This window comes from Urocitellus parryii, chromosome 6 (assembly GCF_045843805.1).
Source record: "Urocitellus parryii isolate mUroPar1 chromosome 6, mUroPar1.hap1, whole genome shotgun sequence".
NCBI lineage: Eukaryota > Metazoa > Chordata > Mammalia > Rodentia > Sciuridae > Urocitellus > Urocitellus parryii.
Window position 1 is genome coordinate 184,268,309 of NC_135536.1, and position 142,325 is coordinate 184,410,633.

Sequence of the window (142,325 nt, forward strand, 5' to 3'; positions counted from 1 at the left end):
CAGTACCCCCATTTTAAATTTTATTTTGAGACAGGGTCTCACTAAGTTGCCAAGGCTGGTCTTGAACTTGTGATACTCCTGCCTCAGCAACTAGAGTATTCAAGAAAATTGAATATACAATCATGCATCCTCTAATGACTCTTCAGTCAATATTGGACTGCACAGAAGACGGTTGGTCCCATAAGATTAAATCAGCTTATGACATCATGGCCTTCTAGTTTGTATAAATGCCCTCTATGACGTTTGCATGACAAAAATCCCCTAATGTCTCATTATTCAACATATACCCCCATTGTTAAGAAAGACTTGACTATTTATGTATGTTCTATGTATGTACTGAATATATATTTATGTTCTGTATACATATGCATTTTCTCAAACCTCCAAATGAGGCAATTAAAAATTAACTGCAGGGAAAGCAGAAGTGTGTGCTCGGATGGGCAAGATCTAAATGTTCGTGCTCCAGGGTAGGAAGGAAAGCCTTTGAAAATGTGTTAAACTGTATTAAATTGAAAGATGGAAGAATACAAGGATAAGCATATTATTTAGACACATGGAGGTTAATATCAAAAGAAACATCTAAAAAAGGTGAGGGATGACTGCTGGACACAGTGGCTCAGACCTGTAACTCCAGCAACTCAAGAGGCTGAGACAGGAGGATCATAAGTTCAAAGCCAGCCTGGGTAACTTAGCAAGTAAGACCCTCTGTCAAAAATAGAAAGGACTGGGGATGAAGCTCAGTGGTAGAGCACCTCTGGGTTCAGACCCCAGTGTCTCTCTCTCTCTCTCTCTCTCTCTCTCTCTCTCCTCATTCTCTCTTTCAAAAGTGTGCTTGTGTGTGCGCATACACGTACACACACATTCAAGGAATGAATAAAGGACTGATTTTTTTTTTCATTATCTACCTAGTAGGCCTATTTGATTTTTAACTTTATTCATTTTTCACTTTCTAAAGTCTTTTCTTTTTTAAAAGGAAAACTCGGGGCACAGTGCAGGGATGGAACGTTGCTAGAGTTCGCGGGTCTGGCTGCTGGGGGCTGGAACCGCCAAACCGGGAATCTGGGAGGTGGGCAATTGTGCAATTAATGCAGGTATTTAAAACTCCTGAACCTGTGGACGCCATGCACAGGAAGCACTTTCAGGAGATTCCGGGCCAGAGTAGCAACGTTACCACCAGCTGCATGTGAGGATGGGATTCCAGCAATTCATCTGAGCTGCTGTCAGGCATGGGGGTCTCCACCCTAGAGAAGGAGGAGGTAGACAGTGAGAACATCCCCCAGGAACTACTCTCTAGCCCCACACAGAAACGGCTGAAAAGCAGAGGGAGTGACAAAGACTTTTGTGATCATCCGCAGGACTAAACTCAATCGAGGAACTTCCCCGGTGTTTCATGGGACTCCCTCCCAGATGAGTTGCTCCTGGGAAACTTCTCTTGTCTCTGCCTCCCCCATCTGCTAAAAGTCTCTGGTGTTTGTAAGAGGTGGTACTGCCTTGCGTTTGACGAATCTCTCTGGCAAACCTTGGACCGCACAGGTAAAAATCAGCACTCAGATGTGATTGTTCGTCTGTTGTCTCGAGGCGTGGTGGCCTTCCGCTGCCCCTGATCATTTGTTGGCCAACCCTTGGTTGAACATTGCAGCCCTTTTCGTGTTCTTCATTTGGATCTGTCGAACTCAGTTATAAACATATCTACCTTCCATGGCATTCTGTCTCAGTGCTCCAAGTTGCAGAATCTAAGCCTGGAAGGCCCTACAGCTTTCTGATCCCATTGTCAATAATCTTGTGCAGAAAAAAACTCAAATTTAGTATGACTCTACCTTTGTGGGTGTTCTGGATTTTCTGAGTCTGCCCTGAAGACTCTGCTAAGCAGCTGTTCCAGACTGGATGAGCTGAACCTCTCCTGGTGCTATGAGTTCACTGAAAAGCAAGTGCAGGTGGCTGTCGCACATGTGTCAGAGACCATCACCCAGCTGAATCGTAGTGGCTACCGAAAGAATCTTCAGAAATCAGATGTCTCTACCTTAGTTAGAAGATATCCCAACCTTGTCCATCTGGACTTAAATGACAGTGTCAAGCTAAAGCATGACTGCTTTCCAGAATTTCTCCAGCTCAGCTTCCTCCAACACCTGTCACTCAGCTGGTGCTATGATATAATTCCTGAAACTCTACTTGAACTTAGAGAAATTCCCACATTAAAAACACTATTTTTGGAATCGTGCCAGATGGTATCCTTCAACTGTTAGGGGAAGCCCTTCCTCATCTGCAAATTAATTGCTCCTATTTCACCACCATTCCCAGGCCAACTGTCGGGAACAAAAAGAAACCAGGAGATATGGGGCATCAGGTGCCAAGTGACACTGTAAAAGCACAGCTGTTTATGAAGTTATTTCTTGCAGGATGGTGTCTCCTCTTTCTTTGGAATAGGGAAAGTAGGCAGGAAGCCCAATTACTGGAGCACTGGGCTAGTTTTTATTATTTGTTTTCCCTTAACCTTTATCCTGCAAGTAAATTAGGAAACCATTTTCAAGGGGAAAAAAATGAAGTATTGCCCTTTTTAAAATAACTATAAAAGCTTCTGGCAATGCTATGCCCTTAAGAGCCTAAGTTGTAGGCCATCAGAAATTTTAGGAGTTTGAGCCTATGATTTCAATTTACTTTTTTACATAGCAAAATTTGTGCCATCTTCTCCAAGTGCCCTTTGGATTAAGTCTTATGTAGAATCAAGCTTAAAAAATGACTTAAAGCCTTTGTGATAACTTTTATCTATTTAATTTTTCAATATTGTTTAATACGACATAGTTTGGAAGAACATAAGCTATGTGTAGGGTAGGCTGAACAGAAAGAGTCATAAGATACTAGCATTTAAGGTATCTGGGAATTTAAAAAAAAAACATTTCATTTTTATCTTAAGATTTGAAATTAGCTTAACAGAAACATAGCCCCACATCTTAAACCCTCAAACAAACTAAACATACGGCCAGAGGTATAGAGTTGGTATGGGATGTGAAGGCTCAAGAAGTAATTTTCTATGCCAGGTTAATCAGAATTATCCTTTAATATCACTAAGGTACTGTGTTCCTGAAATATAATTGTGGTTTCTAATTTTATAATCAAATTACGTTAACATGAGTTGTTTAGCTTTTAAATGAGTTGCTTTGTTTTAGGAAGGTGATATTAACCTAATCAGTCTCTATTCTTGAAAAATTGGAAGAGTTCTGAACTGATACTGCCTGCTGTTTTCCTTTAATGCTAAGTTTATTTGTATATTACTCTGGAATCAAGTATTTTAAATTGCCTTTTTAAAAAATGGTCTTTTGCTATAATTGTTTGAAACTACCCACTTTATAGTGTTACTGATCCTAAGAATTGCTTGTTCCTATAAATCAGGAGTACACACTAGAAGCATGTGTATTTTCCATGCAGTTTCAGGACAGTCTGCACTGGCACCTATGTAAAAGTTAGTACTCAGGTGTTGAACCTTTTGGTAATATGAGTGGGTTTGTTTTTTTTTTAAAAACCTCTCATCAAGGCAAAAAGAGCAAGTTCTGCTTTTTAAAAATCACAAAAACACTAGTTTTAAGTCAGTGACCTCCCCATATGTGCAAAATGTTACAAAAAGCCAAAATCCATCATTTTTTCTCTTAACTGGTTTTACTTAAATCAAAGATTTTAAATGTTAAAAACAGTAGCATGAAGTTCCCTTATCTGCTCAGACCTAAGGAAGAAAATTTTAAAGTAGTGTTACACAAGGAGATGATTATGTGTCTATTTCTTATTAGTTTTAAAGTGCTAAATACTACTTGAAATTATTGTTTACAGATTAGTGACAAGGGCTGGTGTAGGATCCGGTTGGGCTTACTTCCGGGTGCCCTCAAACATACAGTGCCTGTACTTCCAAACGCAAGTCCAGCCATAGGCTATTTTGCCAACGTGTCGGAGTAATCTGTATTTTTGTATGTGATTTCTACTTTTATAAATTTGTTTTAAAATAAAACACATTTTTATAAAAAAATAAAAGAAATAAAAAATAAAAAGAAAACTCGGGCCATGTCTCATCTCTCTGGGAGTCTGTTGACTCAAGGGTCCTGCTTCCAGCTCATGTGAGTAGCACATTTTTCTGTTCTGACCCCAAGCCTGCTATTTACTCTGCCTATGGACAAATTCACAGGTGGGGACAGTGGTGGGGTCACAGGACAGAAAAGTGAGCTGAGAATGTCAAGGTGGAGGGAATCTTCATGGAGGTGGGTTCCCGCTGGTTCAGTCCTTTGGCATCCTTCTTCTCATCCCAGAGAATGTCTTTAACCTTCAATATTCAAACAACAGAGTCTGTCCAAGACCCAGACATCCATCAGAAAAGGAACAAAACACAAGGGTAGTGAATTAATCCCACTCTATCCAGTGCAATGTGGCTGTTAAAAAATAAAGTGAATCACTCTGTGTTAACATGGAAAGATGTATGTGAGAAAAAGAGTTGCTGAAACTATGTGTCATAAAGCCCTATTTTCTGGGGGAAAAAATATTCCAATGTGTAGATCAGGTCATAGACCAAAGTCTGCAAGGATTGGTACTTACCTCTGGAAATGAGACTGAAGGTGGGTTTGGGGAAGGGAAGGTTTCACTTGTTATTTGACATTCTTCTGTCTATTGGAATTCTTTGATACAATTTGTGCAATCACACCATTGTGTGGGTTTGTTAAAACCAACTCTGGAAGTTCAGGGAGGAGGAGCTTGGTGGAGTGCCAGTGCAGAGGCAATGAAAGATGTGGGACCCTGGCTGTTGTCCTCATTTGCTCTGTGCACTTGGGCCAGTCACCGCCCCTCTCCAGGCCAGGGCCAGACACGTGCTTATGTTGTGTGTGTTGGTGGAGGTGGAGAATTCAGCCCTGCAGGACATTAGAGCGGTCCATTTTAAAAATAACAGACTTGACCATGAAAATTTACTGAAAAGTCATTGGTGGAAGCAGAGTGAAAGTCAAACTCTGAGTTGCTTAGAGCAGAAGTTACTGGGCAAGGCTTTTCCCACCTGTCCAGGGGGCCAGCCATGCCCCTGCCCTGAGTTAGAACACTTTACCCGAACAACTCTTGGTCATCACAAGAAAGCCTTCCTCCCATGTGAGCTGGGACCAGCTGGGCACTGGTTTCTAAGCCTCAGTCTCCAAAGAGCAGAGCAGGGCATCAATCTCGACTCAGCTGTGATTCTCCTCCCAGGATAATAACAGGGCAGGGCCAGGGCCGGTGAACTCTGGATGTCAGGCATTGACTCAACACAAGAGAATGCCAGCTCAGGAGGGAAGGAGCTTCCTGTCTCTGCAGGTGTCCATGGGAGGGCCATCTAGACACTTGTACCACTCACAGCCCAGTTGTGCTAGGGCAGGGGAACAGGTTGTAGACACCTGTACCACTCACAGCCCAGTTGTGCTAGGGCAGGGGAACAGGTTGCCGAGAGAACAAAGAAAGTACTCGGAGCCAGTGTGCAAGACTTAAGAGCTATTATTTTCACAGGGAAGGCCCCATGGTGACAGGCTGGACAGATTACACCTCCATCCGTCACTGGGCTTCACCAACTAGCAATGCCAGCCCCCACAACACCTTGTCCAGTGGCAGCTGGCTGGACCAGTGGTACTTGTCCTCTCCACAGTGCCCTCAACCCCACACCAGTTACTGCTGGGAGAGGAGTTTCATAAGCTAGTCTATAGAAGCAGTGACATCATTAGCTTAGCTTGCTTTGTCCCATTGTATGACCAGCATCCCAAAGAACCTGCCACCAGGCAAGAAAGCAGCTCTCCACGGATCACACTGACTTGCCCTCATTCCCAGTGTACGTGAGAAAAAGTCAGTGTCCTTCAAGATGTTTATGGACATCCCCATCCAGGCGTAACTTGTTTGGGTTCATGGGACAGAGAGGGACACTTTGAGGACATGGTGTTTCACTTCCCTCCATTTCTCCAAGGTGACCCCCATCAGGGAAGCAGCGTGAGAGAGCGTTGTGAGAGTCTTTCGGTCGTCAGTCCTCTGGACTCTGGAGAAGAGTGGTTCAGCCACTGGCACAGGACGGCTCCGTGGAAATCGGCCTTGAAGCAGGAGCTTGGGAGGACATTGCAGAGAATGGACACGTGACAGTGTTGAAGGGGCTTCGGAGACCTTCCTTCAGGAAGTGCCTACACCATCCCCAGTCCACGTGAGGCTCTGAGAGCTAAGTCACTTGCCCAAGGTGACACACCTTAAGTTTGTGCAGTAGCTTTTAAAAGGTCAGAGGGTCCCTAGGGCGGGATTGTCCAGTAGCCAGTGGGCGCAGCCAGCATGATAATTCTGTCCAGTGGTTAATTAATAACCAAAAGGCCCCAGAGCCAGCTCCCAACTGGCAAGGCTGGGAAGTTGAACTCCAGCCCGTTGGAGAGTCAGGCGAGTGGGTGACAGGTCGCTCCTGCCAGGGAAGGGTGCTCACTCGCCAAATTGGAGCTGGGTTTCAGGAGGACCATGCCAAGAGAGAGGGCAGAGCTCCCCAGAAGCAGCACCGGGACCCAGAGTCTTCAGGTGAGAGGCAGCCCCTGAGCAGACGCCTGCCTGCCGGCTGGTTATCTGCCAAGGGGACTAACTAGCTACCAACCAGTTTCCTTCCTAACTACCTGTTTCCTTTCCTTCCTTCCTTAGGCCCTCCCCTCTTTTTTTCCTTTCTAACTTCTCTCCTCCCTCCCTTCCTTCCCTCCTTTCTTTTCCCCTCGTTTTCTTTCCTCCTCCTTTCTTCCCGTCTAAGCTAGCCGCCTAATTTCAGCTGCCTGCTCTCTTCTTCCCTCGCGAACCTTTTACATCCTCACTTCTTCCCCACTTTCATTCCTCCCTTTTCTTTTTGAAAAGTCCAGACCACCATTGGGAGTGGGGACTGGCCTGATTCAAATTCTAGTTACATGATTTATTGACTTTGTGTCTTGATCCAATCACTTCCCTCCTCCATGCCTCAGTTTCCTCCTTCAAGCAGGGACAATGACAGCTTCTTTTTTTTAAATTTTTTTTAATTGGTTGTTCACAACATTACAAAGCTCTTGACATATCATATTTCATAAATGACAGCTTCTAACCCACGGGGTTGTGGGGACAACATAAGAGCCAGCTGACCTTGAGCTGGACAGGGAGGCAAATGAATAAATGATAGTGGGGGGGGGTGGGGGGCAGGTGCAGAAAAACAGAAGGAAGGAAGTGCTGGTGAGGCTCTGGTAAGGCCATCAGGCCCTCGACAGGGTTACCCAACAGACCAGGTGGAGGGGAATGTTCCAAGGAAAGAGAACTCTGTGATGCCCCTGCCCCACCCCATTCTGCAGGCCCACAGTGTGACAGGGCAGAGGAAGGCAGGTCTCAGCTGTGGCAAGTCGTGGGGGGCGGGGGGCAACAGGCCTAAGGGTCACAGGGCCCTTCATAGCGGCTGCCACAGGACAGAGTCAGGAGATCTCAATGCCTGACCTCCATCCAAATAATCAGACAGTGGTCAGCCAAATAATCAGACAGTGGTCAGCCAGGAAGCAAGCTTAGGCAAGGAGAGATGCCCAGGAGTGGGAGTCATGGTCAAGGCGATGGGAGAGGGTGGTGGTGGGCAATGGGTGCGCCCGGGTTCCCGCAGGGACTTCATATTTAAATGTTAACTGAACAGTAACATCTGGGGAACTTTACATAATCCGTCAAAAGTAAAAATAAAAGCAACCTAAGAATCTACAGTCATAGCCTCCCACCTTCGTGTGTGTGTGAAGTTAGACACACAAATATCCATGGACGTACTTGTGTATGTAGGGACCAGTTTGAAACTTGCTTTTTTGCTTGAGATTGCATCAGTTACAGGTTCCCATTTTGATTTATTTAGGCTTATATGGAGTTTTTTTTTTTTTAAGAGAGAGTGAGAGAGAGAGAGAGAGAGAGAGAGAGAATTTTCTTAATATTTATTTTCCAGTTTTCTACGGACACAACATCTTTGTTGGTATGTGGTGCTGAGGATCGAACCCGGGCCGCACGCATGCCAGGCGAGCGTGCTACCGCTTGAGCCACATCCCCAGCCCTTATATGGAGTTTTTGATTGTGGAATTTTCCACTTTATGTATATACCATGATTTATCAAGCCATTCCTGATTTCCTTAGTAGAATATGTCCTGAGCATCTATTAGTTCCAGGCCTGTTCTAAATGACGAGGATTCAGTAGTGAACAAGAAAAGTATTTGCCCTTGTGAAACTCATGTTCTAGTTGGACACAGAAAATAAAACCATTTAAATAGTGGCTTGATAAGGTGCCAGTGCGATGAGTGTGCTACAAAGCAAAATACAAACAGAAAAAAAATGTAGGGAAGAGGTGTCCCTGCTATTGTTAGTGACCAACCACCCTCGTGTGCCCAGGACTGTACCAGTTTTAACACTGACAGCCCTGAGTCCCAGAAAAAACCATGACCACCTGGCATCTATAAACAGCACAGGCCTCTCTGGGTGGTGATCCTAAAGCAGAGACCTCTGTGATGTCCCGACATGCAGATGTCTTGGGGAAGAACTTTCTAGGCAGAGGGAAAAGTAAGTGCAAGGGGCCAGAGACCAGAGGGCACTTTGTGTGTTTGAGGGACAGAGAGAGGGAGCCAGAGCAGCCGGGTTGGATGAATGAGGCAGGTGGATGCCCTGAGGACCATCAGGGGATGGGGGGGGGGGGCAGGAAGCAATGAAGACAAGCTGGAGATGTGGAATCTCTTAAGAACTTGGCAGAGACTCAGAACTTTAATTCTAAGTTCAATGGGAAGACACTGGAGTTTTTAGCAATGAAGACACGAGATCTGATTTTCTTTTTTCGGTGATATTGGGGATCAAACCCAGGGGTGCTGTACCACTAAGCTATACCCCCAGACCTTTTAACTTTTTATTTTGTGACCATGAATCTCACTAAGTCACTGAGGCTGGCCTCCGATTTATGATCCTCCTGCCTCAGCCACCACACCAGGCTTGGTAGCCACTATTCTACTCTCTATTCTCCAACTCTTATGACAACTTTTTAAAATTTCACAAATGAGTGAGATCATGCACTATTTGTCTCCCAGTGCCTGCCTTATTTCACTTAACATAATGTCTGCCAAGTTCATTGGTGTTGCCAGAAATGACAGGATTTCAATCTTTTTATGGCTGAATAGTATTCTATTATACATAATCCATTCATCCTCTGATGGACCCGAAGGCCAATTCCCTATGTTGGCTAATCATGAATAGTGCCACCATTCACATGAAGCGCAGGTGTCTCCTCCCCTGCAGGTCTTATTTTCTGGACATATTTTGATGGGATTCCATGAGAGAGTGGGATTGGGATGAGGGTGCTAAGTTTCCCGGATGACTTCCGAGTTGCTAACTTCAACTTTTAAATAGGCAGTAGAACCCTATGGGAGGAACAGGCTGGGGCAGAGTAGAAGGAAAGGAAGTCCTGGCTTGTTTGGGCCATTTTAAGACTGAGTTTCCTCTAAATATCTAACTAATGAAGTGTCAAGGAAGCAATTGGTTCAGAGTTCAGGGGAGAATTAGAGCTAGAAAGAGAAATTTGGGAGCCTCTGAATATAATCAGTGAAGCCATTAAACGGGTTTTGATCAACTAAGAAATGAGTGCAGATAAAGATCCAAGGGCTAAGACAGGGCTGAAGGATAAAGAAAGGAATTCAGTGTCAGAGATGGAGAAGGATCAGGCAGGGAGCTAGAAGGAGCCCCAGGACCTCTGAGGTCAACCCCTCTCAACGGCAGAGAAGTCGAGGAAGAGGAGGATCCAGGATTCCTCGATGGCTTTGGCACATGGAGGCCTCTGTCCACCAATTTACTGGACTGTTGGGACGGAAGCCTGTTTGGAGTGGGTTCAAGACAGAAAAGAAAAGGGAGCAGAGACACTGAGTCCAGACAGCTCCTTTGACGAGTTTAACTGAGAGAACAGAGAGATGGGCAGTCCTGGACGGGGTGGAAGGTCACGAGCAGGAGCCTGAAGTGCCCTGCGAGAACATTTAGGCTGCTGCTGTCACAGTTATTTTGTTCTGATAACTAGTGCTGCTGAATGAAGGGCCATCAGGGTCCTATTATTGGAAAGAAATGCCCTTGTTCTGGCTAAGTGTTTTGTCAACGCGGCCTCCTGCAGGTCTGTGTGTTGGGTCCACGATTCTATTTTGTGGGAGATGAAAGACTTTGATACTATTCACTGGTGTTTCCTGGGTCAACACCTGCATTTCACAGCTCGCAGAGAGCTCTGGAGGCCACTGCGCTCAGTTCCCTTCCTGACCAACAACCCCTCTGCCCAGCTCTGTGGGTCCCTCTCTTGGAGTAGGTTATAGCCACACAGAAAGCTCCGGAAGGACAGGGGCTATGTTGGGCTCATCAGCTCCTCCATTCCCTAGATCATCAGCTCACCCTTCAGGAGCCCCAGGGAGCAGATATTGTCCTGTAAGAACCCAATGATCACCCCTGACAGCAAGGCCTGCGTGTGCCAGGGTGCCCCCGGGACACTTTCTTACACATCAGGAGAGCTATGGGCCAAGCAGCCCTGGCCTGGGGGGGGTGACTCAAGGGCCACGTGCTCAGCAGCAAAAGCAGGAGATCAGCTCTGCCTCTCTGAAACAGCTGCAAGTTCCTGGGTGGCAGAGCACTGTCAGCTGCCAGGGCCCAGGTCTCTATCCCCTCATGGTCTACACAGCGCCTGGTTAGGCTGCTGGACCATATGTTCTTACAGACAGGCCCCCCGTACATGTGTGCACACGTGTATATACACACAGAAATGTACTGCTATACACAAGTATGGACGTCCACAGATGTTACCTGGTGATGTGGTCACACACACACACATAGGGATACAAACTTATACTCATCTGCAGACAAACAAGGAGACACCCACACAGAGACTCCTGTCCACCCCCCCACACAAGCACACTAACATGTATACAAATACACACGGACACACACAACACGGTCATGTGGAAGCATACCACACACACAGAAACACAAAGGATACACTGACAAACTGACAAACAGACACACTGACAAAAATGTACAACTGCAGTCACATCAACACACACATTCTTACGCGCGCACACACACGCGTACCTGAAAGACAGGGCCACATTGACACACAGAGACACACGGGTGCACATCAATGCCCAATACGATTCCTCATGCACATGACACACAGTCCCATATATTCCAATAAGCCCCACGTCCAGGCTCTTCTGGGGCTGTTGCCCACCCCCTGCTTTGCCCCCCAGAGGAGATGGTGTCCCTGAGGGAATAGAAGTCTCCTGTCTTGTCTTAAGCTCTGCTGGATCCCGTGTGACATCAGCCAGCCCCTTCACTGCTGCTGGGAGTTCTGAGCTCCCTGCTGGGCCCGGTCGGCACCAGGCACTGACACATCGGCCCTTGTTGGGAGAACAGTGTGGGCTCTCTTGTCCACTGCGGTCCTCGGCTCCAGCCGCTGCTTCTCCCGGAGGCCTCTCCTCAGCTGCACAGGTATGTGGGGCCAGGGAGGCCATGGGCTGGCAAAGGAGCCACCAGGGGGAGCAGGGAAGGTGTGGCCCCGTCCTGGGCTGTCCTGGGGAACTCGGCCCTGGGTGTGGGCTGAAGTCGCTGTACTCCCTGTTCTGCAGCTCCCTCTCTCGGGGCATGACAGGATGGGCTTCTCAGAGCAGCCTGGCAGGAAGAGTCCCTCCCTATGGTCACTCTCCAGGGTCTCTCTTATACAGATGGGTGGTTTCTACTCAGAGAGACCAGGCTGCGGCCCAGGCCCCTCAGCAGGCCAAAGCTATGGTCTTGGAATGCACAATTTCCAACAACCCCCAGGAACAACTGGGCTCTCAGGAGAGAGCTTGGCTCTAAGCCTTGACCGTCCAGGTAGGAGGTGCAGGGGCTGTGGGGTCCGAGCACCCTGAGCTGGGTCTGAATGTGCTGGCTTCTTCCGTGCTGCAGTGTAAGGGTGGGGAGGACACTGCTGGTCACTCCATCCATGGCCTGATCTCAAATCAACTGACTGGCCAGTCTTGCACCTCTCCATGGATTCAGTCCAAGGTCCCCAGGGCAACTGCTGTTCCTGGGCACTGGGCAGAAGTCCTTGTGGCAAGGCGGTAATAGTCAGTATAGAGCCCAGTCTGGAACTATCCACAGAATCCAGGTGGGGGAAAGATTTAAACGTGGGGCCTACTTGCAGCCCTGGCCCTCCTGGATTTCCGGAGCTGCCATGACTAGCAGGGGTCTTGCTGCTCTAGCTGTCCCTGACCTTTGAAAAGACCCAGCCTGGAAGGGGCCACTCTGTCCACCCCTACCCCTTCTGAGGTGTTGGTGAGAAAGGCTGGGCCTGGGGATGTCACTTCTTGCCGTCTCCAGGTAGGGGCTGCTGGAGTCCGGGAAAGGAGCCACTCAGGCTGTGGCAGGGGTTCAGGGTTGGGAGGAGGGAGAAGGCAGCTAGGCCTGATGCTTGGGATGGGGCCTCTCTCACACCTGTCCCTCCCTGTGCCCCAGAGCCCACCCGATCACAGCCTCAGAATGGCCTCTAGCCCTGACGGGATGCCTAGCCCACAGGTGAGTATTCCTGGCCTCCCGCCCAGCACTGGGAAGCTCACTTCCTCCCCAGGCTCAGGGAATCTGTAGAGACACCAGCCAGCCCTATGGGCTGTCCTAGACCAGGACTGGGAGGTGACAGGGTCATCGTGAGCTCATGGGGGTGGGCCATTTGCAGAGTGAACTGAGGAGAGATTGGGGCAAGGGCTTCAAAAAGTGTATGAGGTGGAGGAATTACGGCGTTGATAGAGAAGACGGGGGTTCAAGTCCCCGCCTGTTGCCTGTAAGACCTTGACCACAGCTCTTTGGCCTCCTTTTCTCACCCTGACATTAGCACACAATAGCCAGCACCTGCCCAAGGTTCTTGTGAAAAGCAGGTGGAATGGTGGCTATCTGGCTGGGGTGGACAGGGAGGTACATAGGTGAGTAGAATGGTAGAAGGGAACTGAAGAAAGGATGGAGGGAGAGATGGAGGGAGGGAGGCTGGTAGCGATGTTGGAGAAGGGGCCAGAGCCAGGGCTGGGGAAAGGGAGGAGGTTGGCCAATCTTAACCACCTCTTCCTTTAAATGTCTTCAGCCCTCCAGAGCCAATGGGAACATCAACCTGGGACCTTCGGCCAACCCAAAGTGAGTTCTGCTCTCTCAGGTGGCTTTCCTGCCTGGCTCCCCTCAGAGCTGGCTCCTCATGTCTTGGGAATGCAATCCAAACTCTCTGGTCTGGTGTTGAAGACCCTCTGCCATCAGGGCCCAGGGCCTCCCTCAGCATTGTCTTCTGCTAGTTCTCCAGCCTTTGCCCATATTGAACCTTCCATCTGGAAAGCCCCCAGGACTTGCCCTGTTAGCAGCTCCCCAACTTCATGCCCTTCCTGGGCTGGGGGCCAGATGCCTGCCTTCTCTGCAGGGTGCCTGCTTTCTCTCCCTGCCTGTTGTTAACTAGACCATGAGCTCCGTGGGGTGAAGGGTGAGTCTTGCAAGCCTCTCTTGGCAGGGAGGACAGGATGTTCTCAGGGGCAAGGAGGCGTGGCTCCAAAGTTAAAAAGAAGCCTGGGTTTGCCCTTAGGAACTAGATTTCCTGAGCTTGCAAATGCCGATCGTGTTCTTCCCTTGTCCCCAGTGCCAGGCCCACAGACTTCGACTTCCTCAAAGTCATTGGCAAGGGGAACTATGGGAAGGTGAGTGGGGAGATGGGGGTGGGAGGTCTCCTGCACCCCTGCCTGCCACTTGCATGAGCAGAGAGAGAGCTTGCATACTGCAGAATGCAAGTAGGGTGAGGGCTGGAGGCGTCACCCTGGGGACGTCCAGAGTCACCCAGAGGGCTTGTATTCCTGCTTCTGCTCAGGTCCTACTAGCCAAGCGCAAGTCCGACGGGATGTTCTACGCAGTGAAGGTGCTGCAGAAAAAATCCATCTTAAAGAATAAAGAGGTACCGGAGCTCGGGCAGGCTTTTCTTCTCCTGCCTCTTGACCTCCCGAGTAGCTTCCAAAGATGGCTTCCACCTCCGAGGGGTCCAAGAACATTTGTGCTGAGGTGGTTACAATAGGGGGTCCAGCTGGTGTCCAGGATTATGGCCATTCTCCAGAAAGGCAGGTGAGGCTATGCATCTATAGGGCTTTTAGGAGAACCAGCCCAAGCCTCTGACTTCCCATGGAAACACAGGGCTCCATGACAGATACCTTTTCTGCCCTCTCTGGGCTCACACTTTGCTTTTTTTAATATTTATTTATTTATTTATTTTAGTTTTTGGCGGACACAACATCTTTGTTTGTATGTGGTGCTGAGGATCGAACCCGTACCACACGCATGCCAGGCGAGCGCGCTACCGCTTGAGCCACATCCCCAGCCCCATGGGCTCACACTTTATGTGGGGCCACACCTTATATTCTCCAAAGGCCCTTCAAGTCATGGCCAGCCTGGATTTCTAGATACCTCAGCCGACTTGAGTCCCTTTAACACCCAACCCCATTAGGAGAACAGAGAGAGAGGATTGAGTATCCAGTTAGGAGACTCAGGGAGAAGAGTGATTAATGCACACAAGGATGTCGTGGGGGTTCAAGGGGAGGTCTTCTGGAAAAAGAAGTATTGAGTTGGCCTTGTCAGTAGCATTCTGGTAGTCTAAAAAAAGGATGGCTGTCCAGGGAGGGAAAATAGCAAGAGCAAAGATGTGACTATGGATAGCAAGTGGCTTTTTTTTTCCTTAAGGATTTTTCCCTGAAACTCATTTATGAAGGTCTCACATATAGTTTGCTTTCCACCCCGGGAGCAACATTTTTTTGTTTGTTTTTGGTGATGAGGATCGAACCCAGAGGTGCTCACCATTGAGCCACAATCCCAGCCCTTTTAATTTTTTATTTTGAGACAGGGTCTTGCTAAGTTGCTTAGGGCCTCACTAAGTTGCTGAGACTGGCCTTGACCTTGTGATCCTCCTGCCTCAGCCTCCCTGTTGGCTGGAGTGGGTCAGGAATTGCTGATTCAGGGGTTGAAGTTACTATACCAATAGGTGTAATAGGTGGGAATGAAGCCTGAATACTAGGCAAGGAGGCTGGGCTTGGCTTGAAGGGCACTAGGAGCCTTTGAGGGTGTTTGAGCAAGGGCTTAAGAAAGTCCTAGGCAGGACAACCCCAATAGCAAGGCCATGCTGGCTGTGCCAGTGAGGTAAGAGAGGCCTGGCGAGCTGTGACATGGACCCGTCTGACCCCACAGCAGAGCCACATCATGGCGGAACGCAATGTGCTGCTGAAGAATGTGCGGCACCCCTTCCTCGTGGGCCTGCGCTATTCTTTCCAGACGCCTGAGAAGCTCTACTTTGTACTCGACTATGTCAATGGAGGAGAGGTGAGGGGCCAGCTGTTGGCTGGAAGGCATCCACCCACACGCCCACTGTGTGCCAAGAATGGTCTCACCTCATCCTTACAACAGACCCATTTTGTAGCTGAAGAAACTGAGGCCCAGGGAGGCCGATCACTTGCTCAAGGCCACCCAGCCCGCGCCAGGATATGAACGTAGATCTGACTCCCAGCCATGCTGCTTTCTTGTCTTTCTCTCACAAAGCTGCCCTTAGACTCCCTTCCGTCGACCTGGGAAAGGTCAATGCTAAGAGGTGCTCTGTGGTCAAGGTTTCCAACTCTCCCTTTGATACCACAGGCCACAGGATAGGAGGTAGCTTGTCACCATCATAAATGGAGGGAGCCAACTGGTGACCCAGGAGCATGGCCGGGCATAAGCTGGGCTCCCTCTTGGACTTTACTCTGTTTCACTGGGCAAGTTGGCAAGATTTCGTGGGACTTGCCTCCATGACCCCAGATTGAACCTGTGACTGAATGACTTTGGGTCGATCCTCATCACCAAGCCAAGAGGGGAGTTTTTATCCTGCATCCCTAAGTAAAGGCCTTTGCATACCAATAAAATAGATCTAGCTTTGGTCGACGGGGAGGTGTAACCTGGCCTCAGTGTGACCGCTATAATCATTGTATTGCTTGGGTTGGAGGAAAGGCACATCTTTAAACCACCCAGTTTCAAATTCCAGCTCTGCCAATTATGAGCTACATGACCTTGAGCAAGTCCCCTAACTGTTCTGACTCCTCCCGTTTTCCTCTTACGTGAAACTGGCATCACATGGGTACCTTGGCTGTTGTCATGAGGATTAAATGAGATAAGATGTGAAGGGCCCAACTTGGAGCCTGTGCTTAATCAATGCTGGGAAATCTCTCCTTCCATGGTCACTTTGGACATGGTGACTACCCTGTGGGAAGGAACTGGCCTGCAGCTCAGGTGGGGTGACTGTGCCCTAGAAGTGGAACCAGGATCCCCCTCACACACCTCCTTCTCCTCAGCTCTTCTTCCACCTGCAGCGGGAGCGTAGGTTCCTGGAGCCCCGGGCCAGATTCTATACTGCTGAGGTGGCCAGCGCCATCGGCTACCTGCACTCCCTCAACATCATTTACAGGTGAGGACGGTCTGTGGCTCAGAGCCAGGCCCAGGCCCTTCCTGTCCCAACAGCCAGGGGGTATATGGACCTCTAAACTCCAATGAGATCCCAGAGGACAAGGGCTGGGTGTCCTCCTCCCTGGAGCCAAGTGCCCAGCCTCCCTGGGCTTTCCCTCTACACCCTGGGAGCCTGTGTGAATAGTCCTCCTGCCAGGACCCAGGGTCCCCAACTCTGTCATTATATAGCCAAGACTCCTCCAGGCTATTTTCTCTTATTTTCTGCAGGGACCTAAAACCGGAGAACATTCTCTTGGATTGCGAGGTTGGTGTGTGTGTGTGTGTGCGCGTGCACATGTGAGCACTCTGTGTGTCTCTGTGTGTGTATTGCACATGCATGCACACGGGGAGAGGGTGCACCTCTGTACGCATGTGCATGGGTGCCCACACATATGTACACGTGTATATATATACACTATGTGTGCATGTGTGTGTGTACACATGTGTACACAAGGTCTGTGAGACAGGAGGGCTGGTGGATTTTATGGTCCTTCCTTGTCTTGGATCAGGAGGGCAGTCTGCCAGAAGGTTCATGGGGAGATACAGGTTTAAGGGGTGAAGAAGACAGGACTGGGCAGAGGAAAAGCTCACCTGCATGGTGGCTGCAAGCAAGGCCTCAGCTGATTTCAGAGGGATGGGGACCCAGGCTGGGATGGATCGTAAGGATTGTCGAAGCCCAGAGGCTGGACTTTAGTGCCCTGCCTCAACCTATCACTGGATATGAATGTCTCTGGGGGGAAGAGGCAGGTCCCAGCTGTGGGGGTGGCAGCTTCAGCCGGGGAGATCTGGGCAGTCGCAGTACCCACCCACTCCACCCTCCCACCCAGCTGTCACAGGTCCCTCTCACGGGGCTGCTGTCCAGCCAGGACACCCTGGAGCTTTCATTGTCGTGGGTCTGGGGCTGAGTCCACGATGAACTAGGAAGACAGTAGAATGCCATGTCCCCCCCTGTGCCCATGGTACTCTCCAAGCCCTGGGTCAGAGTGGAGCCTCCAGCCTGTGTCTGGGCCTCAGACCCACAGCCACGGCCTGCTCGGTGGCATCTGGGCTTTGGGGTTAGGCCCGGACCTCCCTCAGCTTAGACCACCCTCCCATCCCTCATCCTCAGGGACACGTGGTGCTGACAGACTTCGGCCTTTGTAAGGAAGGTGTGGAGCCCGAGGACACCACATCCACATTCTGTGGCACCCCCGAGGTAAGTGTGCATGTCCTAGGAGAGGGCAGGCCATGAATGGCCAAGGCCACAGCTCCTGAGTAGAGCCATCAAGTTACAGCTGAGGGGCTCCTGCCATCCCCCCAGGCTCCCCTCCCCCCCAGCCAGATGTGTGCAGAGCCTTGGTTTCCTCCTCTGTGTCGTGAGAGATGCTGGAATAGGCCCCAGCCAGCTCTGGTGCCGCTCTGTGGCAGTGCTCTCCAAAGGAAATAAAATTCAAACCACGTACACAATTTAAAACTTCCCTGCAGCTACACTTAAAAAGTCAAATGACAAGGCTGAGGGTGAAGCTCAGTGGTATAGTCCTTGACCAACATGTGTGAGGCCCTGGGATCAATTCCAGCACTGCAAAAATAAAACAAAATAAAAAGAAACAGGTGAGCCCCAAGCACAATAGTGTGTGTCTGTGATCCCTGCTACTTGGGAGGCTGAGGCTGGGTGGTCACAAGTTCAAGCCCAGCCTGGGCAACATAGTGCGGCCCCATCTCAAAAACAAAAATAAGCCTGGCATGGTGGTACATACCTGTAATCCCAGTGACTCAGAAGGCTGAGGCAGAAGGATTTCAAGTTTGAGGCCAGCCTCAGCAACTTAGCGAAGTCCTAAGCAAAATTAATGAGATCCTGTCTCAAAATTAAAAATAAATAAATAAAAAGTAGTGGGGAAGTAGCTCAGTGGTAAAGTGACCCTGGGTTAAATCCCTAGTACAAACAAAACAAAGCCCCACCAACAAAAAATCCCCAGGAACATTGAAATTAATTTTAACTATATTTTATTTAACCTACTATATCCCAAATATCCTCATTTCAACATACAATAAATATAAAAATTATTGAACAGTTCATGTTTCTAAGGCTTTGAGATCAAGCATTTGTTTTACATTGTCACACATCTGATTTGGATTAGCCACATTTCAACTGTCCAGTAGCCACACATGGCTAGCGGCTGCTGTACTGAACGGCCCTGCTTCATGGGGCAAAGTCCACGTGCCACAGGTGGCCTGGCCTAAGAGTTAAGATCAAGGCTCACAAGAGTCAGACGCAGATCCACCTCCATCTCCGGCCAATGAGAGCCTGGAGGGTTAAAAGTTGTGGGTTGCAGCAGTAATTTCACCCACCTCTCCACACACAGGAGGCCCAGGTCTCCCTGCAGCTGTGGGGTTGAGAACTTTCCTTGAACTTCCACCAGTCTTGGACCTTGGACTTTGGACCTTGGACCTGGGACTTTGGACCTTGGACTTGAAGGAGACCCCAGTGGCTTGGACAGGCATCAGGACTGAGGCTGCAAAGCTGGGCAGCTCCTCCTGACCTGAAGTGGGCCAAGACTTGAGCTGCTCTGGTCTACCCCATTTGCTTGGAAACCTGGGCCTCAAATCTCAGGTGAACCTCCTTGGTCTGGCACAGATGCCCTCTCTGAGCAGGAGCTATTGTTTATGTTTGTGCATGGAAAGTGTTCCCTGAATAACGCTTGCCCTCCAAAGCTTGATAGCTAAGCCATCCAGTCCCTGGACATGGCCGGGAGCTGGCAGCTGGTCACTGCTGGGGGATGTGGAACCCTGATTCCTGTAGGAGACATATGGCCCCAACACATCCCTTCTTCCACAACTCCGCCACCATTGTGGTTTCAGAGAGTACAGACAAGAGTAACCACTGTTGCTCCCATTGTTCAAGGGCCTGTAGGTAGCCTTAAACCTGCCACCAGGAGGGATTCTGCATCCCCCCCCTTTTTTTTCAATATATTTTTAATTGTATATGGTCACAATACCTTTTTTTTTCCCCATTTTTTATGTGGTGCTGGGGATTGAACCCAGTGCCTCATGCATGCTAGGCAAGTGCTCTACCACTGAGCCACAACCCCAGCCCTCTGCATCCCCTTTTATGGATGAGGAAAACAAAGTTCTGAGAGGTTAAATGACCCATCTGAGACCACACCAAGGAGGTCTCAGGTCTGTGTGACTCTCTGCCCTTCTGCTGACCCACACAGTCTCTCAGGGTAGCTTGGCATGATGCTGAGATCACTCTCATCATTAGCATAGATCCCAGGTTAAGAGGTCACCAAGCTCTGGGGTTTAGTAGAAGGTACAGCCTGGATTCTCTCTTTATGCCAGGCACAGATGCATGGCAAGCACTCCGAAGTGCCACCTCTTTCCTGACCTCTTCTCTGCCACTCAGGTTTCCAGTCCAAGTGTGTGCAACATGGCTTAGACTTTGTCCATTATTCTCCCCACCCCTTGAGTACTCCCTGGGACACCAATAGCTCATTAAATACCTCTGTGCAAATTAGAAGGCACCTGCTCTGGGCCGGCTAAGTAGAAAAGGCACCCCTGAAGCAAAAATAAAGTTGCCAGATAAACTTCTGAACTAGTGTTATGGCTTGGTGAGTAGACCATGGCCAGGATTGCAGCCCCTGTCCACATCTTTGGCTGGTAAAACTGCCATGCGGTGCACAGCTATGCAGCTGTGCAGGGCAGTCTTGCTTGATCTCTCTGTCCCCAGCACATGGCACAGGTCCCTGCACTACCCAGGCCTTTGGTGAATGGATGCCACATGAACATGGGCACACCCCGTGAATATCACAGCAAGCTCCACCTTCTGCTCACCTTCTCCTTTAAGTGCTTTGCTTACAGATGGAGACACTGAGGCTGGGCATCTTTTCTTATCTACATTTTTTTGGTGCATTTTAGTTGTCTGTAATGATGAGATTTGTTGTTAATTAGCATAGGCACACAGTATAACAATATAATTTGGCCAACATCGAACCCAGCACTTCCCCTTCCTTCCTTTCTCCCACTTCCCGGTCCCTTCCCCCTATTCTACTGATATCCCTTTGCTCTTCATGGGATCACCTGCCACCTTTCTTTTCCTTTTTCCTCTTTAGTTTCCACATATGAGAGAAAATATGCAACCCTGACCTTCTGAGTAGGAATTATTTCATTTAACATGATGGTCTCAAGCTCTATCCATTTTATTGCAAATGACATAATTTCATTTTATTTATGACTGAATAAGACTCTATTGCATATATACATATCACATTTTCTTTATTCATTCCTCTGTTGATGGGCACCCAAGCTGGTTCCACAGTTTGGCTATTGTGAATTGTGCTGCTATAAGCATGGGTATGCATGGATCTCTACAGCATACAGTATTTATTTATTTATTTATTTATTTATTTATTTATTTATTTACTTTTGGTACTGGGGATTGAACCCAGGGGTGCTTTACTACTGAATTACATCCCAGTCCTTTTTATTTTAAGTTGCTTAGGGCCTCATTAAGTTGCTGAGGCTGGCCTGGAACTTGCAATCCTCCTGCCTCAGCCTCCAGAGTGCTGGGATTACAGATAGGTATGTGCCACTGTGTCTGGCAGTATGCTGACTTTAATTCTTTTTTTTTTTTTTCTTTGTGGTGCTGGGGATTGAACCCAGGGCCTTGTGCATGCAATGAAGGCACTCTACCAACTGAGCTATATCCCCAGCCCTGACTTTAATACTAAAGGCTAAATATGGAGGAGTGGTGTAGCTGGCTCATATGGTGGTTCCATGCCTAGTCTTCTGAGGTGTTTCCACACTGATTCCCATAGTGGTTGGACTACTTTACAATCCTACCAACAGTGTAAAAGGGTTCCTTTTTCCCCACATCATGAACATCTTTTAAATAAGTGTGTTTCCCCAACAGTACTTGGCTCCTGAAGTGCTTCGTAAGGAGCCTTACGATCGGGCGGTGGACTGGTGGTGCTTAGGAGCAGTCCTCTACGAGATGCTGCATGGCCTGGTGAGTGGGGAGCCCCTGTATACAGAGGACATGTGTCTCTGGGGAGAGCTGAGGGGGAGTCTCTCCTTCATGGGCTTGCTCAAGCTGTGTTCAGGGAACTAAATGAACCATCTCTCACCCCAGATGAAAAACGGTGATGCCAAAGTGAATATAAAGATTCAATCTATTTTTTTCAATAATGTTAGTTCAGCACTTTACAGTTTATTACACACCAACTTACCTTGGCCACGTCGATACAGTCTGGGAGCCTGGTACTATAGAGCACAGAGTTGTTCTTATTTTACTAAGTGTGAAACTGAGGCCAAAGAGGTCACAGTCCTTCTGGAAAGACTGTGAACCCAGCTTAACTGCCTGGGTAGGTCTCCACCTGTGTGGAGCGGGGGGTTCACCAGCACAGCATGGTCAAGCAGGAAGCTGTGGGGGTCAGGAGAAAGACCAGCTGGGAGAGGAACAGGAGGAAGAGCGGCAAGGAAGAGAAGTGGACCCCGAGTAGGGTTTGGGGCCTCACTGTCTTCCTAGCTATGTGGTTTATTGCTCTGAACTTTGTCTTCTCATCCGAAAAACCAGAGCCTCAGAGGATGGTTGTGAGCTGGCAGGAAGTGATGAAGGTCCAGGTGTAAGCTTGGTGCATAGCTGGATTAGCAGAGCTGGGATGGGAGATGCCCCTGGGAGGTCCATGAACCTCTCACAGGTGGGAAGAGCTTTGTGACCTTCTCAGCAGCCCTGACTGTCGCCTGTGATGGGTGCCTAGAGGTCCTGTCTTTCCACATCTGCCATGTGGGCCATTGCACAGGACGCCATGGGTCCTCCTGGCAACCTGGTTGCTCTGGTTCCCTGAGACCCATTTCCACGTTCACATGGGTGATCTCCAGCTTCTCCCTCTCTTACCAGCCACCCTTCTACAGCCAAGACGTGTCCCAGATGTATGAGAACATTCTGCACCAGCCACTACAGATTCCTGGAGGCCGGACAGTGGCTGCCTGCGACCTCCTGCAAGGCCTTCTCCACAAAGACCAGAGGCAGAGGCTGGGCTCCAAGGCAGACTTTGTAGGTGACCTGCCAGCTACAGCATAGGCCTCTTTGGGGGCTCTCAACTCCCTGAAGAGGCAGCTCAGTGGTACATCACCACGCTTCCTGCTCCCCTCTAAAATCAGCCTGCTAACACCTCCATTGGAAATTCACTACAGCTACCAGCTGTCTACTTTCTTTAATCCAGTTCCTTTAGTAAACCAATGTTTACTGAGCACCTACTACGTGCCAGACATTGAGCTAGGTGCTAAAAATTTAACAGTCTAGGTCTCTGCCCTTATTAAGTGGGGGGGGGTGTAAAGGAGGCTGACAACAAAACAAAAATAAAAGCAAAGATTATATGTAATTATCACAAATGTAAGGAAGGAAATGATATGCACAGGTGGACAATAATGGGAGGAAAAGGCTTCCAAGTGTTCACACCAAAGCTCGATGTGCCAGAGCCAGTGAAGTGTAACTTCTGGGGCATTTGCCTACCTTTCCTTGCCCCGCTTAAAGAACTGGAAGCTTCTTTGCCCAGAAATTCCCAAGGGGAAGTTTGCATCTTCAAATTTCTGTGTAATTTTTAAGATAAATTATTCATTCACACAGATTAAAACTCAAAATCTACAAAATGGTATCCAGAAAAAGTCCTTCTGTCTACCTAGTACCTACCTCAGTTTAGAGGAAGCACAAATTACTAATTTCTTGGGTATTCTTCTGGAGATTTTGAGTCTGGCTTTTTAACTAGCTCAGAGGGCAGTCCTGATACAGGGGACTGGAGAATCATTCTTTGAGAAACAGCGTTAGAATACGGATCCTGCTGGGAGGAAAGTTGGTGCCAATGTGTTTTCTGTTTGATCTTTTTCTTTTTGCTGCTGGGGATTGAACCCGGGGTACTTTACTAGTGAGCTCCTCCCCTAGTCCTTATTACATTTTATTTTGAGACAGGGACTTGCTACATTGCTGAGGGTCTCACTAACTTGCTGAGGCTGGCCTGGAACTTGTGATCTTCCTGCCTCAACCTCCCCAGTCTCTGGGGATTACAGGCGTGTGCCACCACATTGGCCCAGTGTTGATTTTGATAAGGAAAGAGGTGGTGAAGCATGCCTAGGGCTGAGTCCTCACTTCTGGGTCTCTGGGAATTTGTGGCTTTTCTTGGGGCTTTATTTCTCAAACCTTCCTCTGGATTGCATTCTGGGAAGTCTCAAGATGTACTGATGCATCAGGGGTGGATCCCCAACTCCCTGCTCACTTTCTCACCCCCCCCCACCTCCCGGAACCAGTTCTCATTCCTTGACATTCCATTCAGACCCTAGAATGGTGTAAGTATTTAGAGAGGTATCCAGTTGCGGATGTACTTTAATGGGGGGTTTTGGATGATGGGGGGGCGGGGCGAGGCCACAGCCAGGCTGCAGAACACCCAGGAAACCAGCCAGAACTTCAAGGACTGTGCAGTTAAAAGCCAGTTGCTATAGAGTTGGGAGGGTGTGGGGGTGGGGGAGGGGAGAGCTATTTCTGATCAGAACCTTCGTTTTGCAGCTGGAGATAAAGAACCATGTATTCTTCAGTCCCATAAACTGGGATGACTTGTACCACAAGAGGCTGACTCCGCCCTTCAACCCAAATGTGGTAAGAGGTCACAGTATTCTAGATTTTGGATTCCCAGCACTGGTCAGTTTGGAGAGTATCTGCCCCCCAACTCCCTCCCTCCTTCCCTCTCTCTTTCATTTGGTACCAGGGATTGATCCCAGAGGTAATTTACCACATCCCTAGTCTTTTTATTTTTATATTTTAAGGCAGGGTCTTGCTAAGTTGCTTAGGGCCTCACCAAATTGCAGAGGCTGGTCTGAAACTTGTGATCCTCCTGCCTCAGCCTCCCTAGCCACTGCAATTACCCAACTCTCTTTATGCCAACGGAGACATTGAGTGTCCAAAAGGTTCAATGATTTATCCGAGTCACATGCTAAAATTAGAGGCAGAACCCTTTCAGGCACTTCCAAGTCCGGTCTGCAAGCTCAGCTCTGAGGCAGAAGCCACACTGCTGCATCTTCAGGACCAATAACCCTCATGGCAGGGCCCTTTCCAGTTTGTAAGCTGTCTGTGTCACACTGCATACCCAGGCAGAGCCACACCCTATGGAGATGTCTTTAGACATTTCCCTGATAATAAAAACGGCCTATATTTCTTGTGGAAAGTATGGAGAGCAGAGAAATTCAAAATAGCAGGGAGGAAATGCTTTGTATCTCACCACTCAGGGACTTCCAGCCTTTGTGTGTGTGTGTGTGTGTGTGTGTGTGTTTTTCCCACATAGTTAAATCACACATTTTTTGTGTGTGTGTGTGTATATGTATTGGTCTGTCTCTCTCTCTACTCACAGTTGCCCCTGTGGGATGCTCAAGTTCCTTATTTAAATAGCATAGTATTTACATATGACCTATGCATGGCCTCTTATGTACTTTAATTCATCTCTAGATTACTTATAATTTCTCTTACAATGTAATTTCTATGAAAATATTTGTTATGCTATATTATTTAGGAAATAAGTCTGTACATATTCAGTACCAATAGTTTTTCCCCCAAAATATTTTTAATCTTCAGTTGTTTAAATCCATGGCTAAGGATTCCCATGAATGTAGAGGCCTGACTATATACAAGTGTGTGTATATCTTTTCCCTTTTTATTGCTTATAGGCTATGCTATTATTTTTTTCCACATAATATAAAACTTTATATAAACATCATTTTTAATGGCTGCATAATATTTCCATCCTATGTTAATAACCAGACTTACTTGGGGCTGAAGTTGTGGCTCAGTGGTAGAGCACTTGCTTAGCATGTGTGAGGCACTGAGTTCAATCCTCAGCACCACATAAAAGTAAATAAAGATACTGTTTATTCATTTACAACTAAATAAATATTTTTTAAAAATCCAAGGGGTGGCGGGGTGAGGGAGGAACTTACTCAGCTGTGCTCCACATGGTGAACTTTAGGCCATTACCATTCATTTTAGTCAGCTTTTCACTGCTGTGACTAAAAGACCCAACCAGAACAACTTTAGAGGAGGAAAAGTTTATTTGGGGAATTGTGGTTTCAGAGGTCTCAATCCACAGACAGCAGGCTCCATTCCTTGGGGCTCAAGGTGAGGCAGAGCATCATATGGCAGAAGAGTGTAGTGGAGGGAAGCAGCTCACATGATGATCTGAAAGCAGGGAGACACCACTTGCCAGATCCAAGTGCATCCCCCAAGCCTCGCCCCCAATGCCCCACCTCCTCCAGCCACACCCTACCAGCCTTCAGTTACTATTCAATTGATCCCATCATGTGATGAAGTCACTGACTGGGTTAAGGTTCTGGTAACCCAATCATTTATTCTTGGAACCTTCTTGTATTGTCTCACATGAGAGCTTTTGAGGGACACTGTACATCCAAACTATAACATCATTTTTTTCTTTCATAATGTGCTGATGAACATCTTCTAAGTATGTATCTTTGCCCAGAATTCTGGTTATTTTCTGAAGGTGGGTTTCAGAAGGGTAACTGCGCAGTCAAAGACCACCACCGTTTCCAGGCCCTTGGTTTGCACTTGCCTATTCACCACGCACAAGGGAGAACTATCTTCTTCCTCCTGTTCTGTCTTCTGGTGGGTTTTCATCTTCCTCACCCTCTGCAGCATGCTGTTCTTAACTCTTTTTCACTTTGCAAATCTGATAAAAAATGGCATCTCTTAGTGTTTTAAACATGTTTCTTTGATCCACAGTGGAGGTGTCGAGCGTTTAAATGTAATTTATGGTGGTCCCATGACTGAAAGGAGCTGTGTTTGAGGTGGATGAGGGAGGTTCTATACATCACCTATGCAGCACAGGGTCCCACTTTCTCTACCAGGCTGCATACTGAATACAGCCAATGTTAGTTCATTATTTACATTTTCTCTTTGGTACCTGTTCATGAATGTGTCTTCGAGCACCAGATTCTTAACAATGGTTGTCATATAGGATACATTCAGTTCAGCACTTGAAAAGTTTTTTTTTTTTTTCTTTTCCCCTTTGGATTTTTCTAACTTTGTGGTGCTGGGGTTTAATCCAGGGCCTCACACAAGCTAGCCATGCTCTCTACCAGAGTCCTTTGCTAACCTCCAGCACTCTTTCCTTGGGATTTTAACAGTAAGGATGATATCACACATATACCTTAGAGAACGACACACAGAATTCTAGAAAGGAATGCAAAATGATGTAGCAATACAGGGACATCAGAGTGAGACGTACTGGAAATGGATTCCTGGTTCTGCTACCTACCACTCGTGAGACCTTGAAGAATTTTCTTTAGCATCAAATTCTTCATTTGTGAAAAACGGAAAATATCTGCTTGTCTTGGGCTTCAAGGCTAACAAGGGCCAGAGCTAGGATCCACATTCTGGTCTTGGAGCTCTGAACCCTATGGCTTTTCTTTCTTTCTTTTTTTTTTTTTTTTTTTTGTACTGGGGATTGAGCCCAAGGGCACTCTACCACTGAGCTACATTCCCAATCCTTTTAAAAAAAATTTTCTTTTAGTTGTAGATGAGCACAATACCTTTATTTATTTTTATGTGGTGCTGAGGATTGAACTCAGTGCCTCACATGTGCAAGGCAAGCGCTTTACCACTGAGTCACAACCCCAGTACCTCCCAACCCTTTTTGAGACAGGGTCTTGCTAATTTGCCCAGGCTGCCCTTGAACTTGTGATTCCCTGCCTCAGCCTCCCAAGTAGCTGGGATTATAGGTATGTGCCACTGCACATGGCCTGTGACCTTTTTGAGAAGTTGGAAGTTATGGCATGTTTGTTTGCAGAGCCCAAGACTTATACGTGAAAGTAGATCTGCAGACCCCTCCACTTGCTCACCTGTTTACTTCATAACATCAGAGGGTGTTATCTTCTCTGACTGGGTCACCTCTGCAGAAAGACTGTATTTGTTAGTTCTAACTGCATAACAAGTCACTCCCAAAGTAGGTGTCTTCAAATAATAATCTTTTCTTATGGGGTGCTGGAGACTGAATCCAGGGCCTCACACATACCAAGAAAGTGCTCTACCACTGAGCTATACCCCCAGTCCTAAACAACAATATTTTTTCTTGTTCATATTCCATGGGTTGGCTAGTGTTTTTTAAATCTAGGCCAGGCCAGTTGTTCTCTGTAGAGCTCTCTCATATCTGTGGTCAGCAGTCAATTGATCTAGAACTGCCTCGTGTGTCTGGGAGTTGGCAGGCTGCCAGAGCACCTGGGTTCTCCTTCCTGCAGCCTCTCACCTTGATTCCCAAGGTACATTTTTTCAAGCCTCCACTCGAATCATTTGTCAGTGTTCCATTGGCATGAGCAAGTCACGTGGCTAACCCATATTTAACAGATAGAGAACCTCCACCTCTGGATGGTAAATGGAGAATTTGTGATCATTTTTACAATTACTCAAATGGCTCTTCCTGCAAAATAGTTAGAGCAGCCCCAGTCCCTCTCTACCATATTACCCTCTTTTATCTCCTCCATCTGGGACCCTGAACGTTCTACTTATATAAATGCTTTGTTCAATCCTCCTACCCTCCACATACTGCAAGCTCCTATAAGCAGAGGCTCACTCTATTTTGTTCTCCCATATTTCCAGTATCATAAACAATGCCTGGCAAGCATTCAGTGAATATAGGTTGACTGACAGACTTGTCTGAGGATTGGTGTAGAGCAGGCAAGGTGCCTGGGGGTAAGAGAAATCAGCCACGTGGAATAAGATGATTAATGGAGATGCATGGGAAAGTGACAGTTAAGTGTGGATCGCCAAGAGGTACTGAGGGGAGGCTTGGCATCCCTCTCCTGGGCTTTTGGTTCCTTTGGCAGCTCTGATCCCAGTGCCCTCTCCTCATCATTGGCTTCTGTTGACAGGCAGGACCTGCTGACTTGAAACACTTTGACCCAGAGTTCACCCAAGAAGCAGTCTCCAAGTCTATTGGCTGCACCCCTGATACTATGGCTAGCAGCTCAGGGGCCTCAAGTGCATTCCTGGGATTTTCCTATGCCCCTGAGGATGATGACTTCTTGGACTGCTAGGAGAAGCACTTGTGAAGCCTCTGAGGCCAGCTGGTAATAGGAGGAATTACTTTCAGCTGCTAGTAAGACTCAAAGTAATGTAATAAGTTTGATGGATTGAACAAGAAGTAGGGTCATTTTTTTCCCCATCAGAGAGGACATTGTTAGGTGACCTGGGCTGGTAGGACAGGTCATTAGATACTCAGAGGCTTTCCGTATTTCTATTGGGTCTCTTGACAAATGGCTTCTGATAGTAGAGTTGATATGTTATCACAAGATGGTTACTGGTTCTCTCGTCTCCACTTTTGTGTCCTGGACAGGCAAAAGGAGGAAAAGATGAGAGGGAACATCAAAGTGCTTTCCCAGCTGATGCAGTGTACATGCTTATAATCCCAGTGACACAGGAGGCTGAGGCAGGCAGATTGCAATTTGAGCCAGCCTCAGCAATTTAGCAAGACCATCAGCAATGTAGCCAGAACTTGTCTCAAAATAAAAGATTAAAAAAAAAAAAAAAAGGACTGGGGAACTGGGGATGTGGGTTTGATCCCCAGTACCCTGCCCCCAAAAAGTGTTTTCCCAGAAGCTCCATCCAATGACTTGTGCTGATATCTCATTAACCATCCTTTACTGCTGTAATGGAGCCTGGGTACACGAAGACCCTTAATAGCAAAGAGCTCTAATGCTAAGGGAGATGTGGAGAATATTGGGTGGGCAACTGGCATTCTTTACCAGAAGGCCTCTTAGTGCATAAAAAGAGCTGTAACAAGCCTAGAAGGTACTACCCAATCTCTCTTATTCTGTGTTGATAGTTTCTTTCTTTGTTGTGGGTAGTGTACTGGATGTGTACTCTTTGCTATTATTGAGTTTGGCTGCCTGGCATCTAAGCCCCTTGTAATAGACAGGGAATTCCTTATGAGCCTCGATGAGTCTCCCTATCTCCACTCAAGATGCCATATATTGACTTTCCCCTGAGCTAGGGCCAGGAATGTGACCCAGCAATACACCCATGCCATGCTTTGAACCAAAAAGGGATCAGAAGCTCTCTTTCAGGTGGCAGCTGTGGTAATGGTACCCACAAAACTAGGTTCCTGGTGTAGAGGTGGCAACAGTACAAATTGTACTAGTAATGAGTCCTCAGCAGCAGCAACTGGAGCAGTTTCCTCATCAGCCCAGTGCTGCAGCATCTGTCATTCCCGGAAGCCTCAAGTCCCATTCTCAAGCTGTGCCAAGGACTTAAAGAGCATCTAACTCACCGTTACGTACAACGATAATGCACTAATAAAAAATATGGAAAGTAAAGGGCTGGGGATACAGCTCAGTGATAGAGCACTTCTGGGTTCATTCCTCAGTACCACCAATATAAATAATAACATAAAAATTGGGGGGCAGGTCTAGGGGATTGAGCCCAGGGGTGCTCTACCATTAAGCTACATCCTCAGCCCTTTTTAAAATTTTGAGATAGGGTCTTGCTAAGTTGCAAACTTGCAACCCTTCTGCCTCAGACTAAGCTTCTGAGCCTTTTAACACTCTTTTTTTTTTTTTTTTTTTTGGCTTAACTGGGCAAAGTCAGCTTCAGAATGGCTGTCTGCGCTGAGCGAGTTTCTGTTAGACTCTTCATTGCCCATTAGTAATTTTCTTCCAAATAACCATAAGAAGGAATTATTACGATTTTATTTTTTGCCAATTGAGAAACAGAGTTGGAGAAGTAACTTCTTGCTTGAAGGCTAGGCCACTAATAAAGGCTAGATCTGGGATTTAGAGCCACATAACCTGGCTCCAGGGCTCTCACCTTTAACTTCTGTGTGAGTTTGCCCTTCACTCAGACTGTTAGGTCCAAGCAGAATGACCATCAAAATCTGTAATGAGAGCCAAAGTAAGAATTGGCTAGAATAAGCCAGGTGGTGAGAAAAAGAGGTCTTGTGGAAGAGACAGTGAACTGGACTCCCACTCATGGTCTTAGTTTGGTTGTCAAGTTCATGCCCTGCCCCACTTCACATGGGCAGCCCAGGCCTTGGTGACCAGAGCTTCCTGGTCACTTATACAGCTCTGTATGTTCAGAATTAGTCCTTTCTAAAGGCAATTCATATTGGACAGAATGTGAACATGTACAACCTCAGGAATTCAAGACTGCTCTTTTTTTTTTAATTTAATTTTTTTAAAGAGAGAGTGTGAGGGGAGAGAGAGAATTTTTTAATATTTATTTTTTAGTTTTTGGCGGACACAACATCTTTGTTTGTATATGGTGCTGAGGATCGAACCTGGGCCGCACGCATGCCAGGCGAGCGCGCTACCGCTTGAGCCACATCTCCAGCCCTCAAGACTGCTCTTATGGGATGAATTATACTGCCTTATTTTGGTAGAAAAGTGTTTTGTTTTGTTTTTTCTTCACAAACCTGTAGTATATACTTCATGTGGCTTTATTAAGTTTTTTGGTTTGGAGACAAGGGGAGAAAGTTTCTTAGGATCAATGTGCTGGCAATTTTATTGCCTTTGCCTCTGAACTCAGTCCCACTCTCTTCCTTCCATTTTGTTTCCCTCAATCTCCTACCCCAGGAATTATGGGGGTGGCCGGGAGAGTATGGAAAGAACACTAAGGACACTGACCTAAAGCTGGGTCAGGAAGAACTGATGTTAAGTTTTGACATGTGCTGAGAATATTGAAATAAACTGATTTCCATCTTAATAGTGCTTGCTAACTGCCAAATTTGGAATGTGAGGACAAAATCCCAACTCATCAAAGCAAAAATCAAGAGTGTAACTATCAGACATGATAGTACTGTTAAAAGTACACAATCAGCTATGAATTGTGAAGAGAGTGGTTCTATCCAAGATTGTAAAGTCACAAAAATTTTCACCAGGACAGAAAATAAAAATGAAGAAAAACTATGCTACTGAATTGATCATGCTACACCTATGTTTACGGAGCACATTCTAAGTTTTATATGTTTTACAATTCTCACTATAAGCCAGCATTTAGAAATTATTAACCTCATTTTATAGGTAGGAAACATTCACTCAGAGATTAAGCAAGTTCTTGCACCCATCTGGTGCAAGTCACAGCCAGGAACAGAACTTGGCGGCAGGTGACTGAAAAAACCTTGTTATTTCAAAAACCTATGACAGTGAGAGAAGTGCTTTTGGACAGGTGCTCTTGGTCTTCAAGCAAATACTGACTGCACAAAAGGCAGAAGGATCAGAAGGATCCAACTACATGACTTCCATTTTTCTCCCTAACTGCAGACTGTATTCATCCAACTGTGCACCAGGAGCAGCATCTGTAAGAGAATTTGTCCAGGAGATACAGCTCAGTGGTAGGGCATTTTTGCACGTGGATGCCCTGGGTTCCATTCCTTGCACAGGGGGAAAACAAAGCAAAACAAACAAAAACCTCTCATTCACCCTCTTCCTCTTTAAATCTGCTGTCTTGGTAGTTGTGAAAAACCAACTCAAGTTGTGTGTATTTTAATACCCTAAACTCCCAATACTCTGTATATATTGAAGACAAACATAAATGTAAACAAAAACTGTTAGATGTCTCTGCACTCATCTGTTTCAGCCTGGTGGCTGCCACAGCCCTGTAGACAAGAGCACAGCTCTATTAGGGCAGACACAGAGAGCTCCTCAGGAGAGAAGGGTGGATGGTTTGCAGTTGTGGCGTCCCTTCCCATTTTCATGGCGATGTCAGGGCAACCTATACGTGGTGATGGCTCTTTTGCACAAGCAATTCCTTCTGTCCACAACTCTTTTCCCCATTGACTTAATGATTGCCCCTCTTCTTTCAGATCTCTGCTGAGGAAGGGCTCCTTTCTAACCAGCTCGGGCCCCTCACAGCTCCCTAAGACAGTTTATATTTTTACATTTTGCTAGGACCTTGCCAAGGTCTAACCCCCCGCCTGCGGACGCCTAGAGGGCAGCAGGTCACCGCTATATCCCCGACGCTCAGGCCGGGCTGGTACTGTGGTGTTCAATGATGTGCAGATAATAAAGGGGAACATCTGGGGGTACTACTCTCACCGTTACTCCTGCCCACCCTCTTAGAGGAACTCGTCCCTGTCCTCTCAGTATCCTCGCATCAGGCATTACACAGCCAGGGAGGGGCTTCCAGCAGCAGGCGACCAGAACTCCAGACACACCCTCCCACCTTCCGGCCCCGACGTTCTGCGCCTGCGCCCTGGGGACCCAGGCTGGGGCGCTCCTACCCGCCTTCCTCCGCCGCCTCCACTATTTTGCGCCCTCGGAGTGGGGCGAGCTCTAGGTCCTTGGGACGTGCCATTCTTATTAGTTTTTAATAGCAATTGTTATTAAGGAACAGAATGAAATGGACTTCTTTTTGCCGAAAAGTTAATCCTCGTTGGGTTTGTATTTACCTCTCCTCCCATGTATAATCCCACATTAGTCCCGCCCGCGCCTGAGGCCCGCGGCAAATGCGCAGCTGCCGTTCTGTCGTCATCACGTCGCTGCGCTCCACGCAGAGTTCCACGTCCGGGACACGCCTTCTCGCGCGCGGGCGCGCCTTCACAGTTGCTAGGCGGCCTTGGATACCTGTCCGCGGGATGTTGGGCGACGTCAGGTGAAGATGGTGGTCACTGGGCCTCAGGTAGGAAGGACTCCGACTGGAAGGGGTCGGCCGGGGTGATGGGGCGGCTTAGGGGCTAACGGCGGCCTAGCCAGACTGCCCACAGGCTCCTGGGCCAGCCTTCAGGAAAATCGGAGGTCGGCCGGGGTAAAGGAACCGAGCGCGCGTAAATAGGCCGGGCCCTGGACCTCGGACTGGGCTCGAATCTCCACCGCCTCAGACTGCTTGGGTTTTTAATCGTCCTGTTGAGTGTGAAAGCGTTGGATGAGCAGACGTATGGTGTAGGTCTCTTTTCATTGCTGCCACCCTTGGTCTCTTCATCACTCTTCTGGGAAAGTCCTGATTGGACTAGTAAGATTATTGAAAAGAAGGTGAGAGAATAGTTGGGCAGATATTGTTTTAATGTTATTATTGTTGTGTTAAGGAAGCTCATTTCCCATCCTTAAGGAAGCTCATTTCCGAGTAATTTTAATAGGTCAGCCCCTCAGGTCTGCTGCCCTCTCCAGGGATGCAACCACAATAAGCCGTTAACTGAAATTGTAGCTTTCATTGCACTCTCCCTTTAAAAACCATAAAATGACAAAAGAAGTTTAATCCCTTTTCCTAGGTTTTTGTTCTTTGCCAGAAAATAACCAGTGGCAAAAGCAGAAATATGTGTCATTAGGTTAGTACATAAAGGTAACTTGAACACAAGCACTGCAGTATCAAGACTATCAGTCTGATACCTGAAGCAGCTTCTAATTGACCCAACAGGTGGGTACTGTGTAAAGCATGGGTACACTGGACTAAGGGATGATTCCCATCCAGGGCAGAACAGAGAGAGAGATATGATATTTCATCATGCCACTCTCAGTGGCTCACAATTTAAAACTTACAAATTGGAATTTTTCACTTCATGTTTTCAGATCACAGTTGACCTCTGGTAGCCAAAACCTGAGAAAGAAAAACCATGAAGGCTAAGGGAATGCTGTATTTTATCAGCAAAGTTGACAAAAACTGGAAATAGAAAGGATTGTCTGAAAACAAAAATGTATTAGTGTTAATGGAAGTACAAATGATTACAGTTTTTTGGAGGGCAATTTGTATGTTGACTTAGCCATTCAAAAAATAGGAATTTATTCTACAAATGTACAGAGTTATAAAAACATCTTGTTCAAAAATTATGTTTTTAGGGCTGGGGGTTTAGCTCAATGGTAGAGTACTTGCCTAGCAGGCACAAGGCCCTGAGTGATTCCAAACAATAAAAAATAAACAATGGGTATCTTTAGTATTTTACTAGCAAAATTTTTGGAAAAAATGACAGATGCCAATCAACATATAATTCATAAAAATATTGTGATACATCCAAAAAATGGGATTTGTATAGCTATTTAGCAGAATGTGGTACATCTATATGTATTGACATGGAAGGATGTCAAATATACAAAGTTAATTGGAAAAACTGTGTTGGACAATAGTGTGTATGATCAGATCATATTTAGTAAAATAAAATTGTTAAAAAATATATGTATATATGGAGAGAGAGAGGGAGAGATATTTAGAAGGCTATATTCCACCCTAGTAGCAGTTAGCAGTGACAAAACAATTTGGAAATGTGGTCTCAGGCCCACAAGAGCAGGGTCATGGTGGGCAAAGTGATGGAAGTAGGCTTGTTGGAGGGCCAGGGTAAGAACATGGAAGCAAAAGCCAGGAAATAAGCTGGGTTTGGTTTGGCCTTTGGTTTCTGTAGCTGTAATTCTATATTTCACTCTCAACTTTTGAGAATTGTAAGAGTGTCCTAGATAGGTTGAAGTTGTAAACCTTTCTTTGATAAATTAGAAATGAAAGGCTAGGGATGTAGCTTACTGTTGGAGCACTTGTCTAGCATGTGTGAGGCCCTGGGTTCAATCCCCAACACTGCCAAAAAAAAAAAAAAAGAGAGAGGAAAAAGGCTAAGAGAGAGCTGAAAGGCAATTATTTATTTCTTTTGGGGTCTTTCTTTGTAATATTGTTTATTGTTTTTCTGATGTCTTTTTCCCATAAGGTAACCATGGATAAGGAGGTTCGGAGCACCATTCTTTTCAATGCATACAAAAAGGAGGTGTTTACCACCAACAATGGCTATAAATCCATGCAGAAAAGACTTCGGTGTAATTGGAAGATTCAGAAGTGAGTTGAATCTTGTGTGCATTATTTTTGCTTCTAAGTGATATTAGTCTACTGGTGAAACTGAAAAGTCTTGATTTTCTTATGAAAGATAGATTGTTAGGTGTAAAGAACTCAATTTAAAGATTGTTCAAAAGATTGGGCATGGTGGGGCATGCCTATAATCCCAGTGGTTAAGGAGGCTGAGGCACGAGGATCACAAGTTTGATCCTCTAACCAACTTAGGAGACCCTGCCTTAAAAAAAATAAATAAAAAATAAAAAGAACTGGGCATGTAGCTCAGTGGTAAAGTACCTCTGGGTTCAATCCCTAGTATCCCTCCCCTCAAAATATATATGTATATTTTGAATATATACATATATATTCAAAAGTAAATGAATTATTATTAAAACATCTTTCAAAAAATTGCCAATTACCATATTATTAAGTTGTCCTAAAAATCGAAAACAAAACATTTTCTTATTATATACATATAATAAGATGTTGAAGGTTAGGGATGTGGCTCAGTGGTGGTAGAATGCTTGCCTGGCATGTGTGAGGTCCTGGGTTTGATCCCTGGCACTGGGGGGGAAAAAAAGTTTGGTTTAGGATGTAGCTCAGTGATAAAGGGCTTATGAGTGAGGCCTGTGTTCAATCCCCAGCACTGCCAAAAAAAAAAAAAAAAAAAAAGAGGGCTGGGGATGTGGCTCAAGCGGTAGCGCGCTCGCCTGGCATGCGTGCGGCCCGGGTTCGATCCTCAGCACCACATACCAACAAAGATGTTGTGTCCGCCGAGAACTAAAAAATAAATATTAAAAAAAAAATTCTCTCTCTCTCTCTCTCTCTTTAAAAAAAAAAAGAGAGAGAGAGAGAGATGTTGAAGCCTTTCTCCATATTTTAACTTGAATTGATACTTCAGTTTAGGGAAAGGAAAAATGGGAATTAAATGAGAACATCTCTGTCTTTATGTGTGTGTATTTGTGAATGTATTTTTTAATTCTAATTTGTTATACATGACAACAGAATGCATTATAATTCATATTACACATATAGAACTCAATTTTTCATATATTTGGTTGTACACAGAGTCATGCCATTCATGTTTTCATACATGTACTTAGGGAAATGATGTCCATCTCATTCTACCGTCTTTCCTACCCCCATTCCCCCTCCCTTTTCCTCCCTTCTCTTTGCCCTATCTAGAGTTCGTTTGTCTATTCCTCCCGTGCTTCCCCACAACCCCATTATTAATCAGCCTCCTTATATCAGAGAAAACATTTGGCATTTGGTTTTTTGGGATTGGCTTACTTCACTTAGCATAATATTCTCCAACTCTATCCATTTACCTGCAAATGCCGTGATGTTATTCTCTTTTAATGCTGAATAATATTTCATTGTGCATATATACCACATTTTCTTTATCCATTCATTTATTGAAGGGCATCTGGGTTGGTTGCACAGTTTAGCTGTTGTGAATTGTTCTGCTATAAACATGTGTATGTATTCTTCATGAGTATGAATGTATTAAACGGTCATATAAACTAATAGATGGAAGAGATAAGAGATGAGTGAATTAGTAGTTGGAAGACTTTTTTTTTAATGTGTGTGTGTATGTACGTGTGTGTACATGTGTATGTGTGTGTGCAGTCCTGTGAATTGACGCTATCACTGAGCTGCATCCTCACCTCTTTTAAATTTTTTATTGTGAGACATGACCTTGTTAAGTTGGCAAGGCTGGTCTGGGACTTATAAACTTGCAATCCTTCTGCCTTTGCCTTGGTATTTGCTGGGATTACAGTGCTACCACCCCTGGCTGGAGGACTTCTTCATGTCTTAGCATTGTTTAATTTGAACACATTTGCTTATTGGAAGTATTTCAGAGGCTGCATGACTCTGGCAGGCTGAGGAGGGGATTCTCACTTTGGGAGGGAGGCTGCTCGATGTACCTCTAAGCTCCTGCATCTCTTGACTTCTGTGGCCTTGGTTCCATACAGCCAAGATGCTAAAGTAGTTCATAAGTTGGTTTAAATTATGGACCTAACATTTACTTTTAAAATCATGTTTCCAGTTTAAAAGATGAAATCACATCTGAGAAGCTAATTGGAGTGAAACTATGGATTACAGCTGGGCCAAGGGAAAAATTTACTGCAGCTGAGGTAAGAAGTATCCATAAAGAAGAAATGTCGTGGTGTTAGGAAGAATGGGCTCTGAAACCCTGGACTTACATCCTGCTTCTCCACTTACTGTGTTGCCTGAAGGTGGTCACTTCATCTTTGACTTCATCATGAAATTGTGGTGATAACTGAGATAATCCATGTAAAGTGCCAAACACATAGAGAGGGCTAATCAAATATTAGTCATACTTCTTTGCCATATTTTTGTTTGAAAATAGTAAAACTTCATTTAAAGTTAAACTTTCTCAATTCTGTTGTATGGACTAGATAAAAAATGATAAATATAAAACCCATGCTAAAAATTGTGTTGATGAGGATATGAAAAAATTGGAACTCTTTTATACTGTTGGTAGCAATATAAAATGGTGAAACTATTAATGAAAAACAGTATGGCAGTTCCAAAATGAGATTTTTGAATGTTCAAAATTGAGAAAATTGAGTTCCACAGTCTCATTTCTGGATATGCATCCAAAAAAAATTGAAAGCAAAAGCTCAAAGAGTAATTTGTGCACTCATGTTCATAGCAGCACTTTTCACCATAGCTGAAAGATGGAAATAGCCCAAGTGTCTGTTTATAGATGAATAGATAAGCAAAATGTGGTATATACCTGCTGGAAATATTATTCAACCTTTGAAAGGAGTTGGAGCATAGCTTTGTGGTATTATGTATGTGCAAGGGCCTGGCTTTTATTCCTAGTACCAAATAAAGGGGTGGGGAGAAATTCTGACAAATGCTACAACATGATGAACTTTAAGGCCATTATGGCAAGTGAACTAAGGTAGTCATAAAAGGACAAATACTGGCCAGGTGCTGTGGCACTTGCCTATAACCCCTAAGACTAAGGAGGCTGAGGCAGGAGGATCACAAGTTTGAGGCCAGCCTCAGCAATTTGGTAAGGCCCTCACAACTTACTGAGATCCTATCTCAAAAGAAAAAATTTAAAAAAGAACTGGGGATGTAGCTCAGTAGTAAAGCACCCTTGGGTTCAATGGCCAGTGCAAAAAAAAAAGACAGGGGCTGGGGTTGTATCTCAGTGGTAGAGTACTCGTCTAGCATGCATGAGGCACTGGGTTCGATCCTCAGCACCACCTAAGTGTAAAATAAAGATATTGTGTCCACCTAAAATTAAAAAATTAATATTAAAAAAAGCCAAATATATCATGTGATTTCACTTACATGAGTAGTTGAATTCATAGAGCCAGAAATTAGTGGTGGTTGCAGGCCTGGAAGAAATGAAGAATTGTTAATAGGTATAGAGTTTTAGTTTTTTTTTTGTGGTGCTGGGGATTGAACCCAGGGCCTTGTGTATACAAGGCAAACACTCTACCAACTAAGCTATATTCCTAGCTCTAAAGTTTTAGTTTTGAGAGTTGAAAAGAGTCTGGAGATTGGTAACATGACAATGGTAGTGTGTTTAACATTTAAAAATGGTTAAGATGTTAAATTTAGATGTATTTTACCACAATTAATAAAAACTTAAAAACCCAGAACACATAAAGTACCTTTCTAACAGAGACTTGTAGGAAGTGCCCTGATGCTTGTGGAGGGTGTGGGGAGTAGGGAAGTTGAGGCAAGGCAGGGCTTCTCCTGTGGAGGCTGGCTGGGGTCTCCTGCTGTTACTCTATGTGGGGCCAGTGGGAGGAGATTTGCAAGGGTACATTTCTAGAATACCTATTTTCTCAAGTTTTTATAAGAATACTGTTTTTTTTAGAGGGCTTTCAATTTTTCTCCATTTAGAATGACGTTGTATAACCAGAAGAACAAGAAATTATACTCCATTTATGTAGATGTGTCAAAGTGCATTCTACTGTAATGTACATCTAATTAGAACAACAAAAATAGTCAAGGCAAGGAAAAGAAAAAAATAAATAAATAAAAATAGGTTAATGTCTTAAAAAAAAAGTTTCTAAGAACTAAGTCTGCCTCTCAAAGATTCATCTCTTTTGGAAGCATGAAGACATAACTGATCAGGCTAATTGAGAGAAGGAATAGGAATTATTGTTGAGATTGGAGGCAACCAGCTGCCTCTACCCACTGAGACCTTGAGGGAAATATATCACAGAGGGCAAAAGCCTGCAAAGAAGGAATACTTTATAACTTGTTGGGCCACCTCCCTTCTGTAGCTAAGGAAACCAGAGGTCCTTGCCTCAAAGGAGGCAGTCTTAGGAAAGCATGCTGTCCAGAAGGAGGATCAGAGCCTGGTGAGTGGGCCTTTTTCCAAGTGGGGACAGACACCAAGCCATGCCTTACTTCAGGCTTCCAAAAGACATGAATCCTCGAGAGGCAGATTTAGTTCTTTGGAACTTTTTTTAAAGATGTTAACTTAATTTTATTTATTTATTTTTTCTTTGCTTTGCCTTGACTTTTTTGTTGTTGTTCTGATTAGTCATACAGTACAGTAGAATGCATTTTTCACTCATTTACATAAATGGGGTATGATTTCTTATTCTTCTGGTTGTACAATATCATTCTAATTGGAGAAAAATTGAAAGCATTCCCTTTAAAAACTGGAACAAGTCAGGCATGCCCTCTTTCACACTTATATTCAACATCGTCCTTGAAACTCTAGCCAGAATAATTAGACAGGGGAAAGAAATTAAAGGGATATGAATAGGAAAAGAAGAACTCAAACTATCACTGTTTGCTGATGACATGATTCTATGTTTAGAAGATCCAAAAAATCCCATTAGAAAACTTCTAGAACTAATAAATGAATACAGCAAAGTAATAGGATATAAAATCAATACCCATAAATCAAATGCATTCCTATGTATCAGGATGAATCTACTGAAAGAGAAATTAGAAAAACTACCCCATTCACAATAACCTCAAAAAAAAGAAAAAAACTTGGGAATCAATCTAACAAAAGAGGTGAAAGACCTCTACAATGAAAATTACAGAATAGTAAAGAAAGAAATTAAAGAAGACCTTAGAAGATGGAAAGACCTTCCATACTCCTGGATAGGCAGAATTAATATTGTCAAAATGGCCTTACTACCAAAAGCTCTATACAGTTTTAATGCAATTCCTATTAAAATCCCACTGGCATTCTTCATAGAAATAGATAAAGCAATCATGGAATTCACTTGGAAAAATAAGAGACCCAGAATAGCTAAAGCAATCATTAACAAGAAGAGTAAAGCAGGAGGCATCACTATACCAGACCTTAAACTATACTACAGAGCTATAGTAACAAACATGGCATGATATTGGTACCAAAACAGAAATGTAGACCAATGGAACAGAATAGAAGACACAGAGACAAATCCACGAAAATACCGTTCTTTGGAACTTTAGCCTAATAAAATGTCCTCTTGCCAGACCATTGCTGGCACCATACCTTTTGTTTGGAGCTAGTGTGAGGAGGGATGGAAAGGAAGAGAAGAGAAGAGCCTTTGACTTCTGAGAACCAACATCCCCTGTTTTTATTCTTCTAGAGGGCTGATCCCTGTGGTGGCAGGGATCTTCCTCAAGAGAAAGGATCAGTTCTTTACTGATCATTGCTGGCCTCCTAGAACTAATAATGGGTAATTGGGTGGCACTTCCTTGATATTGTCCTTCAGAAGCTTTTGTATCAGGACAGACATCTATGTCTGGTCAGGCTAGAAACCAGGCTGAAGAGTCTTCCCCATTTCCCACCTCAACTACCCTAACTCACTTGGTGATAGTATTTGGCCACCACCAGGTGACCACATGACAGCTGAGTATTTTCCAACGTGTTAGAACAACATCCATAGTGCTGGGGATATAGCTCAGTTGGTAGAGTGCCTGCCTCACACGCACAGGGTTGTTTTGTTCAATCCCCACACCACAAAAAAAAAAAAAGAAAAAGAAAAAGAACAGGATTCACCATTGTATCCTGATTATAAATACTATCCTAAATTGAAATGCATAGATAATATAACCCACTACTATTTAAAACAAGTCAATACAGTAGCCTAACTATAATAAAAAGAAATTAAAGGAAGATGATTTATGAAAGAATATATGTGTTTTGTATTGTAAATGTTTCAGCATATATACACTAGAAGAATGCTTATTTCAGTTTGTGAATGTTTGGGCATGTGTCCACTAGAACACTTATTTATATTTGACATTTTAAATAATGGCTAAACAAATACATAGAATCACCATGAATAGGACAGGTACAAAACTGAGCTGATGCAGGTGTGTTGTATTGGTAATTCAGATCATGAGCCACATTGCCACTTGTGATGTAATTTGCCAAAATATTGTCTAATTCTTGGTAAATTGCTGAGAAAAATAAAGTAAACTTCTTTCCTTAATTTACATGATAGTTGTATACCTGAGAATTTGGTTTGTAAAAATATTTTTTGTTTATATATAAATTGGAGTTAGATTCTAGGATCAGTTTATGTTTTGTTGTTGTTTTTTTTCCTTAAACCCATGTGACATTCAAATGTTGTGGGTTAGTTCTTCACTATGAGGAGGACTGGTCTGAGCACTGTTAGGACAATTCAAAGTACCTGCTAAATGGTTTTAATGCCTCTGCTGAGAGCCATAGGCCTGGATCATACAATGTCAATTATATAAAATATACCATATTTGCTTCCACATTGCATGATGGAACTCATTATTTACATACCAAGTCTTTCATTTATCTTTCTCAAAATGCCAGTCAGCAAGTAGGACACAAAAGATACCAATACCAACTGTTTTCCCACTGCATTTAGATACCATAGACAAATTCTAGAACCACACAGTCATAGGTTCCAAGTCCCAGTATGGTTCCCCAAGCAAAAACTATGTTCTGAGCATATAGAAAACAAAACATGTATATAGATATACGCATATTAGAGTGCATATTTATATATTTTTTTCTTTTGTGATATTGGGAATTGAACCCAGGGTGCTCTACCACTGTGTTACATTTGTACCCCTTTTTGTTTTTGAGACAGGAGCATGGCTTTGAGCTTCCATTCCTCCTGCCTCAGCCTCTGAAATAGCTGGGATAACAGGTGAGCACCACAGTGCCCAGGTTCTTTCCTGGTGGACTATTTAGTGAAGAAAATTAAAAGCTATTGGTCTCTGCCAGGTATGGTGGTACATGCCCGTAATCCCAGAACTCAGGAGGCTGAAACAGTAGGATTGCAAGTTTGAGGCCCTCAGTAACTTAATAAGACCCTTTCTCAAAAAATAAAGCTGGGCACTTTGGGGAGCCCAGCTTTATTTTTGTAACCCCAGCAACTTGGGAGGCCCAGATAGGAGGATTGCAAGTTTGAGGCCAGCCTCAGCAACTTAGCAAGACTCTGTCTCAAACTATTGGATTAGATACCCTCCCCTTGCAAGGTTTCCTCAGGATGGGTCAGCAAGATCGACTTCAGATTTTTTTGCCTCTTCAGCTTTTTGAGAGTGAGAGAGCTTCCCAGGAGATAAGCCAACAACTTGAATTTCTCACTGTGGTTTGGTCAGTTGATGACCTTGAACAAAATTCCTCCCTGATGAGGTGTGAAATGGCTTCAGCCTGATATTCTTGGCAGGCAGTGAAGGGAAGGTATGATCTAGATTTATGGTTCTCAGCTGGGATAATTTTCCTTCTTTCCTTCTAATGGGACATTTGGCAGTGTCTAGGGACATTTTTAGTTGTTGGGAGAGTAGGTGTAACTTGTATCTAGTAGTTGGAGACTAGGGATGCACTAAATGGAGATCTGTGAATTTCTTTTAATTAATAGTTTTACACTTTTGCTTTGTTGTCCTAATGGTCAATTTTGAAAATGACAATTCAATTTGAGTATTTTGAAGCATTATGTTCAAAGATAAGCCTGGAACTCTTTTATAAGGAGTATATTATCCCTATATTATTATCCTGTGTGCATTTATATTTACATGTTTTTTTAATTTGTTTTTAGTATTTATTTTTTGTTGTAGTTGAATACAATACTTTTATTTTATTTATTTATTTTTATGCGGTGCTGAGGATCGAACCCAGGGCCTTGCACATGCTAGGCAATTTTGTTCTACCACTGAGCCACAACCCCAGCTCCTATATTTACATGTTTTATAAAAGGTTTGAAGTGTTTATTTTTTAGTAAAGTTTTACTTGTAGTAAAAATGTTTTGGTCAGAAGTCTTTTGAGTATGTGTACTCAAAGATTGATTTTTTTTCTTTGTGTAGTTTGAGGTCCTGAAGAAGTACCTTGACAATGGTGGAGATATCCTTGTGATGCTAGGAGAAGGTGGAGAAACCAGATTTGACACCAACATTAATTTTCTACTAGAAGAATATGGAATCATGGTTAATAATGGTGATTATTATTAATTTAATCCTTAATAGAGGCAGTGATTTTCTATTTATTGTTTGTAGTGGGGTCCTCTAGGCCCACTGGTCCAGTGGAAAAAGGTCTGGGCTGAAGTCATATGTTCAGCATTCTGGGCTCACCAGCAGTCAGCTTTCTAGGCCTACGTAGGCTTCTTCCATTGATAAAATTCAAGGGATTGCAACAGAGTTCTAGGTTCTTTCAGGTCAAAATTTGTATGAGTCTATAACATCAAACTTATTTCTGATCTTAAATGCATCTTTTTCTCTCTTTCCTACAAGATGCTGTGGTTAGAAATGTATATTACAAGTATTTCCATCCTAAGGAAGCTCTAGTTTCCAATGGAGTGTTGAACAGGTAAGCATGTTGAGAAGCCAAGACAGATGACTCTTATCTCTTCTCACCTATTTTCATTGCCCCATCTCTCTTTCTTGGCTTTTTGTTTTATTCTAATTTATTCTAATTTATTTTATTTTATTACTACTACTTATTCATTGAATTATATTCCTCCATCTTTTGCAACCTTAGCTCACGTTCTCTTTTTGTGAGTTAGGATACTTTCAGTTACAATTAACAGAAAAACCCTGTCCAAATGGGATTAAACAGAAAGATTGTTAACTCATGTAGTAGAAAAAGCCCAGAAATAAGGCAGGTTTGGTTAAGGATCGACTGAAAGATTCATGTCAACAGGGCTCTAATTTCATTTCTTTTCAATTCTTTCGGCTTTACAGTTCATTATGCTCAAAGATAAGCTGGAAATCTTTTATAGGGAGTATATTATCCCTATATTATTATCTTGTGTGCATTTATATTTACATGTTTTTTTAAAAAATTGTTTTTAGTATTTATTTTTTGTTGTAGTTGAACACAATACCTTTATTTTATTTATTTATTTTTATGTGGTGCTGAGGATCGAACCCAGGGCCTTGCCTATCCCTATCCCTAACCCTAACCCTAACCCTGACCTAGAAGTTCTATATGTGTGGGCTGATTTTTTTTTTTTTTTTTTTTTTTAAACAGGTTCTGCATGCTGTCTAGGGCAAGAAAGCATTATTTGGTCTGAGCATTATCACCAAGAGTAGTCATGAGGTTGAATCTGTTTGATCTGGCCTGGGTCATTTTTTTTCTCAGCTGTCTAAAACAGATTAGGAGCTTTTAGAAAGCAGGAAATGAATGCATGAGGGGCAACATCCAATGTCCCTGTGAGCTTTTGCTCACATTCAAAATTATTCATTCCACACCTGAACATATGATATGCTAGGTACTCACTCTATTGACCCTGAGGATAGTCTAGAATGTGGGTCTAGGGAGATGCACTCTTTCCTCAGGACTCAAGAAAAAGAACTGATCCTAATATTTTAATCTTAACTTTTGCAAGCTTCCTGAAAAAGGTGTGGTTGTGTAGGTATACTTTAATTTTTAAACAATTGTGTCCCGGAGAGGTTTCAAGATGGTGGAATAGAGAAGGTTGCTTTCTTGGCTGCTTTGTGGCGTGAAGCCAAGAAAGCAGAGAAGCAATGGACTAAGACTTGGCAAATGAGTGGAACATAGGGGGATCCCTGGGGTGCAGTCTTCCAGGGTAGACTGGCAATTGCTAGGCCCTGGAGTTGCTCTGATTTAAAAAATCCAAAACAATTGGCATTCCTCGAAGATCCTGGAGCATACGTAAGCCTAAACTCTGCCTCCAGATTACCTCTTTCACTTCAACAGTCTACCTGGAGGGTGAAGCATCATGCTCCAGATTACCCAACCTAATGCTGCTGAAAAGAGAAGCTGAGAATCTTTTGAACTCCAAGGAAACAATTCTTTCACTTTCCGTCAGGATTTTTTTTGTTTTTTTTTTCCTCTCTGTTTAATTGTTACCTTAATGGTTCATGAACATTTATACATATTCATGTTTTTTTCTCATTCCTAGCCTTTTTTTTTTGTAATTTTTTTTTGTTATAGTTGGGCACAATACCTTTATTTTATTTATTTATTTTTATGTGGGGCTGAAGATTGAATCCAGTGCCTCGAACGTGCTCTGTGAGCACTCTACCGCTAAGCCATAATCCCAGCCCCCTAGCATTTTTGAAGCATATTTTTCATGTTTTTTTTTTTTGAGGTTAGGATTAGTATGTTTCAGTTTTGTTTTGTACTCTTTTATTTTTAATTTTTAAAATATTTATATTTTTTTCTCTCATCTGTTTCACTCAATTCTTTCTTCTGCTAACAGTCAATCCCTATTGTTGTCTTTTCGTTCTTCCTTTAATGTTTTTTCTTCTATCTTCTTTCTTCCTCCCTCATAATCATCACATTCTATATTCTATATCACTTATTTTTTTCTCCCTGTCTACTATTTGAAACTGTAAAAACCCTTTTACAAACTTACTGTCTTTATTTTAGGCAATAACTACCATATAATTTCTATTTAATGTGACAATTAACATTGTAGACGTCATAGCAGGAATTGTTTGGTTTAATGCTGTATATTGTTTGCATTGGTTGTTGTTTTGTCTCCCTCTCACTGATAAGGTACTAGAAACCTTCAGGGACACTAAATCCACAGGGTAGAGACTTACTGCGTCAGATCCCCACCGTTAGATGGTTTGATACACAAACAATATGAAAAAGCAAGGAAAAAATTGCCCAAACAAACCAAGGTATTCCAATAACAGAATTCCATCGACACCACAATGGAAGAAATGTCGGAGAAGGAGTTTAGGATATACATAGTTAAACTTCTCTGCAAGGTAAAGGGTGCTGTAAGAGGAGTGAAATCAGAGAAAATACAGGTTGTGAAAGATCATTTCAATAAAGAGATAGATTCTGAAAAGAAATCAAACAAATCCTCAAAATGAAGGAATCAGTAAAACAAATTAAAAATTCAATGGAAAGTATCCCCAACAGATTAGATCACTTTGAAGACAAAGATTTTCAGGCAATGAAGACAAAATATGTAATCTTGAAAATAAAGTTGACTGGGCTGGGGTTGTGGCTCAGTGGTAGAATTGATGAAGGCTTGGAGATACAAACCAAAGAAATGCACAGTCTTTTCAATGAAATGCAATATCAGAAAATTTCCCAAACTTAAAGAGTGAAATGGAAAATCAAATACTAGAAGCCCGTAGGACCTCAAATATACAAAAGACCCACACCAACACATTATTATGAAAATACCTGACATATAGAATAAGGATAGAATTTTAAAGGCTGCTAGAGAAAAACGTCAGATCACATTTAGAGGGAAACCAATCTGGATCTCAGCTGATTTCTCAACTCGGAACCCCAAAACTAGGTGGTCTTGGATAATACACACTAAGCTCTGAAAGAAAATGCATACCAGCCAAGAATACTATACCCAGGAAAATTAAGCTTCAACATTGACAGTGAAATAAAAATCTTACATGATAAGCAAAAGTTAAAAGAATTCACAGCTGAAAAGCCTGAACTACAAAACATACTCAAAATATTTCTTGCAGAAATGAAAAAAAAAGTGAGGAACTACACTAAAAGAATAGTCAAAGGAGAAACAATTCAAATTAAAAACTGGAAATAAAATGACAGGGAATAAAAATAATTTTTTAATAATAATATCAATATAAATGGCCTAAACTCATCAATCAAAAGACAGACTGGCAGATCGCCTTAAAAAAATTAGTCCCAACAATATGCTATCTCCAGAAGTGTGTGCGTTTCCAAATATTTGGAAGTATTTCAGATATCTTCCTGGTGTTGATTTTTAATTCTGTAGTAGTTAAAGAATATGCTCTGAATAACTTGAATTATTTCATGTTTTCATTTTCGTTCAAATTATTTTCTAATTTCCCTTGTGATTTCTTCTTTAATCCACTGTTACTTATTAATGTGTTAATTAATTTCTGTGTGGTTTTGGATACCTTGAATTTTATTCTGTTTTTTCTGATTTCTTATTTATTTCATTATGGTCAGAGACTGAGCTTTGTATCATTTTAACCAAGTCTTGTTGCTTTTTCATGCAATATCTGAATTTTTAGGACATTTTAAAATTACTTTTCCCTTACTTTGAGTTGTACAGATTTTTTTATTCTGAATGCTGTATTTTACTATTCATAAATCCATATTTTATCTGTAAAAAAATTTTATTGGCTCAAAAAAATGTATCACAAAGTGTACAAAATCCTCGCATCTGGTTCACATTTCCTATTAATGAATGCAATATGAGATTCTCCACTTTTTTTATTTACTAGGTTTTCATTTTTTTTCTTCAAGGGAAATTAGCCGAGCTGCAGGAAAAACCGTACCTGGAATTATTGATGATGAGAGCAGTGGAAACAATGCCCAGTGAGTGTGTTTCTCAAGCCATTTGAGGAGGAAGGATTTATCATTTCAAAGGATTTTCCTTTTGAAAGTGAAAAGAGTTTCCCAATTACAAAAGTAATTCTCACCAATTGATAAATAAAAACAGTGTAAACAGTTCAAAAGGAAGAAAGTAGCCAGGCAGTGAGTGCGGTACCCCTGTAATCTCTGCATCTCAGGAGGCTGAGGCAGGAGGATTGCAAATTCAAGGTTAGCCTCAGCAACTTACTGAAGCCCTAAGAGTTTAGTGAGACCGTGTCTCAAAAAAGAGAGCTTGGGATGTGGCTCAGTGATTAAGTGCCCCTGGGTTCAAAACCCAGTACAGAAAAAAAAAAAAGAAAGGCAGAAAGTAAAAGTTCTGCATTTTAAATCCATGCCCTTCCCCTGAAGATAATCTCTCTTTTTTTTTTTTTTTTTTTGATTGGGGGGGGGTACTAGGGATTAAACCCAGGGGTACTTTACCACTAAGCTAAATCCTCAGCCCCTTTTAAAATTGTTTGATAAGGTCTCACTTAAGTGGCTTAGGGCCTCACTAAGTTGCTAGCTTTTTAAAGATATTTTATTGGTTGTTGGTGGCCCTTTATTAATTATTTTTGTGGTGCTGAGAATCAAACCCAGTGACTAACACAGGCTAGGCAAGCGCTCTACCACTGAGCCACAACCCCAGCCCCTTTAGTTTTTATTTTGAAACAGGGTCTCAGTAAGTTGCTGAGGCTATTCTCAAACATGTAATCCTCCTGCCTCAACCTCCCAAGTTGCTGTAATTATAGGTCTCTACCACTGTGCCTGGCTAATATTTTGCCTTAATAATACTACCTAACATTTATTTGAGCACTTACTGTGTAATAGATATATATTACTTTATTTAATATTCACAACAACCACAGAAAGTTAGAGATGAAATACAAAGAGGTAATTTCCCAAATTTACCTGAGTGTTAGAACTTTGGTTAAACCTAGGCATTTGCTCCAGAACCTATCCTTTTTTTTTTTTTTTTTTTTGTCTGAGACAGATTTATTTAGGAAAGCAAATGCACTTTTAGGAGAGAATGTAGGCTATCTCAAAAGAGAGACATCTTTGTGAATAAAGTAAGAAATACGCATCCAGGAGAGGGTGCCAACCAACTTGACAGTGAGAAGCTTTTGGGATAAAGCAAGGAACACACATTCAAGGGAGAATGCAGCAGTTGACCTCTGCTCCATATGGTTATAAACAAGTTTTTATATGTTACAAATAAAAAGCACATGTGAATATCTTGGTATAGTTTTTGTGCACTTTTGCTAGTATTTTAATAAGGTAGCATTGGAATTTCTGAGTCAAAAGTCATCTTATTGACACATTGTCAACTGTGATACATTGCCCAGTTGCCTTCAGGCAGTTGGCAGCACTTACAGTTCCTATGAACACGTCCACTTTTCCCTCTTGCCAGCATGGAGTATTCTAGTAAAAATGGTATCCCTTTTTTCTTTTTTAGTTTGCATTTCTTTGATTATTAGCACATGGGAGTAGGTTTTTCCTATCCTAAGATTATGAAATATTCACATATTTTTTTGTACTCTTGTAGTCTTGTTTTTGAATACATTTTTAATCCATCTGGATATATTTTAGGATATGATATAAAAATGGATATGTTTCTCTAAGTAGCTGAAATTATGCCATCCATCTCCAATAATTTGAAATATTATTTACTATATATATAATTCACACCTCGCATATATATTTGGAGTTTGATTCTAATCCATATTATTTGTTTTTAATTCACTAGTTCTACATTACTTTTTTCATTTATTTTAATTAGGTATATATGACAGCAGAATGCATTTCGATTCATTGTACACAAAAGGAGCACAACTTTACATTTCTGTGGTTGTACACTTGATGTAGCATTGCACCATATGTGCAGTCGTATATGTACCTAGGGTAATGATGTTCATCTCATTCCACCATCTTTTCTACCCCCATACCCTCTCCCCTTCCCTCTTTCTCCTTTGCTCCATCAAAGTTCCTCTATTTTTCCCATGTTCCCCCCTGCATTATGGATCAACATCCACTTAGAATATTTGACCTTTGGATTTTGGGGATTGACTTACTTCACTTAGCCTGATATTCTCCAGCTCCATCCATTTACCTGCAAATGCCATAATTTTATTGTTTAATGCTGAGTGATATTCCATTGTGTATATATATACCACAGTTTTGTTATCCATTCATCTATTGAAGGGCATCTAGGTTGCTTCCACAGTTTAGCTATTGTGAATTGAGCTGCTATAAACATTGATGTGGCTGAATTACTATAGTATGCTGATTTTAAGTCCATTGGGTCTAGACAGAGGAGTGGGAGATAGCTGAATCAAATGGCGGTTCCATTCCAAGTTTTCTCAGGAATCTCCATACTGCTTTCCAGATTGGTTGCACCAATTTGCAGTCCCACCAGCAATGAATGAGTGTGCCTTTTTTCCCACATCCTTGCCGACATTTATGGTTGTTTGTATTCTTGATAACTGTCATTCTGACTCTCCACATTTACTTTAATTCCTAGATTTTTGTAACTTTTTATGTAAAGTTCATCTTTTATGGGGTAATATTCCTGAAAGTTAATACGTAACTGAGAAAAATATTTGCAGTACACAGAGTTCTTATAAATGATGAGAAAAAAATTTTTTAATGGTCAAAAATCGGTAACAAAATACATAGAAAACATACAGTCAGCTTATCTCCTTTGAGTGAGTTTGGGGGAAATGGTGGGGATGGTGGTAGAATTCACACTGACATTCATGTGACTATATTTCTTCCACTTAAATGTTGTTCCATGGTCATCTGGTGATTTCCTTCTGCTCCTGGCCTAGAACTCAGGGCTGTAGTTCCTACTTAGTGGGATGCGGCTGTGCTAGGGGCAGATGGAGGAGAATGGAGAATGTGGGCAGGTATTGGCTTCTCTCCCATGGCGTGACCATGGAAGTCATAAGCGTAGACAAGACTTTACTGAAGGGTTGGGGAAAACTAACCCTGGCAGGAAATAATTTTAAAGTTAAGGTAGGAAGAGGTTTCTCATGGTCCAAAAGAATAGGAAAATTAAAATCTTGATTCCTCATGGATGCTTTCTCCATGATTTTCCCTACCCAGCAGTCTCTAATTTATGCTCTGAATTTAAGATCACTGTTTGTCTCCATTCTGAGATCACTTCCTTCAAACAGCTACGTTTGCAGAGCTCCAACTTTCAGTAAAACCCTAACCCCTCCTATATGGGTTAGCCTCACCTCAGGATCTGTACCCCATAGTTTCTAGAAGTACTTTGCCCTTGGTCACGTGGGGATTGAATCCAAGGTACTTTACCACTGAGCTGCTTTCCTAGTCTTTTATATTTTTTATTTTGAGACCAGTCTCACTAAGTTGCTGAGGCTCACCTTGAATTTATGATCCTCCTACCTCAGCCTCCAGAGTTGCTGGGATTATAGATGTGTGCATCTGCATCAAGCTAGATGCTCTTAAGTCTGTGTTAGTGGAGAGTAGAAGGGACTCCAAGGCAAGTCTTTGTAGCAGTGTCCAGTGTGAAGTATATATATACCCCCCAATTCATGTAAGCATTCACCTGGTGACATGCCCTCCCATGATAGACATTCTTAGAGATTGTAGTAGCCAAATCTGAGGAAGAATAGAATATGTATTTTTAAGACATTATGCAGAACAGGCTCATGTGAAACTCTAGGTCATTCTTAGATAAGGCCCCTGGTTGCTTCCTGCTCCATTGGGGCTACTTTACTTTTTCCGGTTATAATCATTTGTACTTTTCTGTTAGTTCACATTCATATTTGCTAAGATACCGCATTAAACTTGTAACTATAGTTGTCCCAGTTTTTGAGTTAACTAACCCAAGCTTAGGAAAAAAATTGTATTTGATGGTGAATCAGTTTTGCTCAAGAAACACTTAAGTTTATTTTCAGATTTTAAAAATATATTTAATAAGCATTTGCATGTGTTCCTCTAATTTCTTACAGAGCTCTCACCTTTGTCTATCCTTTTGGTGCCACCTTGAGTGTCATGAAACCAGCAGTGGCTGTTCTGTCCACAGGCTCTGTCTGCTTCCCACTTAACAGACCCATTCTGGCTTTTTATCACTCAAAGGTACAACTTTTGTTAAATATGTGTGTGTATGTTATTTTTATTATTGAGATACTAAAAACTTCTTGTCATTTTGTATATGAGTTTCACATATTTTCTCACTGATCTTTATGTCAATCCAATGAAGTAGTTTTTAGGTATCCACATTTTATTCATGGGAAGCAGTGGGTCATCATATAATCAATGGTGTCAAATCCTAAACCTACCCCTTATTCTAAGTCTAAAGCTTTTCCACAATAGTGTGAGGGTATCTGTTTATAACTCTCAACCAACTTTGTCCTATTATTCTGTGTCCTCACCCTCAGAGTACTGAGAATCCATTCAGGAAAAGGGGGAGTTAACTACACAAAATTGGCTAGAATTAGCTGCTTTTGTTTTGGTTTATCCCAGGAGAACATATCAGAAGACTAGTTGTCCAGTTCTCATTTGGAGACCCCATGGAGTGTGGCAACAGTGGTCCAGAGGTCTCTATGTTATGCTGTCATTTTCCCACTGCCTTTTAATTCACATTTTGTTGAATTTACCTTCATCTGTCCATAAGACATGAAATTCATCAGCTGACCTTTCTGTTTTTTCAAGGGACTTAAATATCCCTTGGTCTACACATTCCTAGTTTTTCTTTGTGAGATCTAGTTTTATCTTTCCTCTTCTTATTTAAAGCTCTCATTTTTCTTAGGAAGTAAATAAATGTCTATGCTGTGAAAGATTTAAATGAAATTCATGTGGCTATTATGGTAGTTTTCTCTTCCAAATAGCTGAAATATTATTTTATTTTATTATTTTTTTATTTTTTTAAATTTTTAATATTTATTTTTTAGTTCTCGGTGGACACAACATCTTTGTTGGTATGGTGCTGAGGATCGAACCCGGGCCGCACGCATGCCAGGCGAGCGCGCTACCGCTTGAGCCACATCCCCAGCCCCTGAAATATTATTTTAAAACTAAAGTGTTATTTTTGAGATGTGGAAATAGTTTATATAAACTGTCAGTTTATAAATACAAATGAAAATGAGATAGTATTTTAAGAGGCCTCTGGTTTAATACTGCAAACTATGATTATTTGATTTCTTTTTTTGTTGTTGTTTTGTTTTTTCTTGTTTTGACAATTTGGGGGATTGAATCCAGGGCTTCTTGCATACTAGGCAAGTGATCCACCACTGAGATACATACCCAGCCTTTTTTAAACAATTTTTAAAAATTTTAAACAAGGTCTAGTTAAGTTTCCAAGGTTGTCCTTGTGATCCTCCTGCCTCAGCCTCCTGAGTAACTAGGATTATTGGTGTGTGCCACCACTCCTGTCTCCTTTACCTTAATGTTTCATTTGGATTTATTTCTAATTATTTGTGACATAATTAGATATAGTTATGGATATAACATTGCAGGTAGATTTTTTTTTTTGTGTATTTCAGTTTGTTTTGTTGCATATGTTGACAGTTGTTGCAGCAGTGTGTGACAGTTTGAGCAGCAATGTGTGAAAGAACTCATTTCACTAAACCTGACCAACACTTTATAGTCTTTTTTATATTTATTAATCTGATAGGTAAAAGTACTTTGACTAATACTGAAGTTTTTTCTTATGAACCAGTCGATATTTCTTTTTGTGAACTTTTCATATTGATAGTTTAGTTTTCTGTTTGAATATTAAACTCTATTTTTTTTTTGTACTTATAAATGTCTTTGAAATTCTGATAGAATATGTTTGGGTTTGCCTTTTCTCCCCCTTTAAAATTGTTATTGGTCTGAGAGAATAGTTCAGTGGTAGAATGCTTACATAGCATGTGTAAGGCTTTGGATTCTATCCCCAGCATTAAAAAAAATTATGATCTTCATTTATATGATAACATTGGGAAAAGGCTGGCAAACCAATTTATATTACTTTTTGTTAAAATTAAGTGGGAAAATATAGATATGTCTAAAATGAGAGGCCAAGTAAGTTGTAGTTGTCATCACAGTGGATACTGATAGACTGTTAAAATCCTAATGTGAATTGGCACTTTTTAGTATGTAAGATAGTTGCTGACATGATTCTGGTGGTAAATGTTGAGGGACTAGGATACATGCAGTGTTTTGGGATCTGAGTATCTGACAGTGCTTTGTCATTAGTAGAACCAAGGCGGGAAGCTGGCAGTGCTTGGCTCATGTCACATGTTCAGTGACCAGTATTTGGATAAAGAAGAAAACAGCAAAATCATGGTGAGCTTTTCCCTGTCATCAAATTGATGTATCAATATTGGTAAGCACCTTTACTGATTTAAAACCATCTCTTCAGAATCCATTATATGGTGGTACTAAGAATACAGAGTTTCAGGCATAGTCCCTTGCTTAGAAAAAGTTTATAGCACATGAAGAAAAAGAATGACATACAGATTAATCCAGAAATATATTTCTAAGCATGCCAAGTAGGGATGAGAGCCGACCCTGAGAGGAGCAAGCTTAATAAGGACCTTAAGTGTAAAGCCCCAGAACTTGAACTTTATGCCAGAAGCTATGGGGACCCCTTTAGGGTTTGCAGCAGCCTTGGGCATAGTCAGATCCCTCTGTCATTTGTGTGGAATGAGAAAGGGGCAGCCAGAGCCAGTTAAGAGGCTGGTGAAGTCAACCAGGTAAAAAGAATAAAGACTGAATCAAGGAGTGAAGGGAGAATGGAGAGGAGGGGCGGAGAGTGTGCATGGAAGCTAGGAACTTTATGTACAGCACTGACTGATGAGGGCAATGAAGTAAAGACATTGCAGTTATTCTGTCAGAATAGTGTAAAGGACAGTAGAGTGGGAAGCAGATACCTTCACAGAGCTGTACATTGTGGGATTCCAGTGGCTTACTTGTCACAGGAAGTTATACGAATTAGTGAAATTGACTCCTTCCATTTTAGAAGGGTTGTATTGAGAGTCTGTTTTTTTTTTTTTTGAGAGAGAGAGAGAGAATATTTTTATTTTTAATATTTATTTTTTAGTTTTTGGCGGACACAACATCTTTGTTTGTATGTGGTGCTGAGGATCGAACCCGGGCCGCACACATGCCAGGCGAGCGCGCTACCGCTTAAGCCACATCCCCAGCCCCTTGAGAGTCTTATTAAAGTCTTATTTATGTAGAATCCTCATGAATTTCTAGTGCCTCTAGATGTAGTCTTGGAGAGCTAGATGTTCTTTTTTATTTCCCTGTAGTACTGGGGATTAAACCCGGGTGCTCTCTCACTGAGCAACATCCCCAGCCCTTTATTGTTAATTTAATTTGCCTAGGCTAACCTTGAACTTGTGCTCGTTCTGCCTCAGCTTCCTGGTGGCTAGGATTACACACATGTTGGCATAGTACCTTGCTCTTAGATATTCTGCTTTTTAGTAGCTATACTTTTTTTTTTTTTTTGGTACTGGGTATTGAACTCAGGGGCACTTGATCACTGAGCCACGTCCCCAGTCCTATTTTGTATTTTATTTAGAGACAGGGTGAGTTGCTTAGCACCTCGCTTTTGGTAAGGCTGGCTTTGAATTCACCATCCTCCCAAGCTGCTGAGATTACAGGCGTGTGCCACTGTGTCTGGCTAGTAGCCATACTTTTTAAGATCAGACTGCCATCATATTAAAAGGTTTTTTCAGGATTGTGAACAAGTTTTAATAAATTTTGGCTTACGGTTAAGTATTAGAGTGTCCTAAGGTAAATGATGAATTTCTGACAATAAAGGTTGCATTAAGAGAAGAAAACCTTTAAGTTTTCATATGATATCACCAATAGAAGTCTGGTTACTTTTCTGAATCATTGGTTTAGTCTTTTTCCTTTATTATTTTTTTCTTGATTGACTTAACTCTCTGACCTTTAGCTTTTCCAAATAACCAGGTATCTAATTCTGTGTTTATTTTTTAAATCCAGGATGTTGTTTTCCAGTGGCTCACAACAGGAGACATTCACCTAAATCAGATTGATGCTGAGGACCCAGAGGTAGGAGGTTGTGAATCATTAGAAACTTAAAAATGAGCCGGGCATAATGGTACATGACTATAATCCCAGTGCCTTGGGAGGCTGAGATGGAAGATTGCAAGTTCAAAGCCAGCCTCAACAACTTGGGCCCTGAGCAACTTAGCAAGACCCTGTCCCAAAATTTAAAAAAACAGGCTGGAGATGTGGCTCAGTAGTTAAGTGCCCCTAGGTTTAATCCCTGATGCCAAAAAAAAAAAAAAAAAAGAAGAAGAAGAAGAAATTTATAAATAAAAAAATGGATCCGCTTTTCACTACCACTTCTAATAGTTCCAAAGGAACATATGTCTGTCTTGTATATAAGAGGGAAAAAAGTGATTTTGAGGGGTACAGGAAGACCTCCTGCCTCAGCCTCTGGAGTCACTGGGATAACAGCTATGTGCCATGACTCCCAGCTAAATTATATAATTAATCATAGAATTAATTAGGGTGGTAGCCCATATATACATATAAGAACTAAAATTTAAAATATACTTTCTGGCTCAATCTTATAAACAAATAAGTAAGTAAATAAATAAAGGTCTATCTATAATTAAAATATATATGTATATATTAAAAACAAAACAGAATTTCTCTAAAGTATAATTGGGAAAAAATTTTAAAAAATAAAAACTTCTACACATCTCCCATTTTCTTTGCAATCTAGATGCATATGTAATAACTGTGAAAAAAAAAATTTAAAAATATAAACTTCCACACATCTTCCACTTTCTTTGCAACCTAGATGCATATATAATTCATATATTAAATACAGCTATGGGATTGGGAGTGGAGCTCAGTGGTTGAGCATTTGCCTAGCATGTTTGAGGCCCTGGGCTTAATCCCCAACACAGAAAAAATAAAATGAGTTATCTACCTCTGCTTCCCAACTATCATGAGCTGAGTAGCTTTCCTCTGCCATACCCTTCTACCATGATGTCTACCTCCCCATGGACCCATAGCAGTAGAGTCAGCTGACCAAAACAATTTTTTTTACTTCTAAATTGTTCATGTCAGATATTAAAAATAAATAAATGAGTTATCTGTCAAAAAGGATTTCTCTTAAAAATACAAAAAAAATACATTTTTTTCATGAAAAAAGTCATATTATTAGAATTTAAGTTTTAAACTGTAATTTTGTTGTCTTTTAAAATAATTCTAGGGGCTGGGGATGTGGCTCAAGCGATAGCGCGCTCGCCTGGCATGCGTGCGGCCCGGGTTCGATCCTCAGCACCACATACAAACAACGATGTTCTGTCCGCCAAGAACTAAAAAATAAATATTAAAAAATAAATAAATAAATAAATAAAAAATAAAATAAAATAATTCTAAAGGCAGTATGGTAATTGAGACAAGGTAATATGATCATTGGAATGGAAACCAGTAACCTGCATTCCAGGTCTGGCTCCACCACTGGTCTTGGGACTGTAGCAGGTTCTTTTTGACATCTTTTAATTCTGGAATCTCATCTGTAAAGCAGGAACTCTGATACTTGTGCTGTGTATCTCACAGGATGATTTTGAGGCCTGTTTTAATGGATGGGAATTTATTTACTAAACTAAATTCACTTAAAACCATGCTATGTAAGCTATCTATCTATCTATCTATCAACCTATTTATTTATTTATTTATTTTTGTGGGACTGGGGATCAAACCCAGGACCTCACACATGCTAGATGCAATGCTCTACCACTGAGCTACACTCCCAGCTCAGCTTTTAAAAATTTTCACATTTACTATATTCCCAGCCCCTGTATGTCATACACTTACACACATAGATCATTGTATTATCTCACAATAATCCTGGGAGATGGATGGTCACATTCCCATTTTATGGATGAGGAAACTGAAATTTTACAAGTTTGCAATGTGCTCTTTTTTTTTTTTTTTTTTAAGAGAGAGTGAGAGAGGAGAGAGAGAGAGAGAGAGAGAGAGAATTTTTTTTAATATTTATTTATTTTTTTAGTTCTCGGCAGACACAACATCTTTGTTGGTATGTGGTGCTGGGGATCAAACCCTGGCCGCACGCATGTCAGGCGAGCGCGCTACCGCTGAGCCACATCCCCAGCCCCTGCAATGTGCTCTAACAGTAGGCAAATGCAGAGGTAGGACACAAACCCAGGTCTTCCTGGTTCAAAGCCTGTTCCTTGTTTAATTGATTTTCTGTTTCTTAAACTCTGAAATGAAAAGAAGATGATTTTTCAGCTATGGGTAACAGTTGTGGCAAGAAGGTATTCTATCAGAGATGGCCGTACACTAACTGCTTCTTCCCTCAGCCATGGCTTTTTAGAAGCTGTTTGCCTTAGGAAACACGAGAGCCCCTGAGGTATTCCCTTATTTGGGTACATGAAGCATATGGATATTTTACTTGAATTTCTCTTGAAAAATTATATATGTCCCCAAAGTTAAATGACTGGGGTACAGCATGGAATTCACTTTTCAGCTCTCACAGTACCTAGGCCAGAGTGGGCAGTATCTTTGATAGCTGTCAATCCTGGTGAGATAGTTGGGTCAACGGAGCTGTGCTAAGAGAGGCTGCATCTGTTCCTTTTCTGTGTGACACCTTGCTCCTGCTAAGTTTCTGTCATTCCTAGTTTTTAGCCAAGAAAACTAAAGTTGGGAAATCCTTTAAGGTCTGCAATTAGGTCAATTCCAGGTCAGGCTGGTTTTGGAGCCTTTCCTTTCCTGCTGCCCTGTTCTTCACTGTCCATCACACCTGACCCAAGACTAATTCAGAAAGGAGGCATTCATATAAAACCAAGGGGGGCTGGGGATGTGGCTCAAGTGGTAGCGCGCTGGCCTGGCATGCGTGTGGCCCGGGTTCGATCCTCAGCACCACATACCAACAAAGATGTTGTGTCCGCCGAGAACTAAAAAAAATAATAAATATTAAAAATTCTCTCTCTCTCTCTCTCTCTCTCTCTCTCTTTCTCTCTCTCTCTCTCTGCTCTCTCACTCTCTCTTTAAAAAAAAAAAAAAAAAGCATATGAAACCAAGGGAAGATTGTAGTGTTAAGGGCTTTCTCTCAAATCATGCCTGTATCTTCCAGATGTGAGACCTGGTGACAATTGTGCTTTGTATTGTATGACTTTAGAAAGGTAAATGCTACATCCAGTAACATTGTAAAGTGAGAAATTGTGAAAATCTGAACTTCCTATGATTTTAGATCAAACCTTATTATATTACAATGGATTTTAAACTCAGATATTATCTCATTGTCAAGTAGTATTTGGTGAAACAGAAGATCAATAAGAAGCTGGAGGAGTTGACCTAACAAGTTTTAACCTCAGAATCTGCCAGGAAGTCAGGAAAGCCAGTGGTCCCAGAAGTACTCTTACATTTCTTTCTTTCTGTACACCTAAGGCCTTAATGATTTTCTGAATTAGGGTTTTGTGGAAAGGCCCTATGCAGAGAATTAAGAGAATCAGCTTCAGGATCTTTGGGTTGACTGGCCCAGGCCTGGACTCTGTTGCATTTTAGTGTGTCTTGGCATATTGGTACCCTTGTTATTGCACTTGTCTTCCTGTTGCCAGGAAGGATATTTATTTGTTTATGCTCTTCTCTCATTTATTGTTTAAAAAAAGAGATTGAAGATTGGAGAGTTTTGACCCTTGGGCTACAGAAAAGAATGAACCAATTTATTATTTATGTAATGCTCAGGCCTATCTCTTGCAGTGGTGGAGCTAGAGAATACAGGAAACTGTACACTGCAGATAACTTCAGAGGACCCATTTTTAAACTATTACCAAGTTGGCCTTGTTAGCTAATTACATTTCAAAAGGCAATAAAAAGCAAAATTCTTGTTGACAACATTCATTTAGTTAAATTTGAATTTATTTTTTGAATAGGTAATACATTCACATAGTTCAGAATTCAAAAGCATACACAACAAATAGTCTTCCTTCTATCTTTCAGCCTGGCCGCTCTGTTCCCCTTCCAATGACCACAATAGTAGTAGTGTCCTACATGTTCTTCCAGAGATATGTTATAAAAGCAAGTATGTGAGTGTGTGTGTACTTTCTTTCCTCTTCTTTTATGCAAATAGTACCACATTTGCTGTGTATGCATACTATCCTGGCACCTTACCTTTTGATATTATCAATATGACCTGAGAACTTTTCCATGTTCTTTAAAGAGCTTTCTTCTCTTTTTCTGTTCATTTTTAAGAGTATATTTCACATTGTTTGAAAATACTATACTATATTGAACAACCTCCTATTGATATTTAGGTTCCCTGATCCTTTACTATTATCAGCACTGAGCATATGTTATCATTGAGGACTCTCAGCAATGTTGGAGGATGTCTTAGGCTAAAAGAGAAGGGCTAGGATCTAGTGTACAAAGGGAAGGGATGTCTGTGCTGGCATCACTGGCATTTCTGTACTTGACAGGACAGAAAACAGTATGGCCCAGATGCTGGTGTAGGGTGCATATTGTAGTGAGAGTTGATGTATTTTCTTTTATAATTGCTTCTATTTTCTCACTAAAATAGAAAATAAAGTCACTCACTAAAATTTAATAGATCAAAACTATTTTGGATGGATAATTTGACAAAGGGAAGTATTGCCTTGGGTGTGGGAATGGAAGTGGACTAGGGAGATAGAATTGAGTGCCTGGTAGTCAAGATGAGACATCGTGAAATTAAAAGAAGACTGACATCATGATTGTGTGTTTCTGCAGCTGTGTTCAGCTGTGTTAGTATCTGCTTGAGTATTTGGAGAGTTGGACTTCACCAGCCTTGGGCTTTAGCCAAGAGAGTTTTGTTCCTCTTTCCATTTAAAATGGCTTAAGATTTCGTTGTCTATGATCATGAATAGTGAAATCTCTTGGCAAGAAAGTTTAAGTACTGCAGATTTGAGACCTCAGACAGTGGAGACTCAACAAAATGAACTCTTGTTCCTGCTTTGCTGAAAGGAACCCTCTTATGGCTTTCAGATCTCCGACTACATGATGCTACCTGACACAGCCACCCTGTCAGAGCGTCTGCGAGTGTGTCTCCAGGAGGGTGATGAGAACCCACGTGACTTTACCACCCTCTTCGATCTGTCCATTTACCAGCTGGATACCACCTCCCTCCCCAAGGTTATCAAGTCAGTACCTGGGGCTCTTTGAGCTACACTTTAGTTCATTTATGTTTGTTTGAAAACATGAGCTTGGGGACAGGAATTAGGGTCACAGCAAAGGTGGTAGACAAAACGTTCTCAGATCTATGACGAGGCCAACAGAGAAACTGGGGTTGGGGATGCAGAGCAACTGCCAGCACTTATTAGCCACTGTGTATTCCAAGCTATGTACCAAGCACTTAGAATGACTGACCTTTTCCATTTTGCCCAGGACTTTTCTAGGTTTAACACAGAGAACTTTAAGACCCAGGAACCCCCTCAGTAAACTGAGATACTTACACTGTTAATGCCATTGAAAACTTTTCCACGGTCCTGAGAGTTATTAGCCATGTTTCCATATGAGGAACTGAGGTTTAAAGAAGGAAGAGACAGTATTCCCTCCCTAAGAAGGAAGGGACAGTATTTTCCGAAGGTGAGCAGGGATTTAAATTCTGTCCTAAATGACTTTCAGGCCAGTGCTTTCTCCTGTTTTATTGCCTGATTTATTGTTTTCCATCCCTGATGGTCAGAGAATAACATTTTTGAGCATATTTTGCCTGGCTCAGGATCTATATCTAAATAAACCAAAGGTGGAGTGTACAAGTACAGATACTTGTCTTCATACGCCTGTCCTTATGTTCAAGTTAACAAATACTGAGTGCCTACTGTACTAGAAACTATCCCTGAAATTTCCTGTTTATGGAAGAGACAGACAAGTTCTGATTAAGCTTATTATGTAAACCCTAAATGTGAAGTTTAAACTAGAGATGGGCATAATGAATATAGGGAATTTGATTCTGATTGAGGATCTTATGAAAAAATTGCATTTTTAGCTACATGTTGATTCTTCAACAAACATTTCTTCAAGGCCTTGTATCTACTCAGCACTGTGTGTATTCGTAGAAGGATTTCAGGAGATAAGCTGGGGACATTGAGAGAGAGGTTTTCAGTGATGTCCTTGTATGAGCAATGTCCAGATAGGCATTAAGACATTTATATATGTGTATATGTAGATTAAAGAATATGGTAGAAGATGGTACAAACTTCAAGTGGACTACTGGGGATTGGAGTACTGGGGCAGTTGCATTTTTAATAGGATGGTCGGAGTGATTTTTTTTTTTTTTTTGTACTGGGGACTGAAGCCGGAGGCACTTCACTACTGAGCCACATCCTTTTTATTTTTTATTTTGAGACAGGATCTGGCTGAGTTGCTTAGGGCCTCACTAAGTTGCTGAGGCTGGCTTTGAGCTCACGGTCATCCTGCTTCAGCCTCCTATGTCACTAGGATTACAGGGATGTACCACCATGCCCAGCTCAGAATGGCATCATCTTGAGGTGGTGATGCTTGAGCAAAAATTTGAAGGACGTGAGCAAGTGAGCCATGTGGGTATCTGAGGGAAGAACACTGGGCAGAGTGTTCTCAGAGTGACCAGTATAAAGAGAACAAGATGGGGCTGGGGATGTGGCTCAAGCAGTAGCGCGCTCACCTGGCATGCAAGTGGCCCGGGTTCGATCCTCAGCACCACATATAAACAAAGATGTTGTGTTCGCCAGAAACTAAAAAATAAATATTAAAATTCTTAAAAAAAAAAAAAAGAGAACAAGATGGGAAAGTGCTTGATTATTCAAGGAAGAGCCAAAAGACTGTTGGGGCTGGAGCAGGAACAGGAATGATAGGAGACTTGGTGGGGCCTTATAGACTTTTTTTTTTTGGTACTGAGGATTGAACCCAGGGTGCTTTACCACTGAACCACATCCCCAGCCCTTTTAATTTCTTTATTTGAGACAGGGCCTTACTAAGTTACTTAGGGCGTCACTAAATTGCTGAGGCTGACCTTGAACTTGTGATTCTCCTGCCTAAGCCCCAATACCTGGGATTACAGGTGTGTACTACTATGCCCAGCTCCTTATAGGCCTTTGTGAGGACCTAAGGTCAGCCTTGACTGAGAGAAAAGTTTTGAGGAGAGGTATGACATGATGACTAATTTCTTTAAAGTGAGGGATCAAGGACTGGGGGGTGTGACTCAGTGGTACAGCATATCTAGAATGTGCAAGGCCTAGGGTTCCATCCCCAGCACTACAAAAAGAGAAAGGGAAAAAAGTACATCTGTTCTGTCATAAAATGAGGGGAGCAAGGGTGGAAGCAGAGAATAAAGGGAGATGATTCCAGTAATCCAAGCACAAGATGATACTCCAGCTGGTGGTAGTTGTGGAGGTGGTGAGGAGTGGTCAGATTCTAGATATATTTTGAAGGTATAGGCAGCAAGAGATACTAAATAGTGGAATGTGGAGGGTGAGAAGAAAAGGGGTCAAGGATGACTTCAAGGTTTGGTCTTAGCAATTAAAAGGATAAAGTTGCAATAACAGTTGGGGAAGACTGAGTAGATTGGACAGGAAGAACTGAAGTTCAGTTTGAGACATATTGAGTTAAGATGTCTGTGAAATGTCCAGATGATGTTGAGTGGCAGTTGTACATGTTATCTTATGATCAGCAGAGAAATTTGGACTAGAGATTTAAATTTGGGGATTTGGGGGTACATCTGTATTTCATCAAAAGAACACACTTGATTCAGGCATGGTGGTGCATTCCTGTAATTCCAGCCTCTCACCCCACCAAAAAAAAAGATGCCGAGGCTGGCTTTGGAATCAAAATCCTCCTGTCTCAGCCTCCTAAGCCAGTGGGATTACAGGTGTGGGCTGCTTTTGGATAACTGGCTTTGGACAACTCTTAAATGTATTGTCTTTTTTTTTTTTTTTTTTTTTTTGTACTGGAGATTAAGTCCTTTGAACCATATGAATTTGGAAGCTACTTAAAATCTTTATATCTGTTTCCTCTTCCTTAAGAGATTATGCCCATATTCCAGGGTTGCTTTGGTGATGAAATGAAGTGAGTTTAAGTATCTAGCACAGGGTCAGGCACAATATGTGGCAGGTAGTTGGTACTCAATAAATTATTTCTCTTCCCTCTATGGGGATCTGCTGCTCATTGCTAGGAAGGGTTCTCCCCAAGCACAAGGGGAGAACTTTCTGACATCACTGCTTTCTGACATCACTCATACATACAGCCTTGTCCACTCATCGGTGTTTACTTTTGTGGCTTAATTTTGAAAGCTCACAAATATGTATAAAATTTAAATTGGATGAGTATATTTTGATTAGCCTCTTCTGCGGGGGAGGTTAGCTAGCTTTCAAAATTAGGTAAAATCCAAAAAAGACAGACTAATTGTTAGAATAGAAGCAAAGGGAAAGCCACAGTAGCCCAACACCACAGGGTACGATTAGCACTTGACATTGTAAACTTTTCCCACCGCTCTGTGTACCATAGCCCCTCTGGTCCCTGTGCTATGTGACAAGGCCTAGCCCCCTCCTACCTTTTTCCTTCCTCTTGCCTCTGCCAAGGACACTCTTGAAGATAATTGTATGACTTCCTCCCTCTCTCACTTAGGGCTCCTCTGACAAGTCACTTGCAGCCTCTGTCTCTGGATTTGCTTTTTTTTTTTTCTTAATACTTATAGATAACTGGCATATTACTGTTTTTTTGGGTTATTGTTGTTTTGTTTACTATCTCTCCTCCCCAAGAATGTAAGTTCCACAAAGGCCTCCTTGCTCTCTTCTTTTCACTGCTGTTGTACTTGTGTGTGTAAATTGCCTGGGACCAGTAGATATTCAGTTAGAGTCTGTGGAGTAAAGGAGCACAAGGAAGGGCAGAGCATGCAAATCTGTTGATTAGCCAGAAGCAAACTAGATTTTATTTTTTAAAAATAGTCCTGAATCACCCACCATCTTTGAGGAGAACAGCACAGTGTGGTGAGTTAGATGTGCCTTGCTACAGTGTCTCACCTTGATCCTAGCTTTTGTTTTATTAACACAGGGCTCATGAGCAGCTAAATGTAAAACATGAACCACTTCAACTCATTCAACCTCAGTTTGAGACGCCGCTGCCAGCCCTTCAGCCTGCGGTGAGTAGGTGTACTCATGGGCCACCCCTGCAGAGCCCCACTTTTTACTTTGATTGTGGACCCCTCTGTGTGCTGTTTGTGGCATGCCTCACTGAGTCAGAGTGATCTGCCTCTGAAATGCATAGGTAGGCAACCTGTTAGTATTCTGTAGGGATGAACATGGTAAGCTTCCTGAGGGATCAAGAAAGTGGACATTTTTGACTATCTTATAGAGTTGTAGGGCATACTGTGAGACTGCCTAGTAAGAAGGAAAAAAACACTTGTGCTGTCTTTCTAGACATTGGATACTCAGATTGATAGCAGTTCTAAAAGTCCAGGGAAGCTGCATATGGTGGTGCACACAGATAATACCAGCAACCTTGGGAGGCTGAGACAGGAGGATTGTAAGTTCAAGGCCAGCCTTAGCAACTTAGTGAGGCCTGGGCAATTTAGCAAGATCCTACCTGAAAATAAAAACACGTATTGGGGATGTGGCTCAGTGGTTAAGCACCCCTGGATACAATCCTTGGTAGAATAGAATAGAATAGGATAGAATAGAATAGAAACAAGAAAGGATCAGGAATGGAATAGGAATGGCATGGCATGGCATAGCCTGGAGATAGTCAAGTATAGACAGGCTATTCTTCAGCTTTTTAGTCCAGTATTAACTCAACCTGCTTAGTTTGTCCTGTACATTCTGGAATGTTATGAGCCAGTTGGCTTCAGTTTGCTAGCTTGAAATTGGCCGTGATAGAGTATTTATATCATAGAAAATAGCAAGTGCCACAAATCAGATATTTTGTTTTGAGAATTCATAGTTAGAAGTATACCAGCAGATCACTGGTTCATAACTATGAATTCTGACCTAGTTCAGCATTTGCTATACTAATCTGTTCCCCAAATAATCTCTGTTCCTAAAGATCTCATGATCAAATGAGAAATGAGTTGAAAAATCAAATGTTTAGCCCAAACTTAATCCCTAACCTTTGCATCGACGTGCCAAGTTAGTTGGCATCCATATTTCAGCTTGATCAGTTTAGTGGTGGTGTTAGAGCTGATTCTGTTTGGTTGCTTTCAGAATTCTCAAGTCTGGCTTGGCATGGGTCTGTTGGATGAGGGCAGGAGGAGGGGAATTTAACCATGGGAATTTGGGTGGTTCATCCCCAGGGAAGGGCTGAGTTGGCCTCTAATTTCCGGTGCATCTCATTATTATTAGTTATGGCTTTTGATAACTCTTTCAGGACAGACTGTTTCCTTTTAGGTTTTCCCTCCTAGCTTCCGGGAGTTACCACCTCCTCCTCTGGAACTGTTTGACTTAGATGAGACGTTCTCATCTGAGAAAGCACGGCTTGCTCAGATCACCAATAAATGTAAGTTTGGCCAATTTTTCAATTTTGTATTTTTTTTAATATTTATTTTTCAATTTTCAGTGGACACAACATCTTTTATGTGGTGCTGAGGATTGAACCCAGCACCACGCATATGCCAGGCGAGTGCGTTACCGCTTGAGCCACATCCCCAGCCCTCAATTTTGTATTCTTTATGACTTTTACTTAACTGTGAACTTTTGAGATTTGCTGAGGGAGACCAAAATATGTACAGATGTATGAAGTTAAAATTTTTTCATCTCAGTTAAAATTTTTTCATCTCATACAAATGATACTAGTTGTTTTTCTTGAGGCCAGTTAGCTCAGTGATTTAGAACACAGTGCTAAGAAGGAAGCCAAAAAGTCGTGACTCTCATCCTTGTAGGCCTTTAGTTCTGACCTGTTGATAACCATAGGCTGAATCCTGAGCTGGCTACTATCTAGTAAATCTAGGCCATTGATCATATGAAAAGTCATGAATAAAAATGAGTCATGACCAAAAGAATATGCCGTAAAGAGCCTTCAAACTGGGAGTCAGATGAAATGAGGCTCTAGGCCACGCAACTCCATGATGAGTGGTGGACCTGCCTATTGATTGCTGACATGCCCAACCTTCGGCACAGCAAATAGGCCTGTACATATATGTCCAGGAGCATAATCCACAGTGCAGCACTTTCCTCTCTCCTGGGAGTATAATTTAAGGAGATGAATGAAGGATTACAGATGACTTCTACATGATTTATTTTAAAAATGTATTAAAATTGGGAATAGCCTTACTGTCTACTTGCAGGGGAATGGTAGTAAATTGTGTCCCATTCAATCAGTTGGACAATAAGTAGTCATTATGAAAGAAGTTTATAGGCCAGGGAGTGATGGCAGAATTTTAAGAGGCAATCCTAATGAAGCAAGGTATAAACTGCACACACAGTAGATCCCAACTGTGTGAAATCTGTATGTATCTGAAGACCAGAAAGTTATGTGAAAAAATGGAAATAGTTCACTGAAAAATAGAGCACCTTTACTACATCTTTATTCTGTGAGAGGCATTGTGGTAGATGTTGGCAGTGAACACTTAGCAAGAAAGGGCTGGGGTGCAGCTCAGTGTTAGAGAGCTTACCTAAAATGCACAAGGTGCTGGATTTCATCTCCTGCAACACCAAAAAAATAAAAAATAAAATAAAAAGACATAATGGTTAGTGTAGAAGGAATAGTATCTTTGAAGAATCAGATGCTTTTAACCAACATCCCAGCATTTCTTTTTTGCAATTTTTTCTATGAAAATTCTTATAAAAATGTAGAATAAAAATGATACTGCTATGTAGATATTAATTGTACCATGCAAAAAAATTGGAAGCAGTCTAATGGTTCATCCTTCAATAAATAAGAGTATGAAATCAAGTGGAATATTATGTCTTTTAAAAGTAAGATGTAGGGGGCTGGGATTCTGGCTCAGAGGGAGAGCATTTGCCTCACATTCGTGAGGCACTGGGTTTGATCCTCAGCTCCACATAAAAATAAAAAAATAAAGATACTGTGTCTACCTATAACTATATATATATATATATATATATATATATATTTTTTTTTTTTTAAAGTAAGATGTAGAACATAAGCTCTGACATGGAATTTCTGTGGCATATTATTAAATGATGGCAGCAAGAAGAAGGGCTGGGCTGTAGCTTGGTGGCAGAGCACTTGCCTAGTATGCACAAGGCCCTGGGTTTAATCCCCAGAACCACAAAAACCACACAAACTATGGTGATAACTTATAGAACTATTATAGTTTGATTCCACTTTTGTGAAAACTTGTATTTACACACAGAGGCATATATAGCAATAATTCGGTAGTCTTACCTTGGTGGGGCAAGAGTCTAGGATGGTCCTGATAGCTATACATTTTAATTTATTTTATTTTTTTTATGGTGCTAAGGATCAAACCTGGGGCCTTGTACTATTCAAGTGCTGTCCACTGTGCTATATTCCCAACCTATTTATGTTTTCAAAACTTACATTTCTATCATAACTTTAAAAAATGTGAATCAGGGCTGGGGTTGTGGCTCAGTAGTAGAGAGCTTGCCTAGTATGCATTAGGCACTGGGTTTGATTCTCAGCACCACATAATAAATAAGTAAATAAAGGTCCATCAAAATCTAATAAAAAATATTTTTTTTAAAATGTGAATCAGAGGGGGAAGAATTAGTGTAATGAATGACGGGCAGTAATTACTGGAGCTGGGAATAGCTTCACAGATAAATGTTAATGATGGATTATGGGTGATTTTTTCTTTTCTAAAATAATCTTATAATAAATGCTATTTAAAATACCCACCTGCCTTTTTCATAGTGGTTCTTGTTGCAGTCCGAGAATGGTAGCTTGAGTTCCTGCTGGGTGGTCCAGAACTTATAATGTTAGAATGCTGGGGACTAAGAAAGCCAGAACTAAGCCAGATGCGATGGCACATACCTGTAATCCCAGCAATATGGGAGGCTGAGGCAGGAGGATAACAAGTTTAGATGAGCCACAGCAACTTAGTGAGGCCCTAAACAACTTAGCAAGACCCTGTCTCCAAATGAAAAATAAAAAGGGCTGGGGGTGTGGCTCAGTGGTAGAGGGACTCTCGGTTCAATCACTAGTTAAAAAAAAGAAAAGAAAAGAAAACCAATCCAGCCTCAGTCTGACAGTATGTCACTTTTGTCTTAATTATAAAAGTAGCACATCCGAAATCTCAAGTTTGTCACTGTTTAAGTCTACATCACCCTAGGAACCAGTGAGTTAAGATATGTAGGATCTTTTTTTAAAAAAAAAAATTATTTTTTGTTGTAGTTGGACACAATACTTTTATTTATTTTTATGTGGTGCTGAGGATCGAACCCAGGGCCTTGCACGTGCTAGGCGAGCACTCTACCGCTGAGCTACAACCCCAGCCCAAGATATGTAGGATCTTGATAGGGAAGATCTAAAAAACATTAAGTCTGTACTTAGGAAAGGGCAGAAATTAAGGGTGAATCTAACTACTCCAACTGTGTGTAGGTACTGAAGAAGACCTGGAATTCTACGTCAGAAAGTGTGGTGACATTCTTGGAGTAACCAGTAAACTACCAAAGGATCAACAGGATGCCAAACATATCCTTGAGCACATTTTTTTCCAAGTGGTTGAATTCAAGAAACTGAACCAGGTATAGAGCCCTGGAGGTCTACTAAAGTGGCAGCCCATCAAGTGACAGTGTCATCCATAGACAGTGTTTTAAGATATTCATTGGTATTTATTAAGTATCTATTGGGTGTACAGCAGACAGTGATCCCTGTATTTATGGAACTCATATTCTAGCTGGAGTGTCCTGGCAATAAACAATAAACAGAATATATAAGCAAGTCCCTTAGTGTGCTGGATGGTAAGTGTTCTGGTATAAACAAAGTGAGTAGGGCAAGGAGGGATCAAGTGTGCCAAGTATGGTGGTAGTGACTGGTATGAATAGAGTGGTCAAGATCAGCCTCACTGCACAGTTAATGCAATTCAGTTGAGAATACTCTTTATCAGAAAGGAACTGATTAAGTATCCTAGGGTATAGGATTAAAGGTTTTGGGGAATTTAGCCAGGCAGATAGCTGGAGGAGAAGTGCTCTAGGAAGAGGGAAGACTTGTGCACAGTCCCTCAGGCTGAGTTGCACTTGGCTTGCTTCAGGAATGGCACTGATGCCAGTGTGGCCAGAGGAAACTGAACAAAGGACAGAACAGCAGCACATGAAGGCAGCATCTTGTGTTAGAAATCCTCTCTCTCAGCCAGGTATTGTGGCACACATCTGTAATTCCAGCAGTTTAGGAGGCTGAGGCAGGATGATCACAAGTTGAAGACCAGCCTCTATAACTTAGGGAGACCCTGTCCCAAAAATAACATTCAAAGGGCTCGGGGTGTAGCTCACTGGTAGAGCACTTGCCTGATACATATAGGAATATAAAGGTATCTGTATAGGTTTGTAGGATTTAAAGGATTTTACTTTTCCTTGACTATTAAAATTTCTATAATGAATACGTTACTTACTTATGTAGAAAAAAAAGAGTATGTTTTATATTTTAATGTAAGCAGGCAAAATAAAAGCTTAGGATTTTAAATGCGGAGTTGAAAGATCATTTAGGCCAGGTGCAGTGGCACATGACTATAATCTCAGCAGCTCTGGAAGCTAGGCAGGAGGATCGCAAATTCAAAGCCAGCCATAGCAACTTAGAGAGGCCCTAAGGAACTTAGTGAGACCTTGTCTCAAAATAAAAAATAGGACTGGGGATATGGTTAGTGATTGAGTGCTGTTGGATTCAATTCCCAGTATCAAAAAAAAAAAAAAGACAACTACCAGTTATGTTCTGATTCTGTTCTAGAAGGGGGCTGGCTCTGCTGTGTACTCATTTGACAGTGTTCACTGTACATCTAAGATGTGCCTGGCATAGGGCAAGAATTTTGGGGTCATAGCAGTAAGCAAAATGAATGCAGTCCTTGTTTCTCAGAGCTGTGTGAGTGTGGGACATACAGGCAGTTACAGTGCTCTGGGTGCCATGAAGGGAACCTAGAAAAGATGTAACTGAGATGCTGCTCAGCAGTGACATGTGCATTGGTGGGAGCAGGAAGGTGGTTAGATTTTCAAAAGTACTCATCTTGGTAGCTTGGAGGACAGGCACTGAAGGCCAAGGTAAGGAATCTGGTGCAGGCTTTGCAACTGTACTTGCTATCATTCATTACTACAGGTGGTGAGCAGTGTCCTAATTAATAGTTAGTCACAATCTCTTCATAAAAAGTTCAAAAAAAAAACCAAAACAGTTCATATTTCAGGCTCTGTACTGAAATATTAAAATTATGTATTTTATTTTCTCATCCAGGAACATGACATCGATACGAGTGAAATGGTATTCCCGAACAATTTCTGAGGACCATGCCTCTTGAAGCATTTTCTGCCTCCTGATTCTTTCCATTTTTTAATTCCTCAACTTCTTACCAAAGTGTCTGTACACTCTTCACAAGTTGTAGGTCTGTGCATCTTCTATAGTATTCAGATAGGTAAGATTTCTGACTTACAAAATCCTTTTGGAAGAAATGTTTCTGTTTTTAAAATTAAATCTATGATTGAATCTGTACTTTCATGATTTATAAAACAAACAGTCTGTCATTGAAGTCTTTTTTCCCCTCCGACTCCAGTTCAAGGTTTGAGCCTCCTTTGTCAAAGACTTACAAAACTCTCAAGCTTATTGATATACTGTACGGCTTTCTGAACTAATTCACAGGAATACAAAACAGACTTAACCCATAGTCTGTTTGCCCCACTATACCTAAGGAAAAAGATAAAATAAAAAACATCTTCCTTAGATGTTTCATTAACCCTTAGTCTGCCAGCTGTCCACAAGACAGACCACTTAGAGGCTGTAGTCTCCACCTGTTCATTTCCTCCCTTCTCTGAACCTTGAACTCTCTTTTTTTTTTTTAAACTACGGATTGAACCCAGGGGTGCTTAACCACTGGGCAATATCCCCAACTCATTTTATTTATCTGTCTTGAGGGTCTCACCATGTTGTTGAGGCGGCTTTGAATTTGGATCCTCCTTCCTCAATCTCCTAATATGCTGGGATTATAAGTAGGTGCCACCATGCCCAGCCTCCTCTGAAATCTTAAAGCATTCAATGCAGGGCAAAATGCGACACTCTTTTCCCAAAGAAGCTATACGGTGTGTCCTGGAACAATAAGAGAGACTGCTTCTGCCTGAATGGTCAGTTGATGTATGGAAATGCACAGCAGTGTACTGGAATGTACTGGGAACCACCTTTAGGGAATCCTGAAGCTGACAGAAGATTACAGAACCACTGAAAGTGTTTAAGAGATGTGGCACAATGGGAATAGCTCAGCTGGTGTGTTCTATTAGATGGGAAAACAGAAAGAGGGCCATTTAGGGGGTAATGTGATAAACTCGAAGAGGAAATAATAAAGATGAGGACTAAACTCATCTTTTTTTTTGTTAGAACAGATTAGGGCCGGATGTGGTGGCGCGCTCTTATGTTCCAGAAGGCTGAGAAAGGAGGATCAAAAGTTGTAGGATAGCTTGAGCAATTTAGCAAGAGCTTGTCTCAAAAACTAAACAGGACTGGGAATGTAACTCAGTGTTAAAGTACCCCTTTGTTCATTCCCAGCACCAAAACAAACAAACAAAAAAAAACCAGAAACAAAAACAGATTTAAGTCTTGTGTTGAATGTCAGATTGGCAAGATTTGTGCCCTGATTGCCATAGACGGGGAGATCCTGAAGGGTGAGCAGATTTAGAAGATGTTCAGTCCCAAAATATGTATGTTCACATGGAACTGATCATTCAAGCCACAAAACTAATTTGTCAAGGAATTGACATTTTTAGAAGTTTAAAACTTTGGGGTAAGGTGGGGGCATAGCTCAAGGTTAGAATGCTTACTTACAATTTACAAGGCCCTGGGTTTGAGTCCTAGTACCAAAAAAATAATATAACCCTTAATTAAATGAAAAACATAAAACACATTTTGGGGGCTGGGGTTGTAACTCAGTGGTAGAGCACTTGCCTTACATGTGTGAGGAACTGGATTTGATCCTCTAAACAAATAACCGTATTATAGGGCTGGGGTTGTGGCTCAGTGGTAGAGTTCTTATCTCACATTTGTGAGGCACTGGGTTCAATTATTAGCACCACCTATAAATAAAATAAAGGTCCATCAACAACTAAAAAATATATTTTTAAAGAAAAGGTATTGTGTCCATCTACAACTAAAAATGTTTAAAAACAAAAAAATCATTTTGGGGATAATTGGGGACTATGCATTTAATATTAAGTGATAGTAAAAATGATAATGTTTGGGGGCTGGGATTGTGGCTCAGTGGTAGAGTGCTCGCCTAGCATAGGCAAGGCCTTGGGTTTGATCCTCAGCACCACATACAAATTAATTAGTTAATTAATTAAAGGTATTGTATCCAACTAAAAAATATTTTAAAAAGTGATAATGATATTATAGTTATGTAATAAAGTATTTATGGGTGAAATACTAGCATGTAAGGGAACAAGCTCTTTTCCAACTGAGCTGCACATCTAGCCCTTATTTGACTGGGTTTTTTTGTTTTGTGTTCTTCTGGTACTGGGCATTAAAGCCAGTGGTGGTTCTCCACTGAACTACATCCCCAGCCCTTTTTATTTTTTGAGACAGGGTCGCTCTAAGTTGCTGAGACTGGCCTGCAACATGTGATCCTTTTGTCTCAGCCTCCTGAGTTGCTGGGGTTATAGGCATGCACCACCACATCCAACCCCTATTTGTCTCATGAAATCAGGAAAAGTCTCCCTCTTTCTTTATTTCTTTCTCTTTTAAATTAACATTTGTTGTTTTTATTTTTGCTATGCTGGGGATCAAACCCAGGTCCTCAAGCAGGCTAGGTAAGCACTCTACTATTTACTGAGCTACACCTGTAGCCAACCATTGAGATTTTGAAGAGATCAAATTAGGTGGTGTGCCAAATAGCCCACATTCTGGATTTATCTGGTTGTTTCATCATGATGTCTGTTGTTGCTTTATTTTCTTTAAACTGAAAGTTCAGTCTAAATGCTTGACTAACTTTGAATTTAACATTTTTGGCAAGAATATTTCATAGGTAGTATTGTGTACAATGTCAGATTGGTCCTCTATTAGTGAATTAAGTTTAATCAACTAGTTAAAATCATAAGCATGAGTGTTTTTAAATTTAAATGTGATTTATAAGAATGTCCCTCTAGCACACCTGTAATCCCAGCTACTTGGGAGTCTGAGGCAGAATTTCGAGTTCAGGGCCAACTTCAACAATTTAATGAGACCCTGTCTCAAAGTAAAAACTAATGTAGCTCAGTGTAGAGGGGCCTGGGTTCCATTCCCAGTCTTGCAAAAGAAAAAAAAAAAAAAAGATTGCCCTTCTATTTCAGTGATTGTTAACTTGGGGCAGTCTTTTACTAGCACTAAAACCATTTGAGAGGAAAAGTAACTAACTTGAACAAGTATTTCAACCTCACTCTTAAAAATAAAAAATCAGACAGGTATGGTGGTACATGCCTGTAATCCCAATGACTTGCATGTCTGAAGCAGGATGATCATAAATTTGAGGCCAGCTTTAGCAATTAGCAAGACCCTGTCTCAAAGTAAAAAGAACTGGGGTTGTAACTCAGTGGTAAAGTGCCCTTGGGTTCAATCTGTACCAATAAATAAATAAACATTAAAAAACAGAAGCAATAAAACTGATGGTATCAGTCCTGGTAGATAACAGAATAAAAACTGGAGATTTTGTTGAATTCAGATGTCTCTGATCAGAGAAACATAAGTGTCAAAATGAAGAGGACAGGGGTTGGAGTTGTAGCTCAGAGGTACAGCACTTGCCTCCGATGTGTGAGGCACTGGGTTCGATTCCCAGAACCACATATAAATAAGCAAATAAAGGTCCATCAATAACTAAAAAATATTTTTTTAAATAAAGAGGACATAAATCATTAGAAAGCGAGAGGTAAATGAAAGTGAAGGAAACTATCCTCAAGGGGGAAAAATTGTGGTTGTTTTTTTATAATGGGGATTAAACCCAGGGGCACTTAACCACTGAGCCACATTCCCAGCCTCTTTTTTTTTAATTTTAATTTTAAGAAAGGGACTTGCTAAGTTGTTGAGGCTGGCTTTGAATTTCCAGTCCTCCTGCCTCAGCCTCCATGCCTGGCCAGTTTGTGGCATTTTATGATTCATGGATATGGGTGCCTTTGATAAGTTTCTTCTTATTTGTAAAACCAAGTATCAGGATAGTTTAAAAACTGTTTCCTGGGGCTGGGGATGTTGCTCAAGCAGTAGGGCGCTCGCCTGGCATGCCTGTGGCCCTGGTTCGATCCTCAGCACCACATACAAACAAAGATGTTGTGTCCACCAAAAAAATAATAATAATAATAATAAATATTAAGTTCATTAAAAAAAAAAAAACCTGTTTCCTAAAAGGTCCTAGAGCAGCTACATATGCCTTTCTGAAATTAAATTTTGTCTTTAATTTTAAAAATTTAACCAAGCAATATCTGAGCATATTGTTGAAGGGAAAGAACTCTACCCTCAGCCTCTGAAACCTATGTTAGCATTTTTTCCCTTGCCTTCAAGAGATAGGAAGAAATATATGCTTTGAAACGAATCGCCTTGCTCATTTACATAAGAGATTTTCACGTGAAGCCTAACAAGGTGGTATCCTAGGTGCCTCCGGCAGTTCACAATGTAATTGCAGAGAGAAATTAACTAGTCAAAATCTCAAGGCTAGACGAATGGCTTGAAAATCTGCGGTGCTGGTAGCCTCTCCAGTGCCTATGACCCAGCCTGGGCAGGATGAACTCTCGAGGCCACGTTAACGTCGGAGGCTGCCAGGGCCAGAGCAGCGGCCAGGACTCAGCAGGTGATGGCCCCGACCCCGCGCGCGGGCGACCCCTAGTGACGTCAGACGGTGCGACTCCCGCGATGCTCTGCGCGGCACCGTAGCGCGGGCTCCTAGTGAGGAGCGCTCTGGGTGACGCTTAGTGCTGTGGGTGCTCTCCGTAAGCGGCGCCCTGGGGCTTCTGGATTCCACACACACTGGAGTCCCCTCGAAACCAGCCACGTCAGTGGCCTCGGATCACCCGCTGGTAGCGGCATTGCCGAGTTGACTCCGACCCCGGGCTCCCTTTCTGTCTTAACAGAGGAGGTTGTAGACGCCTTCAGCTGCAGCTGGGGGGCTTAACGCAGCTGTGATTTCCACCTGCCTCTGAGGAGGCCTTGGCGACCACTGACTGCCATTCTCCCTGACTTCGACTCCCTTCCCTGCTCGTCTGCTGAACTGCAAGTGACCGCGTTTACAAAACTGAAAGAAATAAAATGAAAGGCTGAGAGTTGGCGGAAGCTGATGCCCCCGAAGGTTCCGGGTAGAGGTCTGGGCCGGGCCTGAGCGTGGAGTGTGTGTAAATTAGCCCCGGGACCCCAGCTCTTGTCGTGGGTGTCCTCTCCCTCCTGAGAAACCCAAAGGATCTGAATTAGTTTCTAAGACTGAGGTTCTCTGCTTTCTAATTGCATTAATGAAGGCACAGCCAGGAGGTAGAACAAACCCAGGCAGTGTTCATGGTGCTAGTTGTTGACCAGTGCCTCCACACTTCTTACAGTGACTCAGGAGAAACCCTTAGAGTCTTGAAAAGGCACATATCCATCACTTGCCAAAATTTTGTTATCCTTCTCCCTCCACTTCTATTGTCACTTTAGGTTGGTTTCTACTATTGTGGGTTAGTTTGCAATTTCCAAAGTTTTATATAAATGGAACCATGCAGCGTGTTCTTTTTTGCTTCTTTCAGCATAATTATTGTGAAATTAATTTATATTAATAATTAGCTCACTTTTATTGTTGATTGTATGGGCATATCTGTTTTATGTCCTTCATTCTCTTTATCCAATAGTTGTTGAAGGATGTTCTTTTCCAGATTGAAGCTATAAAACTATGTAAAAGTCTTTGTTCATGTGTGCATATGCATTCGTATTTCTTGGAATGTTGGATCACATTATAGGTGTATGCTTGTACTTTTTTTTTTTCTTCCTTTGAGATGGGGTCTCCCTATGTTGCTCACACTGGTCTTGAATTCCTAGATTCAAGTGATCCCTCTGCCTCAGCCTCCTGTAACTGGGACTACAGGCATACACCATAGTGCTAGGATGTTTTAAGTTTTTATTAAGAGACTATTAAACTGGGTGGGGCTGGGGATGTAGCTCAGTGGTAAAGGACTTGCCTAGTGTGCCCAATCCAGGTTGGTACCCAGAAGGACCAAAACCAAAAACAACTGAACAGTTTCCAAAGTGGTCCTACAATTTTTTTTTTTTCCATTTCCACTAGCAGTATAAGAATTCTAATTGTTTCTCATTGTTACCAGCAAACAACTTCTCAAACCCTAAGAAACAATCTTTTTGGCTAACCAGTGTTCTGTTCCAGAGTTTATATTCATCAACATCTGACATCCTGGACCTCTGCTGCTACTTGGAAACCAGATACAAAACGGAACGGTTGGGGCTGGGGATGTGGCTCAAGCGTAGCGCACTCGCCTGGCATGCATGCGGCCCGGGTTCGATCCTCAGCACCACATACCAACAAAGATGTTGTGTCCGCAGAGAACTAAAAAATAAATATTAAAAAATTCTCTCTCTCTCCTCTCTCCTCTCTCTTTAAAAAAAAAAAAAAATGGAACGGGCAAAATCAGTTCCAGCCATGAGGGGTTGCCTGTGAACCTGCTGTACATCCCCAGATTCATTACCATCTCATTGTAGTGTAGGACCCTAATAAAATTCCCCTCTATTATTTCTATTTTGGTCTGTTCTGCTTCTCACCCAGGTTGAAACTGGTTGATATAAGGATCAAAAGAAAGGGGCCCCTTATTTCCAGAATGGACCCAACCCTCATCCCAGAAGTCATGAATAATAGTACTCCTTAACTGAAATCTGCCCCACCTCCTGTTTTTTTCTTTTTGCAGGCTGAGATTGAACCTAGGGCCTCATAAATATCAGTTTTTACCACTATATCGCCAGTCCCCCAACTTTTGATCTTGAAAAGGCTTTTTATTTTATTTTCATTTTAAGCTTCCTCACCCAGCCCTTTAAATTTTTCATTTGGAAACAGGGTAATCACTAAATTATCTAGGCTGTCTGGGCATGGTGGTGCAATTTGTGAGGCTGAGACAGAAGAATCCTTAGTTTGAGGCCAGCCTCAGCAGTTGAGCAAGTCCTTGTCAAAAATAAGAAAAAAATTATCTAGATGACTGGCTTAGAACTCCTGCCTCAGCCTCCCAAGTGCCCAGGATTATAGCATATGCCACTATGCCTGGTTTGGGTATTAAGTTTTTATTTTTTAAATAATATTTTTATTTGTAAATGGACATAATACCTTTACTTTGTTTATTTAGTTTTCTTATGTGGTGCTGGGGATCGAACCCAGTGCCTCAGCGTGCTAGGCAAGCACTCTACCACTGAACCAGAACCCAGCCCTTAAGTTTTTATTTTGAAATAGTTTGTGGCAGAGTTGCTGAGGTTGACATTCTTTTTCCGTCTCCTGAACTTCTGGGATTTACAGGTATGTGCCACCATAGCCAGCTCCCTCTTACTGTGGTGCTGGGGATTGAACCCCAGGCTTTATGCATGTGAGGCATGCACTCTACTAACTGAGCTATATCCCCAGCTCCCCCTCTTCATCTTAAAAGGACCCTAATCCTTTGTTTGGTTGAGGAGCTCATCTTGGAGTTTTATCCTGGCTTCTCTTTATTCTTTGGCAGAAGAATAAACTTTCCTTTGCTGTATAATTAGCCCTCAGCTTTGTTTTTGGTTCCAAGATTCCAACAAAGAAACACCGTGGGTACAAAATTAGTAAAATACCAACATTAGTCTTTCTAGTTTTAGTCATTCCATTGGGTAAACTCACTGTGGTTTTAATTTACATTTCTCTAAGGATGTAGTATCGAGCTCCTTTTCATGTGCACTGGATTATTTGCAGTTTGAGGGTAGAGTGAATAAGATTTATGGATAGATCATATAGGTTATGTGAAAGGAGTCTAGAATGACTGAACTCTTGCCAATCACTGAAAATTTTCTAATCTTCCTCCTCCCTGTCATACATTCCCTATTCCATGTGCCATCCTTTCTATTTTCCCCCCCCCTCAGGTACCAGGGATTGAACTCAGGTGTGCTTAGCCACTGAGCCATATCCCCAACCCATTTTATTATTTTATTTTGAGACAGGGTTTGCTAAGTTTCTTAGGGCCTCACTCAATTGTGGAGGCTGGCTTTGAACTTGTGATCCTCCTGCCTGGACCTCCTGAGCCTCTGGGATTATAGGTGTGTGCCACTGTGCCTGGCTTCTTTGTATTGTTTTCTACATTGTTCACCTTATAGATTCCTAAATCACCCAGCTCTGAAGAGCCTTCAGTGACCCACTTAAGTGTGAGTGTGGGCACTCAAACCCTTGCAATTTATCTTTATCTCACAGAGCTCTTTTTCTGCTTATTCATTGTCTCCACTACCAATTGGTGAGTTTTGGAAGCATATGGATGTTTGGATTGACTCCTGACTAGCCTTCGGCTTTCATTCTCAGTCTTTTTAGCATTTTTTCACGGAATACACCAAATTTACTTTTCAGATTGTTATTTTCAAATTATGATTGCTTTGCTTCCGACTACCAGCCCATTAGTTGTGTGATCAGGGTAATTTACTCCATAACTTTTGTGTCTTATTAGTTTTCTTCTCTTTAAAATTTGGCTGCCTCTGGGTGCCATGACACACACCTGTAATTCCAGTGGTTCAGGAGGCTGAGACAGGAGCATCATGAGTTCAAAGCGATCCTTAGCAACATGGAGGCGCTAAACAACTCAGTGAGACACTGTCTCTAAATAAAATACAAAATACGGCTGGTGATGTGGCTCAGTGGTTGAGTACTCCTGAGTTCAATCCCTGGTATCCAAAAAAAAAAATGACTGCCATTTGAGCTTAGTCGTAGAGAGCTAGCCTGGCTTCTAGGAGAGCCAGGCTTTAATCTCCACAATTGCAAAGAAAAGTAATTCAGTGAAGAGAGAAAACTCCAGGCAGAAGATCAGGTGATCCTACTTATCATTTACCAGTCAGTGTTTGTCTCTCCCGCCCCCCCTTCTCTCTCTCTCTCTCTCTCTCTCTCTCTCTCTCTCTCTCTCTCTCTCTCTCTCTCTCTCTCTCTCTCGTGCAGGGACAGGCTCTGAGTCTGGAGTCTGGGGTAGGAGTTCAGAATGTATGTTATCTCTCCTGAGTCTAGGGACCACTCCCAGGTGTGGCTGCACCAACGATGCTGCAGTATTCCTAGGGTGTGTCTGTAGGCAAGATGATAACTGGAGAGGACAAACTTGTGGAGGTCACCAGATTTCATCTGGTATATCTGCCTGATTTAAGGCACTGATTCCCAGACTGCCTTGGCTCTAGTGTATAGGCCCCAGTTTCAGATTCCAGATGGACTTCTGCATCTGCTCCCTCCCTGCCTCTGTCTTGGGCAAATATCTTCCCCAAACTGCCAGGTCCTGCCTTTTCTGAAATGGGATTAATAATATATGAGAGTGTGTACTGCATGCAAAGCGCTTCCTGGACCTCAAAAAGACAAAATGTGAGGGCAGCTGAAGTCAGAATAATAATGCCTAGCAACAAAAACTGGGTTAGTTCAGAGATAGTGCATGTGCTTAGCATGCAGGAGGCCCTGGACTCAATCCTAGCACTCCCCCCGCAAAAAAGCTGATAGTAATAATAGTACTTAAGTGCCAGACTGTTCCCTCTGCTTTATACATATTTATTTAATTTGATAAGAACCCTACAAAGTATATACCAGTGTAAATATTAACAGCATGATGTTGGGATTCAGGACACACAACCCTTAAACATGACTGTAAGAGACCAGAATGTGTCACCCCAAAATATATAGTGCTTGGGCATATTTTGAACTGGTTATTTTGATAGACTGTAGACACCGGGAATAGCTCTGGAAAAACTATCCTTTTGAAAAAGAAATTTACATCTATAAAGAAAGTCTACAGTAGTAAAGTTTCTGTATTAGGAAGAGGGTTGCTCCTGATAAATTTTATTATCTGAGATTTTTATCTGCATCACAAGAAAATCTTTGTTCACTATGTAATTCCTTTCCTCACTCTTCAGTGACTGTCTCACTGCCCACCCCTCTTTATAGCTTTGGAAGCTTCAATTATGTAACACTTCTTCATATGATTCCTCCGTTATTTATTGTGACTTCTGTGCATATGTAAGTAATTAAATGCTTTTTCTCCTGTTAATCTGTTTTATATAAATTTAATTTGTAGCTCAGGCAAAGAAGGCAGAGAGGCTGAGAATGGTGGAGCAGTCCTATAATCCCAGTGATTTGGAAGGCTGAGGCAGGAGGATTACAAATTAAAGATCAGCCTCAACTATTTAACAAGGGTCTAAGCATCTTAGTGAGACTGAGACCCTGTCTCAGAAAAATTTTAAAAAGGGCTGGGAATGTGGCTCAGTGGTTAAGCACCTCTGGGTTCAATTCCCAGTACAAAAAAAAAAAAAAAAGAGAGAGAGCCAGAAGGGCAGCAGAGGGAGGCTATTTTTCCCTACAATAGACTCTAGAACTAGACAGCCCAGGTTTGGGGAATCTGCCTCAGTTTCCTCTGCCCAAGAAGAAAATACTAGGGTTGTTATGAGGATTAAATTAATTAAAATTTATACACAAAACAGTGACTAGTACAGAGTAAAATAAAGAAAAGATTTTGATAAAACCCATTTTCACAGATGAGGAACCCAAGGCACAGGGGATTTAGGTAATTTGCTTTAGATAACAACTCATTGCCTGGTGTAGTGGTGCATGTAAATACTTGTAATCCCTGCCACAATGGGGGCTGAGGCAGGAGGACCCCAAGTTCCAAGCGAGCAGTTTAAGCAAAGCCCTAAGTAAATAATTGAGACCCTATCTCAAAAAAATTTTAAAAAATAGGACAGACAGCAGAATACATCAGACACTAGAAAGGCAATATGTCAATCAATGGAAGGGTAACTGATGTGATACAGCAATCTGTATACGGGGTAAAAGCTGGAGTTCATAATCCACTTGAATCAAACCGTGTAATATGATGTATTAAGAACTATGTAATGTTATGAACGACCAATAAAAAAAAATGAAAAAAAAAATTTAAAAAAAAGGGGGACTGGGGTTGTAGCTTGGTAGAGCACTTGCCTAGCATGTGTGAAGCACTGGGTTCTATACTCAGCACCACTTATAAATAAAGGTCCATTGACAACTAAAAAAATATTTCAAATAAATAAAAAAGGGCTGGGGATGGAGCTCAGTGGTAAAGCAGCCCTGAATTCAATCTCCAGTACCAAACAAACAAAACCACAAAAAATCCAACCTAATAACAATGAGTGGTAGGCTGGGACTTAAACCCCAGCAAGTCTGGCTGCTGAACTTAACAGGGGGATGTCCATTTGCATTACTTCATGAGGCTCCAGAGTGGGTGGAAGAAGTCAGGAATTAAATGACATGGAAACTTCTAGCTCTTAAGTCTTCCATCTCCTGTGGTAAATGAAGTTTGCAGAGGCTAGCTGAACCGTACCCACGTGGCCAGCAGTTTCTGGAAGACTCTGAGGCCCAAGCCCCACTAAAAGGCTCAAGTTTGCCACATTTGCCCCAGACTCCTTTCTCATAGTTCATTTCCAGTTCCCTCCCACTCCTCCCAGGGTGACACTTAGATATTTGGTTAGTGACAACCTAAAATGAAAAATTATTGCTGAACCTCTAGAAATTTGTTAAGTGCAAGATAAACTGAATTTAAAAAAGTCAAAAAAAACTTTAAGCAGTACAGGGGTGGGGGGATGGGGGGCTTCCTGTATCAGGTATTGTAATGGCTTCTGGAATGAATTGAGAGGCTGTTTGAAACTCCTTTCCCTATGATCCTAGCTTGAAGGGGGAAATGCATAAGTCAACAAACAGATGGTGGGCAGAGGACCCCTGGGATAAGTAGGAAATGGTCTGATGGGAGGGGAAGGGAGTTCCAATTCAAATAATGGCCCAGGCAAATGCAGAGGCCAGGCCAGTTCCCTTGGCCAGGTCCTGTGTGGTCATCTGGTGGAACCCTATAAGCCCTGGTACTGAGTAAGGAATTTACCCTAAGGTGACACAGGGAGAGAAGAGAAATCTAAGGTCTGGAGACATTTCGTTTGCATTTTAGGAGGGAGGCTCTGAGTCTGAACAATAAGCAGGTCTGAGGACCCAGTCGGTCTAGGTAGGTAAAGCACCAGTTAAGGTGGGGTGAGAGCTGTAGGGACAGAGGAGTGGCTTAGCCTAGTGATTTTGCCCAGGTGGTTTTTCCAGCCTGATTCTCCCATCCTCATGCCTCATTGCCTTCCCTCAGTTTTTGCTACGTGGGCTGTTCCTTTGCCGCCCAGGATCCGCACGTAGCCTGAATCTGGTCTAAGTCACGTGTCACCCAGTAAGGACGCACGTCTCCCAAGGCGATGCCTCGGGCGCTCACCGCTTGGGGCTTGGGCAGCCTTGGCAGGGTCCTGCCCCGTCCTTCCCTAAGGTCTGGCCCGCCCCTCCCTAAGGTCCGGCTCGCAAGCTCCTCCCTCCTGGAGACCCCACCCCTGCTTTAGGCCCCGCCCCTGCGCTCGCGCGCCAGGCCCGGGCGGCGCCGAAGCACTTGGCGGGAGATAGGAAAGTGCTTCTGTGCGCGCCGGTGGCGGCCACAGTTCCTGCGAGCGGTCGGCGGGACCTGCGGGTACTCTTGACACCTCGGAGCCCGGCCCAGGGCCCGGAGCGGCCGGAGCAGTTCGTGACCTGACCCCGGCCCGGCTCCCGCTCCGGGCTCAGCCGCGGGTGGGCGAGCGCGGCGCGGCCCGGGCCGGGGGGATGTCTCGGCGGACTCGCGGGTGAGCGGAGCCGGGTGGGCTGGGGTCCTCCTCTTCCCTCGCTGCCTCGCCGAGGCCGGTACGACCGCGACTATATGGTGGTGGAGGGGTTCCGGCGGAAAATGCTGCGTCCCCGTCCAGTCGACACTGGGTCGCGCGCAAAGCCAAGGGGCTCTTGAGACCCCTACCTCGGTCTTGGGCCTTCTGGGCCTGGGAGCTGGAACAGGCGGGTCTCCAGAGACCAGGACCAAGTCCTGTATGATGTCATTTTGTCTCCCGCCTAATTTCGGTGTGGGGGTGGGACGCTCAGTGTCGGCTGGAAAGTCCTTTATTGGGAAGGGAGGCCACCCATGGGGAGGGAGAGTGATTAGCCAAGTCACAGCGGATGGGAGGCCAAATACTGGGGTACACTTGTCGTTCAAGCCCAGTTGTGGTTCACATTTGCCCATAGGTATTTCTTCTCACATTCCGGGAAGCACAGAGCCCCGAGCCCTCTTCCCCAACTGAGGAGTGTGCCAAGTGGGGGTTCCATTGTCTCTCCCACTTGGGTCACGCGTCTGGCTCGGTTTAGTTTCAGAGACCTCTCTTCCGGTTCCACACGAGTTTTGGGCAGCTGGGGTTGAAGGTACAGAAACTGATGAGTATCTGGACCGCTCTGCCAGCAGCCCCTGGGGCAGTGGGAGGAATTGCGGCTCCATTTTACTTATTCTCCAGAGAATAAGCAATAAGCGGCAGAGTCGACCTGGACCTGAGTTCTGGTCTTTTCAGCCTGTCTGGGAGAGGGGTCAGTGGGATCCAGCCATGTTCCCTCCCTGGGTCTGTGCAACCCAATAACCTTAGCTTGGTTTTCAGATGGATGATGCTGGCCTTCACAGGCTGAGGTTACATATCTGAGAAGCCCTTTTTGCTGACTTTCCCCAGAGTTCCTCCCCACTGGGAAGCATATGGTTCTTGGGCAATGGTCAGGATATCTGGCACAGGGACTGTCTTCCTCGGGCTCCAGTTTGCCAGGGCAGCTCCAATGACCAGGAAGAGTTTTTCAGGAAGTGTTAACTCCAGGAATCACTTCCCTAGACCATCTCCAGGTCCTCTGTAACTTCTCTCCTGGTACCCCCTTCCATGTGAGGGATGGCTGCTGCACCCAGGCACTCTACAAGCCTCAGCTCTTGGCCATGCTGGCTGTGACTGTCCTGTGCCCCAGTGCCCCATTTCTCACTGAACCTTCTCATCTGGCCCTGGAGCAGAGCCCAGTACATCCAAGGGCAAGAGAAAGGTTATATTGCACCAAAATTTTTGTGGTTGTCACCACAAACAAGCTTTTACTTTTAAAGTGGAGATTTTAAGATGAGTTCTTTGCAGTTAAGGAAGTTCAGACCCTGGCTGTGGATTTGGCAAATGGCATAACTCCTATGAACCTGAATTTCCACATCTGTTACTTGGGTACAGTGAGAATGGGAAGTGGATGGCCAGCACCTGTGGGTGACAGAAGTATATTATCTCACAAACTTCTCCTAATTCTGAGATGCTGTCCTCATTACACCAAATTAGAGCACTAGAATGTCCATACACTGGATAGGACATTAGACAGGACATTGGCTGAGCTGGGCCTTGTGCTGGTTACTGGCGAAGCAAAGATTATTTCTGTCAGCAAGGAGTTTTTGTGGGCAGTTGATTTTAAAGCCAATTTCATTCTGTTGTTAGAATCTTATAGATTTTGTCTATACTACCAGTGGTGGTAGACTTGTGAATTGGGTCAGGAACAATAGAGCAAAACTCAATTCCAGATCCTTCTGTGACCAATATATTATGAGACTTAAGACACTTTTCTCTACCAACTGAGCTATATCCCCAGCCCCAAGTTAGCCATTCTTAATGACCAGTAGACAGCAGCTTTACACATTTATTTATTCATTTCTGTATCCAGTCATGCCCTAGGCAAACATGTCTTCAAGGTTTTTTAGTGACAAATTCCAGGATACAAAGGTGGAGCTGACCTTTGTGGTTGGTATAAACACAGGCAGTTGCAACTAAGGGTCTGAGGGTTTCTTTATTCTGTGGGACTGTGAGAGTGGCTAGGAAGTAATGCTGAGTTCTGGGGAAGAAGGGGAAGGAATAGAGAGATTAAAGGAAGCCTTTTAGGGAACAAGAGCTGTTTTGCTTTGTTTGTTTGGAAATCTGTAGGCTTTTCTCAGTTTACAAATGCCTGACCTAGGAATGTACCTGTTAAAGGTAATTTAAGGCAGGTTCTGCTACGTAGAGCTAGGGGAGGTCACCAGCCTTCTGTGAACACCTGACATAACTTGGAGGTATGCATCATCTCCAATTTTGTAGCCATTAAACTAGATAAATACAACTTTTTGGAGCAGGAAAACTGCCTGTTAGGAGTAAAATCCCTAGAATGCAGATGCTTATACTGATTTTTTCTCTCCGTTAACTGTGTAAGTGTGTAGGCCAGGATTAAAAAGGGATATACAAAAATGGATTTAATTACTGAGAATATGTTTAAAATGTTTTTCCCAAGTAATTAATAAAATTAATAGTCTCTTCTTTTTTTGGTACTGAGGATTGAACCCAGTGGTGCTTAACCACTGAGCCACATTCCCAGCCCTTTTTACTTTTTTTTTTTTTTTTTTGTAGTTGTAGATGGACACATGCCTTCATTTTATTTATTTTTTTATTTTTATGTGGTGCCAAGGATCAAACCCAATGCCTCACACATGCTAAGCAAGTGCTCTTCCACTGAGCTACAGCCCCAGCCCTACTTTTTATTTTGATAGGGTCTTGCTAAATTGTAGGGCTTCCCTAGTTACTGAGGCTGATCTTGAACTTGGAATTCTCCTGCGTTAGCCTTCTGAGTTGGTGGGATTATAGGTATACACTACCACACCCAGCTTCCAAGTAACTAATATTAAAATTCTGGTGCTTAATGATTGCATACATTATCTATATCCATCTATCTATCTATATCTTTATTTATTTATTTATTTAAAGTTGTTTCTTTTTTTTTAGAGAGAGAGTAAGAGAGGGAGAGAGAGAGAGAGAGAGAGAGAATTTTAATACTTTTATTTTTTATTATCGGCAGACACAACATCTTTGTTGGTATGTGGTGCTGAGGATCGAACCCGGGCCGCACGCATGCCAGGCGAGCACGCTGCCGCTTGAGCCACATCCCCAGCCCTCTCTATATATCTTTAATTAATTTATTTATTTTTATATGGTGCTGAGGATGGAACCTGGGGCCTCGCCCGTGTTAGGGGAGTGCTCTACAGCTGAGCCACAATCCCAGCCCCTGCATACATTATCTTTAAAATATCCATTGCAAATGTAAATTCATTGAAAAGAAAATATTGACTGGAAATCATGTTTTTGTGTTACTGGAAATTGAACCAAGGGTGTTCTGTTGCTGAGCCACACATCCCCAGCCCTTTTTATTTTTTATTTCTAGATAGGGTCTTCCTAAATTGCTCAGGCTGCTCTGGAACTTGTGATCCTCCTGCCTCAGTGCCCTGAGTCAATAGGATTATAGGTACACAACCCCATGTTCAACTAGGAATCTGGTTTTGAATATCATGAAGTTCTTTTATTTTTTGGTGGTGCTGGAAGTCAAACCCAGCCTTCACACATGCTTGGCAAACACTCTACCAATAAACTTCATCTCCAGCCTTTAATTATTTTCTTGTAGCTTTTGAAATCATTAGAGTGTTCCTGAAAATAAAGAATAGGAAGAAAATAAAGCAAACCACAACCTTATTTCATTAAAAAAATTTTTAAAGAGAGGAAGATAAAAGTGTACCTACTTTTTAAAAAGCAGAGTAAGTAAAAGGCTGCCTCCCCAAACCTTTCTTTAGAGTTGTCTGGCTGCTGGCCACACAGTCCAATCGTGATGTAAAAGCATGTGGACACTGTCCTTGACCTTTAGCTCACTCTTCCTGCAGTGAGGAGCTTGATGAGCTGCACTACCAGGACATTGATTCAGACGTTCTGGAGCAGAAAGACAGCAAGTGCAAGGTTAAATGGACCCATGAAGAGGTGAGTGACATAGCAACTCCTTAGATCTGGGAAGAAGAGAGTTGATGGCAGCTGGGTGCCTGGCCAGACAGCTGAGCCTGGGTTTTCTACCTGATGTCCCCACTGATGGGATGAAGAGGAAGAGCCAGTGGAAGAAGTGGGTGGGTCCTCTGCTTCTCCCCTTTACCTCTTCTCAGAGCATTCTTGGGCAGTCTTTTATGAGGATGGGGTGGGTGGGGTATGTGTTTCAGACCTCAGGGCCAATAGTTCCTTTTGTGTTGCCTGAAAGTGTGGTGTATCCTGCATCATGTGTATTATGGATATTGATTGTGCTTATTATCCCCCCCACACTTGGGATTGAACCCAGGAATGCTTTACCACTGAGCATCCTTTTTTTTTGTAATAAGGATTTGTTGACCTCACCATTCTAGAAGCTTGGAGATTGAGGATGATTGGTTGTAGCTGGTGAAGGCTTCTTGCTGATGGGGACTTTGCTTGCCCTGAGGTAGTGTAGGGCATTCACATGGCAAGAGAAGGGCCTCATACAAGAGACAGTTGGGCAAGACTGACAGTGCACACCTGTAATCCCATTGACTCAGGAGGCTGAGATAGAAGGATTGCAAGTTCAAGGCCAGCCTGGGCATCTTATTGAGATGCTGTCTCAAAATAGAAAAAGAAAAAAGGACAGGGGTGGTACCACCCCTGGATTCAATCCCCAGTGCTGGAAAAAAAAGATTTTTTTTTTTTTGACAGAGCTACTATCAAGATGTTAGCCCATTGATTCATTTATCCATGAATGAATTAATTAATCCACTTATTAGGACAGAGACATGACCTAATCACCTCTTCATACCTCACAAATATAAATTTTCTCATATGAGGTTTGGTAGGAACATCTGACACAGCACCTTTGGAATGCAGGAGCACCTGCCAAATCTACCACCCCCTCTTTATTTTTTAAATTAATCATATTGAATCTTATAACATGAAGCTCTGAATTGATTTTCTACTAGATATATTTTTTATTCTTTAAAAGAAGTATTGAAAGTATAATTTATTATTTGTGTTAATGAAGTATAATTTGTATATAATCAAATGAAGAGTCTTGCACAAGGTTTTTTTTGGAGGGATGTGTTTTTATTCTGCTTAGATTCATAGATAATTTTCATTGGGTGGGTGAAGGTTTGATTTTTATAGAAATGTCAGGCCTTTTCTTTTTATTTCTTTGTGGTTTTTTTTGGTACTGAGGGTTGAAACTAGGGCCTATGTACACTAGCACATTGTATATAATTGAATTGTTGTTGTTTTTTTTTTTTTTTTTTTTTTTTTTTTTTGTGGGTCAGGATGGAACCAGGGCCTCCTGTGTGCTAAGCAAGTGTTCTACCACTGAGATACACCACTCCCACTCCAGGTGCACCTTTTAAATTAAACAATTTGACTGGTATTAGCAAATACATACTCACATAAACACCACCCTTATTATCCCAAAAGTTATCTTGTGTCATTTTGTGATCAGGCAATTACTGATCTAATATCTGAGTTTGTACCTATGCTTGAATATCCTATAAATGGAATCATACACTTGTATTCTTTTGTATCTGACTTTTTCTCCCCTAGTAGTCAGTATTGAACCCAGGGGTGCTTTATCACTGAGTTACACCCACAGCCCTTTTTATTTTTAGACAGGATCTCACTAAGTTACCAAGGCTGGGCTCAAACATGTTACAGTTTCTTTCTCTCTCTCTCTCTCTCTCTCTTTTTTTTTTTTTTTTTTTTTTTTTTTGTACCAGGGATTGTACCCCAGGGCTCTTTAGCAACTGAACCATGTAGCCAGTCCTTTTTATATTTTATTTGAGATGGGATCTCAGGATCTTGCTAAGTTGCTTAGGACCTTGCTAAATTGCTAAGGCTGGCCTTGAATTTACAATCTTTTCTCCTGAGTAGCTGGGATTACAGGTGTACACCACTGTGCCTGGCTTATATCTAGCTTATTTTGCTCAGCACAATGTTGCATGATTGAGTAGTTTATCCATTTTTATTACTGGGTAACTTCCATTATTTGTGTGTACTTTTTTGTTTTTTTTTTTAATTACCAGGAACTGATCTCTTTTCACTCAGGGGCTCAGGAGTACTCGATCACTGAGCCACAACCCCAGCCCTATTTTGTATGTTATTTAGAGACAGGGTCTCAGTGAATTGCTTGGTGCCTCCCTTTTGCTGAGGCTGCTTAGAAGTTGTGATCCTCCTGCCTTAGCCTCCAGAGCCGCTGGGATTATGGGAGTGTGCCACTGTGCCCAATTTGCATGTACATTTTACCTGTTTGTGGATGTTTGGACTTTTGCAGTTTTTGCTAATTGTGGATAGTGCTTATATGAAGATTCTTGCATAAGTTTTGTTTGTTTTGTTTTTTTGCTTGTGAATGTATGTTTTGATTCCTCTTGGAAGATTAAAAAATAGTGTTCATATGTTGGGTATTGGTTTAATCTTATAGAAACCACCATACCTTTTCTTTTAACTTTTTTTGGGGGGGGGGTATTGGGAGTTGAAACCAGGGGCACACTAAGCACATACCCTATCACTGAGCAGTACGCTGCAGCAGACCTTTTCCTTAATTGGTTGTTCCATTTTAGACTCCTGTTCTTGTCTTTTTATTCCACTTCTGTTTTCCTTGATGTGTTTAGTTGTAGGCCTGTTTGTTAGTTTAAAATTTGCTTTATAAGGCTGGCATGGTGTCCCAGGCCTGTATCCCTGTTACTCTTGAGGCTGCGGGATCACTTGAGATCAGGAGTCTGAGGCCAGACCGGGCAACATAGTCGTTCCTCTTAGACAAACCAAACAGCCAACAAAAATCTTTTTCTGTATGAGCTATAAATCCCTTTTCAATCCTCTAAGATGTTTCTTCAAATACTAAACATGCCTTTCTGTTCCTGCCTCAGGGCAGCACTAACCCTGGGCTGGAGAGGAGACTGTGGTCATCCCTGTGGGCAGGGCCAGTGTTCAGCTGCTGCTCACCACGGTGTTTCCCCGCTGTCTCACACTGAGGCTCCTAGCACTTGGAGGCACTTGCTGATTGTTGGATGAGGGGATGTTGTACCTTTCAAAGGAGAAATTACAGCTGCCTGAGAGGTTAGGGGGTGACCTTTGACCTTTGAGCTCAGGGTGAGGATTTGGAAATTCATCTGTGAGGGAAGACAAACTGGAAAAAACTGGGTAAGTCAGAGTAGGAAATGGTTGTGGATAAAGAAAAGTAAGTTCAGGAGTCCAATTCTACTGGAGTGACAGGCTTTTGAAGGGGAAGTGTTGAGTGAGGTAGGTGAAAAGAGATCAGTTCCTAGAGGGCCTTGAATTTGGGGCTCAGAAACTCTAGGAGTTTGCAGTTTGGAGCCATGGGAGGTTTTATTTAAATCTTTTTTTTTTTTTTTTGGTTGAGAGGTACAGAGGATTGAACCAGGGGTGCTTTACCACTGATCTACATCCCCAGTCTTTTTATTTTTTATTTTGAGAAAGGGTCTCACTAAGTTGCTGAGGCTGGCCTAGAACTTGAAATTCTCCTGCCTCAACCTTCCAAGTCTCTGGAATTATTATAGGTGTGTACTACCACTCTTGGAAGATTTTTAAAAAAAATCAATTTGAGGAATGCTTCATGTAAAAACAACTACAGCCTTTTAAATACAATTCAATGAGTTTCCACAGGTACTTATATTACTGCCATGAATCTACTAGTATTGTCATGTTTTAGAATATTTCCATTACCCCCAATAGCTTTCCCTCCCCACTGGCCTCAGTCAACAACTGACTACCTTTTTGTCCCTTTAGCTTAGATTATGTTTTCTAGAATTTCACATGCATGTAATTATATAGCATCTTTTTATGTCTGACTTCTTTGACTCATCATCATGATACTCAGATTCATGTTGTGTGAATCAATGTTAATTTTCCGGAGTACCAGGGATTGAACTCGAGCCCTCAATTACTGAGCAACATCCCCAGCCCTGTTTTGTATTTTATTTAGAGACAGGGTCTCACTGAGTTGCTTAGTGCCTCACTTTTGTTGAGCCTGGCTTTGAACTCGAGATTCTCTTCCTCAGCCTCTCAAGCCGCTGGGATTATAGCCGTGTGCCACCATTCCTGGCCGAAGAATATTTTGACAGCTTCTGTTTTGCCTTCCAGCTACTTTTTTTTTTTTTTTTTTTTTTTGGTGCTGGGGATCAAACCCAGGGCCTTGGGCATGCAAGGCAAGCACTCTACCAACTGAGCTCTATCCCCAGCCTATCCTTTCAGCTACTTTTGATTCTGCCATAAACTCTGGTCTTGGTATGATAAGGGCTTTCATATACACTCTGCCTTCTTTCAACTCTTTTCCTTCTGCAGCAGCCAAAGGGAACTTTGTAACAAGCACATGGAAACCTTAACTGTGCATTGCCCAAATAGTACCAGTGGCTTTAGGAGGTAGAGGCCTAAATTCTACCTGTGGTCTGGCTCCTGCCATCCCTTCTAGAACCATTCTGCATTCCAGCTATACTGCATTTCTTTGGAACCTTCCCTTGGTCTTCCTGGTTAGGCAATCACTATACCCCTGTATAGAGAAGGGGGGCATTGTGGGCAGTTTGATTAGCATCTGCCTCCTTCTAGATTAAGCCTTATGAGGTCCTGTCAGATTTGTTGCTGGCTATTGCTGTGACTAGCACCTGGCACAGAGTAAGTGCTCACTTCAAGAGTGGATAAAAGAGGCTGTATCAGGGGTGGCTGCGAGACTTCCTGTACATATGAGCTGGTCTTCCTTTCATTGGCAGGATGAGCAGCTGAGGGCTCTGGTGAGGCAGTTTGGACAGCAAGACTGGAAGTTCTTGGCCAGCCACTTTCCCGTGAGTAGGCCTCTCTGGAGCCCCTTTGTAGGACAAGGGTCTGGGTAACCAGTGTGTCCCAGTACTTTTCTTCCCATACCAGTTTGAGGAAGCCTACCAGAAATGTTTCTCAGCTACTTCAGCATGCCTGGGAGCCTTTAGGCTCAGAGACCTTTGCAGTATGTGGTCGATGGCCTATTTGCATTTCTTCTTGCAAAACTGGAGAGAATAGATGCTTCATTTTCTCTACAGAGGGGAAGTGATACTTGCAGCAGATTTCACAGTGGGGGCCCTGGAGAGCTGGCTGGTCCCTCCACATCTGAACATTTAGAGCCCCCTGAGGATGAGGGGCCCCCGCTGGCACCCCTAACACCCAGGCTGTAGGTGACTGGAGGCAGGAGTATCACTGTAGCTCCCATCTGGCTGACGGTTGGGATTCCTCAGACAGCTCAGGGGCAGAGTCAGCAGATCCCTCTCCCCCTTCAGCTCCCTGTCTTGTATGTTATCTGAACATTTCAAGGAATAAACATGCTTCCCCAGAAAACAGGGATTCCTTCATGCCCCACAAAGCTTCTGTAGAAGGGTCCCCTGTGCTTAGGTGGTGGGAAGTGGCTTTCCACAGGGGCCTGAGTTCATCCTGCTTTATAGTAAAGGGAAAGCACGTATGTTCTGTCGTGTGAGAGTGTAGAATGTGATGGGTGCATGGGGTAAGTGCACCCACCTGAGGCCCCAGGGCCCTGAGCCCAGTGTTCAGCCAGAGTCCACTTATCCTAGAAGTTTTCACAGGTTCCTGTTCTTCCTGTTCCCTTCCCAGAACCGCACGGACCAGCAATGCCAGTACCGATGGCTGAGGGTTTTGAATCCAGACCTTGTCAAAGGGCCATGGACCAAAGAGGAAGACCAGAAGGTAACTGTTGACCTGGTGCTGCACACAGGGTGGGTCTTCATTCACCGCCAGTGATCTGGGCATTGTGAGGCTGCCCTGCCTGGTGGCAGGGGTGTCCAGTTAAACGGTGGATGTGACTCATCCTGCTTGTCAGTCTGAACTGGGCCACACTATCCAGCTCTGGCCCCAAGGCTCAGAGCCTCAGAGTGTCTAGATTTCCCCACTCCTTACATATGGGCTCAGGGCTGCTGGACGAGTTACCCGACTTTTTCCCATTTATGGAAGGAAACAGCTGCGGTACCTGCTGTAACAGTGAACAGGTGTTGTGCATGAGGGGCTTGCTCAGCAGGCAGTGGTTGCTGATCTCCTTTATTGTGATATAAAGGAACTCAGAGCTTCTGGGGTGCCTTGTTTGTTGGGAGCACCATAGTCCTTTTTTTTTTTTTTGAGAATTTTAATATTTATTTATTTTTTCTTAGTTCTCGGTGGACACAACATCTTCGTTTGTATGTGGTGCTAGGCGAGCGCGCTACCGCTTGAGCCACATCCCCAGCCCCACACCATAGTCCTTTGAGATGGGCAGAAGATGAACTCTCAGTCCCATTTTATAAGTGGGGAGACCCAAGGCTCAAAGAGGGTTGAGTATGTGTCCACCCTAGGAAGGGCAGCACCATGACCGTCCTGGGCTGTTTTTTGGGAGTTCCTCATCTAGGTCTTCTCCCTCAGGTCAGTCCAGAGATTCCATTCCGTGATTGTAGGTACAGCCCCCAAAGAAAGCAGGAAGGAGAAGGAAGCTAGATATGTTAAAATTGCTTTTAAAATCCTTTCTTTTTTCTGGTACTAGAGATTGAACCCGGGGTGCTTTACCACTGAACTATATCCCCAGTCCTTTTTATTTTTTTATTTTGAAACAGGTTTTACCGAATTTTGGAGGGTCTTGCTAAGTTGCCCAGCTGGCCTCTAACTTGCAATCCTCCTTTCTCAGCTTTTTTCATTGGGATTACAGGCATGCACTACCAAGTTCAGCTCCTTTTTTTTCCTCTTTAATCAAGTGATGTGTGGTTGCTCTAAATGTTTAAACTACACAGAAATAGATTTGAATAATTCTCACCCAACTCCCTTTGCCCAGAAGGATCTGTCTTTCTTAGTGTGCTGTGACCTATGTGTACATGAGGATGTATATAGAGAGAATTTGTGAAGGGCCTGGTCTGATTCTGGTGGCTACATTTGTTGTGGTTTGTGTTCTGAGCCACGGGGCCTGGCTGAGAGGCATTTGGGAACTGAAATCAAGCCATAGTTAGTTGTGCCTTGGGGTTCTACCCTCTTGATCTCCACAGAAGTGCTGCAGGGGATTGTGGCACCTGAGGTGTGTCTGGCAGGAGGAAGACATGTCTCCTACACTTAGTTCACATGGCTCTGCAGTGGCAGAGATCCTTGGGTACTGTGGGTTGGAGCCTTGTAGGCTGGCTTGAGCTCTAAGGAGGAAGGCAGGAGGACCTTGGGGATCCTTTTCCTTTGTTTGGTTTATTCAGGCCATAACTGACAGGGACATGGACTCAGTCACATGGACTACACAAAGTCCTCTGAGCAGCATCCCCATTAACTCCCATGATACTTGAGGGGGTGTGGCCAGTGGTGCCTCTCAAGGGCCACAGTGAGGCTCATGTGGATGTGAAGATACTGAAGAGTGGGTGAGGGAAGTGCTGGTCCTGCTGGTTCACAGAGACTCTTCTCCAAGGTTATTGAGCTGGTCAAGAAGTATGGCACAAAGAAGTGGACTCTGATTGCCAAGCACCTGAAGGGCCGGCTGGGGAAGCAGTGCCGGGAGCGCTGGCACAATCACCTCAACCCTGAGGTGAAGAAGTCCTGCTGGACCGAGGAAGAGGACCGCATCATTTGTGAGGCCCACAAGGTGCTGGGCAACCGATGGGCCGAGATTGCCAAGATGCTGCCGGGGAGGTGAGCTGTCTTCTGGGGGCTTAGGGTCTGGTGCAGGCAGGGTGATGGTCCAGGAGGCAAGGCCGGTGCTTCCTTGAGTGTACTGAGGTCCTATACTCTGTTCTGTACTTTCCATCCAGCCTTGTCTCCAGGTAGCCCAGAGGCATCATTGTCAGGAGAAAAAGTGCGTCCCCCAGGCTTCCTGATCTTAGAAAGACAGACAGTGCCAAGGGAGGCCACGGCCAGAAATCAGTTTGCACTACAATCCACTGGAAGGTTGTAATGAGAAACTTCAGTTCTCTTTCTCCACCTTCTACTGAAACATCTTTTTTTACTTCTGGTTTTTACCTCTACATTTATTAACGATGTGCTGGTTTCTCTTTGAATCTTGGTTTTCAGCTATAGGAGAAAATTTAGATTTCTTAGACTTTCCTACCCTTCAAACCTCCCTGTTGCCCCAGTATACTATGGAAATTTTTACTTAAAGACAAAGTGCTTATAGTATTCTAATATCTAAGGTGTTTCCTTCTTGTCTGACATTTGCTTTTCCTGGAGTTAATGTTTGCCTTGTTTTTTGATTTACACAGTTTCTAAGTCTTATAGCTCTTGTGTGTTTCTTAGTGGCCCATCATGTCCTTAGAGTATCCATAAGTGCTATTTTTCAAATGCTTAGAATGAATCAGGCAATATTTTTTTACTGTTTTTTCTTCAGAGAACCAATCATGGATTTATCTTTGCTTTTCCATTTGCCAGTTTCTTTCCAGGAATCCTGCCCTGTTGTGACCTTGGAGCATTCCTTTGCCTCCCTCCTGTTAGCTCCCTCTTCTTTATTTCCTTCCTTGTTTTGGTGAAGCACATTCTTTATTAGGATCCTGAGATAAGTACAAGGGAGGTAAATTTTTGGTAATGGCAGTGTCTCCATTCTACCTCACGTTTGATTGATAGCTTGGATGAATACAGAGTTTGGAAATAATTTCCTTCAGAATATTGAAAGCATTTGTTCTAGTCACTTTTTTTGCTATTGTGACTGAAAGATCTAACAAAAACAATTTTAAAGCAGGAAAAGTTTATTTGGGGGTTCACAGTTTCAGAGGTCTCAGATCATAGGAAGCTGGCTGCATCCCTTGGGGCTCCAGGTGAGGCAGAGTATTGTGGCAAAAGAGTGTGGGGGAGGGAAGTGGCTCTAGACTTGATGGTTAGGAAGCAGAGAAAGAAGAGCTCAGCTCAGCTCAGGAAATATATCTCCCAAAGACATGCCCCTGAGAACCTCCCTCCTGCAGACACACCCTGCCCTACTGGCCTTTACTCAGTTAATCCCTATTAGGATTAATTCACTGATTGGGTTAAAACTGTCAGTTATGAACTATGTTCCATCTCTTGGTTTTCTGGGAGATTTCTTTGATCTTCTTTTTTTCCTCCTATAACAAGCATTGTTTTATTGGTAGATTATTAGGATTACAATATATTTTGGTAAATACATCAATGTGTTCTAATTAGAAATCTTTTACAGAAAAAGCAATAAGGTATAATAAAACTGAATTCTACTCTTCCTCCTTTCCTGTATTTTAAATGTCCTCATTTAGCGGATGGGATGTTGCTCAGTTGTCCAGCTCTTGCCTAACAAGCATAAGATTCTGGTTCAATCCCCAGCATTACAAAACAACAAATCTCTCTATATATTTTCCTTATCTATAGAATGAATATGATAGTAAACTCCTTTGAGAATATTTTAGGAATAAAGAAATTCATGAGCACCATTTGAAACCTCGTAACGATTGTATTATGAGGTTATTAATAATTGTGGATTTTATAATTGCCATTGTTATTTTTATTCTTTTTAGACATACATGACAGAGTAGAGTGTACTTTGGCATATTATCCATCCAGTGGATTGTGGCTTATCCTAGGATCCTATTCTAGTGGTTGTACATGATGCAGAGTTACCCTTATCATGTATTCAAATACAAGGAAGGATAGGAAAGTTATGTCATGATTAACTCTACTGTCCTTCCTATTCCTCTCCCTGCCCCCTTCCCTTCATTCCCCTTTGTCTAATCCAGTAGACTTCTATTCTTCCCCTCCTCACCCTCTCTTTTTGTGTTAGCATCCATGTATCAGAGACAACATTTACCTTTGGTTTTTTGGGACTGGCTTATTCCACTAACATAGTGTTCTCCAGTTCCATTTGTTTACTGGAAAATGCCCTAATCTCATTCTTCTTTACAGCTGAGTAATAGTCCATTGTGTGTATGTTTTGTTCTTTCTTTCCAAATCCTTCTTTGGAAATCATTCTGATCAAGAAGTCTTACCTTATAAGGTCACACTTTTGTTTACTTTTTTGATACTGGAGATTGAACTCAGGCACTCAACTGCTGAGCCACACCCCTAGCCCTATTTTGTATTTTATTTAGAGACAGGGTCCCACTGAGTTGCTAAGCACCTCACCATTGCTGAGACTGGCTTTGAACTCGAGTTCCTCCCAAGCCACCTCACCTGGTACTTTCGTTTTCATTTTCTGGCCCTGTTTTTATTTTGTATTTGTAACAACTTATTTTACAATTAGTGTAATATTTTTTAAAAATACTGCTCCCTTCCTACATTGTCTGCTTTTCCTGTGTTTCTTTTTGTTTTGCTAGTTTTCATTTCATTTTGGAGGCTTCTTTGAAAGTCCGCTGATCCTTGACTGGCTATTAATCTTCAGGAACCAGTTGTTAAAAGTGGTTTGGAAGCCCACTGCACACAGGCTGTGCTTATCTGCTGGTGGGCTCTGTGTCATGGAGTGACTGAGTATCCACTGGCCTTGTAGAAGGACATTCCAAGAACTGATGAGTTTTTACTGTGTTGTTCCTTTCCCCAGAGATGCATGAGTTCTTCAGATTGATGCCCTAGGGCTCCAGAGGCTAGTGGAAATTCTAGATCAAGGCATGGGGAACGTATAGGGGTCTCCCCTCCAGCGTTAGGATTTTCATTCAGTCCCAGTTTCAGCCTGGTGCATCATCCCAGCCCTTGGCTGTGGCCAGGGTGCCCAATCATTTCTTCCTTGAGAATAAACCTTCCTTCTGCTTGCAGGGATTTGTAAAGGTCTGTTTGCTGCTGTCTTCTACCCTGGTCTCATTCTTGGGCATTTTTGCCATATTGTGTTTTGTTTCATTCTGGTTCCTTTCTTTGTCATGGCAGTAAAGTCCTGGGAGGGAGAGGAAAGAAAGTTCCAGGTCACGTTTCTCCTGAAGTCAGGAATTTTGTTTTCATAACTCAGTGCCTGAGTATATTGTCTTTTGGGGGCGATATACTTGGTTTGGAGATGCAGGCCTCTTACGCTGAATAACCTGGTTGGCCTTGCAGATGCCACCAGCTTCGCCTTTATCTGCCGGCACCCTTAGTCACGTGGTAGTCATTAGCCTCTCTCTCTCTCTCTCTCTCTCTCTCTCTCTCTCTCTCTCCCTCAAACACCATAAACTCTTCCTGACAACTCTGCTGCTCTGTGGGCCTGGAGGGCCCTGCCGCCTTGTCCCTGCTGTGTGGCTCCTGGGTTCTTGTCCTTCATTCTCAGCAGGGTGGGGGTATTACTTCTTTAGTGAAGTTTTCTCTGTCCTCCCAAAACTGGTCAGGTCCTGGTGGCCTCTGTGTGGTGCAGTGCTCTACCTTTCTTCCAAGGAATTCTACCCTAATTGCAGGTAGATTTAATGCCTATCTCCTCCACTAGATGAGACGAAATGGCAACCATTCAGTCTCATTGGCTGGCGTATCCCCACTGGAATGATTCTCGGTGTACCATGGGTGCTTCATAAATACCTGTGAGTAGAGGCATGAGTTTGGAGCACCCTGGACTCTGACCTGGTGGGTAGGAGGGCTTGGGAGATGTTGTAGTTTGGGTTTTCTAGTGGTCAGGAAGCAAAGACAAGATGCAAGTACAAGGAATTTACTAAGGAAAGGCTGTCACTTGTTAGGGAAAAAGTGGAGAAGAACAGGGAAAGCGTGGAGCAAGAATGGGGTCTCTGGTAAAGTCTGGTCTTGGCCTGAACGAGGCCAAGATGTGCGGGTGGGGCACATGAACAGTAGGGGTGTGTGTGCGTGCAGGGGTTGGGTAGCTCCTGGACATCTCTGGTTGTCTTCCAAGGCCATTCTCTAGAGAAAAAGTCATAGGTAGAAGCTATTGGCAGCAAAACAGCTTCTGGGGACTTGGTGTACTGTACACTTGGGGGATCTGGGCGAAGCACCAGCATCCCATGCCCCACGTGCTGCCCAGCCAGCACTGTCCTGTAGGGCCAGAGCACAAATGGCCAGAGATACAGACCCTCCTTAGACTTCTTGCACAGTTAAGCTGTTACTCTCTTCTGGTCACATCTCAGCAGAAAAGCACTCTGCTCAGAGCCCAAAGAAGGCAGTGCTCTGCGCTGCTGGGACACTGCTGCACAGCTGGACTGCCATGTGCACCACTCGCCCGTGCACCACAGTGTCCTGTGTCTCTACAGCGCATGCTGTGTGTTTCTGTACCTCCGCATGCTGGTTGTACTAACCTTGTCCTGCTCTGTGCTTTTCTTCTATCGTCCTCCTCTGTATACTATTTATACCTCTGCTAATGTGTCCTCATCATCCATTAGTGATGGAACATGAAGTAGTATATTTTTTTAGATAAAGAGGCTCAGAGAGGTAGACAGTAAGTGGTCTTTGTACCCTCTGTGACCATTCATAAGTCTGTGAGCTGAGCAAGGCTTGCATGCAAGGTGATTGTGAGACTGATGTCAGGGGTCAGTAGTCAATAGTTTGCTTATGGATTTTGCAGATTCAAAATGGCCCAGGGATTGGGGTGAATAAGAGTTGCAAATATATTTTAGATTTTGCCATTTTGCCAGAGCCTACATAATACATTTGTTTACTTCATAGAGATGGGTGGAAATTCTTGAGGGCTAGAAGCAGACATTGCCTTAGAGCTGTGACACCTTAGAGTTCATCCAGATATACCTTCATTTACAGAAGTGAAACTCAGTTCAGGGAGATTGCAGTGTGCCTCAGGGTGCACCAGCTAAGAGCTCGGGGGTTCAGAGGTCCTTGGTTTTCCCCTGCAGGACAGACAATGCCGTGAAGAATCACTGGAATTCCACCATCAAAAGGAAGGTGGACACGGGAGGCTTCCTCAGTGACTCCAAAGACTGCAAACCTCCTGTGTACTTGTTGCTGGAGCTCGAAGACAAGGACAGCCACCAGAGTGCCCAGCCTGCAGAAGGCCAGGTGAGATGGCTGTACCATAGCCCAGCCTTGGCTTCACCTCCAGTTTGTTTCATTTCACGTTTATCTGATACCATCTCGTAGAACACCTTATCTACATCAGTTATCCAGGTTCTGCTACAAGGTTCAATGTGGCCTGTGTTTCTAGGACCTTTTCTTGTAATAGACATCCACACATATTTTTGTGCCTGCAGGCGAAGGAGAACAGAGCTGTCTGGTGTGGAGACTGAGACTTAGGCTGCGGAAGGGGCGTTCTTAGTCTCCTGTCCTCATTAGCAGCTCCTTCTTACCTGTTGCTCTTTCTAGTCCTAAGATTGAAAGCATTTTTTCAGTTAAAAAAAGAGAAAAACAAAGCAAAAAAAAAAAAAAAGCGTGCAGTCATGTTTAGTTTCCACCACAATTGAGACTGAATTCTCTGTGCTGCTGTTGGTTGGCCTTTTACCTATCCCTGGCTTCCTAATCTGTTTTTCCTCTCTGTAATTTTGCCTTTTCTGGACAGTCATGTAAATGAAACCATAAAGCTTTACATTTAAAATTTAAAAACAAAACCAATATATGCACATGTTAATATACCTCCATCCCACACCTCAGACCAACTGTTTTTACCTGTACCTCTAGTGATGTTCCTGGGTGTGTGTGGTACTGGGAATTGAACCCAGGGGCGCTCTACCACCGAGTTATATTCCCAACCCTTTTTATTTTAAATTATGAGACAGAGTCTTGTTAGGTTGCCCAGATTGACTTTGAATTTGCCATCTTCCTCCCTTGGCACCCTGAGTAGCTGGGATTATAGGCGTGCATCACTGCACTGGGCTCCATTTTGTCCTTATGGTGATAATGTGGGACTGGTTGTTTCACACATTGTTGTTAGTGCTGACTGTGATTGCATAATATACATGCCAGTTTTATGTGCACCAAAAACATTATCATTGCTTTAATTTCAACTTTAGTTTATGCTTATTTTTGAGGGTTTTTTTTTTTTTAGTCTCCTCCCCCTTTGTTAAGATATAATTGACAGGTCTGGGGGTGTGGCCAAAGTAGTAGAGCACTTGCTTATGATGAGCTAGGTCCTGGGTTCAGTCCCCAGCACTGCAAAAACAAGCAAACAGAAAGTCATAATTAAAAATACAAATCACATATATTTATCTGTCTACAATGGAATATTTGTGTGGCATATAAGCTTTTATGTCTATACACGCAATGTAATGTTTTGACTAGTTAGTAGACTGTTTTCCCTTAATGTGTTCATTTGCCTTGACTTGCTTTTTGTTTGTCTTTTTTCTTTTTTTGATTCTGAGGATTGAACCCAGGGTGCTTTACCACTGAGCCACATCCCCAGCCCTTTTTAAATTGCTTAGAGTTTCACTACGTTGCTGAGGTTGGCCTCAAACTTGTGGTCCTCCTGCCTCAGCCTCTTGAGTTATAAGGGTTACAGGCCTTCGCCACCATACCTATTGTGGTTTGTCTTATTTCTTATTGATTTCAAATGTATTTATTCTATATATTAAAATTCTATCCCTTTATCTTGTAGTAAATTTCCCATTGTGTTGGTAGCTTCCTCATCTATTTATTTTATAAAGGTTAGAAAGGTAAAACAGACATCAAGTCACCCTGAGTTGAGAGTTCTGCTGTTTTTGATAGTGTATGTAGTTACATGTAGTCATTAGCACAATCGGTACTAAACATTTTATCAATCCCAAGTCCAAAGTGTATTTGCCCACTCTCTCTGATCTGGTCCTCTGAAGCCATCTGCCTATTGTTTGTAATTTTGCCTTTATAAGGAGGTTGTACACATGGAACCATATACATAGTCAGCTCTCTTGTGGTACTTTTTCACTTGGCATAATATATTTAGGAATTATCCATGTTGTTGTGTTTATCTGTAGTATTCCCTTATATTGATGAGTAATATTCTGTTGTAGGGATGTACTGCAGTTTATCAATTTACCAGCTGAGGGACATTTTTTTCAAGTAGTGTTTACAAATAAAGCTACTAGAAACATCCCTTTTATGGGTTTTTGTTTTTGCTGTGCGGTTTGTTGAACCCAGAGCTTTGTGTATGGTAGGCAATTGCTCTGCCTCTGAGGTATATTCTTAGCTCTGGGTATAGGTTTTCGCTTGAATAGGTTTCCGTTCCTTCTATATAAATATAGTAAGTATTTTCCTAACTTTATAGAAGCTACAAAACTGGTTTCCTAAGTGATGTTCTTTTTCTATATTTATTTTTTAGTTGCAATTGGACACAATACCTTTATTTTATTTATTTATTTTTATGTGGTGCTGAGGATTGAACCCAGGGCCTTGCTCGTGCTAGGCGAGTGCTCTACTGCTGAGCCACAACCCCCCAGCTCTGTTCTTTTGTTTTTTTGTTTTGTTTTGTTTTTGATAATGGATTGAACTGAAGGGTACTTTATTACTGAGCTACATCCCCAGTCCTTTTTATTCTTTATTTTGAAACAGCATTTTGTTAAGTTGCAGAAGGTTTCACTAAGTTGCCCAGGCTGGCCTTGAACTTGCAATCCTCATGCCTTAGTCTCCCAAGCCAGTGGGATTGCAGGTGTGTGCTTAACCCTAAGTGATGGTGTCTTGATGGCAGTTTTTTTTTTTTTTTTTTTTAATATTTATTTTTTAGTTCTCGGTGGACACAACATCTTTGTTGGTATGTGGTGCTGGGGATCGAACCCGGGCCGCACGCACTCCAGGCGAGTGCGCTACCAGTTGAGCCACATCCCCAGCCCCTTGATGGCAGTTTTTAAACAGTGTTTTTGGCATCTCATCTGCCCCATTATAGATAGCATTTAAAAGTTTTTAATCTGACCTGTTATCCATCTTCTCTTTTTTTCTGTGTCAAACTGTTTTCATTGCATTCGCTTGACAGCAGTGAAATTAACAGCTACCATTTCAATCAAGAACTTTAAGCGTCCTTGCTGATCTGCATAACGTCCCCTTGCATGGAGAACCTTCGTGTCCTCATTTTACAGGCATCGAGGTCACACTACTTGCCCAAAGTCAGCTATTCAGGGGCAAAGCTGTGTCTGAATCCAGGGCCTGTGCTCTCTGCCTAGCCTCATTGGTTCCCTATTAATGTGGGATCCTGCTCCTTGTTCTCCACATGGCCTTGGTTAATCCCATATGCCATTTTTTTTCTTTTTCCAGAATTTTTATTGTAGAATGAAGAAGAGTACTGTGAACCACCATGCACCCAGCATTCAACTTCATCTTTGGTAGTTGCTAACGCTTGGCTACCCTTTTGTCTGTACTCTGCTCATTCTCCTGGATTGAATTATTTTAACCCCTAGATTTCACATACTTAAGGATGTATTGTTATTAGATAGGTTTTTTTTTCCTTAAAAGCATAATCACAAATCCTTGCACAATTATTTTCTTAAGAGCATGATAGACTTAACCAGTTATGAAAAACTATCAATAATAAGCTTATAATTAGGTAGGAAATTAATATAAATTCATGTGAAAGAACATACAGTATGACAACAACTGTGTCACAAACTTGCCATACAAAAGATGAAATAGAAGCTGGGCACATAAATAGCATATGCTTGTAATCCCAGCAGCTCAGGAGGCTGAGGCAGGAGGATCACGAATTGAAAGCCAGCCTCAGCAACTTAGCGAGGACCTAAGCAACACAGTGAGACCCTGTTTCTAAATAAAATACAAAATAGAGGATGTGGCTCAGTGGTCAAGTGTCCCTGAGTTCAATCTCTGGTCCGTCTGCGTACCCCACCCCCACAAAAAAAATAAAAACATTCACTTATAATAGTATGAAGCCATAGTATAGGTTCAGCCAGTTCAGGGACTTTGACATTGATTCTGAACTTTTACCTCGTGCACAGTCCATGTGCCACCCTTTCCCATATTCATTCTGGGACTGTGTATTTAGCTGTTCTGTTGCTTTCATTAGCCTTCTTGTCTCACAACATTGATACTTTGTGAAGTGTGCAGTGTGGCTAGTTATTTTATAGAATGTCTCTTTTGGCCTTCATGTGAGTTTGCTTGTTACTAGATTGAAGTTGAGTATTTTTAGCTGGAAACTGCTACATAGTCTATATCTCATAACAAAAATATACCCTTGTGTCTACCAGGAAAATCTCATGACCAGCTGGCCCTCAGCATCCATTACCATAAAGGAAGAGGAGGGTAGTGAGGGGGAAGCTGTGGCAACTGCCATGTCCAAGGAGCAGGAGCCTGTCCCTGCAGAGCTGGATGGAGTGCACACCCCAGAGCTGCTGGAGGAGTTCCCCAAGCATGAAGACCAGGAGGGCTCCCCCCCAGAAACCAGCCTACCCTACAAGTGGGTGGTGGAGGCTGCAAACCTCCTCATCCCTGCTGTGGGGTCCAGCTTCTCTGAAGCCCTGGACTTGATCGAGTCGGTATGTTGGCCAGAGCAGCTCACAGTGGGCACAAAGCATCCCCAGCAGGGAGCATTTTCCTCACAGACCTGTATCTTTTCCTTCACTCTGTCATCCTACTACCTTTTACTGACCAGATGTGAGTAACCACCCTGAGCAGGGCCTGAAGACACTGACTTGGTCACCATGAAATTTTCGCCCTCTGTTATGAACATCAGGGTGTGCAGGGTGCACCTGACCCCTGTGGACATCACCGGGTGGGATGGGAAGTCCTTCCCAGAGGAGAGCACTACATGAGTCCACAAGGACGAGTGGCAGGTTGACAGCACAGGGCACACATGGTTAGGTTTCCCTCGAGAGGCCCAGGAGGTGCCAGCTTTAGGGCTGCTTCTGGAGTGATAAGTGGTCTGTTGCTGCTCAGGGTAAGCAGCCGGTCTCCGTGTAAGGTTGCCGCATGAGCTGGGGCTTGGGCTCCTTTGTGGAGAGCCCCTCAGTGGGGGCTGCACCTCTTGCATCATCCAGGAATCCGGCTGAGCTGTGTGGCCCAGAACTCAGGTTCTTTCCATAGTTACTCTCTGCTGCTGAAGAGGAATTGCAACCAGTGAGAAACCTGCCGTCCCCCTGCTCCAGGCCAATCCTGTGGGATGTGCTTCTGGTCTACCAGATGCTGTCAGTTCCAGGATCTCCTTGAGATTGGGGTGTGGGCCTGAGGTCACCTTGCCCTGAGCTGGCTTCCACCTTTAAGAATGAACCTCCTCTGCCTCCAGCAAGTCCCAAGGACCAGAAATGCTGCTAGGCTGAATCTACTGAGGGTCACACCTCCAAGACCAGAGCAGAGCCCCCTCTCTAGAAGCCTTTGGGCTTGCACTGTCATTTCCTGGGTAAAGGTAGAAAGACTTGAGGTGACTCGGGTCTGTTCTCAGAAGCCCAGTGCCAGTTTCTTGGTCTGAAAATAGGAAAAGTCTTGTTTCCCCAGCAGGATGTTGGGATTGAAACTACTTTAAAAGTGCCCCAAGGAGGCCACTGTGATTGCCCTTCCATTGCTCTATATTGATTTCTAAAAGTAACTGAAAATACAGTGCTGGGGATATAGCTCAGTGATAGGGCACTCACCTAACATGCACGAACGAGGCCCTGGGTTCAATCCCTAGTGCCACCAAAGACTCTTTGAGGAAATGCATGGAAATTTTAATAATTGGTTTGGGGCTGAGGGACCATGTTTACTCCTGAGTATCTTCCTTTCTGAATGGTCATACTGTATTAAAAGTAGTGTAATCCTAACCTTCCTCTCTGGCCAGGACCCCGATGCTTGGTGTGACCTGAGTAAGTTCGACAACCTCCCCGAGGAGCCCTCTGTAGAGGGCAGCGTTGACAGCAGCTCGGGGCAGCCCCAAGCATTATTACAGCAGCAGCAGCAGCAACAGGCACTGCCAGTCCGCCAGCCCGCTGCCTTGGCACCGAACGTCACAGAGTACCGCCTGGACGGCCACACCATCTCGGACCTGAGCCGGAGCAGCCGGGGTGAACTGATCCCTATCTCCCCCAGCACTGAAGTGGGAGGCTTGGGTATTGGCACACCACCCTCCATGCTCAAGCGGCAGAAGAAGCGGCGAGTGGCTTTGTCCCCTGTCACAGAGAACAGTGCTAGTATGTCATTTTTGGACTCCTGCAACAGCCTCACCCCTAAGAGCACACCTGTAAAGACTCTCCCCTTCTCACCCTCTCAGGTATGTATCCCTGGCTCAGGGTCTGACACATAAGCATGCACTGTTCAGCCAGTATTTACTGAGCAGCTGCTATGTGCCTGGCCCCGTGCTCCATGTTCAGAACTCAGGGATGTGCAGAAACAGACTTGGCCCTGCCCTTGGGGAGTTTACACTGTGGCAGGAAGATTCAACTATGATAAGAGGTATGAAGGAGGTAGCTTGTGGTGCTGTGCATGCATCTAAGCTGGGGGGCCAGGAGGGCTTTCAGGAGGTAGAGCAACCAGCAGATGACTGCTGGGAGAAGATCCTGCTCTTTGACCACCTGTTCCACAGCAGCTTTGCCAATACCCCAGGAAGCTGAGTTGCAAATGACAGCCCCCTTGGAGAGGTAGTCAGTACTGGGGACAGGCTCAAGGTGAATTAACCAAACTACAGTGTAGAAAATGGGGAATGCTGAGTCATCAAGAGCTTGCAAAGAGCTAGCCAGGTCCTGGGTCTGTCTCCAGGGGCTTTGTAGTATATGTTAAGTGTTGGGGGAGCCTGGAAGGATGCCAGGTCTTTTCTAAGGGTCTGGGGAGGCACCCAAGCTTCCTGGAAAGCGGTGTTAGAGCTGGGACTCCTTTCCTCCATCACCTTGACCAAGAGTGAAATTGCTGGAAGAGGTGGGGGCAGGATGGGCCTTAGAGACTGGATGTATCCTAGGTTACATGCTGTCCTGGGGCAGTGGGAGGACAGGTGGGTCCTGTGTGCCTGGCCCCGTGCTCCATGTTCAGAACTCCCTAAACCTGACTGGTTGAGCTGAGACATGGGGTCTGGCCCTCTGTGAGGCTATGGGGGCGTTCAGGCCCAACAGTGGCATAAAGCAGATGGGCCTCTGTCCTGGAGGGATTGAGGCTCAGATTATGGTTCGAAATGGCTGATGGTGTTTCCTGGGGAAGTCCTGTTTCAGTTTGCCAGGTGTGTCATATTAAAGTACTATAGTCTGGGTGGCTTAGATGGCAGAAATGTGTTTTCCTTCAGTAGAAGCCCAGGATCAAGGTGTGAGCAGCCTTGGTTCTAAGGTCTCTTTCTGTCTTAACCGTTCCTCCACTGTGTGACACTGTCTAATCTTTTGTCTTTTTTCTTAAAATCCCTTATTTTATAATTTTCTTATAAGAACACCAATTGTTTTGGGTTAGAATGGGTGAAGGCCCACCCTAATGTCTTTTTAAAAAAATAATTACCTTCTTAAAATTTGCATTTCCAGGCTGGGGTCCAGAAGTCAGCGGTAGCATATATGAGGCCCAGGTTTGATCTTCAGTACTGAAAAACAAAACTTAAGTCCCCATCTCCAAGTATAGTCCCATTCTGAAGTGCTGGGGTTTGGATGTCAATATGTGAGCCTGAGAGGGACATAGTTCAGTCCATGACACATTCTTGAGTGGGGGCCTGGGTGGAGAAGGAAGACAGAAGAGCTTTGGGCTGCCTAAGTAGCCCTGAGGGATAGGAGTGTGGCCGCTGTCCTCTGGAGATCCTGCCTGGGCTGGTGGGCCTAAGGCTACCTACAGGTAGCTCTCTAAGCTGGTGACAACCTCTCAGGCAGGGAGGGCTTAGGTGTAGATGTGCTTCAGATCACAGATGCCAGTTCTAGCTAGATTTGAATCTGACATGTACAAGTATTTGATTTTCAAAGGGTGCTTGTGTCTCAGGATTCACAGGGACTAATAACTGTATCGAGTCTTAGTCTGTGCCTCCACAGGCCATTTCAAAGTGTGTTTTACTTCTGGAAAGGAAGCATAGTCGGCTTTCTTTGTCTTTACTGCACTGTATCCCAGCTATGATTTGGGTGATTGTGAGCCCAGGCCTATACAGCTACTTGATGGGTTCTTGTCCACCTGTGCTGGTCTTTGCTGTTCAGCTGAATTGGCCTTAGGGCAGCTGTATTATGGGGAGGGGCTTCTGAAGGTTGCTCCTCTAGTCCCAGGGCCCCAGGGCCCACAGGTCATCCTGTCCTGTGTTCTCTTTTTCCTGGCAGTTCCTGAACTTCTGGAACAAACAGGATACTCTAGAGCTGGAGAGCCCCTCACTGACGTCCACTCCAGTATGCAGCCAAAAGGTGGTAGTCACCACGCCCCTGCACCGGGACAAGACACCCCTGCACCAGAAGCATGCTGCGTGAGTGCTGGCGTCCACCTGCCCCTCCCGTAGCAGTGGACTGTGTGTGCCTGAGGCAGTGGGGAGGACTCCTGGAAAAGCACATCAGTTTCAGAAAGTGTTCTCCCTCTGACTCCACACCTCTCCATGTTTGTCATTCTAGCCTGCTATTTTATCTTTCCCCTCCCTCATTTAAAAAAAAATTTTTAAAATAGATATTTAAAAAATATTTGTTTATTTTTAGTTGTAGTTGAACACAATATCTTTATTTTTATGTGGTGTTGAGGATCGAACCCAGGGCCTCACACGCCCTAGGCAAGCATTCTATTGCTGAGCTACAATCCCAGCCCTCATTTTTTAAAAAAATATTTTTTTAGTTGTAGATGGACACAATCCCTTTATTTTGTTTATTTAATTTGTTCAGGTGGTGCTGGGCATCAAACCCAGTGCCTAATGCATGCTAGGCAAGTGCTCTACCACTGAGCCACAACCCCAGCCCTATCATTTTAATTTTTTTTAACTTGATAGTTTTATAATATCAGGAGCATAGCCCAAGTTGACACAAAAACGGTGATCTCTTTCCCCCTTTACAAACTTTAAGTGCAAACCTGGAGTGTTTGACAGCCTTGCGTGTGGGCTGGAAGTGGCCTGGCCCCTCATCTCTGGGGCTCTGTGCAACCCTGGCTCCAGCAGCCTGAAAGGGCTGCCCAGCACCTGCCTTTTGGAAGAGCTTTCTATTCTTCACTCCATGGCTCAGGTGGCTAAATTCCACATGCAGTTGTTTCCTTGCTGCTCTGCCTGTTGCTTTTGCTGTAGGAGAAGCTTGCTGGTGTCCCAGAAGGAAGTTGTGATTCAGGAATCAGTTCATGAACTTAGCCCTTATAATGACAGGTGAATTTAGAAAGAACTCATGCATCACTTGGTTAGAAATCAGTCTCAATAGTGGATTTTTAAAAATATGTTTTAGAGCTGGGATATAGCTCAGTGGTAGAGTGCTTGCCTAGTATGTTCCAGGCCCAAGTTTGATCCCCCGTACCCTAGTAAATGAGTGAGTAAACTCACACACACTCTCTCTCTCTCTCTCTCTCTCTCTCTCTCTCTCTCTCTCTCTCTCTCCCTCCCCCCCTCCCCCCTCCCCCTCCCTCCCTCCCTCTCTTAGTAAAAAAATAGGTTTTGTGAGAAATGATTCTCCATTCAAACCAGAATTCTAGATTTTATATCTAAGCCCTTAAACAGAGATGCCAAACTGCAGAAGTCATTGATACCTCCCTTCTTTTCCCTTCTCAAGCCCAGGAATATTTGTTTACATGCCAGGCACGTTTTTTTAAGCAGGTTATTCCCGCTGTCTCTGGTAGTTTCCTGACATGTTCAGGTTAGCACTCTCATGAGTACACCCTGGCTCCTCTGCATGTCTCTGGGCTCTCTCCTTTGTAGCTCTCTCCTCTTTGGTACTATGCCTTGTGACCTCTAGCTGCTGGGGACTCCTTGGACTCGGTAATTCTCTGCAACTCCAGGGTCTGCCAGGCTTCACCTGGGTGTCTTCTGCCAGTGCTGTGGGCAGCAGTCGCTGGCTCACTCTTTGTCACTGTCCTCTGTTGCCTGGTGTTGGGGTCTTAAACCTTGCCTGTTCCTCTGTTTCTTTGCTCTTCCAGGTGGGAGGGTACATCTGATCCCTGACAGTTTGTTTTGAGCAAAAGTGGAAGCATGATGTTTCATCTTTAAATTAAAGATTTTTTTGGTTTGCTAATATTCTCTTTGAAAACTTCTTTTTGATGTTTGCCAAGACATACTAGGCAAGAATGATACAGCCTTAAAGTTCAGATTTTATTGGTATCATTTTGTTGCCCACTGATTTTATATCCCGTCTTTACTCTCGGAGGTTGTGGTTTATTGGAAGGGAGGTTCACTAACAAATTTAGATTCCTGTTTGCTTACCATGGGGTTATGACCCCTTAAGCCCAGTGAGAGTTTCACACCAGGCCTCCTGAATATCACAGTTGAGCCCCACCTGCTTTAAAGGTGGTAGAGCACTTGAGCCGATGGTTGGGCAAAATCTAACCTGAGCCTATTCTACAATGAAGTTCTTGAAAAGTCAGTATTTCTAAAAAGTAGAATGGGTAAAGTCCAAAAATTGTAAGTCAAACGGTCTTAAATCCAGGACCTGCTATAAACAGAAACCAGTATGTGGTCTTTCAGATGGTGAGGCCTTCGGAGGAGGATGATGGTGAGGGGTTTCTGACTGGTGGAGGTCAGAGGTGGCCTCTTAGATGGCTGTGAAGATTGCTGAGGAAAAAGCACAGTTCCGAGGTAGACACATGCCGTTGTGTTTATGGAGCAATAGTAAGGGTTTGGGGAGAACCAGGTGGAGGGAACTGTGGAAGAGGAGGTAGGAGGTGTCTGGCCCTGTGCCCCTCACACATTGTTGACATGGCCCTAGGGTTTAACTGCTGAATGAGAGCAGGACTTCCCTGGGTAAAAATTTGATTTGCTTAGTTGATTCAGGGTTTTTTGTTTTTTTTTTTTTTTTTTTTTTAGAGTTCTCAGAGATGGCTGGTCAAGGACTGTGCTCTTGCAATCTGGGCCTTCTTCCTGTTTCTTTTCTTTTTTATGATTTATTTTACAATAGAGTGTATTTTGACATATTATACACAAATGGAGCACAGTTTATCATTCCTCTGGCTGTTTGTGGCTGGTCTGTCCATTAGTGGAACCATACAGGTATGCAGGGTCCTTCTTCCTGCTTCTCAGCAAGGAAGGCGGGGACAGAAATCCTGAATAGCTGTGGCCTCTACTTGGCTTTCCTGCAGTACTCAGGTAGTGGAAACATCTGAGGCCCAGCTAGCTGCTTCCTTTATTGTCTTTGTCTGTGGATCCTTCCTTATAGGATTTTTGTTTTTTAGTTACCTCTTCTTCTTTTTTTTTTTTTTTTTTTTTTAATTTTGAGACAGGGTCTTGCTAAGTTGCCTAGGTTGACCTCAAACCTGAATCCTCCTGCCTCAGCCTCCTGAGTAGCTGGGATTATAGGCAGTGCCACTGTGCATAACATTTTTTAGTTACCTCTTCAATTTGCTAAGCTCTTTATGAGTGTGTGTTTATTTACCTTTACCCCTGCCTCTACTGCCCTGTTTCAGAGGAGGAATCTTGGGCTCCGTATGCGAGGCAAGTACTCTTCTGCTGAGCCACACCCCCAGCCCCTTTTCACCTTCCTTTTCTTCTTTATGTTCCTGTTCATTGTTTTAAGCCCCTGTGTTGACCTCTGTGAGAACGTCATAAATTGTCTTCTGATTTGCTGGTGTGGTTTTCTGTGGTCTCCCACCCATTGAGCCCCTGGCTTACAGCACTACATGTGCCACTTCCTGGCTGCCTTCCACATGCCTCTTCACTTCCACCCCCCTGAGTCTTCTGACACGCATGTGCGCTTAGTCTTGCTGATGCGGTGGGTTAAAGAGACTCTGGAGTTCCCAGGTAGATGGAGTGTGGTTTGCACTGTGGGGTATGAAATTTGTCTAGGCATGGATGTCTGTCTTCACTCTTTCTTACAGAGGGGAGCTCAGTGTGGGGGAGGATAGAGGAAGGGAAGAGATTGTGGATCCCTGTTTGAGCTTTGAGTCCTGAGAAAGGAAGAAAGAGTGACCTGCATTGGGTCTGTCATCTCCCAATGGAGTGGTTCAGGCTAAGGGAAGGGGCCAAAGAGGCACAGGTGGCCACATCCAGGAGTTGGCCTCTGCCCCTGAATTCTGATGAAATGTATCTTCTTCCTACTGTCATGGTCAGTGGGCAGTATCTCCAGGTGACCCAGGCCAAGTGGGCTTTGCATAGGAGTGTCATGTTCTGGGGGTCTGGTACCTGCTGCCAGAGCTGAAGTTCCTGTTGCCCACCCTGGCCTCTCTGTTCCTGGCACTCTGGGGTATGAAGTGCCACTTCTGTCCTCTTCCCCTTCCCCAGCAGGCTTCTCTGTCATAGGCAGAGAGCATTCTTGGAATTCTGTGTCTGAGGGAAGGGTCACAGTGGTTCTGCTTCTGGGCCAGGCTGTTTCTAGGTTTCTCACTACTCATGTGTTCCCTCCATATTTCTATCCCCACCATTGATGATTTTGGGGTGAGGCTCTGGCCTTACAATGTTGTCCTGAGGCTGAGCAAGGATGTGGATTCATAGATTCCGGTTTTCCCACCCCACACCACCATGCCTGAAGCATGGCCACAGACTTGTTTCTGGAAAGTCCCAAGTCTGGACTATGACTGAGCTTCATTCTTTGTCACTGTCTGGGTCTCCTGGCCCCCTTAAGATTCATTCCTATCCTTCCTGTTTCTGAACATGGCCCTTCCTGTGGGCCCTGACCTGGACCCGAGGGGCAGGGAGCTGGGCGGGATCTCCAGCCACTGGGCCCAAGGGAAGGTGGAAGTCTGCCCCCTCACTGAGCCTGCCTCTCTCTGGTCCCTGACAGGTTTGTAACCCCAGATCAGAAGTACTCCATGGACAACACTCCCCACACGCCAACCCCGTTCAAGAACGCCCTGGAGAAGTATGGACCACTGAAGCCCCTGGTATGTAGGTGATCACTGTTCTGGTCTTTGGTGGTCTCATCCAACGTGTGGGTCACAGGGCCCTTCCACTCTGAGATCTCCGGATTTTTCTCTCCTAAGATGTGGATGTCCTGTTTTTATCGATGAGGACAGCAGGGCTGTCTCTAATCACCTTGATGACATTCCTGAGCACCTCCAGTGTGTTGGACAGGTGCTGGGATCTGTGACAGTGTGTAGATCGTGGAGGAGGGTGGTACACATGTGACACATGAATGGCTGCATTGCTTTCAGTGTACAGTGCAGGCTGGGAAGAGAAGGGTGGGTACTGGAGAGCTGAAGGATGTTTCAGGTCCCGTGCCTGCTTCTGAGCAGGGGCAAGTTGCCCCCACCCTGGAGCCTGTTGCCTGCAGAACACAGGGAAGGCACCAGGGCTGCGATGGCAGGCGAGGAAGCCCCTGCTGGTATTTCCCCATCCTCCTCCAAGTCGATGGCTTTCCCTGGGAAAAAAGAAATAGCCGGCTTCCTTCGGGGGCATTCTGCAACTAGAGGGTAGTCGGGAGCTCTGGGGAGTAGAGAGGGGTGGCTGCAGAGAAGCCTTCGTCTGTGAACAAAGTCTGCAGCGCCTCTGGCCTCACTGTGTGCAGCCTCCTGTGAAGCCTGTGGGGCTGGGGTCCCCATCCTGCGATGGAGGACTCCACTGAATTAGGTGGAGTTTCTAGGGACCATGTGGCATGTACGAGCCAGCACTGCCCTCTCCTGCTGCAGTAGAGATGTACTGGGCCTTTTTATTTTGAGACAGGGTGACCTCAAACTTGTGATCCTCCTGCTGGGGTCAGGCATGTATCACTGCGCCCTACACTCTCCACTTCCAGGAGGCTGGAGAGATTGCTGAAACCCCAGGCCTAAGCAAGGGAGATGGATCCGCATGTCCCTGTTAGTGTGTAGCAGAGGCAGATGGCCTTGGGCAGGTGCTTGATCTCAGGCCTGAGTTTCTGCCATGGGGAGATCAGTTATTGCATAGGACCGTGGGAGTTTCTGTGGAGTATGGGGCTGCTCTCAGCCATGGCATCCTTGGGGACTGAGGTCTCTGTCCACTTGTCCAAGGCAGGACAGTTAATGGTTGAGAATGATGTGCGAGATTAGCGTCCTGGCACAGGCTTGCTTCCCGTCTGGCCCAGCTGTGACTGACCCCACTGTCCTGTGAGCAGGCTGTGTCCCATACCCAGACAGCCTGCATGCAAGACCTCACATGGACCACCTCTACCCCTGCCCACAGCCCCAGACCCCGCACCTGGAGGAAGACTTGAAGGAGGTGTTGCGTTCCGAGGCTGGCATTGAGCTCATTATCGAGGATGACACAAGGCCCGAGAAACAGAAGAGGAAACCCGGAGTGAGTAGTGGGGGTACCCTGTCCCTGCTCCCAGTCTAGGCATGGGGAGCTAGAGCCATGGGGAGGAACTTAGCCCTGGGGACACTTGGTGAAAGTGGGGTGACTTATTGATTGACAAGTGAGGCCCTAGAATTTTACCTGGACTCTCCCCTTCCCACTGTGAGTGGTAGACTTGTTTGTCCAGTGTTGTGATAGGACTCTTCTGCCGTGGGCCCTGGGCTGGCTGTAGTGGCTGCAGTAGTGACAGGACCTAGTCATACCTTCATAGAGTTCAGCAGGTAGAGTCGCATGCTCAGCGGATATCCCATGACCATCTGAGTCCCTGTGGGATGAAGGGCAGTAGAAGGGGACTCAGATTCCTAGGGCCTTCTTCAGATGGGAAGAGCTAGCCAGGCAAGGGAGAGGGGCCATTGAGCAGGATGGGGCATTGTTTCAGGAAGGCAGAGCAGGGAGACACACCTGGGTGAGGGGCAAGTACTATTCTCAGGCTGGCACAGATGCCAAGCTTAGCCAGCCTCCTCCTGCTGCACCGCCTGTCTCTGCCAGTCCTGTTTAGGGGCATGCTTGGTGTGATAGAAGCTGGGGTGGGGAGGCTGTGTGTGGCCCCTCAGGGTTGAAGAGCAGGCTTCTTAGTAGGCATACGTTCGTGTTCTGTCCTATTCACTATCGCAGTGTCCTGCAGGACAGGGTCCACGTGGGTATGGAATCTGTACCAGGGCTGAGGGGTCCACCCCCCCCCCATGTTCTTAACAACAAGTCCCCACCAACTAGACCTCACTCTACTCCAGTGTGGCAGGGCCTGGTTCCATGCAATCTCTGACAAGGGCCATCAAGGTGCAGACTGTAGGAATCCCTAACCACCTCCTTTCTCCCCAACCACAGCTGCGGAGGAGTCCCATCAAGAAAGTCCGAAAGTCCCTGGCTCTTGACATTGTGGATGAGGATGTGAAGCTGATGATGTCTACACTGCCCAAGGCTCTGTCCTTGGTAAGGGGTCAGCTGTGGCCATTCTGTCTCAGGGCCACAGAGGCTCTTCTGCCCTGGGGAGGGTAGTTTCCCTGGGAGCCTTCTGCCTCTGCAGCTGTTTGGTCAGTGTCAGTTGCGGTGGTCTGTGGATCATCAGACTGGACTTAGAAGGGCGGGGCCTTGCAGGAAGGGGGCAGGCAGGGAAGGGTGAGTCTGTTTTCTCCCCAACCCCCTGCCCCCTCTGCCCTCCCTGGCTGCACTGGCAGCTCTATCTCTCACAGGTTTTATTTGGTGGGAGTTGCACTGCTAGAATAGCTGGATAGGTGGGAGGGGGGTTTGGTTTGCTGCAACTCCTTGATGTTGGTAAATATTTTTGGTACCAGGAAAGCTAGATGGCATGTTGGCCCTGGAGCTCCACAAGAAAGGGCCAGCATTTCTGTTGGCTGGGTGCAGGGCTCTGAGAGGGCACTTTGCAAATGCCCTTAAAAGAGGAAGTTAACGTCCTTCCCAGAATCTCAGCAGCCAGGAGGTGGCGGCGCCAGGCTGTGATTCTGGGTTTTTCTTCCTGGCTCACTAACAACTTGTAGCTAAATGCTGACTGACTTGGTTTTGATTGCAGCCAACAAATGTCCCATCCAGCTCCTCCAGCCTCTCGTTGCCAGGTGTCAAAGAAGACAACAGCTTGCTCAACCAGGGCTTCCTACAGGCCAAGCCTGAGAAGGTGGTAGCCCAGAAGCCCCGAGGCCACTTTCCAGCCCCTGCCCCTGTGAGTGCTAATCCACCTCCTTTGGGTCTGTTCTGCTGCCTTCTTCACCTCAAGGCCTTTCCACAGTTCTTCTCGCTGCCTGAGTGCTGCCCTGCTGTATGTCTGATACTTTCCTTCTGTGATCTCAATCCAGGCATCACTTCCTCGGGGAAGCCTTCTTCGACCTCACTCTGGAGAGACTCTCCTGCCCACAGTCCCCCCTCTGACCTGGGTCTCACTTATAGCTGAGTCATTGTTTGGTTTGCTTACTCTTCATCTCTATCCTCACCAACTTCCTGCTTCACAATTGAAGCCCACAGATGGGGAGCCACTAACTCAGGGCCCCCCAGGAAAGTCTCAGGACAAGGTGGCTTTCGGATTCTAGAGGGAGAGTCATAGAAATGTCCCAGACCCCCTGACCAGGGCCCCAAAGGTTTGCTGGGAGCATGCTGTCCTGGATGGTAACCCTCTTGCCTTCTCCCAGATGACCAGCGCCTGGAAGACAGTGGCCTGCGGGGGGACCAGGGATCAGCTCTTCATGCAGGAAAAAGCCCGGCAGCTTCTGGGCCGCCTGAAGCCCAGCCACACATCGCGTACCCTCATCTTGTCCTGAAGGGCCTGGAGGGCACGTACCTGTTTCTCATGTTTACAGGGGTTGGAGGTGGTGGAGGGGTCTGGATTCAAAAGTCACATTCAAGTGAGACCAACTACAGGGAGCCTTCTGCCACCAGCCCCTCCTCTACTGACTGCTCAGGTGGTGACAGGAGGGCCACACACTGTCCTGTCACCAAATCCTGGTGCTAACAGAACAAAGTCCCACTCCTGGGCCTGCCTGTCCCCTCCCCAGTGCCACAGGGAGCAAGCCTTATTGCCTTCTCCCAAGTTCAGGCCTAGGTCAGGCCTGGCCTCATCTCAGACCCCTGCGTGGGACAGGGGACAGGGCTGGGTGCTCTTTTTCTCAACCTCTGTTGGTACTTTTTCTTGCAAAAATAAAATTGCCTTTCTCCTTGTGCTGCTCTGGACTCTTCTTTCTCTTGGGCCCTCGTCCTGAGGATGCAGTCTTGCCTATACATCCTGGGCCTAGGTGCTCTGGACCCTTTTCCCCAGAGGGTCTCAGTGATCAGGAAGCAGGTTCTCTTGGCTTTGCTCCCAGTGGGCATCTCTGCCGAGCTCTCAGAACTCTTGGCCCAAAATGGGGTAGGATTGGACAGGGTGGGAGAGTGCAGTGGGGTGGTACATTTGAACCTTGCATGACACTGGCCGTGAATTCACCTGGCATCAAACCAGCCATTGCTTTAAGCTGAGCCAAGGATCCTGGTGCTGTTTGAGCATGACCTGGGGCACCTCAGTTCGAGTGGGACTCTTGCAGCCATGAGAGAACTTGATCATGGGGATTGGTCCAGGGTTGGTGTCTTCCTAGACCAGTGTGAGGGGCAGAGGCTGGGAGTAGAGGGGTAGGAGTGCTGGGCTCTGCCTGGGAGTGGGCAGGTGTTTTCTAGTTAAGATTGTGGATGATGAGTGCCCTGACAGGGTCCAGGTGCTGGCCTGCCATTTGACGGCTAACATGTTCTCCAGGTGAGGCTGAGAGGCCAGCACAAAAGCTGGGGGCTAGTTCATTCAGTAATGAATAAGTAGCCCAGTGAGTCACTGCTTCCTGAAGCTACATGCTTGGGTGAGTCATATGACTTGCTGCGCCCAATGGGACTTGGAGAATCTGCTGAGGGAGTCAAGAATTCCCACTGTCCCAGTTGAGAATGGGAGCAAGGCCATCCCAAACCACCAGCCTCACCTGATGTGGCAGGCCAGAGGGACTGCCCAGCTGGTCACAGACTTAGGAGAAATGGTACATCTGTATGGTTCTGTCTGGTGAAGTTATGTTGTGGGTGGCTTGTTATACAGCAGAAACTGATAACAGACGCTGGCATGGGGGCTGGGGTGTGGGGCCCAGGATCAGTCAAGAGTCTTGGCTTTTGGGCTGGGGATGTGGCTCAAGCGGTAGCGCACCATTCCTGGCATGCGTACGGCCCGGGTTCGATCCTCAGCATCACATACCAACAAAGATGTTGTGTCTGCCGAGAACTAAAAATAAATATTAAAAATTCTCTCTCTCTCTCCTCTCTCACTCTCTCTTTAAAAGAAAAAAAAAGAGTCTTGGCTTTCCTGGGTCAGGAGAAGGCCAGAGCTGATGGCTTGAGCCTGGGTTTGGGCCAACAGGGGGCAGGGGGAGGGGGTAGGCTTGGCTGTGAGAGGCCTGCCTGGAAGAATGGTATTCACTGAGGAAGTCTCCGGGCTTGGTGAAGCAGGGAGGTGACACTCTGGGGGGCTGTTGGGGATAAATGTCAAGGTGCAGGGTATTGGTTTAGGGTAATGTTTGAGACACTGGAGCACATTTCCATGCATATCTTTCTATTATTAGTGTTTTTTGTCATGCTGGGGATTGAACCTAAGACCTCATGCATACATTTGGTGTTTCAGCCTACCCTGCTCTATATTTGTCTTTTTTTAATTATAAAAAGACTTACATGGAATTTAAATGATATTCATAAATGTATAAATCGAAATGGAGAAGCTTCCTCTCAACCTCCATGCCTGTTTTCCTCAGAGGGAACAACAACTAAGGGCTAATGAGATACTGAATCGTGCACATGGACGACTTTAGACCTTGGTCGAATGCAGCCTGCGACTCAGGCCCCAGGACTCAGGTCTCAGGTGGCCTGAGATGCTGCATTTCTGAGAAGCTCTTAGGTGGTGCAAGCCGGGCATGGCACTTGGTGAACCACTGAGCCAATGTGCTCCCATCCCTTCTGCAGGCTGGGCTCAGTTTTTATGTTCTGTTTTCTTCTTCTTCCTCTTTTTTTACTACTGGGGATTGAAACAGTGGGGCTTAACCACTGAACCACATCAGTAGCCCTCTTTATTTATTTATTTATTTTTTTATTTTGAGACTGGGTCTCACTAGGTTGCTTAGGGCCTTGCTAAGTGGCTGAGGCTGACTCTGAATTTGCAATCCTCCTTGCCGCAGCCTCTGGAGGGATTACAGGCATGCATGACTGTGCCTGGTTCTGTTTATTGTGGTGAAAACACATATCAAAAAAATTTTAAAACACAATAAAAAAATTTTTTTTTCTTAATACTGGGGATTGAACCTAGGGCCTTGTACATGTGAGGCAAGTGCTCTACGCCTGAGCTACTAACCCTTCTTAAGGTCTTTATTCTGAGACTGGGTCTCACTGAGTTGCCCTGACTGGCCTTGAACTTTTGATACTCCTGCCTCAGCTTCCTTAGTAGGAGTGTGGGACCATACTGGAGTGTGTGACCATACCTGGCTTCCATTTTACTTTCGTAAGTCTAGTTCAGCAGAACTCAGGGCAACCAATCTCCAGACCATTTTCATTTTGCAAAATTGAAACCGTACCCATCTAAACAAAGTATGCCTGCTCCATCTTCCCTCAGCCCCTGGTAACCATCATTCCACTTCCTGTCTCTGAGTTTGACTATTTTTTTAATTGATTTTATTTTTAAAATACATGACAGTGGCCTGAGTTTGACTATTATAGGGACCTCATGTACATGGAATTGCATAGAATTTATCCTTTAGTGACCGGCTTATTTCACTTAGCAATGTCCTCCAGATTCATTCCTGTGATAGCATGTGTCAGAATTTTCTTCCTTGGGCCAGGTTTGTGGCTCAGTGGTGGAGCACTCGCCTAGCACTGGTGAGGCACTGAGTGCAATCCTCAGCACCACATAAAGATAAATAAATAAAAGTATTCTGTCCATAAATAAATAAATAAATACACACACACACACACACACACACACACACACACACGAACTTCCTTCCTTTGAAGGCTGAGTATTTTGTTGTTGTTGTTTTTTGTTTTTGGTACTGGGGATTGAACCCAGGGGTGCTCAACCATTGAGACACATCCCCAGCCCTATTTTGTATTTTATTTAGAGATGGTCTCGCTGAATTGCTTAGTGCCTTGCTTTTGCTGAGGCTGGCTTTGAACTCTCAATCCTCCTGCCTCCACCTTCCGAACCCCTGGGTTTATAGGCATGGGCCACCGTACCTAACTGAAGGCCGAATCTTATTCCATTGAATGGATATATCACATTCTTGTTTATTGGTCGATCTGTCAATGGCCCTTGGGCTGGTTCAATATTGCGGCCAAAGTAACACTGCTATGAATATGAGTGTACAAATGTCGTCAAGATGCTACTTTTGATTCTTTTGGCAATCAGAAGTCAACTGGTGGGACAGAATGCTTTGCTTCCATTCCGTTTTCAATATTTGCAGGAAGATCTACATGCTGGTAGATTAGGCTGTGCCTCGATGGTGACTCTCTGAGGCCACCTGGTGTCCACTGGTGGCCTTGCAGCAGGAGATTAAACAGGCCATGGAAAGCCCTTGAAAACTTTTCCTGAATTTTAGGCCCCCTCTTCAGCATTCTTACCAAGAGTTTTCTGGTCTTTAACACTTCTGTTAATGGGAGAGGTGACTGTTATTTGATGTCAAGTCCATTTCTGGAAATCAATTGTGAATTCTATGTTTGGAAGGAAAAGAAATCTCCCGCTTGTAATATCTAGAACAGCAGAAATAGTTAAGGGACACAGGAAGCTGGTTCATAGGGAAACTGCTTCCCAGACAGGTAGACCAGGAGTCGCTTGAGAGAGTGAGCCACTTTCTCAGGGGTCCCCAGAGCGAGTCTGATCTGTTTTATTGTCTCTAGAGATGACAGCAGTGTTGTTTTAAGCCCCTCTAGGTTGAGTTTTGGGTTTTCACCTTTAGCCAGATGTGTTTGAAAGCAATTAAAATTGAGTTTCACTGAGTTGGGAATCAAATTTTTCATTGCTAAGACTAGTGGTCTCACCTAGTCAGGAATAAGGTATGACTTGTGTATTAACTGGTGCCGACCTGCAGGTGTGCAGGTGAAAGTTATGTAATGGTCTCTACCAAGGATGGGCAAGCCTGAGTCACATGCCCCTTGGGAAGGGGTAATTGGAAGGATGTCCGTCTTCTCCATGAGAGCCCCTGCACCCTGCTCAGCCAGCATCAGCACAAGCCTAGTACACAGTCAGTGCTCAGTAATGGTTCTGTCCTGCCAATGGGGCAGAGAAAGTCCCAGGGCAGCCAGGACCAAAGTGGTGGAGAAGGCTTTGTTATTTATTGTTGTTAATTTTTAACTTAATTCTACTATAGTCAGGAGACATGGTCTGTTTAGATCCCAATCTAAAATTTGTTGACTTGCTTAATGGTCGAGCATATGATCAATATTTTAAATTTCTTTTATGCATCTGAAAAGAATGCATAAAAGAAATTTTTAAAAAAATTAAAAAGCTAGGGAAGTGTCCCCTTTTTTCTAGGTTAGGTCATTTGTTCATGCTATGTTACAAATATTCAATATCCTGTGTTTATTATTTTTTTTTCTCTGCTTGTTTTTGGGGACTTAGATTAGCTAGACCCCGATGATACATGATAAGAATATTGTTTTAAAAGATTGTATATTGGGACGGTTTTGTTACTTGGCATTATTGTCACAATAACTAGCTGGTACAGAAGAGAGACTTGTGTCTACTATAAAACCCTGAGGAAAATGCAGGATGTGTCCTGGGCTCAAACAGGTGGGGGAGGATCTTAGGAACCTTGGGGGTTTCTAGAACTTTGCTAGAAACAAGTGGGATAAAGGATTCTGGAATCCAAAGCCATTGTGACTATGCTGTGTCTTGGTTGTTCCTAGGGCTGGAGGCACCTGACGAAAGCAGGGGTCCTGGCCTCTGGCACCCTCCTTGCTCCTCCTGGCAGCCCCAGATAGAGCTCTGACTCTGGTTCCCATAGACCTGGATGTGAATCCCAGTGTGGCTGTTACTAATTGTGTGTCTCTTCACTGCATTAGTCCTTGGGTCCTCTGCTATAAAATGGAGAATCCCTAAATTTTCAGAGCTGTTGAAGGGATTCGAGAGAACAGTGACACATACTTGATGCTCAGATAAATGCAGATAAATCAGAAAATAATTTCAGATAAATCATAAAATAAGTTCTAGATATTCTAGATATTAAATTCTAGTACCTGCCTTGAAGGGCAGGTACTAGAATATGGCAAGTCAGGACTTGAGCCCAGTCTTGGACCTCAAGGCCAGCACCCCAGGGGCCCTGTTCTGTGTCATCACTAGTGTCATAGTTACCAACCATGCAGGAGTGTGGTGAAGCAGGAAAACATAAGCATTAAAGGTTCAGTTTTCAAAAACTTTCTGTGGAAGTGCAACATACATACTGAAAACAGTACCAACTCCAAGTGGGTGCAGGTAAAGGTTCACAAAGTGAACAGACTCATGTAACGGTTCCCAGACCAAACCCCAGAACTAGACCAGCGCCTAGGGACCCTCTCCCCACCCACCAGGGGTAACCACCATCCTGACTCCAACACTGTAGATTTCTTTTTCTTAAGTGTGTGTGAACTGAATTTCACATGATGTGAGGTTCAGCCAAGTTATCTGGGTAGTTTGTACATTCTTTGGTATCCGTTTTGTTTTTGACAATAATTGTAAATATTCATGGGGTATGATGTGATGCTCTGATGTATGTACATATTGTGGAATGATTAAATCAAACTAACATCTATTACATCACATACTTATGTTTATCCTTTTTTTTTTTGATGGTGAGGATATTTAAAATTTTTCTTCAATTTTGAAATAGACGAAACTGCCTAGTATTCTTCCTATGACTTTCCCCCAGTTTACCCATACTCCCCAAGGGTGTGTGGATTGTGTCCAGCCTGGCTATCATATGAGCACCCTGCCTTCATAGTTTGGTGAGCTCTTGTGCTCATTACTGGATTCTACATATCTGAGAGTGGAATTGCTGGGGGTGGGTTCCATTTATGTAGGGCACTTGCCACTCGCCAGCTTTGGGAACCACAGCAATTACTTAGCTACCCAGACTCACTTTTGGTATCTGAATTTGGAACTTGCCCCTCAAGTATTGGGGCCAAGGACTTCATATAATAATTTCTGTAAGACATCTGGCCCCAGGGCAGCTCCTCTTTCTTCTCTCCTTCCTCTGCCCTAAGATTCAGTTTTCCACCAGGAACCTATTGTAGAGAACTTGCCTGCTACCTAGGACCATGACCTGTTTCCTAGCTCTCCTGTGTGGTCAGGAACCTATTGTAGAGAACTTGCCTGCTACCTAGGACCATGACCTGTTCCCTAGCTCTCCTGTGTGGTCAGCTGCTGGGCAGCCTCAGCATTCGCAGGCCATGGCCAGTCACTGCTAAGATTTTGTGATTGTTTTCCTGGGAACTAGCCGGCCAATTAGAGGCACGGTATGAAGAATGAAGAGGAGAGGGAACAATTGGCTGAGCTCCAGCTCAGGAATTTTAGAACTGACATTCCTTTCTTGCCAGGTCATTCCCGCAGGTCTTCAGAGGAGAGTTTTACATGCCCCTATATTTCTTTTTTCTTTCTTTCTTTCTTTTTTTTTTTTTTTAAAAAGAAAATACCACCAACTCCAATTTTATTTTTTTAATATTTTTACTTTATTTTTATGTGGTGCTGAGGATCGAACCCAGGGCCTCGAATGTACTAGGTGAGCACACTACCACTGAGCCACGGCCCCAGCCCCCCTATATTTCTTTTGACTATTCCTTAAACACCCTGAGTCAGGCCAGAAGTTTGAGGGGGCGTTGAGTAGAAGCTGCCCACAGGGAGCTGTGGCAAGATGGAGCTTTCTGTCACTGTGTGTGGTGGCCTTCCGCATTGTGTGGAGGATTCTGAAGGGTATTGTCCAGGCTCCAGAGCTGTGATTGGTTAGTTATGGCTGGGAGGACTTGGTGGTATTTACTACTATTTCTGGTTCAAAAGTATTGGCTATTGTGGATCAGAATTGACTTGCATTTGACTTAGTGCGTTAAATGGAATGTTTCTAAATAGGTGAGTTAAATCCTTTTACGTTTATATGATTTATTGATATTTTGGGATTGATATTTTACCATTTTATTTGGTGTTTTCTTTTGACTATTGAATTTATCAAATTTTCTGTAATCCTCTGGTCCTTTTTCTCCTTTTGCCTAGTTTTAGAAATATAAAATATTTTATTTTAGGAACTATTTTAAATTTTAAATATATGCATTTATTATGTTTCCATCCTCCTGAATGATATCCTCTCCTAGTGTTTTTTTTTTGTCTAAAAGTTTTAAAAATCATTTTAATTGCAAAAGTTGATTAATTTTTCAGATGACTAAATTTGCTTAAGTTTTTTATAAATTCATTTTTTCATCATTGACTCTTACCCCTTACATTTTTTGGCTGAATAATACCACCATTGTGACAGTTGTCAGCACTAAGGGCTTTTGTGATAGTTTTACATGGGTTGAATTATTTACTCTACCTCACAATCATAAGAATTCATTGTCCCTATTTTGTGGATGACGAAACAATCAGAACTTAAGTAACTCCCCGAAGAAGTCCAGCAGGCAGCAGGCAGCAGAGCTGGGATTCAACTCAGAACAATGGGCTCAAGAGTCCATTCTGGTCCTGTTGCTCTTTGCTCTCTGCGTTTAAGCCTTTTATTTTGAAATCATTTTAGACATACAGAAAGCTTGCAGAGATCATGTGCATAGTACCCACGTACCCTTTACCCAACTACCCCTAACATTCGTATTTACGGAACAATGGTGCATTAGCAAAACCGAGAAGCTGGCTGGGGTCTAACACTGTTAACTCTAGACTGCAGATTTCACCAGCTTTCCAATTGAAGATACCCCTGCATTTCAAACTGAGGGGAGATTTCAAACTGAGGTAAGAGTAGATGGCTGGGGTGTGGCTTAGTGGTAGTGTGTATGCTTAGTATGAGCAGAGCTGGGGGTTTTATCCCTAGTACCAAAATAAGAAATTAAATGTGAATAGAGTAAAAAAGTAAATTTGTAAAAAAAAAAAGTAGAGAGAATGGTAAAATGTACCTGTCACTCATCTTCAACAATGATTAATTCATGACTGATTTGTTTCCTTCATACCCCAAACAAGATTAATTTCTTTCTCCTGGTCCTATTGGCTCATAGTTTACAGATACATATTCTCCACATTGCTGTTTGTTCTCTGCTTCTTCTATGGCAATTGTCTAGTCCATGTACTTTTTTTTAATCACGCAGTTCCTAAGGCCAATGCCCAGAACTACTTTCTCTGTCCCTCTATTTTTCCCCCAAAGAAGAAATCTTAATTTCCTTCTTGGGAAAAAAAAAGTATTGATAGAAACAGGTGAAATAGTAATATAAGTGTGGGGTAGTCGGAAAGTTGTGATTATTTCTTCAAAAATTAGCAGTTAAGGTTTCCTCTTGAAAATTTTTCAAAAAGAAATCTGTCTGCTAGGGTTTTTTGTTTGTATTTTTCTGTTCTTGGAACTGGGAATTGAACCCAGGGGTGTTCTACCACTGAGCTCCATCCTCAGCCCTTTTTTGTTTTTTTTTTTTTAATTTTGAGGCAGGCTCTTGCTAAGTTGCCCAGGCTGGCCTTGAACTTGTGGTCCTCCTAATGCCTTAGACTTCTGAGTAGTGAAGCCACTGTGCCTGGCTTCCATCTGCTATTTTTGAAAACACATATTTTAATTTTTTGACCAGAGAAATATTCACATGTATTCTCTTCCCCATCCTGCGGTTCACTAGTGGTCCTCCCCGGAAGCAACTGGGCTTAGTTACTAGGGAAGAGATGAGCAAACTTTTTTTTTCTTTTTTTAGTTGTGGATGGACACAAGACCTTTATTTTATTTATTTTTATGTGGTGCTGAGGATCAAGCCCAGTGCCTCATAGGTGCTAGACAAGTACTCTACCACTGGGCCCCAGCCCCAGCCCAAGGTTAGAAAATTTCCTATTGGGATCAGATGGTAAATATTTAATGCCTTGCGGGCAGAGAGCCCTGTTCTAGTGTATTCTTGAAGATCAATTTTATGCACCTATAAGTACGAACACAGGCCCATCCCTCCCCCCACTTCAACCCTGCAAAAGTGGTGGCATATCTACAGATCACCCTGGATTTGGTTTTTATCAGTTAAACTCAGGGATTGGGAAACTGTTTCCCACCAGCCAAATCCAGCCCACGGCTTGTTTCTGTAAATAGATTTATTGGAACCCCCTTCCCTCTTTAACACACCATCTGTGACTGCTTTTGTGCTATGGACAGGGCCGAGTTGTTGCTGGGTTTAGTCTGGCAAAGTTACAGAACTATTCAGCCAGCCCTTCCTTGTCAGTACCCAAAGAGCTTCTTCACTTGGCTCACGGCAGTGTACTCGCTCCCCGGAGGTTGCACCATAACTGACTTAGGCAGGCCCTCCTGGTGGACCGTCAGGTCATTCCTGACCTTTCTCTGCTGCGCAGGACAGCTCAGTGATAGCAGTACCTACCCCGTTGTCTACATGTGTGAGTGCATTTCCAGGATGGAGGCCGAGAAGCAGAACTGCTCCATCAAAGCCCATGTAGCTATTGCCACCTTGCCCTCCATGGAGGTCGACTTACATTCTAACCATAACAACCTCCTGGGTGATGGGGGAGAAACAGCATCGGGGCTTTTACTTTGCATGTCTTTTATTCTGATGAGCTGCATATCCTTTCATGCATTTGAGAGATGTGTGTTGTTCCTCCTGCTGGCAGTTTACTCTCCTGGTCTGAGGATCTTCTGGGGGTTGGTCTCCTCTCTCTCTGACTCTCTTGTGTCACTTTCACAAACAAGCTTTTGGGGAACAAAAGTCTTAAGGACAAACATGGGGTGGCAGTTCGCACCATCGACATTCCAGATATCTGGGTTGGAAAGCCAGGGAGAGACCTGCAGGGGGTCGTCTTTTGGCTCTGAACTCGGAAGACTCACTTTCAGAGGGCTCAGGGTGTCCTCCTCCTCCACAGAGCTTCTGTTGACACAGGCAGCCTCGTGCTCCTCCAGCTTTTTGATGGGGACCACGTGGCAGGCATTGTATTTGCAGCTGGCCATCTTTTTGGCTTTCTTGGGGTTCTTTCTCCTGCATGACGCCAGGTGGTACTGGAATCTGCTGAGTGGGATTCGGTGGTGAGGATTGTAAGGGCAAATTTCTAAGGCTTCTGGCTCCATGAGACTTTGTTCTTCAAGTTGAGTGTCCCACTGCCCGGAATCTAAATGAGATGCCCCTTGTGGAAAAGCCCTTTCGTAAGAAGGGTGGAGCTGTCCTCTGCCCCGCGGGTGGCCCTTAGAACTCTGTAGGTGAAGGTCTGAACCTTTGAGCTTTGTCAGAAACAGCTCTGCAGAGAACAGAGTTCACACAGGCCCGTGAAACAGAAGAACACTACGCAAAGCAGACGCAAGAGCCCAAATCACAGCAGCCGCGCAGGGAGGTGAAGAAGCTATGTGACCACCCCCCTTGACTCAGAGGGATGAGATCTGCTGTGTGATGTCAACGGGCGGTCACAATGGGCGCTGAAGTCATCAGGAAAAGGCTGCTGCTTGTCCATTGCTTGGGAGGGGTGCCTGGCTTTGGAGGAAAACATCCAAATTCTTCATGGCATGTATATTATCACTTGAGCCTTCTAACGCCACACATTAGTTTACTAAAAGTCCCTAAATATTTACCATCTTATTTTGTGCTTTCTAACTCATTCTTTGGCCTATTTTTTCTCCTTCCTTCCCCTTTCGGCAGTGCTGGGGACTAAACCCAGGGCCAGGTGTATGCTAGTCAAATGCTACCAATGAGCTATGCCCTACCCCCTTCTCTTATTTTATTTTGTTTATTTATTCATTTTATCTGGTACTGGGGGTTGAACCCAGGAGGGCTTTACCACTGAGTACGTCTCCAGTCTTTTTTTTTTTTTTTCCCTTTCCTTATTTTAAATAGTTTAAAAAATCTTTCCAATTCCCCCTACAATTTTGCATACTTGCTAATGGTTTGGTGATTACAAATTAAAACATTCATAGATAACTCATTAAAGTTTGAAATTAAATATTTTACCCTCTTCCTGGGTGGGGTTTTTTCTTTATTTCATCCTCTCTTGACTTATTATGATTTTATTCCCTATGTTTTAAACTTAATTTAAAAAGCGTAGACATATTGTGATTGTCATTTTGTATTGTCAGTTTATTTCCATTTGTCCTTATTTCCTCCTGTCTTTGTTGTTCTGTTTTTCCTTGCACCGTAGACCTATCAGTGGGATCTCCGTCTTTCTGCTTGACACTTAACTTTTATTTCTATTTCACAGTACTAGGGATTGAACCCAGGAATATCCTGCCACTGAACTACATCCCCAGCCCTTTTAATTTTTTTGAGACAGGATGTCACTAAGTAGCTGAGGCTGGTCTTGAACTTGCCATCCTCCTGCCTCAGCCTCCTGAGTAGCTGGGATCACAGGAATACACTACCATGCCTGGCTGAAGTTTATCATTTAGAATCTCCTCTTGATAAACTTCTGATTCTGTTTGTCTGAAGATGTCTTTGATTCACCTTTTTTTTTTTTTTGTACTGGGATTGAACCCAGGAGCACTTAACCACTGAGCCACATCCCAGCCCTTTTTTTGTATTTTATTGAGAGACAGGGTCTCATCAAGTTGCTTAGGGCCTTGCTAAGTTGCTGAGGCTGATATTGAACTTGTGATTCTCCTGTCTCAGCCTCCTGAGCCACTGGGATTACAGGCATGTGCCACCAGGCTCAGCTGCCTAACTTGATGTCTGTTATAAAGAATTTTTTTTTATTATTATTTTTGTTTTTTCTACAGTTTCATTAAGGTGTTGAGCTGTAGATTTTATTTATCTGTTGGCTTTCTTGGATCTGTAGATTGTTGTCTTTCATTAGTTTTGGAAATGTGCATCCACTGTCTTTTTAAACTGGAGCCCCAGTGGTAGGCCTTCTCTCGCTATTCTCTCAGCATCTCACACCCTCTCTTCTGAATTTTTTTTTCTCTGTGTGCTTCATTTAGGATAATTTCCTCTGTGCCGAGGTCTTGGGGGGCACCAGAATCAGGAGGCACCACAGCTTTGTAGGTTCAAACAGCAATTCTTTATTCCGGATCTCACACCAGCTTCCACACGCGTTCAGGGGCAATTCCCAATATGTCCGTTCCCAAATCCTACTCCACGAGGCTTTTTCCAAATCCCATTTTAATCTCACGAGAACTCAACGGGAACAAGCAGCAGGAACACCCTAATCCCAGCAGCCATAATCTTCAACCTCAACTTCCCTAAAACCCATATTCTTAAACCGGGAAACGCCTTAAACCCAAGGACCGGGATACTTCCTCAAACCTGCAGAATACTTCCTCAAACCTGGATCCACCCTCGATCACCTTGAGCAGGGTCATTTTACTAAAGCATACATGCAATGTCCCATCGAATGTCCTAAGCAGCATGGGGTACGCTGGCAAGGAGATTTTGATGCGTCATACCTACTTGGTAATGGCCCTCAGCACCTCTGATCTATACTTTGGGACACTATTTCTTCTGTAGAGACCAATCTGCTGTTAAATAAACTCATTGGTTTTTAATTTTGGTTTTTGTATTTTGTATTTCTAGAGTTCTGGTTGCTTTTCTTTTTCTTTTGCATTTTTAATTTTTCTTTTTAGTTATACATAACAGTATATATTTTGACATATTTATACAAACATGGAGTACATCTTATTCTAATTAGGATCCTAGTTTTGTTGTTTTTCAAAATTGCTAGATCACTTTTTATAGTTCCTCATTCCCTGAAGGTATTTTCAAGTTTGTCATTTTTTAAAGCATGGTAAGTCGAGCTGTTTTCCAGTCTGTGTCTGAGCCTGTGTGGATCTGTTTTTGCAGGTTTTCACTGTCCCCTTGAGCACTGATTGTTTTTAATGACTTACTCTTTGTTGTCCTTGAGAACTTATTTGTGGGGTTTTCACAAAACCTGAGAGAGATGAGCCTTTCTTCAAAGGGACTTTGCCAGGCAGAGCGTCCCTCAACCCACATCAGGGCTTTCTTAGCTAAGCCAGGCTCCTGCACCTGGTTATATTGGCATGTGGCCTGATTTGCAGGCAGGATCGCCTGGCTTGTGTTCCCCCATCCTGCTGCAGTGCTGAAGACCAAGGTGACTTTTCACAGTCTCCTTGGGGTGAGGAAGGATTTAGATCTACCCACACATCCCTGAAAATGGAGCCCTTTGGTGTCCCAGCTTCATGTGGGAAAGATTTCCTATAAAACTCCTCATATTGACCCTCTTGCTCCACACAGGGCTGAACCAAAGTCCAAATGTACGTACGCTACTGGCACCATCTCTGGGTATAAGTGGTTTTGGTGTGCTGACTTTATGCTTACCTTTCTCGTTTCAAGTTTTCATCAATAAATTGTCACGGGGGTGACAGTTAAACTATTTGTTTTGTTTTGTTTCTGTTTCTCAAAATCCAAGTGGCAGTAGAAATACCATATTCTTGATTGGGAAATACAAAATCATAAATAATATATAAGCATCCTCTTCAAATGATATGAATTACATAGTCAACTTAATGTATATAAATATAATGCAGTTCCAAGCAATTAACTGTGGTAGCTTTGTTTTAGCTTGGTCTTTAGACCAAATCTCTGTTTGTTATTTATTTAAAAAAAAAAATTGTCAGCTGGGTGTGGTGGTGCATGCCTGTAATTCCAGCAACCTGGGAGGCAGGAGGATCATAAGTTCAAGACCAGACTCAGCAACTTAGTAAGGCCCTAAGGAACTTAGACCCTGTCTCAAAAATAAAAACCAAAAAGGGCTGGCGATGTGGCTCAGCAGTAGATCTAGCGGGCTAGATCTCTAGTTTAAAAAAAAAAAAAAAAAGCTTGACTATCTTCAAGAATTAGTTCTTTTCGTCCATTCCTCCCTTTCCTATAAGGGGCAAGTGTGGAGAGGGGAGGGCTCCAGCCACGAGATCTCCAGTCTTCATCATGTAGATACCTCTACTGTAAAGATGGTCAATGTACCTAAAACCGGAAGGACTTTCTGTAAAAAGTGTGACAAGTAACAGCCTCTCAAGTGACCCAGTATAAAAGGGCAAGTGTTGAGAGTCACAGCCGAAGGGGCCCCAGCAAACGTCCAGCTGCCAGCTGATGATTGGCTCACAGCGGCCCCAGCAAACTTCTAGCTGCCAACTGATTGGCTCCTCTGCGGTGATGCTCATTGGGCTGTTTCCCTGCCCTTTCAGACCACGGAGCTGCTCATTGGGGGACTTTTTTGGCTCCGCTCACACGACTCAGCCAATCGGCCTCAAGAGCAGGAGGAGTGGGGGAGGTTGAAAGTCTTGTGGGAAGCTGGTGGTGGCAATTGGGCTCTGAGGGTTTTTCCTGAGGAGCTGTGTGGTGTGATGTGTGTGTTCTAAAAATAAAGTTCATTTCTTTTGACAAGTGGCTCCTGAATTGTGCCCAGCCAGACTGTGGCATTTGGTGACCCGCAAGGAGAAGACTGAGGGTAAGTGATAAGGTAAACTGCTCGCCCCTGAGGGCAGGGTGAGAGGATGGGTAGCGATTTTAAGATTCTTCTTTTGTTTTGCTTCACTTTTGTTTAAAGTTGCCTGTCCCTGGAGATGTGTAAGATGGAAGAAAAACCGCTTACATCTGAGGAACAGATAGGGAGAAAGGACTAATGAATGGACATTTCAGGAGGATAGAAAGGCTGATATAATGATTTTTTGTTGTTCCAATTTTGTTTCATTCTGTCTCGGTTTTGTTTGGCGTTATCTTGTTGGGTTGTATTATAGTTATAGTAGAAATATTCAAGTAAAAGAGAAGGTCTCTAGAACTAGTCAGACAGAGGAAGAAAGTTTAGAGCAGAAAAAGCCATCAGGGGAAAAGTTACAACAGGAGACTGCTACTAACACCTTTCTATCACCAGAGGACATAAGTGTCCAACCAACAGCGCCACCTCCATATGCTGGGAGGCCCCCAACCCCCGCAGTTGATAGTTGGGATCCTGAGACAAGACCTCAAATATTACCATGCCCTGTATTTGAGCAGGCAGGAGGGCAGTGAATTCACCATGATTTAAATTTCAAAACAATGAAGTTCAGCTAAAAGAGGCTGTAACAACCTATGGTCCTCAAGCACCCTTCACTGTAAGCATGGTCGAATCCATTACCAACTTGAACATGACGCCAGCAGATTGGGCTAGTATGTGTAAAGCTGTGCTAAAAGGAGGACAATACCTGTTATGGAAGGTTGCCAATGAGGAATTTTGCAAGGAGACGGCTAGGTGACATGCAGCAGCTGGTTATCCTCAGAGAAATCTAGATATGTTGTTAGGAAAGGGACTTTATGAGGATCAGCAGCAACAAATTGAATATGATCCTGCTATTTATTCACAAATTGCTGCAGATGCGGTTAGGGCATGGAAGACTTTACAAGGACATGGAGGTTTACAAGGTCAATTATCTAAGGTAATACAAGGAGCTAATGAACCTTATGCTGAATTTGTAGATAGGCTTATTCAAACAGCTACCAGAGTTTTTGGGAATACAGAACAAGCAATGCCATTAATAAAACAACTGGCTTATGAGCAAGTGAATCGTTGGTACAGAGAAGTCATTAGACCATGGAAACATGAAGATTTAAACACATAAATTAAATTATGTAGAGACATTAATGAACAAGGGCAAGTTGGGGCAGCTGCAGTACAACAGGTTTTAGATGCCAGGCCAAAAACATGCTACAATTGTGAACAAACAGGACATTTTAAAAGGAATTGCCCCATAGGAGGAGGGTTTAACAAAACTAGGTATACAAAGTCTATATATTTCCACTATACAAAGTCTAATCTGGGACAGAAAAGATCCATTCTTTATAGGACATATCAGGGCACATACAGGACTGCCTGGAGCCCTTAGTTTGGGCAATGATTTAGCAGATAAACTACACATGACATACATATTTTCTCTACACTTGAAGAAGCTACAAGTTTTCATAAAAAGTTCCATGTCAATGCTAATACTTTACAAAAGCGTTTCAAAATAACTAAGAAACAAGCTAGACAAATAATAAAACAATATCAAAATTGTGTGACCTTTTTACCACAAGTTAATCTTGGAGTCAATCCTAGAGGACTGATACCTAACCATATTTGGTAGATGGACGTCACACACTTGCCAGAATTTGGAAAATTAAAATATTTGCATGTTACAGTTGATACTTCTTCCAGATTTTTGATGGGCTCCCTTCATGCCGGAGAAAAAACTAAAGATATTATAGCTCATTGCTTACAAAATTTTGCCACTGTGAGCGTTCCAAAACAGTTAAAAACAGATAATGCCCCTGGTTATACTTCTACCTCTTTTAAACAATTTTGCTCATCATTTGGCATTACTCATATAACAGGAATCCCATACAATCCACAGGGACAAGGCATAGTTGAAAGAGCTCATCAAACTATTAAAATGTACTTATTAAAGCAAAAAGAGGGAATTGGGAAGGGGTATATATTCCCCAAAGATAAAATTAAAATGACCCTTTTTACTCTAAACTTTTTTTTTTTTTTTAAAGGGGGGGCGGAGAGAAAGAGAGGAGAGAGAATTTCAATATTTATTTTTCAGTTTTCGGCGTACACAACACTTTTGTTTGTATGTGGTGCTAAGGTTCGAATCGGGCCTCACGCTTGCCAGGCGAGCGCACTACCGCTTGAGCCACATCCCCAGCCCACTCTAAACTTTTAAAATTTTGATTCATCAGGACTTAGTGCTGCGGAAAGGCATATGTGTCCAAAAAATGTACATAAGCCCAAGGTACTTTGGAAGGATATTCTAACAGGTCAATGGAAAGGTTCTGACCCAGTAGTTGTCTGGATTCGGGGGTCTGTTTGTGTGTTTCCACAGGGAGAACAGCAGCCGATTTGGATTCCAGAGAGATTAACTAAAGCGATTTCTACAGACCAAAAAGAAGATGATTTGGCTCAAATCCATAACAGCTGATATCCAAAACTCCAGTTTGGCTATCCTTACATCTGCAACAGAACCAGGATGCTTTTTTCAATATCTATTTTATTATTACCCTTTCCCACATCATGAAGTTCTATTTTGTTTTTTGAGCTCATACAGACCTAGGTTAATGTTTTGCTGATCAGTTCTATATTTTGACTATAGAGTTTTTAAACATTGCAATGGAGATTTCACCTGTAAAAAGTTTTAAGGCCTTTACTATTATGTTATGTGTTGTATGTATTATATTATGTGTGCACACTTGTGTTTTATGTTGTATGTTTGAATGTACGTATGTCCATATATCATATATGATGAGCGCTCATGAAAAAATGGATCCAAATATTTCTTTTTTATTCACGTGATTTAAATGGTTTAATTTAAATTGGGTAAACAGCTGTTGAGGATTGTTTTAATATGTGAACAAAAAAGGAGGTTAACAGATCTGTTTGTTTACTTTCACCTTCCCTTTTCATTATATTTAATAATTCTGTTCAAGATAATGTAAATTGTTCAGAAAATTGTTTTCTTTTAGTGCCTTCTGGAATGTTACATAATTTTTTCTTTAGCCATTATTGCCAGAATTCCTATCTTCATCCCAGTGCCTGTGAAGACAAAGATAAAACCAATCTACAGCTTCTGCAATAGCTATCACTGAACTGCTTGCAGAACTTGCTTGGACTATGTATCACTTGTATGCATTGTGAACTCACTTGTATGCATTGTGAACTATCTGTTGGTGCAGCGACTTGTGGTAGTGTTGGGGTATTTTTGCTGATGGTGTCATCGGTGTTTCAATTTTTCCAAAAGGAGCCGTCAATTGGTCAATTGGCTTGGTGTATCTTCCTCCCTTCTGCTTGTGATGGTCGTTCAGCTAAAATCTGGGGGCCAACAGAGGTGAGGCAAAGAACCTCACCCCCCCCCTGCTGGTACAAAGACCTATCCACAGGTGTGGCTGTATGCTGGACTGGTAGTCAGTGACGGGTAAGATCCAATTGCAGTGGTATCAACCTAAGACAGGAGGCTGACGCCTAGAGGTCAGCTCATCCGATGACGGGTAAGGACCATATGTAGTATTGGACAACCTAAGACAGGCATGGTCCCTAAGCCACATGCTTGTTGTTTAAACAGAGAGGGGGAGATGTTGAGAGCCACAGCCAAAGGGGCCCCAGCAAACTTCCAGCTGCCAGCTGATGATTGGCTCACAGCGGCCCCAGCAAACTTCTAGCTGCCAACTGATTGGCTCCTCTGCGGTGATGCTCTTTGGGCTGTTTCCCCGCCCTTTCAGACCACCGAGCTGCTCATTGGGGGACTTTTTTTTGGCTCCGTCCATGCGACCCAGCCAATCGGCCTCAAGAGCAGGAGGAGTGGGGGAGGTTGAGAGGCTTGTGGGAAGCCGGTGGTGGCAGTTGGGCTCTGAGGTTTTTCCTGAAGAGGTCTGTGGTGTGGCGTGTGTGTTCTAAAAATAAAGTTCCTTTCTGCTTGATAAGTGGCTCCTGAATTGTGCCCAGCCAGACTGTGGCAGGCAAGGATTCCCTTTACACCCATGGAAAGAGGCGCTGTGATCAGAAGCAGAGCAGCTACGGTGGGCAGACAAGGCCAATTTTCTGCAAGAAGGCTAAAACCACAAAGAAGATTCTGCTAAGACATGAATGCGTTGAGCCAAACTGCAGATCCAAGAGGATGCTGGCCATCAAGAGATGCAAGCACTCTGAACAAGAGGAGACAAGGAGAGAAAGGGCCAAGTGATCCAGTTTTAAACTTTCAATTTTTTTTTCATTTGAGGGGAAAATATTGAAACTAGAAAAATTACCTGTAGGAAAATAAGTAACAGTGATATAATCATAAAAAGTTAGTTCTTCTAGGTCTGGTATCTAGAAACTATGGCCCATGTTCTGAATCCAGGAAACTATACTTTTGTGAATAAAGTTTACCTATTGTCTATCGGCTATTGTCAAACTATATTTGATTTCCCTTTTCTCTGCACACACATAACATATGCTGTCCTCTCATCAAAGGAGAAAACCCAAGTCCCGGCTTGGAGCTGGCATTCAAGAGCTTGGTCAGTGCTCATGGGGGCCTTCTAGAGACTGACAGGCCCTTGTCCCAGGCTGGTGGGATTTGAGGGCCTCCAGCTCAGCCAGCTTCTCTGTGGGAGGGAGGAGGCCAAGGAGTTGTGTCTGTGGTGTCCCAGCCTATTCACAGGGGTGACAGAAGCTCCAGTTTCACTCTGCTGAGAAGGTGCCCTTGGTAAGTTGTAATTCATGTCCTTTGTGTGACAGAGAACCCATATTCTCCAAACCTGCCACCCAGCCCCAGAGGCATCGTGGCCTGGCTCTCCCGGGAGTCACAGGCAGGTCAGCATCTTTCTTCCATACAACCCCAAAGCTACTCTATTCCTGTTCCACAGCCTTTCCATCAGGTGGCCCGTGATGGGGTCCTTGGGGCCCTGAGAGTCAGCCTAGGGAGGCGGAGATGGAAGCCCTTTGTTGTTCGTGGAGATCACATCACAAGGAAGGGGCACTAGGCACTGCAGGATTCTCTGAGGCCAAGCACCCATTAGTGCCGCAGGCTGATATTAAGCCCATTATGTAGAGAGGAGCCGGGGTTGTCTGTGCTTTTAATGGACATCTTGAAAGGTCCTCAAGCCGGCAGCCTGTGCCCAGCAAATGCTCGGAGCCTGGGACCTGACTGGTTGCTCACCATGGCAACCTGAGCAGAGAGAGGGATGCCCAGACACCTGTCTGGGTGGCACTTCTCAGGCCTGTCTGCATGAATGTGACCAATAATGCAAGTGAGACGGGGTCTGCTTTCCTCTCACTGAGCCCTAGCCCCATAGGTGCAAGCACCGAGAGGAAAGTCCCCAGGCGTGCAGGTGGTGCTTTCTAGAAACAAGAACTGGTGTGTCCCGGTCAGCGAGTCAGCGATCCTTGTCATGGAGTGGAATGGAACCACTGGGGGATTTGAGAGATTAGGAATCTGAATTCTTCAGGCTTGGAATAAGTCTGATGCATCAGGCCAGGGTCCCCTCCAGAGCACACCTAGAGGATGGTCCTACAGTTACAGGCAGCTCAATGGGGAGGTCTACACGGAGCTCACCTGCCTTCCGGAACCATGTAGCAGTTCCAGGTAACACGACACCCTCTTCTGGATGTCAGGATATTCTAAACATGCCACACTCTAAGTACACCATGTGTAGGTGCCACTAGGGTTGGTGTGACCACTTCATAATCTCCCTGCTGTGTCCTGAAGGCAGGTACACTGCAAGGCTGCCTCAGCATGCACTTGAGCTCTGGCCTAGGACTTCTCTGCACACCGCCCTTGTCTGTGGGTTGCTCCTGTCTCAAGGCTCCTCTAGTCTCAGCTGGTGGACTCCTGATAGCCTCTTTGATTTGAGGATCATATTTCATTTATTTACTTTTCCATATTTTTATTGATGCATTATAATTATACACAAGGGTGGGATTCGTTGTTACGCATTCGCACATGCACACCATAGAAAAATGTAATTTGGTCAATATCACTCCCCAATAGTTCCTCTTGTCCTTTCCTCCTCCCTCCCTCTGCCTTTCCTCTATTCTATTGAGCTCCCTTGGATTTTCATGAGTCTCCCCCCACAACCACCTTTCTTTTCAATGTTCCTCTCTAGCTTTCATATAAGACAGAAATGACCCTTGACCTTCTGAGTTTGGCTTAAATTTCACTTAACATAATGTTTCTCAAGTTCCATCCATTTTTCTGTAAATGACATAATTTCCTTCTTCATTATGACTGAATCAAACTCCATTGTGTATATATATACCCATTTGCTACATTTTCATTATCCATTCATCCATTGATGGACATCTAGGCTGGTTCCATAATTTGGCCACTGTGAATTGTGCTGCTATAAACATGGGTGTGCATGTGTCACTATAGCATTCTGACTTTAATTCTTTGTGTGTGTTGCTGAGGATTGAACCCAGGGCCTAGTGCATGCAAGGCAAGACTTATTCCTAGTGCATGCAAATTAGATACCAACAGAGCTATATCCCCAGCCCTTGACTGTATATTTAGGATAAATACTGAAAGGTGGTATAGCTGGGTCACATGGTGGTTCTATTCCTAGTCTTTGGAGGAAACTCGTGGTTGCACCAATTTGCAGTCTCACCAATAGTGTAAAAGTGTTCCTTTTTCTCTATTTTTTTTAAATTTTTTTTAATATTTATTTTTTAGTTCTCGGCGGACACAATATCTTTGTTTGTATATGGTGCTGAGGATTGAACCTGGGCTGCACGCATGCCAGGCGAGCACGCTACCGCTTGAGCCACATCCCCTGCCCCCTTTTTCTCTATATCCTCTCCAGCATTTATTATTGTTTGTATTTTTTTTTTTTTAGAATTTTTAATATTTATTTTTTAGTTCTCGGTGGACACAACATCTTTGTTTGTATGTGGTGCTGAGGATCGAACCCGGGCCGCACGCATGCCAGGCGAGCACGTTACCGCTTGAGCCACATCCCCAGCCCTTGTTTGTATTCTTGATGACTGCCATTCTGACTGGGATGAGATGAAATTTCAGCATGGTTTTGATTTGCATTTCCCTAATTGCTAGGATGTTGAACATTTTTTCATATATTTGTTGGCCATTTGTCTTCTTTTGAGAAGTACCTATGTAATTAATTTGCCCATTTATTAATTGGGTTATTTGTGGGGTTCTGGGGGTGTTTTTTGAATTCTTCATATATTCTGGATATTAATCTTGAAGATCTTATTTTGAAAACTCTTTCCATGGTATGATATTCAAGGTAGCATCCTGTGGCTCCTTAACCTATGAAGTGCACATTCATCACCTGGCATCTTGGCAAAGGCCGACTGGGTACTGTTGGTTACCTTGGCCGGGGCAGGTGTCACCGTTGTGCTAGATTTGTAAAGTGAACCAGGCTGCATTCTGTTTTTTATTTGCTTGTGTTCAGGATGGTTGAATTGCCCATATACATCCTTTGAAAGTTTGAAGGAACTTGTCTCCTAATTTGCCAACTACTTGACCATATCCTTTTTGGAAATGGTTCTATTTCAGTCTTAGTTAATTCTTATTGCCTCACAGCCTTTTGGCTAAGGTCAAGCATGAGGTTGACTCCAAAGCTTTCTAATTTTCTTGGCAATTTTCATTTCCTAGAAAAGCATCCTGTTTGGGACTGAATTATGTCCCTCTCAAATTCATATGTTGAATATAAGGACTGCATTTGAATATAAGGAGGTCAAATTAAATGAGGTCATAAGGGTGGGGCCCTAATCAGATTCGACTGTTGTCCTTGTAGGGAGAGGAAGAGACCCCAAAGCACTCTCTCTTTGCACACAGAGGAAAGGCCCAGGACACACAGAGAAGCTGATGTCTGCAAACGAGAAAGAGATCTCTCCAGAATATACCCTGCTGGCACCTGGACCTTGGCCTTGAACTGTGAGAAATGCACCCAGGCTATTTGGTGACGGTAGCCTGAGCTAAGACACCTGTTCACCGTCAAATTCTCCAAATGATGGGGAACCCCATGTATTTAGTATTCTCTTGGGATCCGAAACATTCTTTGCACCTTGGGTTTAACTTGCTTTCCTTTACTCATGTTTTTGTGTGTGTGTCTCACTCACTTTCCTCCTGAGCCCCTCTCTTAATTGGATTTCCACTAATCTGGCTATCTTCTAGCTGTTTACCAGGAGCCTTGTCTCAGTTTGGTTAGTTCTACTGTTTTTTATGTTTTCTCTTTTCTCTATTATTATTACCATTATTTGGTTCTGAAGATGGAGCCCACAGGTCCTTTACCAATGAGCTACATCTACAGTCCTTTTTTGTTTTTTATTTTGAGACAGGGTCTTGCTAAGTTTCGGAGGTTGATCTTGAAGTTGTGATTCTCCTGTCTCAGCCTCCTGAGTCACTGGGATCACAGGCTGTACCACTGCACCTGGCTCACCAATTTTATCTTTACTTTTACTTCTCTCCCTAGGTTTATCTTGCTGCTTATTTTCTCGCTCCTTGGGTTCCACTCTTCATTTACTTTGAGACTTCCTCCTTTAATAACAAAAACACTTAGGGTAGTGGGGAGCGCTTTGGTGGCACTCCCTGAGTTTTGCTGTGTGGAGTTCCAGTGGCCTATAACTGGAGTATTCTTCCTTTCTTTGATTTGAATTATTAAGGAATAGATTTCCAAGTGATTTGATTTTTTTCCTATTTTTGGTTTATCCTTTCATTTTAAATTTGTTTTTCTTGCATTGTGGATAATATGGCCTGAAAATCAATTGATATTGGCCCTGCTGAGGGGCCCTTTGTGGCCTCGAGGGTCTTCAGTTTCTGTCGCTTCCTTACACACATTTGAGTTAAATGTCTTTTCGGTTTGTACACATCTTTTGAAGGGAGCTTAGTTTTCCAAGCTGACATTTCTTGGAACATGAGTCCTACAAGTTGTTCTGGGAATGTCACGCTGTGCCTGTCCTGTGCAGTTACACACCTTGGCCTGGGTCCAGGAAGTCCCTGGGGGAGGCACTCCCTGCAGCTCTGCCTGACCTGGCCTGGCCTCAGTCTAGCCTTTTCTCCATCTGCTAGAGCTTGGAAATGGAATGCCCCCAAAGGCCTGTGTGTTGAAAGCTTGATTGCCACATGGTTGTTGGTAGAAACTGTCAGACTATAGCCTAGTGGGAGGAAGTAAAGTCACTGGGGTATGTCCTTGAAGGTGGCATGGGAATCTCCATGGCTGCCTCCTTTCTCTGTGCTTCTTGGCGATGAGGCGAGCAGCTGGCTCTACCATGTGTTCCCACCCCAGCGCTCTGCCTCGACACGGACCCAAAGCAACCGATATTTGGTCACAGGGATGGACAGCGGGATAACACATTACCTCTAGCAGCTGGTTTTCTGTGGAATGTATTTCAGAAAACTGTTTTAAAGTTTCTCTTGTTTTTGAGAAACAACTAAGTATGCGGCCCAGCAGTTCTCATTCTGTTGGTATGACCGCTTCCTTTGAACCTCTGAGCCATGCTGAGGGCCAAGTTGTTTCTCTGTTCATTTTCTCAGAAGGAGGGGCTGGCTCGGGCAATGTGTGTGTGTGTGGTCTCTGTAGGACGCCTGTGCCAGGCTCTGTTCCGTTGGATTGGCTGTCCTGCTTGACCACCTTGGAGGCTCCGCTGTCTGAGGGACCTGGCTGGGAAGTGAAGTGGCACGGTGACATTACTGCTGTGCTCAAGGGTTTTTCTGGGTGCCATCGCCACCCAAAGTTAGCCAGACCTCCTTTCTGTGCCTGGCCACAGGAGCAACCCACACCTCCTTCCAACATCAGTGGGGGAGGCCAGGAGAGACGGGCCACGCCTACAGCCCTGTGGCCAGTACTGCCCGCATCTGCACTGCGCACTACCCGCCAGCGCCACCTGGTGGCGTTTGTTTTCGGCTCCCTGCCGTTTTGAGCTCCCTGGCTGGTGGAGATACCCATAGGCTTGAGTTCTCCCCTAAGACAAGAGTTCAAGTGCAAGTAGTTTATTCAGGAAGTGAAGGTGCACCTGCAGGAGGGTGAAGGAGTGATGCACATGTGCTCACATACAAATAGTAAAAAAAAGAATAAGAGAAAATTTTGTAATTGCATATATATTCTTGTATCTTTTAGAAGGGTAACCAGTGTATTTTTCCATAATAAGAAACATCAAGAAAAAAGTTATATTTAGAAAAGTACATATGTGGAGGGACTTTCAGAGGTCAAAATGTGTGTGATGAAGCTGGCTACCTCAGCGGGCATCTGAAGGCCTTTGGGGGAAATTCGGGAAATGA

General features: G+C 43.7%; 4 protein-coding genes, 1 non-coding gene and 1 pseudogene across 7 annotated transcripts; 4 read left to right on the forward strand and 2 right to left on the reverse strand.

Moving 5' to 3' along the window:
* The first annotated feature begins 1,121 nt into the window (after positions 1-1,121).
* LOC113179000 (S-phase kinase-associated protein 2-like) lies at positions 1,122-3,992 on the forward strand (annotated as a pseudogene).
* An 8,485-nt stretch (positions 3,993-12,477) lies between these two features.
* Sgk2 (serum/glucocorticoid regulated kinase 2) lies at positions 12,478-28,566 on the forward strand. Its single transcript, XM_026383252.2, has 12 exons — positions 12,478-12,546; positions 13,103-13,152; positions 13,640-13,697; positions 13,865-13,948; positions 15,226-15,357; positions 16,356-16,468; positions 16,735-16,771; positions 17,615-17,701; positions 21,395-21,490; positions 22,382-22,537; positions 24,041-24,130; positions 28,402-28,566. Exons 1-12 carry the CDS (start codon positions 12,511-12,513, stop codon positions 28,564-28,566), a joined length of 1,104 nt encoding a protein of 367 aa, XP_026239037.1. The 5' UTR covers positions 12,478-12,510.
* On the reverse strand, positions 19,503-19,575 carry Trnaa-agc (transfer RNA alanine (anticodon AGC)). Its single transcript has one exon. It is a non-coding gene; the product is annotated as a tRNA-Ala (tRNA).
* Positions 28,567-33,007: 4,441 nt separating the features above from the next.
* Ift52 (intraflagellar transport 52) lies at positions 33,008-71,628 on the forward strand. 2 transcript variants are annotated; one of them, XM_077799787.1, is made up of 14 exons: positions 33,008-33,142; positions 35,145-35,269; positions 37,314-37,401; positions 43,556-43,685; positions 43,979-44,054; positions 47,928-47,999; positions 52,010-52,136; positions 54,240-54,326; positions 55,995-56,063; positions 61,014-61,168; positions 65,052-65,139; positions 66,380-66,488; positions 69,516-69,661; positions 71,352-71,628. In XM_077799787.1, the coding sequence occupies exons 1-14, from the start codon at positions 33,122-33,124 to the stop codon at positions 71,397-71,399; spliced, it is 1,341 nt and encodes a 446-aa protein (XP_077655913.1). In that variant the 5' UTR covers positions 33,008-33,121; the 3' UTR covers positions 71,400-71,628. The 2 variants fall into 2 exon arrangements, with proteins under 2 accessions (XP_077655913.1, XP_077655914.1); XM_077799788.1 differs by lacking the exons at positions 33,008-33,142; positions 35,145-35,269; positions 37,314-37,401; ... (1 more) ...; positions 43,979-44,054; positions 47,928-47,999 and having other exon boundaries at positions 52,047-52,136; positions 54,237-54,326.
* Positions 71,629-83,913: 12,285 nt separating this feature from the next.
* Positions 83,914-117,309, forward strand: Mybl2 (MYB proto-oncogene like 2). Of its 2 annotated transcripts, XM_026383303.2 has the most exons (14): positions 83,914-83,933; positions 87,848-87,941; positions 92,714-92,785; positions 93,579-93,671; positions 95,389-95,609; positions 100,655-100,817; positions 104,915-105,202; positions 106,480-106,908; positions 108,902-109,041; positions 113,465-113,564; positions 114,820-114,933; positions 115,816-115,920; positions 116,519-116,665; positions 117,129-117,309. In XM_026383303.2, exons 1-14 carry the CDS (start codon positions 83,914-83,916, stop codon positions 117,255-117,257), a joined length of 2,115 nt encoding a protein of 704 aa, XP_026239088.1. In that variant the 3' UTR covers positions 117,258-117,309. The 2 variants fall into 2 exon arrangements, with proteins under 2 accessions (XP_026239088.1, XP_026239089.1); XM_026383304.2 differs by lacking the exon at positions 92,714-92,785.
* A 9,977-nt stretch (positions 117,310-127,286) lies between these two features.
* Positions 127,287-127,736, reverse strand: Gtsf1l (gametocyte specific factor 1 like). Its single transcript, XM_026383137.1, has 2 exons — positions 127,458-127,736; positions 127,287-127,382 (listed from the first exon to the last, which is right to left on the reverse strand). Exons 1-2 carry the CDS (start codon positions 127,734-127,736, stop codon positions 127,287-127,289), a joined length of 375 nt encoding a protein of 124 aa, XP_026238922.1.
* Positions 127,737-142,325: the final 14,589 nt, after the last annotated feature.

Coding starts and splice junctions, on each gene's coding strand:
- Sgk2 (XM_026383252.2), top strand. CDS start 12,511: ATGGCCTCTAGCCCTGACGGGATGCCTAGCCCACAG. Junction 17,702..21,394: donor CATTCTGTGGCACCCCCGAG/GTAAGTGTGCAT, acceptor TTTCCCCAACAG/TACTTGGCTCCTGAAGTGCT. Junction 24,131..28,401: donor CGCCCTTCAACCCAAATGTG/GTAAGAGGTCAC, acceptor TTCTGTTGACAG/GCAGGACCTGCTGACTTGAA.
- Ift52 (XM_077799787.1), top strand. CDS start 33,122: ATGGTGGTCACTGGGCCTCAG. Junction 37,402..43,555: donor AAAAATTTACTGCAGCTGAG/GTAAGAAGTATC, acceptor TTCTTTGTGTAG/TTTGAGGTCCTGAAGAAGTA. Junction 43,686..43,978: donor TGGAATCATGGTTAATAATG/GTGATTATTATT, acceptor CTTTCCTACAAG/ATGCTGTGGTTAGAAATGTA.
- Mybl2 (XM_026383303.2), top strand. CDS start 83,914: ATGTCTCGGCGGACTCGCGG. Junction 109,042..113,464: donor CTGCACCAGAAGCATGCTGC/GTGAGTGCTGGC, acceptor GGTCCCTGACAG/GTTTGTAACCCCAGATCAGA. Junction 116,666..117,128: donor ACTTTCCAGCCCCTGCCCCT/GTGAGTGCTAAT, acceptor GCCTTCTCCCAG/ATGACCAGCGCCTGGAAGAC.
- Gtsf1l (XM_026383137.1), bottom strand. CDS start 127,736: ATGGAGCCAGAAGCCTTAGAAATTTGCCCTTACAATCCTCACCACCGA. Junction 127,383..127,457: donor CAAAAGACGACCCCCTGCAG/GTCTCTCCCTGG, acceptor TTTGTCCTTAAG/ACTTTTGTTCCCCAAAAGCT.